Here is a 144,179-nt window from a genome sequence, read left to right on the forward strand (position 1 = left end):
TGCCACTGGAAGAAAAAAAAGAAAAAAAGAAAAAAAAAAAAGAAAGAAAAAAAAAGATGCTGTCAGTTTGTTTTCAGGACCAAAGAGAATTAATTGCGTGAGCTTTGGAAAACTTCAGAAAATGCTGAGGTCTGTCTATGGTGCTGTAGCTTGGTGTTCAACAGGACAGCAGTTCTCTTGGCCATCTTGGTAGCCTGCAGCCCCATGCCTGATGACTGATTCCCCTCCTAACATACCCTTTAAGTGTTATGCTTCTTTTTGTCAGATCAGGTTCAAATGAAGGAGTATTCAGAAAAATAAGGGGATCATCTACTAAGCTTCATTAGTTTTCTTCCTGATCTTTTATATTGAGGCAATCATTTAAGTCCTGATTTATGAGTTTCAATATCCCTTCCTGTATCAGCGGAAAACAAGCCAGGAGAGCTCTGAATGTAGTTGCCCAACATTCGTCTGAAAACTGCTGCCTTCTTGGCCTCAGCAGTTTCCTCCAGAAAAGAGCTCTGGTTTATATGTCAAATGAGAAATATTCATTTTGTTGGTGTTGGATTCCCTGCATTGTCATTTCCCTGAGAAAGTTTTCCTGGCTGGAGTAACGGCAATCCTGTTTGCTAGGGAATAATCGTTATAGCTCTTACAGATGAGTATCACCTTCTCAGTCCTTCAGGTCCTTGAAAATGTCAACAGCAATCAAATAAGATAAAAATCCTGTGCCGCCTACTCAAATTTCCAGAAGGCTTTCAACAAGGTCCTTCACCAAAGCTTTTAAGGAAGCAAAGTGGCCATGTGGCAAGAGGGAAGGTTCTTGCAAGGATAATAATTTATGAAAAGAAAGGAATGAGAGGGCGTGAGCAAATGGTCATTCTTCATGGTGAAGAGAGATTGTAAGAGGAGTTCTGCAAGAAAATCTGTCCTGGGATTCGTGCTATTCAACACAGTCGTATATGATGATAAAGAGGGATGAGGAGTGAGGTTTGCTTACGATATGAAGTTAGTCATAGATAATGGTGCAAAGCTGCAGAACAAGCTTGAGTGGGCAATAAAATGACAGATGAAATTTGATGCAGACAAATATGAAGGTTGGAGAAAAACAATTCTAATTTCATATATAAAAAAATGGGCTGCAGAAAGGCTGAAAAAGCATCAGAAAAGGGCAACAAGGATGATCAAAGGTATGAAACTGCTTCTGCATGAGGAACAAGAGAGGGAATTAAACAGTCTGCAAAAGAAACAGCTGAGCCGAGGAGCTTCATAGAAGTTTATGAAATCATGAGAGGCATATTGAAAAAGTGCAACACTGCACTCCTTTCACCACTTGACTGTAGTACAATGCAATGTTACTAACAGCATTGGGTTCTTTAATAAACATGGGACTCCTTTGGCCAAAAAGCCCACATTAAACATGAGACCGGATAGAGTTAGGGGCTATGAAAATATCCCAAGGGACTGTCAAAATGTCGCCATCATTTTTATCACTCCTACCCAGCTCACCTTATGGCATTATCTATCCTTTAAAAATGGCCAAGTAGAACACAATTATTCATTAAACAAACAAACAAACAACAACAAAAAAAACAACACCATTTCAAACTGCATGGGAAAATAGATAACACTACGATTTGGAGTAAAGCCATGCTTTCACTTAGTACTAAAAGCAACCTAAGGCTAACCAGAGTTGGTTACACTAAGTGCTAAGCTGTGCTTACCACTGTGTTTTAGCTGACGTGTGTTGGCCCAGTACCCTTCCTTTGTGAAGATCGGCTCCGGTCTGATCAATCCATGGCTGTTAACGATGGGTGAGGGATTTTAGAAAGCATCCCCAGGGTACAGACAGCGTTGCTGATCTGTTTTCCTTCCCCCCTGGGTTTTCTTGTGGAAGAGTACAATAGAATTCTTTGTCTTCAGCAGTTAATTTGCATCTGTTGCCATTTCTCATCAGTTGTTCTTATCCCACATTCCTGAGAATATCATACGCTGTCCTTGGCATAATGGCTTTCAGTGAGTGTGTCTGATGTCACGAGGAGGATTATTAGCTTCTAAGTTATGACAAGCAAGAGCAGATGAAGTCTTCAAGCGAAAGATCTTATTTCCTTGAACCACAGTAAAATGAAATTAAATCAGAGAAGGAATTAAAAAATACGGAATATGAGGTACAGACAGAATTGTTTATGATTAGCTTGTTGTTGGGTAGTTTTTTGTCAGTATAGACCAGATGCTCTTTACACTATTTGTTAAATAGACCCACCATTCCTCTGTGAAATAATCTTTTAGAGAACAGACAAAAAGCCTTCTTTTAGGTCACTATTATATGGAGCAGCACCAGAATAACCATATAGGGCAGCAACCTCAAATAGCAAACCGATGACACCTGTGACTTTTCAGCACCTTCTCAGGCTGGGGTCAATCCTGTGGGTTCACAGAAACACAGAATGGTTTGGGTTGGAAGGAGCCTTAAAGCCCACCCAGTTCCACCCCCCTGCCATGGGCAGGGACACCTCCCACCAGACCAGGTTGCCCAAAGCCCCATCCAGCCTGGCCTTGAACACCTCCAGGGATGGGGCATCCACAACTTCTCTGGGCAACCTGTGCCAGGGCCTCGTCACTCCCACAGTAAAGAATTTCTTCCAAATATCTAATCTAAATCTCCCATCTTTTAGCTTACAACCATTCCCCCTTGTCCTATCCCTACACTCCCTGACAAAAAGTCCCTCCACAGGTTTCCTGTAGGCTCCCTTTAGGTACTGGAAGGCCGCTGTAAGGTGTCCCTAGAGCCGTCTCTTCTCCAGGCTGAACAACCCAAATTTGGGTTCTTCACACTCTGCCCAGGCACCAAAGCTGTCCAGACACCCACAGATGGGCAACCCCCTGCTCCCTGCTGACACATCAGCAGCCACCCATGGGCTTGCTGACACAGGGCAGTGTGGGAGAGAGCAGGTTACTTTCCTAAAGGTCTTCTAAAAATGTGCCTTTATTTTTTTCTGCGTGACATAGAGCTATAAAATGCACACATTTCCTTGCTGAATTACATCTGAACAGGGCTCCCTGGTAGAGTTCAGGTAGCCTTCATTCTCTGGTTTGTTTATCCGTAACTCTATGTTGTTTTTTGTTTTGTTTTTTTTTTTCTTCTCCATACAATTTATGAAATAAATTGCACTTAAAACACTCTGGAGAAGTGTAAATCATTGTAGCTTGCTTGAATTTCATGAAGTTAGTAGAATTTATATCAGGGCAGGATTTTATCTTTTCATCTTCAGCTGTCAGGGATTCATCCAGCTCTCTTTGCTGCAATGCCCCAGGGGTACAAAACTACGTGCTGAAGCAGTGCCATGTAGTTTATTAGACAGCTAAGAATTATCTGTTTATTATAACCCACAAAATTCAGTTCAGAATTTATTAGGTTTAAAGATTTTGAGAAAAAATATGTATTTTCTTATATTGTGGTATTTTGATTGATTCTGATGTGATAGGAAAGTCATTGTGTGTCTTCCAGAGAACACACTCCTGTATGATGTGAATGAAAAACTCGGAGGGAGGTAATGTAAATTTTGTCTGAGAGTAACTTCACTGGTGTGGAAAAAATATTCTTCACGTAACCGGCATTGCAGCCTTTAAGGCATCATTTTTGGGGGATGCAAAATACAAGATCACTCTTCCCTTTCAATATAATGGATTCCTGTCAGGAGTTATGAAGGACGATTTTTCTTTTTCTATTTTAGGTTTTAGCACACTTCTAAAGAAATGGAATTTTGTGCTTTTGACGGGATGCAATAGCTAATACTTTACTATTCATGAAAATAACACTAACTAAGTTTGGACAAATCTGCAAAAGACATTATCAACAGAGCTGTTAATGTTAGCATTTTTTCTGCTGCTGGCAATCTACAAGACATTTTCCATTTCCCTCCGTGGATGTGTCCATGAGATTCATTGTAACACCATGGTAAGCGAGCAAGAATGTACTAAAAATGGGATGGTGGAGCCTGCCTTGGCCAAAAGGCTTCAAGCAATCCCCCAGTTTCTCACCATTCCTTAAAGACTCTTCCTTGAAGATCAGAGCTTTACCTGCTGCGTGTCTGTGACCACGGGGGAAAGGGAAATCAAAACATGCAGAAGGGAGAGAGGAACAAAGCGGGTTGCTCTTGTGATAGAGACCCATTGCACAAAATAGCTGGAGAGGGGTCAAAGCCAGTTTTCATCCACTGGGTAGAAGCATTTGAAGAGGAGAGTCACAATGGGGCAGAAACTTGCAGACAAATATGAATTTAGGAAGACTGAAATTAAACTGCTGGAAATTCAGCAGAGGACACATGGGTAAGTCTCTTGATCCAGCAAAACTGTCACTGCAGCAAAAATAATAAGCAAGAGGTCACTGGTTATGAATGGAGGCTAAGAAATATTCCCCCAAGTGCTACTCTGAGCTACTGGTAGGAATTTTGTGTGTGACACTGATAAATGATATTGTGCTCTCGCTCCTGTTGAAGGGTTGTGTTTTTTTTTTAGCAGCGGTGTTATAGGAAAAATCAGAGAAACAGAAGCAGACCTGCTCTTTGAGGAAGTTTTATAAAAGTGAAGGTGGAAACGTACCTCTCACACTCTCACACATGCTTTAGAAAAAGCTTGGAAGTGTTCTGGTAATGTAGGATTGTTCAGTGCATGAAGGACTGTGGAGGGCAACAATAGGAGCAAATAGGACCACACAGTGATGTGTTCATGACAAATTCAGCGAATTGTTGGAAAAGAACCTCACAAAATGTTGGCAAAGACAAATCATTTCATTTTTCAAATTGCTTCTCTTTTGGGATAGAAATGATTTTATTTATTTATTTATTTATTTTTTTCCATTATGAATGAGGCATTTTCTTCAACTCAAAATGAATTTTAGGGCATGTATTTCAGTGAGAGAAAAAAAAAAAAGACACTGAACTCATTACTTCTGATTTTTTCCAGAAAAGTTAAAAACACATTTTGCACAAGTCTAGCAGGGATGGAAAATGGAAGTTAAACGGCACAGACCAATACTGCACTGGCATCAGTGCTTGTATATGCAGTGCAGCCAGTTAAGTTAGAAGAGAGAAGAAAAGTAAAGGGATGAAATCACATTAGTTAGACGTCAACTGTCAAATGAGCTTACAATTAAGTGCAAGTAGAGCACAAGATGTGTAGGTGTTTAAAGGTATTTCTAGTAACAAGAGCTGGCATCAGAAGCTTAGCTTTGTGTTGTTCAGAAAACAAAGAGCTCAGGAAACTTCTTGACAGACCCTGCATGAATGCAGGTGGTAAGATAAGAGTAATGTACAGGGATTTACATAGCCCTGTGCATGAAAACATCTCTGAGCATTTCACCTGTTCCTGCCTTTCACAACACTGATTTTCTTAATCTTTCCAAGTGCCTGCAAAGCTTCTCAGGTCACCGCAGGTGATGAAGAAACACAAGGACTGAGCACAGAAGTGCAGGTCCTTTGGCTGAAAAGTCTGATGGGTGAAGGGACATAACATTTCATGCAAAAGTGAGGCTTGCTCTTTATAATCTTAAATGTTAAGTGGCTTCAGTTGTGTTCTGCTATGGCCCTTTTATCCAGGATAGATTACAACGGTAAAAAAGGGCTTTCAAAATCAAGCAAAACATTTCCCTCCTTTTTATAATCGCCTCACTTTTCTCACACCATCTCTCCATCCTCACAATGCCTCGTGGAGACTTGAGAAAGCTCCTGCATTTTTCTTTTTCAACACTAAATCGAAATAATCGAACTGCTCAGGGAATTCCCTTTGGTACGTGTTACTTCCATGGATCCATGCACTGTGCCTTGCCTCCTGGGCTTTTCCTACAAAATCTGCAGATTTTTCCTTAAGTTTCATCTGTCACAAATTATTGTATATTTTTATTAGCATGTAATATGTCTATTTTTTTTTTAATCCTGCACTCAACCCCAATAACATCTCTGTGGCAGGGAGGGCTGCAGATTACGCATACGCTGCATACTGTTTATAACATTTCTGCCTCTTTAGCTTCTTTTAATGTCTTTTTGTTTCTAGAGAAAGCCCAGTGAGGACGAGCAGCAGGGAGCCAGCTGCCAGGCTTCCAACTCTGGGCCCTCCCTGTGCAGGGCTGGGGGAGCCGCTTTTTCGGGAAAGCCCTCAGGACAAGTCACCGTCCCCCTGGCCTCCTTCCCAGGGCTCAGACCCTGCTCTGTCATCCCTAGTAGTATTTGTATGAATTTTCCCTGCTTTTTTGGGGTCTGATCTGGACATTCATTGCCTGAAAGGGAAGACTGGTGCTGATTGTTGTGTTTTGGGTGAGGACTCTGGATAGTTTTTGGTTTCCAGTACTGAAAACCTGTGGTGGAGGGATAGCGGCGTGCTCTTGTTCTGCTGGGTTTTATTTCATTTAGACCTGTGTGGATTTGATTACTTGAAATGAGAACAGGGAAACATAAAACCAGACAAACATATTCTCTATGACAACACAAAGGATGGAATAATGAAGACTGCGTGGCGTTCATAGCAGAAGACCAAACTGTCTCCAGGGCCTGCGCATCCAAAACAATTACAGTGACAAGGATCTGCTGTGGAGGTGAAACCACTGCTGGAGCTGAAGCCCAGCGAGCTGCACGCCTGCCAGCCGGAGAAGCGAGTCATGCAAAGTGCTTTTGTTGGCAGCTCCAAGGAGTGAGAGGAAGGAGGCGATGCACAAGAGGAGGCTGCAGTCTGTAGGGGCAGCTTGCCCTGGTGAAATGAGGGAGGAGGGCGCAGCACACCCCAGTGAGAGGAGCTGGTGAGAAAGGGCACAGCTCAGAGCAGCGCTGCCAAGTGTTTGCTAACCAGGGACAGGCAGCGCTCACAGAAACACCTGGGGAGAAGGTCTGCCAGAGCCAGGGCAGCTCAGAAAGTGTTTCTGCAAAAGACGACTGCTGGAATTAGCAGCAGATGGTGACGGTGAGGTGAAAGCAGGGATGAAAACCGGAGGGCTGAAGGGGGACTGTAAGGCTGGTACCAAATGTTCCCGATGGGCGAGAGCCAGTCATTCATGGAAAACGAGCGCGCTGCCTGAAGTCCTTGTTGCGTCCCAGAAATGAGATTTAAGTGAAGCACAGCTCTTTGGAGGACCACGTATGTGGGAGCCATATGTTACCCAATGGGAACAGCCAGTCTTTGGAAACTGACTCGAGGGATCTCTGAATTTCTAATGAGTGATCAGGAACAAAGCAGAGAGAAAATTAAGCAAAACCCCAAGGAAAGGTCTGTAACGTGAGAGAGAGAGATCCTACAGCATGTTTGGTTTTGCCATAAGCTTTATAGTAACTCCTGCATGCTGAAGCTCTATATAATTCAAGGAGTAGACAAGGTAAGACAGGAGGGTGGAGAATGAAAAATGAGCATGCATAGTGTAATTAGGAATGATGAGAGCACCTTGTGGAGTTCAGAGGAGGTAAGGAAAACAAGGTATTCCTGCAATGTATAATACAGTGCAGAGAGAAGGGGATGGGAGAATGAGGAGGAGGATGAGGCTGCTGTCAGATACCGGCTCAGAGTCAACATGAGGATTTATGAAACTGAAGCTGTGAGGCAGGCACTAGGTATTTAAGCCTGAACCTGTGATTCAGAAAGCCCTGTCTCGCCTTGTCTCCTGCTAGCCTTACTGTGCAGTGACGGAGCACAGCCACAGGTTGCCCAGAGACACTGTGAGGTCTACCCCCTTGGAGATCCTCAAAAGCCACCACATGGTCCTGGGCAGGCAGCTCTGGGTGTCCCTGCTTGAGCAGGGGTTGGACCAGATGGCCTCCAGAGGTCCTTGCCCACCTCAGCCATGTTGTGATGCTGTCTCTCTGTGGCCTCACACCATACAGCACAGCAGGACCACTCAGGCAGAGGAGCTGACAGCAACCCTTCCTGCCCTCAGGAGGTGCTTGCAAGGCGCAGGGAGGTCGGGGCTCCCCACCAGGGAGGCAGGACCTTTTCCTGAAGACCTGTTCTCAAAATGGCCTGTTTGCTCACCTCCCTGCTGCACCACCAGCCTCCCGGGAAGCTGGCTTCTAGGCTGAAGTGGCATTTCCAACAGAATTCATGCTAGAGAGAAGGATGACATGAGCTCCCAAAAGGCTTGCACAGCCTTCTAGGGCTTGAACATGTGAGCGATTAGCTTCTCTAGACATCTGTTACCATTCTGAATAGTGGAGAAAACCCACAAATGAGATGAGTACACTTGGAAAAAAAATAGCTTTGAGTGCAGGAGATGTTTATATTTACAGGAAGAAAAAGGTTGCCCCTGCAATTTGGCAGCACTCAGGCCTTCTGCTGAGGATGGGCAGGTGGTCCAAGAGACCCCATGCACCAAACACATTTCCCGAGTTTCCGATGAAGCTGAGACCACCGTCAAGCATTGGCATTGCTCTGGCACAGGCACAGAGCATGAAACACGCTGCCGGCAGCAGCAGCTCTCCTGCCAGCCCTAGCAGAGGAGGCCATGGTGCTGGCAGCCTTCCTCCCAGGAGTCCTCCTCCCAGCGTGGTGTGTTTGGGGGCCAGCATGAGCCTCACACTTTTTTTTGCCCACCCAGGGCTTTGCCCACACGGTGCCACCACACTCCTGTGTATCTGGGTGCCGCTGGCCCTGCGAGACCCCCTGAATTTTACAGCAGCAGCCATGCAAAAATGATTACCACCCGACTTCTGCCTCGGGGCTGGCAGCAGCTGCAAGAACATCACATTTGGGGACACATGAGAGGAAGATTTTTTTATTTTTCCAGCAAGATGATTTATCACCAGCTGTTTGAATCTGACCAGATGTCTGCAGTGCTGAAAGCTGTCTTGAGGAAGTGGGATTTATTTATTTAAAGGGGTACAGAACGTTTCATGACAGGCCACATCAGGTAAAGATGGGCTCAAGGCAGGAGCTACAAAACACAACCTTCGTCTGCCCGGCTGGATGAGCAGAGCTACGTGTGTAGCAGATCGCCCTCCTTCCCTGTCCTCAAAGAAGCAGTTGCCTCTGGCCTGAGTGACCCCAACTCTGCATTGATTATTCACCTGGAAATGAGAGATCCCTGGAGTTTGCCTTAGCCCATATTGGTATTTAGTATTTACATCATGGGATAAAACAGAGACACAGTTTCGGGTGCTGGTGCTGGACATGGCTGTCGTCCCTGCCACCAGGGAGGGGGCTCCAGCACCACTCAGCCCCCTCCTCATCTCCGGCTGGGGACAGCCCTCACCAGGGGCCACTGCTGTGCTTGCGAAGGAAGGGAGGGGAAAGCCGTGTTTTGCAGGGGCTCCGCCCTGCTGGATCGTTTGGTAAATGTGCTCTGAAAATGTCTACTGAATCACATCACCCAACCACTAAGGCAGAGCAAATACCTCACACCTCACCACATGAGGTACAGAGTTGTCTCAGCTGGGTCAGCTGAGCCCGGGCAGAGGCTTCACTAAAAGCTTCCAAAGGATTTGAAAGTCAAGTGGAGATGCCTTGGGCTAACCAGCCCTTGGGTGCCAACTCCATGTTGAATGTGAGCCTGTGTTCTCCACTGCCTTTCTGCACCCATGCTGGGCACGAACTGTGGAAGATGGCAGCACGCAGGACAGCAGGGGCTCCAGTGGCGACGTGCCTCCTTTCGGACAGCTAGGCCTCTGCTCGCTGCCATGAAGGGAAGCCAGGCTGCCCTGAGGGAGTCATGGTCACTGAGGGGTGTCCACACACCGCCTGGCACAGTTGAGCAGCTGCCAGGTAGGGCAAGCGCAGAGCTGAGCTGCTTGTGTCTAGCCATTTGCAGCACTTATAGCTGTAAGGTTTTTGAGATGCGGGAAAAATGGCTTCTCTGGAGCCAGTGAGCTCTTCTGGGGCCTCCCTCCCACAGGAAGGGTGAGGTGTGTCCTGACCAAAACCTGCCCTCAGTGCTAGTGCAGGCCGCCCCATGACAACCCAGCCTCTGCATCCAGGCCGCAGAGCAGGCTTAAGAGGCTGAGCAGTGAAATGACTCACTCTAGCGCATCTCCCCCTCAAGTCACTTGTACTCAGCTCCCAAAATAACAGCCCAATAGAGAACGTTCACGGTTCAGCAACTGCAGCTAAGCACCAGCACGATGGCTGGTGTGGGAGCTTGGGATGAGCTACAGCCAACATGTCCCAAGGCCAGCCTCTGACTGCCGGGGGAACAGCTTTTCCTTCAGCTCCAAAAGTATGAGCTCCATAGGTCTGAAAACAAAGATATGCAGTTCTCATCCCAGTCCCCACTGAGACGTGGCACTTTTAGATTTGGCTGGTGATTGTTCCCCATGTTTCTGACAGGTCTTGCTGCAGTAACTCTTGCCCCGTGCTAGGGGTACAGCCACTCTGAGGGACTGAACAGGCTACAACACCCCTCTGCAGTTAATGTTAAGGCTATTCCCTTGAAAAGAACGTGATTAGACAAGTACAGCAGAAATCAGTACACTTTGTTGTTAAACCCTAGTGCACAGAAAGCATCTTTTCCAGAGTGCCTCTCCAGGTGATGTGTACCATTACAGTCATTCTTCCTCTGACCCAACATTGCTGGCCCCACTTGGCAGGACTGGCTGCCTGATTCTCACCAAAAGGAACCAGTGTCAAAAACAACAAATGCTGTTCAAAACCTCCAATGAAATGGTCTCAACAGGTTTTCCAATTCATTAGCTGGAAGCAGTTTTGCAGCTCTGATACCCCTCCCCCTCAATCTACTTCCTCTGGCAAGTGCGAAGGCTTTGGATGGCTCTACCAGGCAGGAAGAATGGGCAGCTGGCCCACGGCAGCAAACTGTTTAATGACTGGGTTGTTGTTGCGAGTGACTGTCATCTGTGAGAGGAGGATGTTTTCCAGTTTGTCCTTGGCAGCCAACGCTCTGCAAGCTAGTGCTGGAGGGTAACGACATTGCAAATACAGGGAATTTCAAGAACGCTTATTTTGCTTTTAAGCGTTTTGAGCGATGGATGGTATTGCGAAGATCAGATGTGGATCGTCACTTACTGGAAGTTCAAGAAGGTCTGAGCATCTCTGATTAGGAAAAGTCATCCCTTTAATTTCAAAATATAGCTGGAGGTTTGTTTACAATCAACAATAGAAGTTTCCCAAGTGCTGCAATTTGCAGGCAGTGATCATAAAGGTTTATTCCACTTTTTTGCAGTAATGTGAAGTTTTCCTAATACCCATGCCTATGTAGTGAAATGCAAGATGAAAGGTAAACAATACATGAGGTGAAGCTTGGGTCCCTACGAGTGATTTTAGGTCTCCAGTCTTATGTCAGTTGTAAAGAATTGCATTAACTGGAGTGTAACTAATGAATAAATTCCTCTGTTATTTAGTATGCTCACGGTTGTTCAATGACTGCTAGACAGAAAAGCAAACATCATTTTTTTAGCTATTGCTCTTGTCTTCTGCTTTTAAAGTCCCACAGAAGTAGAGAATATATTTGATAGCATCACTGAAATGCAATATATCTTAATGTTCATCTGTTCTTCTACCGAGGAAATGTTAGAGGTTAAGTACACCTCTTCATAGGGAAAGAAAAGCAGTGTGAAAATGACGGTGTTAAGAACTAAATAGAATTACCACCCACGAGTCCAGGTGCCCCTGATGAATTAAGGTATTTTGTACAGCTCAACCTATTGCTGCTCTGTAGCTTCGTGGTATGTGATCTTACATTTCTACTACAGCCCTGTTTCCTAAAATCAGGAAATTCCCCTCCCCTCCCTTTCTGGGGGAACACTGCAAACCAGGATGTTTATTTTAGAACCCATAAAGTTGATGTCTATCTAATCTCCTGAAGCACCGAAAGGGTCAAAACAATATGGATATTAAAAGATTACGACCTTTCTATTGCTTTTCATCAGATTATTTCCGCTATATTTTGACAGCGATGCTAGAATGAGAATTATAGATAATATTTTGGGCCTAATAGTGTACTGCTTAGCTTATAGACAAATGTCTACTTTAATGTTCCAGTTAGCACTACCAGATGCCTACCTAATATGCATGCTATTTAAAATAGCTTGCAACACCATCCCACACGCGTTTGAAGCAGTTCAAGAAGAATGTCTTCTTCCTTCTTGTAAATAGGTGGCCTGATACACATTGAAAGTAGTAATGCACAAATGGTTATCTTCTGAACAGCATGCACCAGGCTAGAAACGTCACATTTGCAGACATTGATCCACTGACTCCAGCACTCATGTTGCATTTGCTGTGGAAGCTCAAAATTTTTAGTGGAAATCACCATGAAATGATTGACTCTTGCTATTCAGACCGTCAGCACTAAACTTACCTTGCTATGGGTAAGGATGCGGGCACCATGTTTGTTCCTCATCTCTGTTACTCCTGCTGTCAATGTAGAGGGCTGTCTACAGAGCAGAGATTCTTACTGACACGTTACCACTTAGCTTTGGTTTTAAATGTTAAATTTTCAGTTAGTCTTTCTATGAGAAACAAGGAGAAATGGCCAAATCACAGTTCGTCTCCTAGTCCAGAATTTCGGTTTATTTCTACACATGCCAGTAGCTAGTCTAGCTTCCACTCAGGGACTCCATCACTGAGATCTCTCTGCCATGGATAAACTGAAGACATGAGATTATTCAGAAATGGAGTGGAATTATTCAGGAATAACGTTATCTGAGAACACACCTTGGTTATCTTCACAGACACAAGTACTGGAAGGCTATCCCACCTCCTCTTCCTTCAGGATTAAAAAAAAAAAAATCAGAGGAATGCTTTTTCTTTTCCTGGCAAGCAATAATAGTAAGGCAGAAATAATTAAAAGAACACATGGAGAAATGAAAAAAAGTTGCCAAACCTGGTTGTTCAAACAGCATGGACTATCCAAACCCTGAGAGGTCTGCACAAAGAGGCAATTGCACAAAAGCTGTCTACTAAAGACTTTCAAAGTAGGAGAGCTTGGCAGAAAATTGGGTGGTTGTTAATTAGCCAGGCTTCCAAGTGCCTCCCTTGGCCCTCCCCCCTAAATCCTACTCAGCTTGGAAAACCCCTTTCACAGGAGAGGCTGTCAGGAAGTCTGTAAGCAGATCTTTAGGCAACCCTGAGGGGCTACCTCAGGCTAAAATAAATAAATGACCTGACATAACCTTTCAAACATAGATGTTTAAAAGCTGTTGCTTGCCCTATGAAATCCAAAGTACTGCTGCTCATATTTCTGCCTTCCCACAGACAGACAGCAAAGTAGAGCCAAGTCAAGAAAATCCTGGTGAAACAGGAGAAGTTCTGGGTGCCAGGAACAGCTGTCTCCAAATTCTATCTTGAGCGTCCCTTATTCTTATACGTCCACGGGCCAGTTGCCCTTCTTCTGCCCTTAACCATTGGTGGTTATATGGCTGTGGAGGGTTAGCACCTATCTAAATTCAGGATTTTTTTTTAAATTTTTTTTCCAGATACCAAAACTTAAATCAACTCAAATATGAAGGAAATCAATTTTCTTTTCCTGTGAAGAATATGAAGACTTTAAACTTTTAAAAAACTTCCAACCCTTTTCACATATATTAACACTGATGCAAATGTATTCTCGTGGGGGCAAAGATGACTACAGTATCTTTACATTAGCTGTGAAGAATATCAGAAGGGAATGGCATATAAAAAGTTCATTTATTTCCACTTAAAATCAGATTTTGGTTAATGTAATATAAGCCTCTTATAGGACTTTAAAGATTTTTCTAGTTTTGATCTTGGAACAAAATGTTGGTATCTGTTTTTCTAAGAAATGAGATTTTGAAAATGTCCTTAGTTATGATGAGGTTACCATGCACTGCACCCATCCAATGAATTTTGCTTCATGCACTGGAAATAAAAGAGACAGAATACAGAACCCCTCCATGAAATAGCATTTCCACTGTATAGAGAAGAAGATACCCTTGAAAGCGGATTAACTGAGATTTCATTATCGTTTTATGCCCCAGAAGTGGTTTGGTTCCAGGTCTATTTAATCCAGATCTTAAAGGCTTAAATCCTGCTGTATTACAAGCGTATTACTTGCTCAGAGTTAATTATGGATTCCATTTGGGGCCATAATCCTTTGAAAGAAGGCAACGCAGCCAATAGGACACCTCTGCAACATCCCTTTTTGGCACCTGAATCCTGTACTTGGCATACCTGATTAAGATCAGTTAAAATATTGAAATTAAGACCTTATTATTGAAACAAAGTGCCTTGCTAATAGAGATACCAGCATTCTACAGGGGGTACTCTTGAACATTTATTTTTTGAGTGGTGTCTCGAGCAAGCTAAATCCACTTTCAATACTATTGATTGCCACTCAAAGAGAAACGATTTTTCCACCGTCCCCATTACTGGTCATCTGTCCTAATACTGAGCCATTCAGGGAACTAAGCTTCAGCAGAAAGCTTCGGGAGGAAAAGGAACGATTTTTATCCTGTGCCAGAAGTTTTGTGTTTGAGCAGCTGGAGTAAAACAAAGACCTGAGGAGATGATTGACGTAGCTGTGCCCAAGGCATTGCAATTCAAGGCACCACCACAATTCAGCTCAGTTTCAATGTTCAAGGAATGTGCTTTTCTACACACCCTGTCCTGCAAAGCTCGTCTTGGAGAGAAAGTTCTGTCCTCTTAATGATACTGTAACATTCAATAAGAGGCCAGATGCTGCAACCCTTAGGTGTTACCATCAGAGATGGCACTGCTCATGTCCTTTGTTCCTGCCATTACAGTGCAGCTGTTAAAAATTCCATAATGATCTTAGAAGATAGTTCCCATGCCTATGGGAAAAGGGTGGGGAAGAGGGGCTGAGCTGAACTTGAAGCCTGTTTTCACAACCTGGAGGGAAAAAAAATCCTTGACCCCTGTTTGTCTGATTGTTTAATACAGTGCTGTGATCAGAATACATCAGTCCATAATGTATCTGGCAAAAGTGTAATACCCACAAACAAGCCCCAGATGACATACAGGGTTTTGCAGTATGGTATTTCATAGCAAAGCAGACTTTATTTTTCCCCCTCAATAAAATCAAATTATGTATTATAAAGGCCTTGGAGGCATGATCCTTCCTGGGCTGCAGAGGGAATCAGGAGAATCCTGACAGCGTGAGAGAAACAGCGTGAATCTGGTGCGAATAAATGGCAGCCTACTCCACTTTTAAACACCACTCCCTCTTCTTCCTGGGCTGAGTCATTATTTGTTTAGAGATAAAACTCTTAAGCCCACAGTTAAAATACCTGCCTTAGGGTCCAAGCACGAATATGACAACAAGCATGATTCTGGAAGAGTATATTAGTTCATCCAAAACTGGAAAGCGGCAGTATTTTCTGGAGGGACAAGACGACTAATAATTGGTAGAATACCTTTTTGCTCCCCCAGATCAAAACCTAATTTGCTGCAGCGCATCAGAATTTAGACAGCTAGCAGGGAACATCTACTCACATCTGCTTAATCGCTCTACAGCCTAAATCAAAGTCAGGAAATGGCAGCTCAAATACTATGTGTGTCAAACCATTAAGGAGTCTGCCTACGTGCTTTTGTTGTTCTGCAGCCAGGACTAGATTATATATGTATCTTCAGATTTTGGCTCCTTAGAGAATATTCTGTCAGATGCATCTGGAAAACTTAAATTTGAACAATCTGAACAAATGAGTGTCTGGTCTACTGTTAAGAAATAGTTAAAGAGCTAACAGCAGACAGGGAACACTGTGAAGTGTATATGCGTACCTGGACTGAGCTTAGAATGAGAATCTAAGAATTCTTCAAGTTTTTCTCTTCTATGTGGAAATAAATGACGGAAGAGAAAATCAGTGATAGTTTGAAGTCTTTTTAGAAAGAAAAAAAAATTAGCAACACTGATATCATAGACTGTAACACAGTTACAAACAGCATGAAATATAAGGTTTTTAATAATATTTCGGTAATTAATTACCCAGATTACCATCTCTTCAGTATTTCATGATTATTAAAGAACACTTTCAATTTCCATTCTTAAATAAGTTACTGTGTAAATAAAGTATGCTCAGAGTTCTTGTATGTGGACAGTACTTACATTTAATTACAGTTGACCTGGATATGCTTATTGGTGCAAAATACATTAAAATTGTTTACATGAAATCAGCTCAACTAGCACTAACTCTGGAATCTAAATGCTCACGATAGCACTGACAGTAGCTCAGCTATTTATCTGAACATGCTACTTAAAACGTACTCTGAAACGCAGTAGAAAAGAAATTCAAAGAAACACTAAAAAAAGGGAAGCACAGAAGATCAAAATTCCATAGCAGGTTGGATCAATAAAATATTAAACTGCAGTTCTTAAATGTAAGTACTACACCAAGTAGTAGTCTGGTTGGTCTTAAATGGTGTTAAAGCCCTTTTTTCTAAAGGAGACAGTAATAAACATTTTGCCTATTCAATCCAATCAAGACTTAGGCATCGTGCTATAAAAGCAAACATATCTGACACTTCTTCTATAACTTTAGCAGTTGGCTTTCCTGCTCCATGCCCAGCTTTGGTGTCAACATGGATGAGAAGTGGATTGGTTTGTTTACGGCTTCGGCCCACAATGTACTGCAGAGTAGCAATGAACTTCAGCGAATGTAAAGGGACCACACGATCATCGTGGTCTGCTGTGAGGAGCAGCGTAGAGGGATACTGGATGCCATCATCTTCTGGTAGTCTGACATTGTGAAGCGGAGAGTACCTGAGGAAAGCACACAAATGTTTACATATTTTTTCCTCAAGACCCAACAAGACAGTCTTCTCCTGTTGAAATAGTCACAGCGGCATTTGATAGCACTCATAATGCTACAATTCCCAGTTGTAAAGGTCAGAATTATACCACTGGCAAACGATACGTCATAGATCTCTGGCTCTCAAATGTGAAGTACATTGTTTAATTTCAGAGAGGCATATGCATACATCTTATAGAAATATAAAAAAAAAAATCAGGAATGGGTAACAGGGAAACTTCAGCAAAAGCTGTAAAGTTCATTGCAGGATCCATCCTGCAGGGAAAATCAAGACTTTTCCCCAGCACATATGTAGTCCAGGTCTGCATGTGAATAGCTTTTTTCCATGCAAATTTGGAAACAGATTCTGATAATAAGCCACAAGTGCTGTAGGCTTACGAAATTTGCTTCCTCTAATATTTACACCACTTTTGAACATGCATAAGGGAATACCATGCAGGAAACTGAAAGGAAACTGTAGGTTTTCCTGATTTCAAAGGAAGACTGATTCCTATTTTTTGACCAAGGAATAATCTGACTTACAAAAACTTGTTTTCATTGCAGGAGAATTTACTTTTTTTTTTTTTTTTTTTTAAACTACTGCAGCATAACATTAAAAATATATTTGCATATCTCAACACAAGATACTCAAGATACTCTCAGATTTTAGAAATTAAATGTAATAGTAAGTCACACAGTATTCCACCTAACCATTTCACACTTCATTTAGACAAAGCTACAGCTAGAAAGAACGTTACATTTCTTAAATCAAGAGTCGGGTCGTAGTTTTCTTTTTTTTCCTATTTCATCACAGGAAATACAAAGAGAATTTTGCTTTACTTTTTAATCAATTTCACATGTGGATGAGTATTTGTACAGTAAACCCGAATTATTTTTAAGAACACATGACAACACTTGAATGTCTAACCCAACAGTTTCCTAGCGTTATTTTTTAGGTGGAAATGAAGAAATCAGTGAATTTGTAGATGATTTGTTTTGAAAAAAAGCTAAATAATGGCCAGCACATAGCAAACTATTTGCCTTAAGTATTTTTTCAGTATCTGTAAGGACGACATCTATGCAACACTACTTATCTTGATACTTTGATACTTTGACAGTTGAACACGAAACAAAGCAGCTGAACTTTTCCCATCAAGAATTAAGTATTTAATGTATTGTCATGGAAGATGTTTTTAAAATTATACATTTAAATTTTGTGAGTTAAGTATAATGAATATAAGTAGGTACAGAATGACCGCTTTCTACATATGCATTTCTCCTAATCACAGGCTGAATTTTAAAACTTTGCTTCCACTTTACCTTTTCAGAGTATCTGAATTCACACATGTTCTGGCAAATTTTATTGTTCAAAATCATCAAGATTATCTGGATCATTTTAAATAATCTTGTTTTGAAAGCTACTAATAAGATGAATTATGAGATTTGTTAATTGTTTTGTGCACTATATTTACAAAAATGTGTTTGCCACTGAAACCTTAAATTGAACAGCAGGAGGCCTTGAAACAAACTAATTACAGTGGGCCCAACTGACTCTAGCATTTGGATATGACTTTTTTTTCTAAACTAAAAAATGTATCTAAACACTATTACATTTCAGACTAGCCAAATTGTTTAGTATGTCTGAGGCATTTTCCTGTAATGTCAATCTTCATTACTAAAGGTATAATAAATACAATAACAGGAGATGAGATGCCAGAAAAATATTTTAAAATGATGGCACTCTCGGTCAGTATTTACCATACAAATACTTAGACCATTTCTGTTCGCACACACTGTTTCTTTGATTTTTTTTCTTCTAAATAATCTTTCCAGACCTTCTCAGCAAGAGGCTGAGAACTGAATTAATATTCTGTGTTGTGGTCTACTGCCATTCAATTCCTATAAATAAACCCTATCCACCTTGTATAATATAATTCATAATGGTGATGATCTATCCCCCATCATAAAAAGTACAATTTATGTAGTGGCTCACTTGAGTAAATTCTGTTGTTACAGCCTAAAGTAGTCATTATTCAGAAAGAGTATCTTATAAATCATTAAAGCTGATAGTAGAATATGGTCTTTGAAACTATGACCAGTTGAATCAACAGGGTTTCGAAGACAGTTGTTCAAGCAAAGCTGACTTCTAAGGCAATTCTAAACTCCCTAAATCCAGTGTGGGAAAGGAGGAAATAATTCTTTGCAAGGATGAAATAATTCTTCGAATAGCTATTGATCATGACAACCTGAAACTGTTGAGCAAGTTTGCATTTTAACAACCACAGAAATATTTAAAAGACACTTACCTGCACAGCCATTCAAACTGCTCTTTACAGTCAGAGCAACCATAGTCAGTAGTCCAGGCGTGGCCAATGGTATACTTGTGGAACTTGAGCATATCCATCACTCCCACTTGGGCAATAACACAACCAAAGAGGTCGGGGCGCTGATTAGCACAGGCAGCTTTGACAGGAAAACAACTCTGTTAGTATTCTTATCTTAAAGAATTAGGCTCAGCAGTGAAAGGTCCACTGCCAACAAGTTCATGTCAGACCAACTTCTGCATAGCTGTCTTTTATAAATGTGGAGTTTCTTTTCAAAAGAAAAAAAAACATCATAGAACTGTTAAGTCAAAACAACAAGAGAAGAAATATAGGTTCCCATACAGTATCTGAAGCCGAAGAACTTGAATACAATATAAAACCAATTACACAGAGAAGCCTGCCGGCGTCTAAGAAATCAAATAGTCTTTTAAGCAAAACAGAAAGCAAATATACAAATGGATAAATACCTCCCAAAGATGGCATTTTCAAAAAAGCTTAAGCGCTACTTCCCTCCTCCAAACATACTGTTCTTAAAAAACTGCCTTCCAAAGACAACACGTACTTTTTAAATATGTGAGCTTTCAGATTACTGAAATTGAAGTTTAGTAAACCATTCACTTTCTGAACTTCTAACAACACTGTCAATAAAGAAAAGACATTAAGGAGAAAAAAAACTCCATTTACTGATGAAAGTTTTCCTCTATAATTACTATGTAAATCCATATGAAAAGAGTTCTAATAAAAGCAAATTATTAAAAATCAGAGGAACAACCTCATTTTAATAAAGCAAATTAGTTTTTTTTAATGATTTTCATCTTCCTGCTACTGGAATAGGTAATTTCTTTAAGAATAATGCTTGCCTCATATTATAAAAATAAGCAGAGTATTTCTCCATCTAGCTCAGCGTTCAATTTACAAGAGTGGCAACTGGCAGATGCTGTGGGAAAAGCTGTAAGAAATAAAGCAAATACTGAGAGATTTCCTGTACATTACCAGTTTTTGCAACTAGTTGGTTAGGTTTACCCTCAGTTAGAGATTATCTGCAGGCATCAAAACAAATATCCTCCATAAATACAATTTTTTCCTTTCTGAATGTTTATGTATCTAGTGTTGTGATAACCTGTAGCAATGAGTTCTTCAATCCAACTTCTGTTGCCTGATTTAAATCTATCGCCTGAGGTTTTTACATATTCCCCTACTTATTTGTAGCATAAGAAATAATATCACTGAGATTTTCACCAAACTACAATGGATCTCAAAATTCCTTCCTTAATTCAGAGCTAATCACCGTGCATCCACATCTAGGCACAGTTGTTCCCAAATTCTTTATCTTCTCATTTTTGTCCATTGTGAAAATGGATTGACTCCCATTTCTTTGCTTTCTGCTAAGCAGGCTATTGCTGTAACATGACCTTCCTTCCAGCTCAGCAAGAACTTTCTTGCATAGCCTTGCGCAAGGGATTTTGTCAAAAGCCTCTGAAAAATCCAAGAATAACTAGACCACTGTTACAAGCACCACATGCTCCCTGACTCCTTCAAGTAGCTTTAAGATTTGCAAGCTGCAACTTCAGCCTGAAAAATTCTTCCCTAGGCGTGTCAACTATTACTTATTGGTTTCAATTAGCTTGCCTGTTACAGAAGTCAGATTTACTGATCTGCTGTTTGTGGACTGCCACTTTAAAAATTGGCATTACACTCATCCCCTTCTGTTCCTCAGATATTCAGACTTAGTAGTCTGCAATTTCACACTGGAGTTCACTTCAGATCTTGTGTGTGCACCATCTGGTCCTGGCAAGACGCTGCTTTTCAGTTGATTGATTTATTCCAAAACCTCTTCTGCTGATGCTTCAGCTTGAGTCAGCTCCTCAGAGTATTCCCCACAAAGACAGACTCCGGTGCAGGGAACTCCCCGTGCTCCCCAGGAGGGAACATCAACATAAATGGAGCATTTAGTTGTTCTGCTCTGCCATTATCTTTCTTTAGTGCTCCTTTTATACCTCATGACCCCACAGATTCTCTGGCCAGCCTCTTGCTTTGATGTGCACAGAAAGTTTTTATTGCCAATCTTTTTGATGAGCAAATTGCTAACAAAAATCTCCTGTGCTCCATCAGTCCCTGTCAGTTTACCTCTATCCTATTTTCTTCGTTTCCATGTGATTTCTGCTTTCTGGAAGACGTTATTTTACTTCTGGTCATCTCTGACGTATAACCACATGACTCTTCCTGGGTCCTTTCTGTGCCGTCTCCATAAGGTATGTATGGTGTCTTAAATAGCTGCTGCCTAAAAGGTCGTCATCCTTTTATCTGTATCTTTTGATCAAACCCCTCCTTTTAATGTTATTTCCTTTTTTGAACAGAAATGCTGTTCTGGTAGGAAAAAAAAAAAGCCTCAATACCTATTGTAAGATTGAATTTTAGTACCCTTCATTTCAGAATCTCTTGAAGCACCATGTATTGCTTGGGACTGTATCAAAACTGCTGCTCTTAGCTCTCTGAATTGTTACTTCAGTAAGAAAACACTTATGGAGACTCATCAGTTCCCACTGCACCCCTTTAATTAGCCATAATTACATGCATTGATGAACTGTTACCTCGGACAAGAATTTACTCATGAGTTTTACCCCTCTACACATTGAGCTTTAAAATTTGGTACTAAAATAAGATTTCAGAACCTCGGAACTGTTTGTCCAAGCAAACACGAGAGGTCGAACACTGCATTTGCATGAAGGAGGTTTTCAGCTCACAGCTGTGCTACTCTGCTAAGCTTTGGGATGACACTCTGCAGGACAAGGAAGTCTTGTTTTGCAGCTGAATGAGGCAAGAGCTCAGAGCCCTGCACTCCTCAGAGGCACCTGCTGTTAGTTAAGCCTAAAAAGGAAACAGTATTTTGGAAGAATAACAGTACTCTTCCTTGTCAGTTTTTTCCTCAATAAATGAAAACTAAGAAAATCTAGCACTGTGTCCTTGCACCTAAAATATCTGTTATGTTCTCTAGTGTTGCAGGAACAGCTATTGCAAAATTTAGGTTTTCTTTGATGAAAAAACTCTTACGAGTATTTCCTAAATTCACCTAATTTTACCCAGTCAAGAAAAATCCCTATCTGGCTCAGTAAGAGCAAGAAAACCCAGCTGGATTGTAATCAGCCTGCAATCGCAACTGAACGTTTCTAACACTAGGCTTTTCACAGCAGAGAGGTTTAGACTCACAGCACCTGTCTCACACTGGCATGCTGTGCACTCTGCAGATGTCACTTGCTTCCCCTAACCAAAACAAGGAGCCCAGCTGACTTTTTCAGGCAGAAACACAGATTTTTTGATGGCTAAAGCTGGGTAGGATGAATCCCATCCTGAGTGAAACTGAAGTCCAAGCAAGCTTCTGAAAATACTATTTTAAACTTCCAACATGTTACACGGCATAACTGAATGTTCAGATAAATATTTGTGCTCACATAAAATGGACTGTGCAGTGCTTGCACTCCCAATGGTGTGCAAACCATTTTTCCTTTTCTATTTTCATCCATTTCTACTAATGTTCTTTCTTACAATGCACAAACACCTCTTGCCATCTGTAACTTAGAAGGATATATGCAGAAAGCAAAAATATAACTTTACATGTATACTTAAGATGTTATTTAAAGAATTGACTTTTTTTTTTTTTAATAAGAAAGCAGGAATGGCCAACATGGCTTGGACCAAAGACTTGTGTAACTCCAAATCTTGTTTCTTAGAGAGGATACTAGCTTACTCAAAAACAAACAAAAATCAATAGAGCCAGTATTCAGCAGCAGATAAATAGGGAGGAGTATAAAAAACAGAGCATGCAAAGGGTGGTCCTACTAAATCTGCTCTTTTTCTATAAACCAGATGTTTATGAACTTGAAATATGCTTTTTTTCCTTCTCATGAGTAGCTCATCTCTGTCATACTGTCATATGTATTTCATGTTGTTTAAAGAAATCCAAACAAACCTCAACATTATTCCTTTGCACTTCCTTCTCCTTTCAAGACTGAATAAAATCATTTCTTTTTCTTCTACCACTTTTAGACACTGGGATATAACCAGAAATAAATTCTGTAGCTCTTTAAATACTACTTAGACTATGGGATTTTTGTGAAAGCTTTTCTGAGAAGGCTATTAATTTCCTTGAATTTAAGAACACAGTAGTATATTATGTGTGAACAAGATGCCTTTGTAACAATGGTACTACGTTTACATAGGCTGTCAAAAGACCATGACTTTTTCACGTAACTGTACTTGCATTTTGCATTTCATTTTGCATGGTTTTATTTGTGGTCCTGTTTTAACTCTACACAATTAGAGTACAGTCAAGCAGTCAATGTGTTTCTGTACAGAGACCTTAAATGCAGAACTGTCATGTTTTCATTTTCCCTCTAAGAATTGGAATGCACGACTACTGAGAAACTGATGAAGGACTGCAGAACATGGGATTCTGGTTTATGCAACAAAGTTTCCTGATGCTATATAACAGATTTTCTGTTTGTTCTGTTATTGATTCATACTAATTAGCCTTAAGAAATAAATTAAAATAACTAACCTTTTTTTAAAGCATTCTTACTCTCTGATTTTACCATAGGGTTTGCTCTAGCACATAAAGTAATCGTAAGCATGGCTTTTAACAGTCAGCATTTGTTAGACTGCAGAGTTCCAATGTTCTTTGGGAACGTCAAATGAAGCGGAACTGAAGTGGAATTTAATGCTTGGTATATATTATTGCGCTGACATTCTGGCAATCCTTGAAGAAGATGATCTGATATATTTTAGTCTGGTTACTTTGATAAACCCCAGGAAAGCACCAAACCCAGGAAATATACAAGCCGTTCTTACCAACTAATAGGCCCCCATTTGAGCCTCCATTAATAGTCAACTTCTTTGGAGATGTGTAGCCTTCTTTGATGAGGTATTTGGCAGCACACTGAAAGTCATCAAAGCAATTTTGTTTGTTGGCCAAGATACCACCTAGCACACAAATAAAACAAATCAGTTGATTCCAATTCCATAAAATCCATTTAATACCATCTATTCAGAAAAACATGTGCGCAAAAATACCCGGGAACAGTTCCAGTTTCATGAACATTTTAATAATTGATACAGGTCAGAAAGACAGCAAAAATGAAAGATTCTTTCAACACAGAGAGTATAAAATGGTTCTGTCGATAACTCTAATGCTTTCAGAAATTCTGAATAATACATACCTATACCGTGGAGTGAGTGCCAGGTAACATTCCAAACCAGAAAAATTAAAGCTAAAAGCTTTGTGTTGCAAAATATAAACAAAATGACCACATACAATCCACTTGAGGTTTGATTTAATGGGACTTTAACAGCATTAAACACAGTGGCACTTTCTTAAGGGAATAAAACTTCAAATTTGCTCCTATATAAAATAAGGACTTCTAATTTCCTGGGCATAGAATATGTGGCTGGCAATTTACCTTTTTTTTCTATTATGCTTTCAAATCAGGTGATATATGCCTGTGGTCAAATAAGGACTTCACTCTAAAATAAGTGGAATGAGCTATCATCTGGAGGTGTCACTATCTCCACTGTCTATCCAATGATCCCACACACTCAGCTTACCCTGGATGCTTCATTTCTCTGTTGCAAAAAGTCAGGTAAGAAAACTCTAGCTTTTAGTCATATAGATCTCCCTGTAGGATTGGAGTCAGTAATTTATTTTTTTAAAACAAACATCATTCTCACATTAACAAGACTGTAGAAGAGAGAGACGTTGGGACAATGAAAACATTCTTCAAAAGTGTGGCAACAAAGGAGAAATAAATCTTACTACTCTGCTTAAAGTTCTGGTGTAAGGTCAGAATCCTGTCTATACAGTTAAACAGTCTTCTGTAATTGCTTTTAGAGTTAACAAAGAACAGATGCATATCTAATTTCGCAACTGCAATAAAAGACTTGGGTCAAAACTAAGCAGGAAATAGGTGGACTAAAAAAAGCATTATCATATTAAGATAAATTTTATTAAAACCTATTACAAATCAATTGGCAAATTAAAATTAATGAAGGATACTTCACCTTTAGCAACAATATCCTGCATCTGCAAGCTTATATAGCTTCTATTTATAAAACCATTACATCTTTAACTCAATTGTGAGGAAATGACCCAGACAAAAAGTTACCACAGATGAAATGAAAATAGACAGATGTAATGATCTGGGAATACCATTTTGTTTGATGCAAAGTTATTATGGATTACTCCCAATGCAAACTGTTGCATCATAAATATCACTGTTCTGGTCCATTTGCCTAACTGACATCATCTCCAGCAACTTATCCATCATATTCTTGGGATATTAATAAGGCATCATCACTGAATAATGACTGTGTATGTTATGCAGCTGAGTGTGACTTTCTTCAGCTTTTTCCTCTAGTGAAGGGATGCAGAAAATTGTCAACAATCAGACAAGCTGACAAAGGCAATCAAAGGATTTAAACAAGGACCGTACTGCAAAAATATGGAGTAATACATCAAAGGTACTAAGAAAAAGGGAAAGAGATGACGTAGTTCTGTAGTGAGTGACCTGGCTTCCCTGAAGCATTGAAGGCAGCTTAAAGAATGCCTGTCTACAAGAAGCTGGACCTCCTAAGAGTACAGAGTGTGTGATATGCCACTGCATTTGTGGAGCTGACTGAAGTTTGTATGAAAATCTCATTCTCTAAATAAAAAACGAAACCTGGCCTATTCATAAATTGTGCAAAACCAATCTGTTGACGTCTGTTTTCTAACATGCAAAGCTGGAATAGATGCATTTTGAACTCCACAGTTCACACCTTCTGTAAGGTTCTGCAAATGGCTAACTTCTTTCTGTGATACCAAGAAAGACTAAGCAGTCAGTTGGTGTTGCCTTGGGGATCTAGAACTGTGGGGTCACGTGCAACTACACATAACATAAAAGGTATGTGAAAGTGAGGCGGATCTCTTGCAACACAGACATTTTTGGAAGATAGTTCAGATAAATAGCTAGATTTCCAGATGCTGTGAGTCTAGGAAGGTCATCTTATTTAAAAAAAAAAAAAATGTAAGAATTTTCTTGGAATATATTGTTTTTCTACAAAAATATTTTAAGGTAGGTTGCAAAAATTCACTGGAAATATCAGATAACACTGGACAAGCTACATGTCATATGAATAAGAAAAAAAATGTACATATATTTGAATAAGAAAAAAAAGACTTTCTATGGAATAATTACAAGCCAGAAGGTGATATGAGTATGGAAGAGGGAAAGAAAGAATGTTGTCATCTTCACGGCTAAGCCTGCAGTTTTGTTCCTCTGCTTGGACTGATTTACCTTTGTGCCAGGTCTCTCCATATTCACCACCGCCCCTGATGTTTGCCACTGCTAGAACACCTCCTAGGTGTCGCACAAAAATAAGTCTGGACACACTGAAAAAGCAAACAAAGGATTATTTTCAGATTTCCAACCGCTTACATTCCTAACACTTTTATAAAAATACTTTTAGGAAAAGATCTCTCCCAAGATCAATGATGAAATCATGAGCAAAGTCCTGCCCTGACAGCAAACCTGAGTAGCCAGGCTTTCTTCAATGGTTTTCTGTGGAAATGAAACACTCTGCAGCCTCTCAAAAGGAACCTGCACTGCTACTTTAGTTCTGCACTTTGGAGGAGAGCAGCCAGTGATTCTGCCTAGAAGACAACCCTCCAAGACATGTCGCCATTTTTTGATCATCTCTGAAGCCTTCAGTGTGGAGACAAAAGCTGTACAGTACCACTGGATCCCCATGGCTTTCTAACTGCTCCTCTGTGGAGGGCCCTTTGCTTTTTCAGGGTTTAGCCCAATGAAGAAAGCAAAGAATTAAGACTTATGATCAGCACATGACCTTTGCTTATGGGCTGGTATTTTCAGCTTCTGCTTAACACTTTTTCTTTGACCTTTATAAAATTGCATTTGCAAAGAAAAGTTCTGCAGGGTCTGCAGTCAAGTTCTGGTCAATCCCCTTCCCTCATTATTTTCTACTTGCATTGTTAAATGCATAACAAATAGTAAAAACTGAAATTACAAGTTCTGCCTTCCCTGATATCTTTCAAACCTGTCTGAAAGCTAACCTAACATGAATTTTTAGAAAAATGTTAAATTGCAAAAGTACCAAAGTTATTACTATATTTTTAAAAGGGATTGAAGTAACTCAGATTATATTTAACAATTAAGAAGAAAAATAGATCTCTGATCTGTTGAGGTAGTAGCTTAACATAGCAAAAGCTGCAGATGGCAAACCATGCATACGCCAAAGGGAACACTAATATATTCAAACTTAATCCCAACAATTTTTTTTTTCCTAGTAGGTTAAAATTTCTTATCTTCTTGAAATCTTTGCTCTTACAAGAAACCATTGCCTGCAAAAATTAATCCTACTCAACGACAAGAGCAAGGGTTGGGCCTTCTTATTTTTAAGTCCCCCTACTGCTTATCAGAAATGTCCTGAAAGACAGTAGTCTTACAGTGTCTCACACGTGGATGTAGTATCAAAATAAGTATGTTTCATACCTCCCAAAGCAATTATCTATGTACTGGCATTGGTCTTGACAGTATATACCAAGGATTAAGAAAACAAGAGAAAAGCAAAAGGATGACTGGTAAGAGATTTTTGTACTCCCGTAACCCAAAGGAAAAATTTTCAGCCTGGGCTGGTTATCTGTGGCCATCAGATGGCTCAGGAGGCATGAATTCTCTCTGCTTCTGTGAAGATCAATTCTTAACTCCATCACTGTGAATCATATTTTTCCTTAGATCACTAGGACATGCTGATCGGATTTAAGATTTATATTCTTTAAGCATATTGTGCACAGGTCAGAGAGCATTATTCTGTCAAACTCCAGGATGCCTGATTTCTACAAGTTGATACATTGCTAATGTGGACACAGAGTAACCTGATAGTGGCCTAACCCATTAGATGATGGCTTCTTAGTTTTTGGTATGGTAAAGTCACAAAACCTCCCAAAATATTCTGCACTACTTTTCCTTGTCTCTGTCCCAAACAAAATCAATAGAAATTTTGGTCCAACTTACTTGATCTTCTAATAATCAAAGGTAAAAGAACAGGAATTGAAGGTAAGGTATGAATTTGTTACGCAAATATATTGCCTGAGAATATTTAAGAAACAAAACATGCCAGAACAGAGTCCATCTTTCCCATTTGCTGAAAGAAACCGTGCCTATCTGAGGAATCAGCATATTTAACCAACAAAGAATCTGAGCAATGCAAAACCAAATTCTTGAGTGCATCCTGTCCACAGAGACTCCTCTAGCAGAGATGCTAACTTGAAGGTAATTTGCAGAGGGGCCTCAGTGACTTGTGATCTCATAAGATACTTAATTTCAGAAGAGTTCCTAATGCAGTCAGTCACTGTTATTATAGGAAGGTAGTCCCCATTTCCCTGAGCAAATGCTCTTTCTACCACACAGATCCTCAGTGGGATGAATTCCAGGGTTTGGGAACAACCATTATATTGCCAAAGTAAGGCTTAGTACATCTGTGTTCAATCTCAGCAATACTACTGTGATTTAGGCACTTCTGATAATATTACTGCCATACCCCACAACTTACATATCTACTAACGTCATTGCAAAAACCAATTAATACCCACTTGGGTATAGTTAGTGGTAAAGTGAGTCGGGAGTCTTAACTTGACCAACACTTTGAGGTAGATGTGCCTAAAGCTTATAACAAGCTTTCTCAAAGCAGCTTTTAAATTCAAGGAATCAGGTTTTATTAGTATATAATCAGGACTCACTAACTTTTAAGTGAAAATCCGAAGCAATCAGCACAAAAATAAATTTTCAACCAAACCCTGCTATTGCCTCCTGCGTTATTCCAGGTAGGTTTTTGCTTCCAGATTCAATTTCAAGTCAACTTGCTACTTGAGTCATAGCTAACTGCCCAGTAGCCCTGGATGTCCAGAAAATGCCTCGTTACATGGCTCCCTGACCTTCTTAACAGTCTCTGTAGCCTTTTTCTCATCAGCCCTCTTTGTCTTCTCCTGGAAGCAGGGTAAAGAAAAAATAAAGGAAAGATTGACAAGGTCAGCAGAGGGAGGAGAGGGTAGTTCTTTCCCTGGAGAGCTCCCTCCTATCCTTGTTATCTTTTTTAAGAAGTATAACAAAAAAAAAAAAAAGAAAAAGAACTTTTTGCAGTATAGAACAACATGAGGAGCCGTGCTTCAAGGAACAAGAATGCTTTCCCAGAACTAATGGTGTACTGTTGGGTATTACAGCTGATTGCTGCAGCTTTCTTTGGAGGAATGCAGGTTGATGGTGGTAGGGAAAAATATCCTGTGTCACTTAACTTTGTTGCTTTCTTGGCTTTTGTGAAGCTGAAGGGAGTGGTAACAGAGGAGTAATCTTGCACTCTGCACTGGTCTATGCTGTGTTGCTTGACCTTTTTGCGGGCTTACGGACTTCCCCTGCACTCTTTCCTTAAAGGCTTGCTCAAATCTGGCCCTGTAGCAGTGAAATAGAATTTCAGTCTGCTTCACAATCAGATGTATTTCTGGATACATTAGAAATTGCTTCTACTGTACCTACAGAGGTACATACAGAACAACACAGCGAAACACGTTGATTCCTGCGGTGTAATTAGCAGAACCTGTGGCATTATTGGTGGGTTTGCAACACCATTTCCACAGCTGCTCTGTGAACCCACAGGTGCTGATTCCATCAATTTTAACTTTCACTTGCCACGCAAGCTGTATAATTAATGACAGTGCTCTAGTGTGCACCATATTAGAAATGCTACCAAATACAGCTCTTCAGTCCAAAGGAACATAAAAGATGCATGCTTGTATTCAAAAATAAAACGCTGCTGTAACTGACTTAATGACTTCAGCCTCGTAGTTATTTTTGGATCCTCTAACTTGTTGATTTGTTTCTCTTACTTTCAGGGGAAAAAAAAAAGAAGTGTGTGTGTTAAAGAATAAGTGAAAAGCTGTACCTGCTTTTGAATAGAGCAAAAATTAGTTTCTCAAGCTCAAGAGCTGGCTCCTGTTAATGGGTACATTTTGTGAAAAGTTACAAGAGCCTTAAGTTCAAATAAAAATCAGGAATATTTACCCAGAAACACAGTGTTTTATTGTTGGTGGTGTCTAACAAGTAGGCTGTTATTCAGTTGCATTTCCATAACTATCTTGGCTCAGCATCAGATGAACTCTGTGGCAGGCCTCAGCCTTGACCATACTGTGGCTCTTTTCTAGCACTTGTGCCTGAGTTCATCTACAAAAAAAGACTGGTGTAGGGCTGTGTTGGGAACAGCACTTCAAGCTGGGAACTACTCCTGAATACTGCAGTATATAGTAACATGGACATAGTCACATGTTACTTGAATCCCCCAAGTAAATGGGGAGCTAGAAAGAAGTCTCACCTTTCTGGCATAGGTTCTCTATTACAATTTCTTTCCCTGATCTTGTCTGCTTACTTTTGGAACATGCTTCCTCATCAAGTATGCAATTCTGAGTTTACTAAAGATAAAGACGCATTCCAAGGCTTTGGCTTTTCTTATTTTTCTTTTAGAAAGAGAAAGGTTGAGAAGGGATGTGTTGCTGTTATGGGGAGAGAATGAGGAGGGAGGTGCAGCACATCTGTGTTTTCTTTACACTGTTAGTGGAATAATGGATGTTGATCTGGAGGTGACTGATAGTTCACTGTGTGTTTACTTTTAAGGGACTGTTGCAGGTTCATATTGTTATACAGTTGATTTAAATAAGAAGAGTACAGTTTCATGGGGCTCAGGAAGATCTGGGTCACTGCTCCCTTCTGTCAGCTACACCTTCCTGCTGCCTGCTCATGTTTGCTGGACTCCTGTGAGTCAATTCTTAACTTGCCAAAATGGCAGAAAACCACCCATTCTTTTTGTTAGCAGAGTTTTCTGCCTTCCTTGTGAGGGAAACGAGCAAAGGTTCCAGCAAGCATCAGGGCTAATGGAAGGGAGACAGAACAACACACTGTGAGATACTTATTTCTGCTTTTGCCAGCAACCAACTCATGTCTGCTCTGCAGTATGTGAAATTTTAATCCAAATCAATAAATACATTATATTTACTTTAGAAAAGAAAACATGGTAGGTTTTATCACAGTTTTCAGCATCTACAATAAACTGTAATAAACCAATGCTCGAGTCTAATCTAAAAAGGAATGTAAAACCTATTCTGGTTATATAATTGTGTCTCACAAGAACTACAGGAAATTAAAAATGTAGTTTTACAAGGCATATAAAAAACTTTCAAACAATCACACACTGCAAGATGTGAGGTCCATTCTTAGACAAGGTATTTGCTATAGAGGACCAGAATTTGTAAATGCTATTTAGAAATACAGTCACAGTGACCTGGAAGAACAAGCAGTACAAAGGATTTATTGAAATGTGCTGACTCTAAAGCAAGACTGGTAGCACACAAATTTAATAGGACAGTTTAATAATACATTACTTTTGTGTTAGTGAGCTGCTCTTCTACTGTCTGAAAAACTGCTCTCCATTCAGTCCTTTGCATTTCTTTTTGCCTCTTACCTAGGAGCACTTGTTATGTATTAAAAGCTCTAAGACAATCAGTGCCACTTTTGCTAAGTCTATTCAAATTCCCTGGGTGAGGAAATAAGCGTTTTCTTTAAAGAGATGATCTATTCAATAAAGTTTATGGCTTTTGAGGGCTACAAATCCTGTTTTGCAAACAGCATTTTTGGTTTACAATGCATTGCTTTGCATATGCAGAGCCTGCATCATACAAACCTCGAGACAGAATCATCTTTTCTCTTTCCTGATTATAAAGGAACACCATATGATTTTGCTTCTGACAATTTCATCAGAAGTATAGCGTGAAAACACAACTATTTTCATAATTTACATTAAACACATATTTTCTTTAATATTTAGTCATAAGTAATTGTATAAATTGATAAAAGGGTAAAAAGGAAAATTCCTACGTTATTAGTTCAGCAGAAGGCTCAAAAACTTGTTTAATTCATTATGTCCATATGCTTTTCTGTTAGTGACAAAGGAGGAAGAGGCTAAGCTATAACCAAAAGAGTAGGGTGCTTGCTGTAAACCTCTGAAAAGCACGTCACTTCTCTAGTCTGACACAAATTTCTTCTGTGACCCTTGAATTCAGAACTAGCAAAGCAGATAAACGCTGCCTGAACACTGATGTACAGTCCTTGTGGCCCCATCTTACTTTTCAAGGACCTGAAATCTTTAACTCTATCAGATCCACAATCCATCCAGCTCTCAGTCCTGTCTGACTGTTGTTAACATCAGATACTTTGGAAGAAGGCATAAATTATCCCGCTTACCTGTAGCTTGGTGTAATTGATATGTTGAAGCCTCCGTATCCATACAAGAAGGCAGGATGAGAACCATCCAATTTAATTCCTTTCTTGTGAATAATAAACATTGGGATCTTAGTACCATCTTTACTAGGGTAGAAAACCTAAGACAAGACAAGAAGAAATGTGAAATGCTGTTATTGTTGTAACTCTACGTAACTGCTGTAAATGAGAAGTAGAGGTTATCCCTTCCTTGCTGTACAGTGGGTAAAACTTCCTCAGCAATCTGCACCAATTGCTACAGCCTTTTCCCTCGCGTTTTATACTCAACCTGGTCATGTTAAGTAATGGCCATCACCAGCTTGGTTGTTTAACAGCTCTGGAAAACATCAAAATGAGACAGTACAAAGGGTATGGCTGTATCATTTTTACACATCCTATACCCTGACTGAGCTGACAAGGAGAATGAACAGAATTAAAGCCAGATTTTTAATCTAAAATTTTAATTTCTAAATTTATTTCATTTTAAAAAATTCTAAATTTCTGACACTAGAGAATAGTGTATAGAGAAAAAACAACTCACGGTAGGGTAGTGACTTAGTGACACCCAACTAAACTTTACACTGCTTTGGATAACAAAGAGCTATGTGACTCCCAGACAAATATGTAAAAACTCCCTGAAGACTTGTTCTTGTACTGCTAAAATCACAGAGAATTATTTTATTGCAGTTGATGCAGTGGTCTTTGCTTGTAAAAATACAAATTTAATCACAAGCTGAAGGCGATCCAGCAAACATGGATCAAGCACCAGCCAGTCTTTCCAAGCTGTCTCAACAACCACTTCACCTCATCACGGTGGTAACAACCAATGACAGATACTTTTGTAGTATTTGGTGTATTTTCAGGCATTTCCCAGCAGTTAGAACCAGGACTGCTAGCACTGCAGAACCCCCAAAACCATACAGTGAGACAACACAGCTATCTGCTGGTTTTCAGGAAACCAACTCCCCAAATACCAAGCATCCACACACAGCATATGCTTTCACATATGCCTTTCTACTACTGTCACAGCACTGTAGTAAGATAGAAGCTCAATTCCATGTACAGAAATATCCACTGCAATTGCTTAGCATAATTCCCATGTCTTCTTGTTTTGATGCATGTATCTGCATGCATGTTCTAATTTAGGATCCAGCACATCTCATTTTGACAGTCAACAAAACGTGGGTGTGAATGGAGCTTACTGCTCATCCTCAAGTTCTGGTTGACTACTTCTCATTGCTTTCATTTTGGTATCAGTATTTGCAGCTTCTAGTCTAACTAGAACATAGAAGAAGTAACAGAGGATTACATTCATACTTCATTGCATATTTACAACCTCTGTGCTTTTAAAGGAAACAGACCTATCATATTTTATAAAGCATACATGATCAACAGGATCTATTTTTATAGCTAATGAAACCCAGCAGTAATATGATCCTGTGCAACACGTTTATTCTGAGCGCTGCCTGTAATGTGAAACATGGAAATCCACATAGCATGGCCAAAAAAAAGCCCATTTGATTTTAATTTGATCATGGCTAAGGAAACATGAGAAATTTCATACGAAACTATTTCTATGTCTGAAGGCTTCACCAAATCATGTACGATTATTCCAGGTAAAATTCAGTATTTTAGTTCTCATTAGATGGAAACATTCAGAACAAAACACTGAAGGCATTTTCACATAGATTTCCACCTACTGCCACAAACATATCTTACCTAAAGTGGTTATCAGAACTCACTACAAGAGAACATATTTTAAGTATTTAGCTAGACGCCACAAACAAAGTGAACACTATAACCAAATAAAACAGCTGATGGACAAGAGAACTGTTGAGGCAGAGATGAGGCATTCCGGAGAGACTCCTCTCTCTGAAATCCTATCCATCAGCTCCAGTTCTTGCTGGCAATTTACACGAAGTGAGCACCTGGCCCTTCTGTGTTTCCAGTAACACTCAATGTTGTTGGCCAGTCATTGCCTGATGATTAAAGGACACCACTAATTTTCTTGTTTCTCTCTGACCAAGAGACTTTTTTTTTCCTTTAAACAACTCTGAAAACTGACTTCTGTAGGGCTTTCATCATCATCAGTTAAGGTTAAATAACACACCATTAAATGAAAACTCAACAAAAAAGATGCACGTCAAGGTGACATTTGCAATTTAAGAGTTTTCATTCCTGTCTTTGCTAAAATAATGATTACCTCTCCCGCCAAGATGAACAAATGGGAGGGGGAAAAAATCAATTCAGTGAGACACCGAGATATACGAAGCTATTTAAGCTTCTCCAAATAGACTATTTTCAACAACTGATTCAATCTCACCTTTAAATTAGGTGTTATCTCTGAAGCAAGTCCAATGGTTTATTCATGTAGCCAATAAAGGAACGTGCTTCTATCTCAAAGATTAAGGTAAACTGGAAAGGGCAAGCCCTAAAGAATTTCCCATGATGACATTTCATGTCTAATTTTAGAAGATGACAGCTTTTACAAGAGTAAATGCTCATAAAAGGGTACTAGTGTTTTCTGCTTTATCACAGTTAGGAGTGATCCACTTATGCTAGCCACATTATATTACTCATTGCTCACATATTTTCAAATAAAGACTCTCATTTCACTACAGCTATTAGCACATATAGAAAGCAAAGCAATGTCCCTATCTGTCACATGGCAGAGGAGTCTCAGTGCTAGAAAGAATCACTCTCAATTCAGCCACTGGAACCAGAAGCATTAATTTAGAGCCCTTATTCTTATTAGCACGATCCAGAGAGAAAGCAACACTGCTTGCACAGCTACATTACTACAGAGTAGTTGAGGATTAAACTACAAACAAAAATCCTTGTCATTCTTCTTTCGTACATACATACATACATATATATATATATATATTTAAACAAACAAGCTTTAGCATTTGAAAACAACGTATGCGCAATTTCCATCTAACAAAGACACTGGAAGTTTAACTCTGCAGAGTAAGGTCTACAAGTAAATGCAGTTAACAGCTGTGTGATATGATTTGTAACTTTACTTACTGGTTAAGTAGGATAAAAAATGTTCTGTACCTTTACTCCTATGAAGGTCTTTGCCCTCCTAACTATTGCTTGTTTTAAAAATTCAGAATTTGTTATGTGATCTTTACTTAGGAAACAGGAAAACCACCACCTAGCATCATAGTCACAGACCTAAATTCAGAAAGATGCTAAGTTTGTCCATTTCTGCCTCTGCACTGACAAGCGTCCTCTCCTTCACATAGTAGTTTAGCTTTTGAAAAGTTAACAGGGTTTGAACGAGAGAGGTTGAAAACAAAGTTTTTCCTTTTATTTTTATTAAGATAATATAGCTAGACATCGAGACTTACACACTGAATTAAAAATAATTTTGGCAGCCATCCACTATGTGCTTCTCCTGTGAGTAAATATGAAATCAATATCTTTTTATACAAAAGGAAGTGATATGATCATCACAACAAACAAAATGAAACTGCCCAAATACTCACACTGCATCACACGGCTAAAAGTACTTTAAGCTGCTGAAATTAAATACAAACATCCACTTTTAAAAATAGTCAGCAATTTGCAAATATTTGGTTTCACTTTTTCTCACTTTTAAAAATCTTTTGTCCATTTACAGAATAGAGAGATGGAAGGATGAATGTAATCACAGTTGTTCAAGGAAAAAAGGACACGTACATCTGAAACCCCTTTACTTTTATAAAACTGAAAATCATCCTAAGCAAAAAACTTGCCCCCTACAGTTGTACAGATTTTAAATTAACCTTAGAAAGGTAAGATTCAACACAGGTTTTGAAATATTGCTGTGAAACGCAAAATAATTAAAAAAATCTTATCCAAATAGGTTCAATGTGTATATTTTTAAGCTGCAAACAATATCTGAATGTCTAGAAACATTTTAATTTTTCTGGCTCATTAATAGTGACAAGAATTAAAATCCAATTAAGAAGTGATTAGTTCGGCTTTTCAGAAAGAATTATTCCTTGCATATACATGAATTTTACATATGAAAAGAAACTTTGACTTCTGGGATTTGCAAACACCCTTTAAATCACAGTAGGCTAATCATTCTTAGAAAGACACTAGTGATTCTAAAAATGCCTCTCTCAATCTCTCTTTCAAGATTAGTTGCCACATACCACAGATATCAAGTCTTTCCATGTCTGCGTGTGCTTGATCCAAACCAGGTAAGATTTGTCACTGCACTGACATTCATTGTGCTAAAATGCCAAAGAATTTTACAAAAACTAAGGCGGCATACAAATCACGAGTGAACAGTCCTCATTAAAATCGTGTGTTCAGTAACTTAAATATGGGAATAACAAGACAATGCCTTCAAAACGACTTTTGTTCCCATGTCTTCTACTACAGTTCTACTGAGATAATTTCTTTTCTTTTGAAACAAATACAGCACATAGCAGTCTTGTGAAATTTAGCTGTTTTGTGCTGCTAGATAGGAATGTCTGCCCTTTCAGAAGGCTGCTGTGACTCCACTTGTGGCCACCACGAAGATGCACGCAGTGCTAGGGAAGCACAGGACTACACAGATGGCGGCATTCGGGTGTTTGAACCTGTATTTAGGTACACAGCACCCAAGGCTGAACGATGCTATGTAGCAACACCTCCCACTGACAAACCCTAGCAGCTGCTACTCAGCACTTCATGGAGGTAAGTCACAAAGACTCTGCCTTCACATCAGCAAGTCTGAAAACATCAGCACCAGCAGGCAGGGGGGAAATCCTCTCCTCGCTTGAGATGTCGGGGCAGAAATCTCAGATTCACACAGAACCAGTCTGCACCCCAGTCTGGACCCACGCTTGAAGTCCAGTGGCCCAATGGGCAGTTCTGGCAGCCAGCCAGCGGCAATCTGTACGAGAAGCTATTGCTAGCCACCATTTTGTGTTCTCACATACACAGGATGAGCTAGAAGTCAGGAGAATTAACAGGGAGCTATTACCACTACACAGCAAATCCACAGCATCTGAGGCTTCCCTTCTTCAGAGGGGAATCCTCATCAACCTTCTTTAAGTCCCTTAAATTAGCTTTGAAGCAATTCTGTGCTGGTTGCAAAACTTGCTTAATACAGAACTGGACAAAGGCCAAAGTAACTCAGTACAGCCAGAATTAATGCAGGTACAACCCAGGAAGAAGAGCACTCGCTAAAGACATTTGCAAAAGCACTATGAAAATAATCAAGAAACCTTTTAGGAGAAATTGTTTCGCTACCCACCTGCTGGGACAAAAAGCAGCCTCATGCTGACAGAGGCGAAGTGCCAGGAGATGGTCTTTTAGAAGAAATGCCTTCTTGCTAAGTTCAGCTGCCTAGCTGCAAATGACTGCAGGGAGGTAGCTCACAGGGTGGCGGTGGGGAAAGGCAAGAGAAAAATGCAGTCAAAAGTTCAGAAATCCTGCAGGGCAGGCATGGCAGAAAATGTTTTTAAATCACATTTTTCTTGATTAGTTAAGAGGCAGCATTCCTATTACATAAACCCTTAGTGGTGAATTGGATCCAAGGAATCCCCTCTACTCCACTTCTGCAACCTGACCAACTTGTTGGCTTCTCTTTCAATGTTAATCTTTGCTCCTTTCAAAGTGATCGCAGAGCTCCCTACAACAGAATAATTAGCATCTGCCACTGGAATATAGCTATTTCTTTTCTTTCTCAATTTGCTGGAAAGAAAACTGAGTGTACAGTGGAGAGACATATCAGGTCGATATACTTTACCTTCTGAGTTAAATATATACTGCAGTCACGTTAAACAGAAAAACATCTCACAGGCCTACAAAAGTTACGGTTTCTTTCCTGCATTACCTCTGTACTTAGGCATTCAAGAAATGTATTACTGTGTGAAGTAGTACAGCATGAAGTAAGTTAAAGGATGTCTCAGTGGAAGTAACACTAAAATGTGTAAGTAACAAGCTGCTGGCTAGTGCAATTTCTTTCATTAAATCAAGATTTACTTCACTGAGAAATCTGCTCTGACAGGAGACAATTCACTGTAACACCGTGTAGGCATTTGAAAGCAAACATCTTTTGTCGGTACCATGCTGGAAATTCAGGTTGTAATGATAAATACTTTTATTCTTCAAGTGTAGAGGCAACTTACCCTGGGGTAAGCAAGGTAGAGAACTTACGTTACGTAGGCTATTCCACAATAACTATTCTGATTTATGCTTTTATACCGTGATAGAAACACACATCTAATTGGATGTGCTGAGAAAGAGGTACATTCACTCAAACAGTAACCAGCTAATTCAGCTTTTCCTGATTCTATTTTGTTCAGAACTTGCTTGGTTCTCTCAACACAGCTCTGCTGTTGATCTCTTGCAGGCTTCAAAAAGATAACCTTGTTGTTTCTTCTTCCTAATGCAAGGGCATCTAGAGTATTCAAAGTATTCAAATTTTGCCCATAAACTTGTTTCCAGAAGTTCTCACACAGAACAAATTCAGTCTTGACACTGGTGATGTAAAGTACCCAGCTTGTGTCAAAGCCCGCCAGAGGACCCTCACTTAAACTGCCAAGAAGCTTGATTTATCACTTCCAATAGCTGGACAGTTTCAGTGATCTGCTCTTTCTTCCTTAGAAAATAATATCCTGTTTAGAGATGTCACTGGCTACCCAAAAACAGAGGCACTCTAAATCACTACACACCTACAGAAGCTCTGCATGTGGCTAGTGCAGTATTGAAAAAATAGGTCATACTCTTCATTTCTACTCTTTGGTTCGAAAACAAACAGGGATTACCTACACTGGACAATGCATGTTACAGAATCCTCAAGAACTTACAGAAAAACAGGTCACTTAAAAGTACAGTGAAACGTTTCTACATGACGTTTCTCAAAGTATAGCTAAAAATTTAGTATCTGAGATTTAAGCTTGAATTTAAAGTTCCCCATTTGCATGCCTACATGCTTAAATCAAACAAAGGGGCAGCAGAATGAAAAAACACCAACACTCGAAAATAGTCAAGGATAAATTAAAGTCCTAGAAAATACCTAGGGAGCCTGTTTAGAAGAAGAAAATTCTAAGGATCAGATCCTGTTGATTTTAACAGTTGTGTCTTGGTGCCTGCCTCTTCACTTGTGGAGATGGGACACTTCAGGCTCATCTATTGTTTTCAGATTTACAATACTCGCTCTATGATGAAGAAAAAAATCACCCAGTGAGTAGCAGGAAGCAGAAAAGAATGATGGGAATGAGTTTGTGATATTGCTGTAACAACGGGGGAAAGAATACACTAAATGAGTATAACACAACCCTGCAAAAATTTCACTTTATGATGCAACTTCCAGACACCAACAAATGGAAGGAAAGTGTTAGGGATATTCCTATTGGTAAAAGATTCTCTGATTTCAGGTATTGTACCATTATATATTTTGAATCTTTTCTGTACGTTATCTATTTTCAGGCATTACCAGTGATCACTGTGCATTAGTACTTTCAAAAGTAATTGTTAAACTGTCTGAAAAGCAAGCAGATATCATTCATCTGCACAGTTTGAAAACTAGTTGTTATGAAAAACGATGATGCTTCTAGGAGGCTTCCCTTATCCCATAAGTTCTGGAACATGTCTCAAGGACAGAGCAGAAATAATTAATCTACGGAAAGATGATACTCTATTGGTACCTCTGGGCGGTGTTGATAAAATCAAATCAACTGCTAAATGAAGATGCAAACTAGATTACCCTTAATAAAATCGTGCACTGATGAATTTGCACCAGATCATATTCAGACAAATACCCAAAGAAAAAAAACTCTTAAAACTAGTTACTGAACTGTTTCTGAGTGGAAAGCAAAGTGCTAGCTTCCTTCCTTTTCTTTGGGAAAAACATTCTTTCAGAATATGCCAAGATATTGTCATCTAAAGATTTTTAATATTTCTGATCTTACACTGAGGACGGGTAAGAGAGAAGTCTCCTGAACAATCCCACACAATAAGAGTGCTCCACATACAGAAGCTGACAACTGCCTCAGATACTTATCAAAGCACTTTAATTTTGTCCCATCTTTTCACTAGCAAATGACAATTTAAAGAAAAAGAAAACCAACCACCAGACCTCTCCAGATTGAAGAAACAAACACAGAGTATTGATGAAGAAGCTTTTTTAGCTCTGCCTTACCTACAAGCACAAATTTCTGTGCTTAGTAAAAAAATGAAGATTATATTGTTGAGAGTCTAGCAACACCAACATAATATTAAGAGGCTTGATTGTGCCATTTTGATCTCTGCCAAAAAAAAACACTGACAGAAGATAAACCCTGAAGAGGTCCTCCAAATACCTCTCACTTCTATTTAGTAAGAATTGTTTTTTCAGCACAAACTGAACTACTCATAACTATTGTATGGCCATCTTACTTAAATTGCATCCTTTACTAAGGTAATCACATTCACAGTGGAAGCAAGAGTCATCACTTCAGTTTAAAAATACGCTAGTATTTGCTTCCCTTCTTCCTTTCAATTGCCAAGTCTGCTTTAAGCAGTAGTCACAAAGCTTCATTTACTTTCCAGAGGACTCCCAGGTTATGAACAACTTAGTTACACTATTTGAAGCACGTCTATTTAAGATCTCTCCACCATTTGAAATTGTTATTTACTGTTAATATTCACCACTCAACTCTATCCATCCATCTTCTACCATGGTGATGAATGTTAATTAACAACAACAATCACCTTAATCCACCACGCAGCTTCGGGCCTAGGTGAAAAGCACAAGTAGAACTCTATCAGGCTGCTCTAATATATATATATATATATATATAAAGTTTATGGGCACTTTTCATTACTTTTAGATATCGCTAATTATAATTTTTGACACCTCAATGTAGTTAACACATAGTTAGCATATTAATCTTCCAGACACAATTTATTGCTCTGCCTTGCTTTCAAGCTGTGGTTGGTAAGGGCCCTGCTATGGCCTACGTTTGTATAGCTCTTCAGGATGCTGCTAAACATGGTCCATGACTAAACCTCCAAAGTGCTACAATAAAACAAGTTGATAAAGAAGCAATAACATCCTGGTTTGTTCTCTGTAGGCTGCTGTACTATGTTAAATGTCTTTTCATCAGTTGTATCATGTCAAGCTTAATATATGATTGCATAAACTAGCTACTAACTTGTGTGTACTTAGAGGCCTGCAGCCCTGAAAAACAAACCTCCTAGCTCTGCCAGAGCCATTTCTGTTCTGAAAACACCCCAGTTCCTCGGTAGCCTGCAGGGACATCATGCAGAAAGAGATTCATTCACTGTGAGGTATCTAAACGGAATACGGAACTGCAGGGAAGCTTCACTGCTAACACAAAGCACCAAGACTGCACCAAAGAGGGGACAAGGGAGTGCTTTTTGGATAGAGAAATAAACGTAAGACAAAACTACATGAAAAAGTAAAATACAATCCAATGAGGCCAGAAATTCAACACATTATACTCAGACAGGTGCAATCACCTATAGGGTGGGGAACAACTGACTGAAAAAGTAATTCAGAGAAGCGTCTTGGAAATATTCAAACATGCCAAATTGAACCTGAGCAAACAATGATTTTTGAGACGAGAGAAAACCCTCTACTGGCACAAATAGGCAGAAGTCTCACATGCAATATGAGTATGACATATGAAGCAATCCTTTCTGCTGTATTTAACATTTACAAAGCCTCAGCTACAGTATGGTGGTTCTATTTAAAACATGGCACATCATGTGCTGGCCATTTAAAGAGATTCTAGGGAAAAGGAAGAAGAGCGTTAAGAGTGATAGGAGGCGCAGAGGACAATCCACGAGAAAAACTGAACAGACTACAGTTTTCTCCAGTTTAAAGAAAAAAACAACAAGGGACACATGGTAATGGTCTCTAAATATACAGAAGTTTGCTGTAACTAGGAAGAAAATTGCCTGTCTTCCCTGTCTGAGAGGGATGCACAGCAATTCATTGCAAGTGTAGTAAGGGAATTTAGGTGAGACCTACTGGTGGACACCTCACCCCCCTGTAACAGAAGTTTTTGTTTTTTTTTTTTTTTTTTTTTTTTTTTACAATAAATACAGTGAGACGCTGGGACAGATTGTCTAGGGAAGCAGAAGGTTTTTATCCGCAAAGTAGATAAAAGCCAGTCAGTCTGTAATGGTGCAGGCAGAAATGACCTGCAACAGATCCCAGCACACTAGCCTTGGAAGCCACAATGGCTAGCTCCAGTACATGGGTATATGACTATGTTGCTACCACATGCCACGACACATTCAGGCACTGCAGTTTCTTCTCTTTCCCGGTTTTAATGTCCTTCAGTTATTACAGCAGCTCTGCCACAGGTTTTTCTCTTCACAGCTGCAATATCACCTGCCAGGCAGTAACAGCTGGCTCTTGCAAGAAAAGCCAGTATCTTAACTCTTGGACCTCGATGGATGCAATGATTTTTTGAGGTAATTTTTACTAACATTTTATATGATTTCAAGAAGCGAGCCTTCAGAACTAGAACAGAAGTGGAGAAAACAAGGGGATTGAAAGAGAATAAGTGTCTACCTTCTGCCTTTCACAAAGCCATAATATAATAATATGTTCAGGAAGAGCTGGTGAGAATAGAAGTTCAAAAATCCACCAACAGCATTGAAAATTTGTATTAGTTACATTCCAGAGAGTCTTTTAAATAATTAAATGAAAATTGTAATGTTATAAAACATCCCTATACTTATTTTGCAGTTGCATAGACACCTATAAAAATGGAGTGCTCAATATTTTATTCACAAGTATCAGGGGCTTCCCCAACAAGTAAACAACTACAATTACTATTGTTCAGCAAATCTGCTCCAATTTCAAAATCATCCTGTGGCAGAAACAGAGAAATACCTGTCCATACAACTTATTTAATATGAGTCCTCTACTTTGGAAACCCAATGACTATTCAACAGACCTACATGACACTACTAGCACAAGACTTAAAAAAAAAAAAAAAAAAAAAAAGTATTTAACTTGCCAGCAGCCCTCTAAAGAGTCTGGCTGTCTCAGTGGCCTAGTAATGGAACTCAGTGTATTTCCCTGCTAGATCAATGGCTTGAATGCTTGCCCACATTAGTGAGGACCGACAACTGCAATCATTTAATGACCTTCTGCCAGCTAAGTGAATAAAACCAGTAATTGTAGTCCCAGAGAGATCCGTCTTCAACATAGCACTATCATCACCATTTAACACCCTACTGGGTAGGTGCAGTAAGGCAAAGTACTGGGTGGGCAGGATGGATAAAAAAAAAAAAAAAGATCCCATACTTGCAGAGGAACACTCTTGTTATGAACAATGCTGGCATGTCAGCAATGTCCAACATTTAGCCCCAAGAAAGGGATAGAGAAAGAAAACTGGCAGTTACCACTACTTTCTTTCAGAGGAGAACTATACATGCAATCCCTAGTGTGGTAAAATTTTCCATTTTTATGACTACTTGCATCCAAACAAGAACTGAAGAACAACAAACAAGGTTTGGGTGCAGGTTTTTTGTGGAAGTATCTCATGTGTTTGACCCTCCACCACGTATGGAACATGACTCTTCAATCTGTACTATATACAACACACAAATACTATAGTGATCAAAAGACTGTTTTTTGTCATGATATAATACGGTTGGAGATATTGGGAGTTGTTTTTTGTTGTTGTTTTTAATTGGTGTTAAAGTTCTCTGAACTGTTGTTTAAGACTAAAAACTTAAGTTTTCTAACCAGATCTGAAAGGCCAGCTCAGGATCAGCAAAAAGAGTAGCAGTGAACCACTGGCATTAGAATAGCACACTGTACCCAAACATATCCCTAGTGCAACACCTCATCAGTATGTAACCATGGACAAGTCTCATTCTGAACGCTTCTGCTCCTGTAAAATGAAGTTAATAATACTCACTACCTTTGAGAAATAACACTGATAGGCTTATACAAAGGGGAGAATAAAAGCTGAGAGAATATACCCACTGAGAATCATTAAAGGGAATTCTTTCTTATCTTGTAAGGAAGTTAATTAAAATAGTAATGTGTTCATGGTTAATTACTGGAGGTGAGATCAATCACAGCAGTGAATATGAAAGCTGGAAAAAAAGCGAAGGGAAAAATCTTCAGTGATTTGTTTACAAAGATGACAAGAAATAAGCATTTTCCCTGCGACAGCATTCTCATTTTAATTTCCCTATATTGGCAAAGAATCTACCTACCTGAGGGCTTAAACAGACATGTTCTTTTAAGGTGCTCAAGTAAACAATGTTTTCAATCTTTTTTTTCTTGATGGCGAAATGCATTTAGCCATTTACTGGAGAAATCTAAACTGTTTTTATTCACCAGTAATGATGCAGTAATTTAAGACACGGGAGGCTGTAAAACAATCCTTTAAGTTCCCTTATATTTGTTTAAAGCTCCTGTATTTAAAAATGGATTATGTACACTAGATTCAATGATTATAGCTCTGTTTTAATCCATGTTATTCCACCTTGTGTTTTAAGAAATTCTGAGAAAGAAATGGAGCACAGCAATGCAGCTCAGGATCAAGCAAGCCAGCTAACATCTCTACTCATTAGAGAAGATGAAAACAAACCACTGCAAGTTCAATCAAAAGTTCTACTGAATAAAGCATAAGAAGAATGTTTTGAAACGAATTTTAGTTAAGCTACTGAGTAATCACTTCTCTTGTATATTTAAAACAAATTAACACTTTTATAATGCTTTGAATATGAAGGTTCTACAGACTAACATTTTAAAGAAGTTCTTCAATTCCCTGCACATTTAGCAGAAAAAGAAACCATCTCATATTAAAAAGTTTGGAAATAGTGAATCACAATGCCTACAAGCTGATCCAAATGAAGGAGAGTGGTATTTTAGTATTATTCCCCCCCCTCCATGGTCTGGTATAGTGCTAATTCTTCCTAAGAACAGTTCTGTACTCCTCCATCCCAAACCACATTTCTATTGTTCTGCATTCTGCTGAACAAAAGCTCCCAACACCCTAAACTGTGCAGCAACCCTCTGTGGTATGTAAGAAGGGGATAGAGCGATCTTGGACATTTAGACTTTAAACCGGGATTTGAACTGGATTTACAAAGAAAGCAATGCAGTCTCCTATCACTTCATCCTCTTACTTGGAATAGGGATCCCTGGTTCCTGCTCCTCCACCTCCAGACACTTAGGGAATATCATGCTTCACCAGAATTACTGGTGTGAATTATCTGAAGTGCATTGGATGGGGCTGCTTAAATATACTGGGTGTAGAGTGAACTGCTACTCCTCTACTCAGGCAGAAGGACTTCAAAGTTCAAGAGCACGCAAGGTCATTATGGGAAATCCTTCACTTGATGCTCTTCTAGACAAAATATCCTTCATACTGATAATTTTCACCTTAAATGGAGTGCACTACAGCTGCAACTATGAATCATTTTTAATATACAATCTCTTGGCTGTAAAGAAATACAGAGCCTAAAAGCTAGAAGACTGTTCTCAGGTAGTGTTTCTTCACTGACCTGGAATTAGAAAAGGTAATGGCAGATTAAAGTGTTGTTTGTAACAATCACATGCCAAGGGTGTAAGAAGCTAAATTCACACAGGCATACTGCCAATATTGCCACAGTTGTCACTGTGATTTTGTTGATGCCCTCCAGAGTAAGGCTGTTGCCTTGGTGCCAAAACCACAGCTATTACCAAAACACTGGCAGAGCTCAGAACTGAAGACTTCAGCCTTCTTCCTGGGAATCCTGATAGAAAGTGGAGCTTCTAAAAGCTCCTTTTCTCCCAGGAAGATGGCAGGTGTCTGCTACTCTGTGGCAATGATTAAAACCGATATGCTTCTTCACATTCTGTCCTCCACCACAGTATTACTTCATTTTCTTCCCCACTGCAACATGAAACCACAAGGAAATAAAATCCAAACGAGCAACAATAAGCAACTTGTTTCCCCCAAGTATTAACTCTATTCCCCCACCCCATCCCATGAGATCAGAGCAGGAGGCAAATTCCAAATATTGTTAAAAACAAGAACGTCCAGCTCCTCAAAAATCAATCAGTTCTCGGGAGGGGATGGAAAAGGATGCCTAAACAAGTTTTTTTCCCTAAAGCAAAGGGAAGAATTGTCTCTGCATTAGATTCAGTGTAAAAAGTACATGCCCTTCTCTGCTAGGGGAATGTTTTTTTCTTAACACAGGTGACAGAGCTACCGAATTTCTTTCCAGACTCCAGTGATCTCTTCATACCTATTAGACAAGAGACAGAAACAATATTAAAATAATCTCTTTATAAACACTGAAAAAGCAGTAATAATGTCAGCTCTTGTATCGCTAAGCAGGTTGAGCTTACTACAGCTTTCATAGGACACCGCTTTCTTCTGCTGCCATCTCTTCTCTTACTCTTTATTTCAATGAGCGCATTTAATGCTCGTGGAATGACACTAACAGCAAGGGCAAGATCCAGGAATAGCGTGGGCAGGTGCCGTGCACAAGTTTCTCCCACAGCTCTGCCAATCAACCTCAAGCCTGACTCATCTTCCTGGTGTTTTATTTTCCTGAAACAGAGACTAACAACTGTGCCAAACTGTACGGTGTCAAGTTCCACCAGGAATTAGAATGACTGGAGGTTAATTTTCCCTACCAGTGACTCAAAGAACGAGATCAGCGCTTCAAGGGGTTGAAGATGGGGGTGAAAGGAGGAGCAACAGAACAAACTTTTTATGACAATCACTTCACCTATAGAAATAATTTTTGCAAAAGAGGAAATGATTCATCCCAGCTACAAGAAAACAAATATCCTTTTTAAGACTTGTCCCAACCACCAACTGCTTTCAAACCAAACTAAGTAGTACTACAAATTTCACAGTTCTTCTACAAGACCTAATTCGAAGTGCATCTGTCAATAGCATCAACTATTTTTGGTTCATCTCAAACTATTTTAAGTATAGCACTGGAAGGTATTCAAAGAATGGCAAAAGGAGCCAAACAACATTTCAATTGTTGCAGTTTCAACACTGACAATCACACGTATCAGCCTAAAAGTAGGTGAGTTCTGAGCCAGGACAGAGCGCTGCTTATCCATGCCTAGGTGTCACAGTGAGGTGTTAATGCGGAGAGGCACATAAGTGCTTTGTTTGTAAAACTAAAATAAAGGCCTTTATTTAAAGCAGCAGTTATTTATGCAGTGAACAGCTAATGCCAACTGCCATTTGTAAGTTCCTGCAGAAGTGTTTCTCCTCTCCCGTAAAACCCACCCATGGATTTCAGCTACTTCCTGAAAAAGTCTGTCATGGTGACGGATGAAAGCATTCAGGGATGCAAAGACAAATTTTGCGAAGCATCTGGTAGAAAAAAGTTATTAACGCTACTTAATGTGTCATTTAACAAACACAGTCAGGATACAATTTTGATGTGTGATAAGCATTTCACACAGCCTGATCCTTAACGAAGGTCACACACGAGTCTTTCAAGGTAAGTTACACGAGGTGCTTGCAGTGTGTCCCACAGAGCCAACAACCTGTGGGCACGTTCATACCCTGGTGTAAATGTCAGGTACGGTGAAACAGCTCTCCCTTCGGTGCAAGATGAGTTGGCTAATTTGTTCTTACTTTGGGCTGCCAAAGAGTAATAACATAACCTCAGGTACTACAAAGCAGCTGCTCTGCCATAAATTTACATACTGTAGTAAACTTTACTGCTGGTTCATACTTTCAAAGACTGCAAGGAGTCCATGAAATGCTTTAAAATGGATCCAAAAGAGCAAAAAAAAAAAAAAAAAAGGCACAGTGGCATTTTCCAACTACCATAATTCAGATTTCATACACACAGAATCACAGAATGGTTTGGGTTGGAAGGGACCTTAAAGCCCATCCAGCTCCAACCCCCTGCCATGGGCAGGGACACCTCCCACCAGAGTAGGCTGCCCAAAGCCCCATCCAGCCTGGCCTTGAACACCTCCAGGGATGGGGCATCCACAGCTTCTCTGGGCAGCCTGTGCCAGTGCCACGCCACCCTCTGAGAAAGGTCTAATTTATCTATTAGATTAAATTAGATATCTAAAATATCTAATTTAAATCTCTCCTTTTTTAGTTTAAAGCCATTCCGCCTTGTCCTGTCTCCATTTGCCTGTGTAAAAAGTCACTCTCCGCTTTACGACACCTCCACCACTATGACACCGACACCTTACAACTTCAGTACAAGTCTTCTTAACTCAGTTATGTTCAAAGACTGCTAAAGAACAACAACTCATTAAAATTTCATATATGCTACACAAACGAAACTAGGGAGATTGCTAAGCTTAATGGATATTTCTTCAGGTATATGAGAATAAAGGAAGAACCTTTGCAGGGGACCTGCCTTTCATTAAGGGCATAGATCTGAGTAGAGCCAACATTTTCCTTTACTACTTCAATAATTCAGATGGAAATTAATATTCTGAAATACATACCACCGTGTTGTTTATTCTTCTGTAATTAACAATCTTTGTCTATCCTCATAATTTTTCTTTTATTCTTAATTTTGAATGTCTTTCACAATTCCCTGAACTGTTGCCTGAGTTTTGAAATGGCTATGCAAGGCTGAGTGTTATTTATAAATTGCTTTGATGAGCTACCACCTCTCTTTCCCTCCTCCAACACCAATTTAGCAGAAAGACCACCAAGCCACCTAGGACCCCACAAATGGGATGAGGACTGAGGCCTGGCTGAAGCATGCAAAACTATCAGGCTGGGTTACTATGATGTAGTACCAGGTAGTTCTAGGCTTGGCCTTGACAAACAGCCTCCTCCATGGCTCATCTGAAAGTTCCCCATGGATCCAAACGATATGGGAAACTAATTTCTAAGACGTTGCCACCTTGAAATCATTTGTTGATAAAAGGCAAAACAGAAAAGGTGGTGATCCAAGAGTGCTCTTTATGAACACAGATCTCAGTGTAACTGCACAGCTCACATTTACCTAGAGGTGGCACTGAGGAGGAATAAGGAGAAAACCAGAAACAGTAATATTGACTTTACCTCGTCACAACTTAGCAGTGAACCTCTGCCAGTGATTCCCAGAGTAAAAGTTTCCAAGGGCATAGCACAGAATGCTTCCCCCTTGAAATAAGGTGTATTACTACTTCGCTTTACCCTAATTTAGCATGTAATTGATTTAAATGTAAAATGAGATTTTATTTTTCCATTTATTACATTAAATGCTAGAAAAAATGCATTATTTCTAGTTTATTGCAACCCCTTCTAAATCCTTTTTTTAATTATAAGGGTATTTGTGTTCCATTATTATCCTTGAGTTTGACGGCAGTATTATAACTGTACCAAATTCTTCCCTAAAGAGAATGCTCTTTTCTTTCTCTTTTTCAGCTCACTATGCCCTCAAGTTATTCTGTGGAAGTCTCTGTCATGAATTTGAGTGAAACACTCTGTGAGTACATTTTCAGCAAACTGTCATCTGCAAAACTCTTATTTCTGTCTGCAGATGCACGGACAAACAGATGGGGTTGTTTACAACAGCCTTAGGCACACACACTACTGTCATTCTGCTTTTATAGAATCTGTCCTGTATATGTATCAGGGGCAAAATTAGAAATAAGAAATTAAGAAAAATACCAAATCTCCTTTCAAAGATTTCAAGCCATGGTGTCACACTGTTGCTTAACTGTACTATCTCTACACATCTGTAAGATACATACTCTGTAAGATATATAGATGTATTGAGTATAAGATATATTCTCTATCTATAAGATATATATATATATATATATCTTAACTATACTATCTATACTAGGTAATTTCACCTTTTTCCACACTAGGTATATTTAAATTCCGCTCTCAGGCATTGGTTCTTATACCTTTGTCCATAGAAACAAAAATCCTCTATTCCATTCTGACTCTGTTGCAAAATCTTACATATAAAGAAACTAAACCACCCTCCAAATGTTCTTCTATAAGTTGCAGGAATTAAATATGCTACACCTCATAATGTAATGACTATATTCTAATTCTTTAACAAATTTATATGAGCGCTCTCTAGAAGCTCCATATCTTTCTTAAGGTCTAGGGTAGAGTATCTTACTGGGGGCTTACCAAAGCTGTGCTTAGTGGCAAGATCACTTTCTAATTAAAATGTACATTTTACATAATCTTTTTAGCCACAATATTTGTTATGAGCTCAAAGCACGTGTCTACAAAGAGCTCTGCATTTTCCTTGGCCTCTCATCCATAGCTTGATGTTTTCATAGGAGTAATTTCACTTAACTTTATAAGCCTTAAACTTAGCTAAGTCTTATACGTGAGAAACAGGCGCCTCCAACGAAGTCTCTATGTTACTCAACTGAGATACCACTCTGAGCCTTTAGAGACTATTTTGTGAACCTACCATAACATTTCAGTTCAACACAAGTGTGGTTTTAAGTAAGTCTCCCCACCACTCTTCTCGTGTTTTGGTTCACACAGTAGAGAGGTTTCAGTGCATGCAGACTGGATTCCTTCTGGATGAAGCTCAAATAGCAGATACACTGCATGAGTACACCAGAAGCGTTTCAATCAGTTCACAACACAGGTCTACAGCTAGTTCTAAGTAAAACTCACAAAAATGTGTACTGGATCATCAGCACAAGCTGTTTTACTCTACAGATCTGCTCCTGTTATGCCATGCTGCTTATTATTATAGATGTAGCTGATGGCCTTCCAGGGATTGTAAAGAGACCTCTGGGTAACCAACTGATACAACGCACATGATTTCAGATTGTGAAGTGCAATAAATCTCTCTCTGGTGTCCAGATATCTTACCTTCACTTGGCTATATACACTGAGTGACAGATTGTCATAATGGGATCATTTAGTAAAAGTTTACATCATTAAAAATCAGTAACCTGTTGTCCTTGTCATTGCTATCTGACAATCTTTGTTGACGCCAAATACTTCATTAGCAAAGATTTTATTCTCTAGATTGCTGTGAAATTTACTGAATGGCATTAGACCTTGCTAGGAAAGATATTACTCATCTCTCCCCATGGAGAAATGGTTTGTAGACTATCCACATACATCTTTTTGACACTACTCTGCAAACTTTTAAATCCAGAGGCCTTTGTTTTATCAAGGCAGAAAGTCTTTTAAGAAATTTGATCCTTTGATAGTTTTATAAAGCACCCATGCAACCTTCCGCTTCCAAAAGGCAGCAGGCATGTTTGCCATGAAACAATTCCACAGAGGACAACTACGTTTCCTTTTTAACTCTTTATTCCTGGAGTCCCAATGAATCATTACAATGGTAGGGAACAAGTAAAACAGAATTATGCAGTTCTAACCTACTACTTACTAAGTACTGCAGCAACATCCCATGGTCCCAGTCCCCTATGGTAGCAGGCAGCGTACAGATAGAATGAAAAGATCTCTGTCCAAAATAATTTAAACTTCTAATATCAAAAGATGTTAGACCTGTACAGTAATTGCTTCATGGTGTTTTACATTGGGAATGTTACTTACATATACGTATGCATGTATTTTAAGTTACTCTTATCTTTTGCTCCTTGTTCTAGTTGCGCCAGCACTTCAGGCAAAGGGTCTAATCCTGTTTTTATGGAAATCAAAGTGAAATGTTTCAAGTGTAACTGCACTGATACATTAACAAACATAATATACTACATCACTTCTTGGAAAGGTGGACAGAGTAGGGAATTCTTATATAACGTGAATGAAAGTGATTTTTCTGTTCACATCACTAGATATTTTCCTGCTTTTGTCCCAAATCATCACGGTTAAGACATTTCATACTTCTCTGGCAGACTTCACATATTTGATGCTAGCTCTGAATGAACAAATGCATTTCCTTCTTTCTTCCCACTGTTTTCTTGAGGTCTTAGAGGTCCACAATAGAACTCTGTGGCAAAAAACATCACTATTTTCATATAAGAATGGTGGGAGGAGAGAGAGTTTTATCTATTATTGCTACTTCCCACTGTGGGCCCTGGCATACTGTGGAAGTGCTGGAAAGAAGACTGGTTATTCCATCTTTCCTCTATTTCTTCACTGCGTCTTAAATCTTGCCCTATTACACCCTTATTAGAGCCATGGCAAGTTGCCCTGCTGAAAGAAATAAACAAACATATGGAAAAGAAGCAGCTTGATGTTAAAACAAATATCAAAGAATAACATAACGCACACCAAAAAAGAAAATTATAGAACACAGTGCCTTTTATCAGTAGACGCCTGCTTGGTTACTTGTAGGATCATCTTCCAATCTCTAACAAAACGTAATGCAATGCCTTCAGAGCACTATGCTTCCCACACAGACCTGCAACCCAGCAGGTAATGAAAGCACTCTCACCCTCAGCCAAGCAAAATTTTGTTAAACTCTCATGTAAGTGATTAAAAGAAGACAGAAGGTTTCACATTTATTACCTGAATTGTCTGGTAAACCGAAGGATCAAATCCTTTCACAGTCACCTCCCGGAAAACTCTTGGCTCCAGTTCCTCTTTGGTCAGATCACAGTGATAAATAATACCTATAACAGAGTGCAGCTTTGTCAGCTTAGTGTACGGGCATCATTAAAAGGATGCTGGCTGAGGCACTGTGATGGAGTAATGAAAGCAAAGGTAACTCAGCAGGGTGAAAAACAGTAGCTCCCGATACGTTCTTTCAGTTGATATACGTTAACATATACATATATGCACTTCATCTAAAAGGGCTGCAGAGGCTTTCCATAAAGACAGAATAATTCTGGCTGCCCAAAGTCAGTATTCAAAGTGGGTTAAACTGAAAAAAAAATGTTTTAATGAAGTTACATAACCTTTCTTGAAAATGATAACATTAGAAGAAAGAATTACAAAGTCCACTTTAAAACATCTACTCCATAGCCAACAGCCTGAGAATAAATACACCAAGACTTTTATTCAAATCAACATTTTTCTCTCTATAATACGGTGTTTTTAAATTACAATTCAAACAGAACCCTAGATAATGGAAAGAGCTGGGCATCTCCTTGAAATTGTGGCAGAGTAGCAGAGGTTACCTATGAGACTGAACAGAATTTGGGTCTACAACAATTTATTTTACATCCTGATCCTGAAGGCTTGAAGGCAATTTGGCTTGCTTGAGCTGCACCTATGATTTCCAAATGACTGTGCACATGAGAAAATTTCTCTCTATGAGCAGTATAAAACTTCTACGCTTTAAGGTACTTTTTCAGATTGCAACAGAGGCAGAATCACAGAGACAGTAGCAGTCTAGACACTACACAGATGTGTAATTGGCCAAGAATAATTTTGTATTTAGACCAAGTCACCTATTCTGTCAATCAATCCTGGTAACACTTGAACACGTGCCATACAGGGTAAGACCTTTAGGAAAGGGGCTCAGGCTAACGTGTTTGCAAACTAGTTAACATACTACAAAATCCTACGATTCATGCATACAGTGCAGATACATATGATATATAAAACTACCCGCAATGTTAATTATTCTGGTTTTCTGCTTTAAAACCAGATGGTCTCTGCAGAATTTTAAATGTGTATTAAGGAAAAGAACACTAAAAGTTGAAGGCAACAAGCCCTCTATAGAAATTCTCACTGTAATAAAATTAACCAAGGTGGACAAGACTTGATTGAAATAATGCTGTATTGTGTATCTTTTAGATAATTACTTCTGTTTTCCTGAAAGTATTACAGAGGTTATGGCTATAAAAATTATATTGAAAAATGAAATAGTGAGGACACATCTGATACAAGTTAATTGCCTCATTAAATCATTTTTATGGACTGTGGAAAATCAAAGATACAGATTGGCAAAGAAACACAGACAAAAAGCATTACTTCTAATAACTGATAAAGCCTTTTTCCATAATGGTCAATTAATAGGGGAATAAAAGGAGGACCACTCTAATCTGCCAGGAATACTTTTCCTTCATCGCGTGTGTTACAAAGTGCCTAGCAAACTTAACTAATGCAGGGTGACAGATACAAATAGGCATTAAAGAAGCATTGCCCTTATGCAAAAGGATCCAGAAAGTGATGTGAAAACGGAAAACACACCAGCTGGTCACAGGCAGGGCAGTTGTTTTATTGCTGCCCAGAGGAGGCAGAATAGCTAACAATGGTTTTCAGGGAGTGGCAAAGATGATTTTTATGGTGTCAAAATCTAAAGTTTTAGAAGTCCTTTATTCATTATTTCAAATATTTCACTATAAGTATTAAGCATCAGTATGTCAGATTTATTTGTTTCTCATTAGAAAAAACGTTAACTTTATGCAAGTGCAAATAATACCGCATTCTAGCAGAAATGTAGGAAGATTTAGGTTAACCAAGGACCAGTCCTATAACTTTCATCTGATTATTCTACTGATAAAGGTTTTAGGCAATTAAAAAAAATTATATCTATCTATCCGTATCTCCACACATTTACCTAAAAATTACCTCCCTGGTCTGCTTTCCTCACCCCTTCCTTATTGCCATACATTTTACCTCCATTTGTTCCCTTCCTCTTCAAGATTCCAGGTCCCTCTGCCACACAACGCAAAGCTACTTCATGGTGAATTTTCTGTACATGCTAAGCACTTGGGGAAAAGGAGAAAAAAATCTGCCTAACTGATCAGTCAGAGCAGCCATTGCTGGCTGGCTGGCAAGCCAGGAGCTAAAACAGATCTTGGGGCTCTTCCCCTCCACATGTTTAGCAGCTGCAGAGACTGCTAAGAGGAATGGCACAGGCTTGTAAGACCAGCGACTTCTGGCCCACAGAGTGGGATGTGAGTAAGTGAACTATCTAAACCATCAAGTTGGGATGAAGTTAGGTGTAAAAGCAAGAGTAAGAGTGTCCTCAAGCTCCTCTCCAACTGATTGCAATGATCTGAGTGCTGTTCAAAAGGTATTTTTTTTTTTAAGGAACTGGAAACATCTTCTTTCTGGTTGTACAAACAATGAGATAATAGGAAAATCACCACGCTTCTTTTCTGCTATGCTTGATACATAATTTTGATAATTTGACACAATCCTTTCTAGAAAAACCACCAAATCTATCAAAACTAGCGTACAGCCATTTTGTACTGCGGCTGTGCTCTAACGACTGAGACAGAGCAAAACTATACAACAGATGCTCTAAGAACATTTTTGATCATCTTATCACTCATGATTACTGATAACTCTGGAAGAGGCTAGAGATTCTGGCTAAAGATTCTCCTCTCCCCATGTGAATCCTGTCCTTTATTAACTATTGAATGTTTGGGAGACAGAGCAAAAAAGAAAAAAAAAAATCAAAACCCACCAAACAAAACAAAACCCAGAAGTAAATACATTTTTCTTATCATATACTGACTTCAACTTGACAACTGTGTAGGAAGTCCTTTCATTTTTCATAATCCAGCAATATTTATTAAGTGTGCTACACACATACTATGAAATGCTTTGGGCAGCTCTTGCCTCATAGGATTGTACAAAGGGGATTCTTACAGCACCCAAAAACTAAGGTGTTGTAAGGACAGCTAGTAAGGATGCTCTAATAATGTTATGCATAAATGGCATCACAAAGCTATCAGAGGAAGAATTTTTGTGATTTTTACTAATGTTCTTCAAAATTGTGATGAAGATCACATTAAATCCCAATTCAAGCAATAATTAAGCAATACTTCACAAGCCTTTCCAGGCTAAAGCTTTTGTGAGTATCATCCCCTTAATTACAGTTTTATACTACCATCTATGCCATTTTTATGCAATATTCTTCATGACACAGCAGTGTTGCAGTGTCTTTCAATGCACAATGTACTTTCTTCATGGTTTTGGTCCTTCTGAAAATGAAGTGACAAATACGACTGTCATTCAGCACATCCTAACACACATCTATTAAGCAGTCCTAAGATGCGGTAGATGTGACCTGTTTCTTCTCCACCTGTAGGAAACAATCAGTTTTAGCTGGAAAAATTAGACTTGAAAACTTTCCAAGTGTTAACAGACTTTGGCTTTGCCTCTACTCCAGAGAAATGCCTTTTCATAGCTTATAGCTCTGATGTGTACCCATTCCAATGGGTGGGCACCCAGGTACTTTGGCAAAAACCAGATATTAACTCAATGCTTTGTCAGTAATACTGACATTAATTTATGAAAACTAGAAAAGTTTCCCAGTTCTTTCTCCACATCAAGTTGAAGAGAAAAAGGAAAAAAATAAAGCTGTTTTTCTCTTGAAATCTTTTACAAAACAGATTCCATAAAAGATCAAGGCATCTTCTTTTCTTTAGAAAACACACTTCTGAGACAACAATCATAACTGTCCCGGTGTCTTAATTAAAAGTGACATGATATATGCTCTCTGATCTTATGTGAAGTATTCCCTATGTCAAATGAATCATCTGATGCATTACCTTCAAACCTGAAAACTGAAATTAATACTCAAAAGTCATTATGAGACACTCACCTTAGTCTTTTATCAAACCATAGAATTTGTACAACAACTTTTAGGTTCTTTTAAAAACTACAAAGGATGGATTTCAAAATAACTTATCAGTATGGAATTATAAAAGCAGCAGCAAGTGAGCATTGCTATGAAGCTTTACCATCTAGTTTACCCGACTGTTACTGTTAAGAATGCATGTCAGGTTCAAAGAGATCGTTCAAAAAGTCCAAGCAGATTCCAAAATAACCTAGCACACAGGGGGTTTAGCTTTGTATCTCTTGTTAATGCAGTGACATCATTACATGACTGGGAATCCCAGCATTAAATCCCCGTGTTTGCTCTGAAGATGACCCTTTTAAAGTTCAAAGTAGTACACCAGCGATAGTGGCCTTTTTTCCTTCAAGTCATTTGTATCTGACTGCAGCAATAGAAGGACTTCTCTGTTGGGAATAAACACCACTCAGTAACATGGCTTTCCTGAACAGTACACAATCAATACTGCTCTTGGAAGATAAAGTGTTTCTTTACTGTTATTGTTAAACACAATACAAGGAACATTGCAAGAAAACTTTATTTTAGTTTTCACTATTGTAAGTTAATTCTAATTCCTGCATTACATATTATCTCCTGATTTATTTCAAGTTCATAATGAAAGTATGAGTTAAAATTCAAAATTTTTATTTGAATTCCCCGTAGCTAATATTAGTTCTCATTCTACCTTCCAAGAAAGTTCTTGATTTGTTTGCATTTCTTCATAATGTCAAGCAATCAAAGGCTTGGTTATATATAAGTTTTGCACATCTGTAAACATGCCAGAGTCACAAACGTAACTACTGGATTCTAAATATGGATGGTGCAAGAGATCTAAAGTTGATTCCATCTTGCAACTAACACTACCACATTTTGTGCTTTGCTCTGTACTGAGGTCAAACCTCTCATTACAGTCATGCCAAACCTACCTATTTCTATACTCAGTGAGCGGAATGATACCGCTTTGGAAAAACGGAATGTAACAGTAGGGGAACGAATACCACTTTGATGAGGGAAACTCTCAATACAGGCCTATGCTATCTTAATTAAGATGGCCTTCAGGATATATTCCTATTTGCAATGGACTTTAGTTCTCCTCCTTCCCTCTCTGTAATTAGAATCCATGTATTAACCTCAACAAAACAATACCTATCTAGCTATATTATATTATGCTATTTTGAAGACTCTAAGCTTTTAATTAGTTTTGCTTTGACCTCTTTACACCCTCATTTTTCTCTCTAAACGATAGTAATCATGTGAGAATCTCTGAAAACATGAACTACGAAATACAGCGAGAAATATGCCTCAAAATTGTTTTTAGAAAAAGTCCTTTCCAGTTGGTTGTTCATTTTTGTAAGTAAGATGCAACCCAAATTGCCATCCTTAAAGCTAGTGGGAGCTTAAACAAGTAGAAGAAGAACAAGCAGTAGAAACAAGGATATAGACAAGACTGGGAAATTTGTAAGTTTCCTTAGATCCAACTAAAGCTGTTGTTCAATTTAACATGTATTTTCTGGAAGAAGAAAGATGAACCTTTGGTTTGGGACATGAAATAGCTTTAAAAAGGATTCACTGTCTGCACAATTAACTTGCTTTTTCAGGTGAGAAGTGCTTCTGTGGCAGCAGTCACACTAAGCATACACTGCAACACCATTTGTAAACTTTTATTTTGCTGTATGAAGCAATGACAATGCTAGAACTTCATCTCTAGCACAAGACAGTCTTTTGTGGTTTCTGAATACAGATCTCAAATGTTAGCTGGCACATTATTTAGGCTTCACAGATCATGCACTTCTCCACTGGTACATGCTGAAGTGCTCAGGTTGCCCATAGGGTGAGGGAAAGCAATTTTATCTGCATCTTAGATGTACCTAATACGTACTAAACAACAGAAAGCAAATCCCCAGGAAAAGGAACAATACATAAGAGGAAAAAAAAATCTTACCTGGAGATAAAAAGGAAGTAAACTGATAGAATATTTCACTATCCTTCTTTTGACCACTATATCCCACAATACTGCCAACCTCTAGTGGGAAAGTCTTGAGATGTGCACCAGTAGCTAGATCATGAAGTTGCAGGACATTCTTCACATCATGCAGATAGCACAAAACCAGGAAGTTGGACCTCACACAGGCAACCCATTCTGCACAGTGTGGAAAAGAAAAACAAAGACGTAATAAATACAGATAAATTGCACAAAAGAAAAACAAATCAGGTAAGAGCTGACTCAAATTGTTTAGCATACCTAAAAAAAAATAAAGCACCAACCCTTCTGACACTGACCAAATTTAACTCTTAAAGCCTCAAATGCCTTCTGAAACCAAAAAAATGAATCCAAACGTAAAAGCTGACATCCTTTGGACATGCACTAACCATGTAGATCTACATTTATGCAGACGCAGATATAAAGAATTATTTAACCCAGAGTTTTCTGCATTTTTAGTTTATGCATCAGTATTGTTCTTAAATATCATATATTTCAATGAAAGAAAGACCAAACAAAATGACCACCAAAAAATTGTTTTAATTTTCATGTATTTCCATAAGTATTGCTGGCAGAATTCAAATCATCATGATGTAGACTTAAGCTAAACTAATAACAAAAGAGAGACATGTTATCCTGTACTTCACAGTAAGTATAGAACCTAGAGGCTACCATTCATCCTCGTTTTACCGTCAGTATTCAGGAGACTATTCTTGTAATCAAGCTTTGCTCAGTATAAGGAAAGGGCTGTTCTGAGCCCTGTGATGTTCTCAAACACGCCATTTTCAAAAACCAAACAAAACAATGACCCTCCCCATCCACCCCCCAGAAAACCGTAACAGAACACCAAACCAACACCTGCTTATTCAAGAAATCCACGTTTTTAAACAGGGTTTTTGAGACTATATAGGAGGGACAGGACGCAGCATAGTGACCTCAGCCTGGCATACAGACCCAGGAACAAATGGCACTGCAGAACTTCCTTTCCTTTATGCCTCTCCTGACAGTCCCGAGCCCCTGCAGAGCTGTGGACCTCAGATGCATAGCTGTGCAGGAACGAGAGCTGCTGCTTCACCAAACTTTCCACGTGCTGATTTTTTCCCCAAAAGAATTACAGAAAAAAAACCCAAACCATAGAAATGGGAACTTTTTCATGGAATGCCAATTTTTTAAATTCTACTTCGGAAAATCCAAGCTAGGGTTAAAAACAAAAGTTTGGCCAGGCAGTTTCTATAAGACTCCCTGCAATTCTCCTGGTCATTTCACTTCAGTCCCCACCTTTCTATCGTGTTAAGTGTATGAATTCTTAAGGGCTTCAGTTCTCCCAGACCATACCTTGCCACATCATCTTTCCTGTCTCCTGAACCACTGGATTTGGATCCTTAATATGGCACGACACTATCTATTTACGCACACACATAGGAGAGAGACTGAAACCTCTTCCTCCCTCCTAGCCTTTCTGTCATTTAAGAAACTAGTTACCCTACTTTGTAATAAAGTATTTCAAATTCTTCTCATTAATTTGCAAATCAAATACAAATAAGGCAAAATACAAATAAGGGTAAAAGTCAAGAACAAAAAAGGATAGAAGGAGGGACTTTTGTTTGTTTGTAGCACAAAGTGAGGCTGTGGTTATTGCCTTCTTCCAACCACATATATGCTACTTTTGCCCTGAAAAGTGCAACCGGAAAACCAAATCATAGACTGGGTACCAGCATTAGACAACATCTTATCTACTGGAATCAAAACCAAAAAAGATGGACTCAAATAAGCAAGAAAAATGAGGCAGGACTGACTGGAGCACACTGCAGTGTCAAAGTAGCACTGCCAGGTGGAGAGTTTAAAGTACCAACACAGGAAGAAAAGACAAAATAAAACAGAAGCAAGAAAAAAATGACTCGTTTTCTGTCTTATACTATTTTATATTATTCACACTTTAACAGTTCTTTCCATTTTTCTCAAAGCCTTGTAAAACCAAGTGGTCTGAGTTCACAGAGTTGTACTGACTATAGCCTTATTAAAAGCATCTTCAAGCATTCAGGCTTCAGAACAAAGTTCAAAGACATATCCTGTGCCCTTTCCTTCAAGGATAACAAGCTCTTTCTGAATTGTAGGTCAAAACTCATTACTCTGCAAAGCACAGCATCTTGAACTGTCTCTGCTTTTATATACAGTTCAGGTCCATCATGATCCCCAAGAGTTCGAAGACCTTCAAATCCTAGTAGGTCCAGGGAGTCTGCTTTCCTCTCAGCTCGTTCCTGAAGAACCAGCAAAATTTAACTATTCTGACTTTCTAGCCATATGAATTTGTGACAAACACTACTCCCCAAAGACCAATCTGTAAATTTTTGAGACAAAGCCCCAGAGTACAACGCTAATTGAAATTTCAGCCATGAAGCCATGACCTGAAATAATAAGATACAGCACAACATAAGACTGTCTATAAATTTTATTGCTGTGTAATTTTTGCTCTGGAGCGACTTAAACCTCTTAAGTGAGACTGGAGAAGAGAATAAACTTCATAACTTTGTTATATCCAATTACAGGTTTTGAAATACAGAACCATTCCTGGCTGTACACACAAGGAGAATGTGCAGTCATTTCAAATATTCATTACGTTGTCGTTGCACAAATCTGCCAACAGTCACATGTATAACTGGTTTATTAATAAAAATCTGAATTAAAAAAATAACAACCCTACAGTAACATCATGCAGTAAGAATCTGATCTTGTGAATTTGTTAGTATTATCAGTAACGTCTGTGACTAAAATGTCCAGTTTTACACTGAAAATTTCCTGATAAAGTTTCACAAAATGGATTGAGATACTGTCAGATCTACCTCAAATATATATAACATGTAGCTCTGATTCAGCAAAAAATACCTTTCAGGCAGTCTTTATTTTAAAATTAAATTGTGATGAACCTTAATTCCTCACTATTTTTTTTTTTTTTTAACAAAGCATTGCAATTTAGTGGATGTTTTCATTAAGCTGAAGTACATGAGATATTACTCTTTTCTTAAAAACGATTCAATTGCTCAGGGGTAAGACTCCTGGCTTACCTGAGGATTTCTGCTATGGAACTTGCCCAGGAAGCAGCAATATTAACTTCATCACCACCCCTTTCATTTACAATTTGAATGCTTTCAGCAAGGTGAAAACAGCAGATGAGAATACAGTGGGAAATGTTTTTTGTCTCTGAGATTTAGGAATACAGCTTCTTTGGCATACCTGTGTTAGGACTGGTTTGGTGCCTTGCTAACTGACTCCAAAACTTCCAGTAAGGGAATCTACATAGAAACGTGTAAATCAAAACATAACAAAACAATCGAAGCAGACAAAAGAGCAGAAGAGAAGACGACACCTTAAGAACCAACATTTATATACATAGCAAGCAAAAACAACGCTAAATTATTAACAAGAGCTATTTCTGACTGCAAGCTGAGTCTGTTACTCCCATGATCAGCACTGAGAACTGCAAATACCCTTGAGTTTGTTTTGCTAGTCAGCCTCTCCGGTTTTGCTCATGCTCTGAGAAAAGCATCCTGCATGCCTCTGCACTTTCTTGAAGCTTTTAAGATTGTGTGCATGCAGCTTCGCATGTCTAGAAGTTAAGGCTGACATCATTGCTGTAGGCTCCCTTTACAGACAACGGGCAGAAATAAGCACCTTTAGGATGCAATTCACCCATATATATTGCCTACCCTGTTCCTGGACGCTGTGAATTGCTTACTGAGCAATTTCTCTACAGACTCACAGGATTTTTTTTTTTTATAGGTTTACCATCTGAAAACTCTCCAACACATAGGGTCAGTTTATTTTCAGTTAATACCAATGGACAGATTGGTTGTTCTCACATTTTTTTTCAAGCTCAGGTACACCTAAATTCGTTAATTGTTCTCCAGCATACCTACAATCCACATCAGGCAAGGGATTTATTTTACTAAATAACAAACATGTGGATGGTTGCCTTTTCCAACCTGACCCTTTTGGCTTCAGCATCAGAGATGGATGGACACATTTGGAAGCACTGGTCAGTGCTAAAAGCAAGTGTAAAGGATTATCATTGGCACTGCCCAGCTCTCTTAGAAGATGACGATGTCCACCTTGATGACTACATTGTTAAACAAAATTCTTCAACTGCTAAATTTGGGCTAGAGAAGCTGTTTGTTAATGCTTTGAGCCCAACCATCTCTCTTTAATAGAAGTGGTCTAGTTCAACCTTTTAGAAATCCATATGCTGATACCTTCCAAAAGCTAGCTTACTTTGGCAGCTTTCACAGCAACACTGCGAGAGCCAAACTAGTGCCATGCATATTAAAAACTTATGAAATAGTTTTAGGAAAAAGACACTGAATCCTCACAGAAATGTTGAGCCCTCTGTGCCACTAACCTTAATTACTTATACCAGTTCTGACCTTTCATTTCTGCAGCAGTAGCTACAGCATGCTAAGTGTCCCAGTGTACAAACATGTTTTGACAGACGCAGGTTGAAATGTTGATGGTGGAGGATATGCCAGGACAGAACTATGTATTCATAAGAAGAAACAGTTGAGTTAGTTTCTGTACAATATGCACCCACTTAATAAATAAGAACACATTTGAATGGACTACCAAAGCTTAGCTGAAAAATAGACCTGCAAGGCCATTTTTGGTTTCTTTCATCATCACAGATGGCAACCATAAGTTTCAGCGCCCTGCACATTAACAGGTATGCATGTTGATCTCAAATAAAGTGACCCATAACCACCACTCAAGGCTATCTACAGGCAGACTTGAAAGTAAAGCATTAGCAATTTACAAAATAAAGCATGAATCATTCTGAAACATGTGAGTAAAAGCTCATGAGCCCTCAGAGCATATGCCTTTTCTCTGAGACACCACCCTCAGCCCACCATGTTTAAGTTAAGGGCAAGGCTCCAACCAACTTCAACACAACAAGGATTTTATACTCCACCTTCTCTTCGTACGAGACATAAACAAGAAAGAGCAGGAAGGCCCAGCTCTTCTGAAGCTACAAGGTCTTCTGAAAGCTTCTTCAAGTAACTGGCAAGCTTTAGTCATCTGTGACTGATGGAGGTTTTTCCATGGTAAACTGAGTTAAATTGAGCCACAAAAGCCCTAGCAGAGGAGCAGAATAAAACTCTCAGTTGGACACACATCTGGACTTCATCCTCTCCCCACGTCCCATAGTGACTGAGGGACTGTATCTAGCTTGGCCAGATCTCAGAGGGTAGTTTTTGTTGCTAGGAAACATGGGAGCTAACCCACATTTTTAAAAAAATTAAAAAACAAAACACACATTTCACAGTAGAAGCTTATCAATCTGGTCCTTTGCACTGCAGCAGATTTCTTCCTCTCTGCCATACCTCTGTGCTAGCGGTCTTCCTCAGTGTACTTCCTCAGGGCCCTAAGACATAAGTTCTCACACCTGTTCCTCAGAACATCCATGCAAGCCTTCATTTGCTTTACTTTGAACACAAAAATCCCCAATGCGGAATACAGGTATCTTAAAAGACTACACGGGGTAATGGAATGCACAAGTCTCCCAACAGAGATAAACACAAGGGATTGCTCACACCTGTACACATCCTTGTCATTCAGGATTAGCGATTTTGTGACAACTCAGTTCAGACTCTCTCTCCTGGTTTTGCTACAGCACCAAAAGATAGTTGTCTCCAAATACGTATGATCATTCTGGGTGTTTGTTCATCATTTCCCAGTACAACCTATATCCAGAAGAATTAAATATAATCTGAAAGATTGCCTGTTGTGCACAATGCCGTACCTCGTATTTGTGATGAAAATAGGGGTGATAACATGGGGATGTTTCAGTTGCTGTAAAGCGGTGCTTGCACAGAGCCAAGGCCTCTCCTGCTCCTGGTGCTGCCCGGCCAGCGAGGAGGCTGGGGGTGCCCCAGGAGCTGGGAGGGGACACGGCCAGGACAGCTGGCCCAGGCTGCCCACAGGGATGTCCCACACCCTGTGGTGCCACGCTCAGCAACAGCAGCTGGGGGAAAGGAGGAGGCAGGGGGGACGTTGGGGTGATGGCGTTTGTCTTCCCAAGGAGCCGTGCCGCGGGGTGAGCCCTGCTCTCCTGGAGGTGGCTGAACCCCTGCCTGCCGACGGGGAGCAGTGAGTGGATTCCTTGTTCTGCTGTGCTCGTGCGTGGCTTTTGCCATGCCTAGCGAGCTGTCTTGGTCTTGATCCATGAGGTCTTGCACTTTCTACCTTTTTGATTCTCTCCCCCATCCCACCCAGGGATAGTGAGTAAGTGGCTGTGTGGGGCCGAGCTGCCTGCTGGGGTTAAACCACAATAGAAGGGAAGCATCTCGCATGCACTGTGTTTTAGGTATGCAGATGTCTGCAAGGTACAGGAACATTGCTAGCTTTACCCATGTTTGTTAAATGGCTGAGATTCAAGGAAGTGGTTGAGGTCACTTACCTGATCTATGACACATTCCAGAACACAGTTTTCTTAGCCCTCCCTACTCAGGAGATCTACTGTATTTTTAACTGTCACAGCTACATACATATCCAGATATAATTGGATAAAGCTGCATGTTACTGCTACTTTCAAGATGCCCTGCTCCACAGGTACTGGGAACTTTTGAGGTGATCATCTCACTCTCAAAAAAAGCTATTAAACTTTCTGAAGACCACAGGTTTGTCCTGTACCTGAGGACCAGGGTCCGAGTGCCCATAATGATCATGATCATGGTGCAGTCACGGCTTGATAGCTGCCTTTTAACTAATTGAGCACACCCAATTGCAGCTCTGTGGTCATTTAAACCACTAGCTCAACATAAGACATGAACCTCACCTACGGTTCAATTTTAGACTCCCTGAAAATTAAAACACTTTATAAACAAACTCCAAAGGTGGGGGGAAAATGAGTCTCACTGTACACCAAGATGTCCTCAGGCTCTTCTTTAAATTTCATTTAAAATAGGTACCATTTATTTCTTCCCCTCAGCTCTCAGAGTAGAGAACTAAATTTACCTCAACTCTGTGTGAAGTCCCTGCTGAGAGTTGTAAAATGAGGTGTACGATCAGCCTCGTTGTAGGAAAGTGTTTCCCCCTCCCTGTATTTCCCAAATTAGCTCATTACTAAACAGTCCTGAAAACAAAACTGTCGAAGTCAATATAAAAAAATATATATATTTAGAAGAATATGTTGATGAAACCAAATGACCTTCACACTGCCTCGTAAGCAAGTATATTTATTTATTGGTTAAATCACATTAGCTATAGCATGTTCCCTAAGAATGCATTTTAACACTTTGTGGAATTTATTTTCACCATTAATGGAAACTATAAGAGTTTTATCACTCATAGTTCCTAATTTATTAATCATAAATAAAATTGATTGCTGTATGTGCATGGTGCAGCTTTTCTGAAACTGAATCCATTAACACATAGAAACGAAGATCATGCTAGAATAGGAGGCTTTGAGCAGAGTAACTATATTTTCCAGTAAAAGTACAAAGATACATTTGTGACCTAGAGGATCACTGACTGTAACATTTAGAATGAAATTCAAACACAGCTAGATATATCTGGGTAAACAATCGTCCCCACATACGGAAAACTGGACAAGCAGCAATACATTTACCCTTTGAATCACTGCTGTCCTAGCTTTTGCAGAAGGATTTTCATTACAGTCATCTCTGGATCACACAAAATCAAATTCCCTTGACTGCAAGGCTTTCAAGACAATGAATTATTAACTGCCTTCTGCTATAATTATGTCTTTCCAAACTAAATCTTAGAAAGATTAAAACAAAATGACAGAGACTGGTTTGCTTGTTGACTTTGAGTGTGAACACACATTATTTTTTGTTGTTGGTTTTTGTGTGTTCTAATTTATTCAGGCGATAACCTCCTGAAAATGATAAAACTCCCTTACCTTGGAGCAGAGAATACAACATTGATTTGCAACTGTGAGCCACAAAAAAGCAAGTAAACAGATCAAGTTTACTGTAGCACTAACTCTGAGATTTACTTATAACTCATCTTCTTATAAAGATGTTTTCATTTGCTCATTTAACACAACTCCTTTATGTGCCACCCCAAAATGCTGAAGAGAAACACATGCATATGATTGCCTACTCTGGCTCCAAATTCAAATACAGGAGAAGCCTGATGATAACATAATAGACTCCTGAAAGTCACTGAGATGTTTTCATGTGACAGATTATGTTTGCCTTCAAGTATGTAAGAGCTGAATGACTGTTGTGTTTATAGTCTGAAGGCCAGTGCCCTCAGTAAATCCATTTATCTGAACTTTTGATTCTCTAACAGCAGCACTTGTTATGTTTATACAGTCAAGACTGCCATGTATAATCCATTAGAGTGTCGCATACATTCTATACACATACATACATACACGTGCACAAATGTGAACTCAATATGACTTGGTCTTTAGAATGAAAACAAAATGGAGTTAAGCTAGATATCACATTGTGGTTAAGAAGAGATATGTTTCTAGGAAGGAACATATAGCTAGTGCCTATATAGCCACTGTTTAATGTTCCTAGGCTGCCTAGACCACATCTCAGTTAAATCCATACCCAGTAAACATTTCATGCCTATCACATTTCCTTCCGATTTTATTTGGAAGTGCCATCCCCAAGCCAATTCTTCAACTTTGTCCCTTTTTATAAATTGCTGTATAAACCTAAAAATGGCTTCATGGACTGTCAGCAAATTTGTATGCAATCAGAAACTAGACTTGGAAGTAATTTTTCGCTTTTACTTATTCTTTATGATCTGCCTACGGCTTCAAAGGTACTTCATTTAAAATCCAGATTGTTCCTGATTCAAAGAGTTCACAATCTTAAGAAGATTTGTTTTCCATTAAGTTCTGCTTGCTACTTTTGTGTTTAGCAAAAATTTGGCTGCACTCAAAACCCCATCTGTTTGCAACATCACTACAGTTCTGGATGTAGAATAGAATCACAGAATATCCAGAGTTGGAAGGGACCCACGAGGATCATTGAGTCCAAACCCCTGGATCCACAAAGGACCACCCAAAAATCAGACCATGTGTCTGAGAGTGTTGTTCAAACACTTCTTGAACTCTGTCAGGCTCAGTGCCGTGACCACTGCCCTGGGGAGCCTGTCCCAGTGCCCGACCACCCTCTGGGTGCAGAATCTTTTTCTAACACCCAGCCTGACCCTCCCCTGTCCCAGCTCCATGCCGTTCCCTCGGGTCCTGTCGCTGTCCCCAGAGAGCAGAGCTCAGTGCCTGCCCCTCCGCTCCCCTCGTGAGGGAGCTGCAGGCCGCCATGAGGCCTCCCCTCAGCCTGCTCTGCTCTGGGCTGAACAAACCCAGGGACCTCGGCCGCTCCCCATACATCTTGCTCTCTAGACCCTTCACCATCTTTGTTACTCTCCTCTGGATGCACTCCAATAGTTTTTATATCCTCTTTATATTGTGGCGCCCCAAAATGCACTCAGTACTTGAGGTGAGGCCGCCCCAGCACAGAGTAGAGTAGGACGTGCTCTACAGGTGCCTAATTTTCCCTCCCAAATCTGTTATATGAGACAGATGGGACAGGGGCTGGCCAGACAGCTTTTGGTCATCTGAAGAACCTACCAAACATTGTGTTATAATAGCTTTAGTCTCCATTTATATCATACTGGAGATGCAGCCTGCCTAGTCTGTGGCAGAAATCAGAGGACACATTGCAGAAAATGAATTATTTTTAGAGGTCCTGGAAAGATCTTCAGAGGAATTTGAAATAGTAGCCAAATAGATTTGTCTTAGTGAGAAAAGACAGAAGTTACTGCATATACACTTATCAATCATATACACAGAGAATTCTGCTCATTCTAAAAAACAGCTCTTCACTGGAGAAGTAACAGACAATGAATGAGTGGAGCTGTATAAAGAAGGATTAATAAAAAATAAACGCTGAGTCTTTCTGCATAGCTGTAATTATGCTACTCAGATAAATCATAGTTATATCTTGCACTGTCTGGAGAATAGACTACATAACTGTACACAAAGCATTTTTTTAAAAAAATGGCTCAAGGGAGGTTTTTCTGTATTATCTGAAACTAATTCAAGTACTAAGTTTTAATATAATTTTCCCCAAAATGAGGAGATTAAGAAACACCCTAATGCTGAAACATATTTCAGAAAATTTATCACAACACATCCTTTATTTTTATCAAAATCTAACTTTTATGTTTTGAATGTTTTCAACTTGCTTTTACACTCAAAAAATTCCATGCACTTTGACTTTCCTAAGGCTTTTTTCAAGTGGTGTCTATTCCTCTTATTTTAGGAACAATAGATAAACCTGCTTCTGACCAGTTCTGTTCAATGTGCTACACTTCTAGGCTTGCTGTTTTCCTTCTTCCTGATTACAAAGCACCCCTTGCTGTAATTCCTGGCTGTCTAGTAAACATTTACTACATTGACACAAAGCAGGAAAATACTTTCCCCTCATTTCCTACAAACACAAGGACAGATGAAGTGACTTCACTATGGCCACACAGGATGTTAAGAGAGTAAGAAACAGAATTTGGATCTCTCATGTCTCGGGCAAGCCTTAACTGCAAGCAAACATATCAAATCCTAAACAAAGTTTAAACACAATAAAAAAAGTAATGAGGTCTGTACAGGATCATTCAAGAGACTAATGACTGAATTAGTTTGAAAAAAACTGAAGAGTCTTACTTGACATAAACTCTTACCTAGAACATCTCTTTCATGTTCAGGGATGAGAACTTTCCATTTGGATTCCTCTGGGTCACTGAAGTCAATGTTGATTAACCGATAATTTGGAGAATGACGATTTGTCTTGAAGGTGAAAACTGTTCCTTCATTGGTGACATACTCATACTCAGCCTCGAAGTTATCTATCAGCTTCACCCAATGAAGAATTCCTGCAAGATCAAACACACACAGCAAATTCTTCACCTCCAGAAACAAAGATTTTTATTTTATTTTTTAACACCTGAGAGCAAAGTCTTCCCAACAATTGCTGTAGGCTCTTTTTCCAGCAAGAGCACTGACCAGAAGGGGTACAGCTATGGGAAGGGCTGAATATATACTAAATATTAGGAGCTTATGAAGAATTGGCCAGTTTAATAGGCTGCAGAGGAAAAATGCCAGATCATGGATGTGTTAACATATTGGTTTTGAGGAATTTCTAGTTAAACTCATGCACAATACTGACAGAACCATGCCCGACTTTTCATCAGCTTTCTTAAGGGGCTGCTGGAAAGCTCAGATATTCACTGTGCAGACACTTCTACCACACTGTCTGCCCTGGAGTCAACAATGTTGAGTGCATGAGGGTCTTGGCAACAGACCTCACCAGCCCCCACTTACATGGATTTCTTGGAATTGAGAGTTACGGCTGAGCCAAAGAACTCTGCAATAAGCTTTCAAGCTTGATTCTACTAAATAGCTTTTTTTTTTTTTTATATAGTACTTAACCATAAAAGAAGTTCTTTGTTTTCTTTCTGAAAAAAAAAAAAGTTATTTTTTCTTGAAGCATAAAGTTTTCCATCTTCCCTGAAAGCACAGAATTTCCCACAGAATAGAAATGATAATTGAATTGAGTATAATAAATTTAAATATAAAGCCTTTCCCTGTCAATTCAGGGATGACATTTCTGGAATGTTATTCTACAGAAGCTTGTCACCACCACCAAGAACGACTACACACAGTTAGCTAAAATGTTAACTTGCAGGTTTGTCAAGAATGATATTGCATTTTTCCCTATCAACCTTCTACAGTATCACACCCATTAATAGACATGCACACCTCTCAAATATGAACTGCTTCAACTTATTTGCTCTCTGTCAGTCTTAGTATTGACTAAACCTAGAGTTAGGAGTGAAAGACTACACTATTTATTCACATTTCACTGTTTTGGAATAGGTTTAGAGGGTAGCAGAAAGAAAAAGAAGCAAGGCTAGATCAGGTATGTAATATGATTGCTACAGCTACAACTCAAGCTATCAGCCAAATGTACTATCATAAAAACTGTGTATTAGCTATGCCAAAAAAAAAATCATCCTTACTGATGAGAGAAACTGAAGCCTTAATATCTGAAAACAGTTGCCCACTCCCTGCCTCATCCCTAAAGCTAAAGGTTGGGTCCTTGCTTTTAAGTCGAAACAAACAAACTGTGCATAAGCCTGCTGTTGAAAGTCCACAATATAATGTTTGCTTCCATAAAACAACATGACTTATTTTATAATATTAAAAGCTGAGCAAAAAAATAGAATTAGATCATAGCTGAGCTATAACTGCTCTAAGGAATAATTGAGGAAGGAGTGAGATGGCATTTTAAACCCATTAAATGCAATAAGGTCTAGTACATTCACAAAGTTCAGGTCTCTTAATTGCTGTTTCAGTTTAAGGAAAATTTCCCTGCCTCTTCATGTAAACTAAGGAATTAGCCAATTAAATTCTACTTTTTAATACTACTGCAATACAAACTTTTCAGATAATCCTGTCAACGTAGCATTCTGTCTGAGTGGACCAATTTCATGTGAAATTTTGATTTTTCACTGAGGTCCAAAGCTTCATTCTTCTCAAGAGATTTCATGCTAAAGAAAAATACTGCTATGTTCCTCAAGTTCCACAGAAAATGTGTGCTTTGATGCCCCTGAAACAGAAAATCCAGACTACATCCAAGTCTGATGTACACCTGCAAAACTGTTCAAAGATCTCAAATCAATGCACAAGTGTTTTGGTAAATAAAAAGTTAATGGCAGAGTAACACTCTTAAAATATTGGTACATTTGTATTTTAGTATCTGACAGAATGGAACCATTCTACTAAGGAAGAACAAAACTTCATAAAAAGGAATCCCAAGACTGTTGAAAAAAATCATTTTTTATGGTAAATACACACAGTAGCTGTAGTCTGCACAGTCACAACAAAAAATATATTCCATAGAGAAAAAGGACAACACTGTTACATTAGCGATTTACATCGCTGCCTTGCAACTCATTCATCCACTCCCAAATGAACAGTCAGCACACAGTGAGAGGGTTGATATTCTACAGGGAGACACTAAAATGTTATTACAAAAATGAAGAGCATTCATCTTGTTAAAGTGGATGTTATATAGTCCTTAGAAGACAAATACTGCAGATGAATTACCTCTAAACCATTGTCTCACTGAAGTGGTTAATTACATCAATATCTGCTCTGAGTTAAGAGCCAGTAACGAGACAACTACAAGAAGCTGAAAGGGAAAGTTACATCCAGTACATTGGCTACTGTACAAATTAGTACTTGTATTTTCTCAGTGAGAGGAAGAAACCCTTTGCACTGAGATACGTCAGCCATGGAAGTGTATCTTCATGGCTGGCTGCAGCTGATCCAGATGTGGCTTACAACTGAAATGCACATCCTAGGATTGCCTTGGATTGCTCTGTCTTGCTCTCCTTTCAGCTAGGAATAACAGCTTTCTGACCGGCATAGGCAGTTTACTGAGCACTAACGTGACTGAAGAATGACTTGGGGTGGGGGAACATTTATAAGGTGGCTGAACTCCTCCTGACTGCTGATCCCCAGATCTCACCAATGCCAGCACAAGGGAGGGGGCAGCTGTAGCCGCATGGTCTGCAGCATGGCACCACACCATGGTGAGCAGCCCGACCACGCAGCTGAGTTTATCTAGCATCTCTTCAGTACCTGAGAGGAGCTGTCCTTCACCCTACTGCTGTTTTTAGCCTACACCTGTTTCACTCATCTGCCCTAGTAGCAAGCTGGCTCAAGTAATTAAATGACCAAAAACACCTGTGCTACAAAATAAAGTTTTTCTCTTTCCTTGCCTGAACCAGCTCACTGTTAGAGCAGAGGAGCACTAGTATTTACAAGGCAGCCAATATGCACAAAGGCAGCAGCAAAGAGGCAGAAGATCACAAACATTTTTCATTACCAATGAGCCATAAGATAAGCTTGACTGCAGAACACTGCTCCTTCCCATCTCGCCCTCCTCCTCCATCAGCATATCTCCACTTTCACACTTGGTTTGGCATTTGCCTGAGTGAATAGTAAAGCTCATTAAATTAGTTACCCTAGAAGAAAATTAATTTTTCTGTTCTACAGGAGACAGTTTTTTCCCCTGACAGATTAGCAAATGCAATCACCTGCTCATAGGGTGAGACAGAAGATGCTGATTGACTTGAATGGAGGGGACAGCGGTAGGTAATGCCCGTGCATGTGGAGATAGATGGGACATCTCTCTTCCAGGGCAGCAACTGCTTAGTCTGGCTCTGTCTCAAACTGCTCTCTCCAGTACCCAAAGCACCCAGGGGAACAGACAAAGTACATTGTTATTGAAGACAGGATGCTACACCAGGAGGCGAGTTTGTTTGAATGAACATAACTTGAAGTGTGAAGCATACCTTGGCAAAGATTTTTTGTTATTGTCAAGAATAAATCTACAGGTCTGCCTAGACAGGGAGACATGCATTTCTGATTTAAACTCAGTGCAAGTAAATTAAGCACAACTCTTCTGTTTTTTTTGTCTTTTGTTTACACGTATGACTGTTTACAGGTGTGACTATGGAAAGCATCTGCATGCAGCTTTTACCTGGCTTGAATTCAGGATGATTCTGCAGTAACTGGTCAAACACTCAAAGGCATGGCCAAATTTGTACTGCAGACCTTAAGCAGCACACACTTCCTTACAGCATATTCACTATCCACAGGTTATAACAGAGCACGCTCCTATAGGAGCTGAACAAGCAGGGCTGACAGCTGTTATCCTAAGCACCATCAGAAGAAGGGGATGTTCCAGTGATCAGAGGTAACCAAAAAGGCAGTTTTGCATGCCGTGCAGATATAGGAAAGCGCGCTTGATCATGGAGGACCCACATTATAACTATTGCTGGAAGAAGAACAAAGATGACTACACCAGAAGAGATGGGAAACAAAAGCCTCCCAAGTCACTTGTTGCAGCACAAAGTCACATGTACCCATTCCTAAGGGACCTGAGAAAGTCAGTGATGATATTGATGAACATGCAACTGCAGCCAAAAAAGCATATGCCTTACTGAAGGGCATAAAGCTAAGGAAACAGGGAGATGAACTACATAGTTTCTCTAAAACAAGGCACCCTGGTCTAGAGGCAGCTGAAAGACCCTTGTTTCAGATTCAAACCCAGAACAAACAGCCTTTAAGCCAGAGAAAGAATAGCACATCTGTAAGTTATGAGTTTAAAAAGCCCTCCAAAAGCAACTTTTATCAAAACCTGTAACTAAAAAACAAGGTTTTGATAAAGATTTGCAGTTTTAATTAGCAACCTTCTGAGAACAAGCCTTTGAGGAGAGCCATTGAGAAGTGGCATTTGTAGTCCAGGCTCCCTTATCCTTAACACCAAAGCCATTGAAGACTCAAGACCTTAATCTACATGAGCATGCAGTGGAGACAGATTTATTATGTATGGAAAAAGCATAAGGCTGAAGCTCTTGATAGTTCTCTGTATACTATTGCTATAACCTAATCCTTTTCTCTGCCAGTCCTTCCAGTAAAACACATTGCTGAAGAGCTATAGATGCTTTTGCATACATACTTTACCAGACTGCTATCCATCATAAGTAACTGCATCACAATAGGAAGTAGGGGGGACACAGGATTTATGATCTTTAGTTGATGGTCAGTAAAAGATGTGCCACATTGCAGAAAGTCATAATCCTACATAGCTGAGCCCTCTTCAGCAATATTTAGAACAATAACCACCTAGAGTGTACAGGCAGGATTTTTAAGCAAAATTTTCAGATCAATGAACACAAAACGGAAATGATATCAGTAAGCAGCACAGATTCAATCCTCAGCAGGCTTCCGAACACAGCAAAATGTTCAGTGGTCTGCTAAGGGCTCTCTGTATGATGAAGCAGTTTTGTGGCTGACTGATGAAAACTACAGTGGAAGGAAAAACTAATTTGAACAAACTGTGATTATAATAGCATGAATGATCACAGAGAGCCTGCTGTCAACCCTCTTTGAGAAAGACAGAGAGCTTGAGAGTCACTGTTCATCAGTTAGCAAATGTTCTCAATAATTCCTTCTGTATTTCCTGGTTCATGGAAAGGCCAAACAATCCATTTGCAGCAAATAACCTCTTGGCTATGCTGGCTGTAGAGACAGGGTTTACTGATCAGCTAATGGTAATTTTTCATCTGCTGTTATAAAAATCCCTCTCATTCAGCTCTTTTTATGTACGCTAGCAGTCAAAGTTATCAGGTAAAGATATAAATGCTAATTTCCATTAAATTATACTCCATCCCACATTATGTCAGTTACATTTTTTGTAAGACAGACAGTTTTTCTGGAAACAGGGGAGTGCTGAGAATGAATGATCAGGGAACCAGGTGAGCCATGAGCTTTGGTTCAGAATGAAGGGATAGGCATTTTATCTGAAAGAGTTATGCCAAATTTCATTATGGCATACGCATTATGTAGGCAAACTTCTACTCAAGGAAAGATCATGATTTTTCAACTCTTATATTTTATTCTTAATTGATTTTTCAGGGAGACACCGGAGGATAAGCATGTAATATGCTCGTCTCTGAACGATAACTGTAAAGTTAAAAAGATCTGAAAACAACAAAAACAACAACAACAACCAAACAAACCCAGACAGTTACCTTCAGCCTTTAAAACAGAGCCTCCAACGTAGCTACAGGTCTGAATTTTTAAACTGAAATAATTTTGATAATATTCACCAGTTGTTTGGAATGCATTTCACTTTTCATCCTAAAGATCAAAATTTGTTTGATCATTTCAATAGGGAGACTTTTAAACAGAAGAAAATTTCAAAACAAAGCAAAAATGCCTCTAAATCTAAACTGTTTACAGAAAAGCCTTAAATACATATATATGTCATTGCCAGACCGAAAGTACACACACATACAGATAGTAAGATCCACCATGAGCATCTACATGCTATACTGTAACTTTAGAGCACGCGGTTTGTAAGTATGCTTTACATAAAAATCATAACACATCTACTTCCTAAACTTGAATGATCAATGTATTCAGTACTACCAGACTTGGAGGCAGAAGAGGGAGAAACACGCTGTTTTAATTCAATACTTTGCTACTGACAGATTAATCAACATACACATCTATATAATACCACATCCTAGTAGGACACAAGAGAACATTAAATTCATGGCCTTAACACATTGAATTTCAAAACCTGGACACTGCAATATGTAATGTTGAGCTACTGCATGTAACATGGCCCTAATTTACCATGAGTACTTATTGAACGTTTTCTTCCTACATTTCTCGTTATATCATAGAGCATACTGTATCACATGCTGATAGCAGCTGGATATTTAGGATGTAACAGCAAATCCATTGCGAGGTTGCTGTAATCTTTTAGACCAAGTTAAAACAATCTGGTTTTGCTTTTGGATAGCTACTGTACACAGCTTTCAAATACAGACAACAGCACCTTCCTACGTGAAACAAGAGCAGAGCAGCTCAGATCACGGCTATACACGGATGTATTTTGTGCCTATCCCTCTGGCCTGTCTCAGAGGCTCTATTCCAAATGGGCAAACATACCCAAGAAGCTTACTGCATAGCGTATTTCTATCAGCTAGAGTACCTCAACTGAAATGGTTTTACTTCATCTGCAAAACCCAAGCCATCACACTGATGTTAATCTCTTGCTTCCTACTTCTTATGTCAGTAGCTGGGATCAGCTGTGCATCTTCACTTGATTTGTACTTTCCATCTGCTGGAGACTTCTTCAGAAACACTGAAATGATAAGCCAGCTCCCTAGCTCTACACTGTGGTTCTGAGACCTTAGGCTTTGCTCTACCAGTAGCTTTCTTACAAAAAGCAAACAGAATAATTAAACAAACACAACCAATCAAGTATAAGACATAAGAGGATGGCAGATCATGCTTGTGTGTAGCTAGCTATTCCTATTTACCAAGTACAGAGAAAAAAATGCATCTAGTGGAGAACATCTAATGATTAACTAATTCAGTAAAGTACCACACAAGCTTTTAAGAAGAACACCATATTGTTTCTGATGTTTTCAATGTAAAAAATGTCCTTGTTACCTCCATTTCTGAGCTTGTTACTGTGGGTGCCAAAGAAAGCTGAATTTATTAAAAATAATATGAAAAGATTTATCCCTACTATAAAATTTCAAGCCATTTGTTACCAGAGAAGGTATCTGTGAAGACAAAAAAACGCATGATGTTTAGGATGATAGTTTATATAGCCATCATCTTTTTCTGGTGTCTAACATAGGAACAAAAACCAAAACAAAACAAAAAAAAATGGTGCTAGTGAATACGTTGCTTGGAAAAGTAATCATGTTGACTAGCAGATGAAGTTTATCTTTTAATTTTCACCATAGCCACTTATACCAGCCAACAGCTTAACTGCACAAAGCCAGCATGGTTTAGGATGCAGTCACTATATAAGAAGTATCTGAGTTTTCATGCAGAAGCACGTTTTCATTGCAGAATACCAGCAAATCAGATCCATCAGGCTTTTAAGACACTTTTCAGACCCTGAAAATACATATATTCAGAGGCATCTAAATTTCAAGTACCCTCTAGGAGAAGAGGTTTTGAAAACCAGTCATTTACTCCAGCATTTGTCACAGTATTAATAAGTTTTGTTCAACCCATGATAGATAATCTCATGGTACATACTGTGATTCAAACTGGAAATGACTGCTTCATGGTGGTATGACCACAACATATCCTGGAAAATGAATGACAGCATGCAGCCCTTCACTTGGGCATCAAAATGTAATTGCATTTTGAATCATGCAATACCTGGCTTGCTTTTAAGCTCTCACTCAGAGCTAGGCAGCTACAGAAAAGAACTCAGGGTTGGTGGGTTTTTTTTTCCTCTTTCTTCTTCACTGCCACAAGCCTTTAATTGTGTCATTCCGGTCTCCATAGGTAAGAGAGCATCCAAGAAACTTGGACTCTTAGACTATTTTTGAAGTTAACATCTCAATCTCTTGGGACCAGACTTCACTTAGGAACATCTGAGGGAGAGGAGGTATTAAGGGTTCCTGAAAGCAATGCAACTTTGTGTTTGTACTGAGAGGGCTCTCAGTATCACTCATGCGGTGGATGATGGCTACTCACTCATCATCAAAATACAATGCATTATTCCTCTGAGTTAAAAAGTTCAGACGTGTCAAGATATATCAAATACTAGCCCAGAAGAAAGAAAACTTTTATGAGCAGAGATTTCTCCATCAGTTTCAAGGCTTCTATTTTACTTCCATTTGGATGATTACTCAAAGGACAGGAGAGAATATATATATGCTTTGTTTTGAGAGTTATAGCTTATGTCTTCATGCAGCAGAACAGAACAGAAAAACAGGAACCAAATGTGACCTCTCTCACACCTCGCCTTCTCTAATGCACAAATACATAGTCTAAAAAATAACCTCACTGTGAGTACTACTTATAAATGTTATGCCCAGTCAGGCTGAAGCCTCACAACCTGATGTTGTTTGAGTAAAGCTGAGAAAGCAACCTGTCTCTGGACCAAATGTTGCCCTCACCCCTTCCTCCCTTTTTCTTCTTGACCAAACCGCACAGCAAGCCTTGCTGAGAGCCAATTGGCACACAATTAGCGTCTCAGCCCCACCTTGCCAAAAGTGTAGATCTGGTATTCAGAAACCTGTTTTGTGGATGAGAACTCCAACTATTGGACAGGTCGATGGGCCTGGACCTCTCTCCTTCCCAAGCAGGACACATCTTTGGTAAGAGGCTTGTCTCCAACTCTGTCTGATGTTACCTGGGAAAATACTGATGACTAAAGCACTGAACTATTAACTCAAGCTCAATCCTTGCAGTAAGAGAATTTATCAACGACAATTCTGAATCTGTTGTATCTGTTGCCTTAATAAGCTACCCATCTTTTCAACTTTGCCAAACTCAGTGAAAGCCCTTGGCAGGGCTCTGAAAAAGGCAGATATTGACTCTAATAAGAGGCTGTATACATAACCCTTTAGACATAAACCATTGAGCAAGTCTGGGACCAGGACTGGATCCAGCCGCACCTAGGCTCCCCTCTGAGAAGGGGTTTGAAAAGCAGGGGGATCCTTTCTGAGCCTTGTGACTCAACAGGAGGGCCTCCCTCAGCCACGTACCCTTAACACGACATGAGGCTTCCACATATTTTCCAAGACTCGATTGTTTCTTTACTCTCTGTTTGCTAGGGAACGAGGATGTAGTGGCCTAGTTTCAATACTGATTTTAGAATATATATTTTTTCTTAAGTTACTTGAATCACAGAAAAGACTTTCAAAAAAGAGTATGCTCCCCACCACCATGCTCAGCTTTCTGGCTGATGACTACTGTCTCCTGTCTTTTCTCTTGCTCATTTTCCTTACAAAGGTTTTGATCCACATTTTCAGGCTACACAGCAATCACATACTGAGTCATCTTTTTGATGTTACTGTATATAGATAGCACTGTTCATTCCTTTTTATTTGTTTATTTTAAAGATGACCTTATAAACTGCAAGGCTGAGCTAAAATACAAAAGGTCAGATAAATGGATTTTCAACAGGAAGTTGAGAAACATCACCTTTGTTTTTCTACCTGCCCTCAAAGCACATGTACACTTTCTTTAGTGTGCCTAGGAAAAACAGAACTTCCTTCCAAACAAAAGAACAAAATAAAAATTCTTATAGCTGATAACCCTGCTCTTAAAATTCCTTCTTGCAACCTGTCCCTACCAGCCTAGTACAAAGCAATTTCATCTGACGACTAAGCAACTAGCAAACTCTGAACTTCAGCTTTTGCTCAATTTTTCTTGCCTCTTCCAAGCCAGTAGTTTTCAAATACTTTAGACTAGCTTCTCTTCCTGTTCCCATGTCCTCCTCCTACCTCTCTCTGTTCCCACCAGCCAAACTACTAGACTCCAAGCAGCCCCAAGTCTCCAGTTCCCATTACCCAAGCATAAGACCTCTCACCATCGTGTCCTTCCTTTCTCACTCTGTTCTCATGCTTTAGCTCCCCCCAGGAAAAGGAAAGATCCATCCAGAGCTCTGAGGCAGTGACTCGTAAATCAGCTCTATGGTGCTATAACCAGAGGATCCCGTTTCTTTATTAGGCTTCCTAACTGCCACAATACAAAATAAAGAAAAAGGTCAGTATTAAGAACTTTGAAAAGACCAATTGGCCATGTCACCTTGGTTTAAGTTTTTAGCCAAGGATGATTAAAGAGCTTTCATTTGCTTCTCTTTGCACACCTACAGATTTGTGCTAAATCCCCTTCTACCTTCACCAAGCCACACATTCAAAAGAATAAGTAATCAAGGCTGACAACTTAATCAAAAAACATTTTCTAGAAGGGAAAAAAATTATTACCAGACACAGAAACAATAAGAGACATGTCAGGAGAAAAAAAAAAGTTACTTTTTTGTAAGGTGTACAACAGGGTTTGCTAATATCTACGTGCTTGATTGCTATGTATTCAGCTGTTTGGCTAATATGATGTAGGCATACTGAGAACACCAGTTAAGCAAGGTGACGAATGAGAAAAGTTCTTTTGTTTGACTGGTTCAATATGCAAACTCCAGAATATTGCCAGCATTGTGGAAGACAAGTTTGATCAAACAGCTATTAAAAATTGTGCCTTACAGTTCTCAGCTACTGGGCAACTGTGGTTTTTAAAATAAATATTCACCATTAAATCATTTTAAAAAGTGTTATAGAAGTCTGTGCTTGAGAAACCTATGTTCAGTTTGGCAAGACAAGTAAAGAAATGTGGAGTCTTGAATGAGGGATAACCTTTGGGACATGAACCCACAGTGCTAGCCTTCCTGATAAAAGGCGCAGCTGCCGCACCTCTGCTATTAAAATCTCATAAAACAAAATTAAACTTCATTAGTCTGTTCAGTGGCTGACAAACAGTAGTGGAAAACCAGCAAGACTTCTGACACATTGATTTTCCCTGATCTTTCTAAACCCAATCCCATAAGCACCCAAAGAGGCATACCTCCTTCAGGTTGAGTACGGCAAGAAAGTTTTTCCACAAGCTTAAATAATAGCCCAGCTGTCTTCCACTGGTGTCTGACTTCTCATAGTATTGTGAATTAAGAGCACAAGTATCTAGTCTTGAAGAATGAAGAATTTGCAAAGCACATTAGAATTAAATAATATAAAGCTTTTTTTTTTTTTTAAGGTGCATTTGGTTAAATTGGCTGTAAGCATGAAACTCTGGTTAATAAGCCTGGCCATTCCTAACATTAAGAGTTCTGTGGTAAAAATTAAGCCACGAACAGGGTTAACTTGGTGGGATTTGTGAGGTACACGTGGTAGAAGGGGAGGAGGGAAAACAGTATTCCCCCAAACGTCTATGCAGCCTAAATCAAAACTCTCATTAAAAAGTAGCACTGCATTTGTCAGAAGTTACTTACACAGTGATTTTCTATTCTAAAAAGGAGCGTTCATGGCACAAATAGATCACAATGGCCCAGTTAAAAATCCTAGCAAACTGAATATTTGAAGAGCAAGATGACTCAGCCTGTATATAGTACGAGGGATTGTGAATGAGGGAAAGGAAGTGTGAAGAACATTTTACCTAACCTGAGAAGCAGAAAAGATGCTTTCTTTAATGTTATTAGAAGGAAACAGAAGGACTGTTTTATAGGTTATCTTCTAGGGAAAACACATCAACAAGGATTATTATAGAAGATTGCACTGCAAATTCAATTAACCCATGGCTGTTGACAAAGTATCATGAGTACTCCCATGCAAAAAAGGGGAAAGGGCTAAATGACACTTAAATTTTCAAATGTAAAAATAAGCAAATGAAATCTATTGTGTTTCTTAAACATCTAGAAGTAGCCCTTTCTTGTTTGTTAGATGTGATCTCTACTCAGAGTCAAGATAATTTCCTAACCAACACAGAGCAAGTTGACTTCCACAGGTCCACATCCACTGAAATAAAGAATCAATGGATACACAAGACAACTACCCTCACAGCAGCAAAACTAATACAATGTCATGCTTGCAAAGAGTCTTTAATGATATCATTATCTCCTCACTTGTAAATTAAACAGAGTACCTACAAAGAGAAGCCACAACTCATACTGTGCTGGAAGTTAATGAAATGCATTAACTCAAGATTACTACAGCAATAATGAAGTGGCAAGTATTGGGCAAACCATGTTTCATAAAGAGATGACTTGTGAGACAGTTAAGCCAGAGGTTCCCTCTACATCAACGTGGTTTAGTTGGACTGTCTGACATCTAGAATGCTGTACTGAAACGTACAGCAGATGATTTCCACAAGTAACATTTTCCCCATAGTACTTAAAATAGCAGTTTTCAGATATTGACTTGATTAAAATGCATATAGCATCTAAGTTAAGAGGCTAAGTTGAAGACAAAGTATGGAGTGAATACAGAATCTCTTCTCAAAAAACATCTGCAGTCACAGCAAAGACAACAGTATGTGTTCTCCATACTATGCCCGTCCTGTGAGGAATAAGTTTTTGTTGAGGTACATGATTATAAGCCTTTTGGAAATCCAACATAACTGTACAAATTCACATCACCTACATACAAAAGCCTGCTGTTCCCTTCAAAGAACACCAACTGGTTTATAAGACAAGGTTTTCCTTTACAAAACCCAGGCAGACTCTTACTTATTCAGGTGCCCTACAACTCTATTCCTATACTTTCTACCAGTTTATCTTGTACAGACATCAGACTTCCTAAAGTCTTTTACAGATTTTTGCATCCCTTTCCTACCTTTCATTTGCTACCCTGCACCCTACCTCAATAGTTGGGCTATTTTACCTCGAGTTCTAGAACTCATGGGTGAGTTCCTGTAGCCTTATCTATCTGTTCTGGTAAGTGGATTGCTGTTTTGCCAATTTCTTTTCCAAAACCTCTTCTGTAATCCACCAGCAAACTCAGACCACGCTCACTTCAATTTTAGATAGATCTTCTGATAAGTTCCCTGAAAAAAGTAATTCCAGCATCGTATTAGCCCCATTTCCATCACTAGTCCCCCCACACAGTGATCAAAGAAACACTTAACACGTGTTGTTTAATTCTTATCTACAAGTAATTCACAAACTAGCTTTGATGTTGTACAGACTAGCTTGTATTACCATATGCCAAGTGAATCCCACTTGGTATTCCCAAGAAGGTAGCTATCCTGCTACATAAACATTAGTCCTACCAAGCCATGATGGATAATTTACCTGAGATTAAAAAAAAGACTGTGTTCTACAGAAAAAGCATGATCCAAAAGAATTCATTGCTTAGTAGTTTGAGCAAGATCCCCCTCTCCAGACTTAAAGATATATATATATATATATATATTTATATTTAACAGGAAAGATATAACATGCATCTGTGTTAACGGTATTTGAGAACTATTTAAGACTAGCAAAGAGACAGGACAAAGTTCACAAATCAAAAGTCCTGTTCTTAAATTTGGTAACTCACTGCAAGTATATTTGGTTCTTACATAATATGACTGTTTATCTCCACCATGCTGTATTTTGGAATGCATTTAACAGAGAATTTTTCTAGCCTGAAGAAACAGCACGAATACAAACAATGCCATACCCACTAAAAGAAAAACAGATTGATTCAATTTTACAGGATTATACTGCTAACAAAGTCAGCTCCTTCAAGGTACAAAGGATAGGCAAGATAAATTTAGCTCCTAGCAAAACACTTATCTGGCAAGAGTACCTGTACAGAATTCATTTTTAAAACCAGGACTGCACACTGAGAAGGTATATTCTAACTTCTAAACCAAAACTAACACAGAAGTTAGTGAGATGCTTAAACTACATGGTCACACCAGCCATTTTGAACCTCTATAAACCATTAAAAACTTATTTCATAATAAGGAAGAGGGGTAGTAAAGAACACATCTATTCAAAACAGGACAAAACGTGGAAATGTACTTTATGTTCCGTATTTGTAATTCTTCACTAGCAAGATTACCTAAGATGATGCCCACTCTTGCAAGTGAAAGCATCACATTCCATAGGAAAAAAATGGAAATTATTGTAACTAAAGACAGCTAAAGATATGTGAGCTATGTCAGGCACCTTGAGACGACAAAGCACTAAAATTGTCACTGCCCACTGGATTCCCTTAGGAAAAGAGATGAGTGGAGTAAAGAAAAGCTTAAAGGAGCTGAAAAAGAATAAAGCAAAATCACTGTCAGGAATAAGAGACAAAGGAACAGCTAGAATGCTGTTCTGCTGCTTTGGAAAGTAAGCCATTGTTCCTACTACTAATAGATTGTTAACAAAAAAGGGGTGACCTTTTTATTCAATTGTTCCATTCCTGCTGATTCTCGCGGGATGATCTTGATCTTCCATTTCAGCCTCTCATATGGAAAAGCTGATGATTCACTTATTTGTATTGTCTAGATATCCAATGAAAAACAGAATGAGCATGTAATTAACCATAAACAGGAAAAGAGTTTGTAATTTAAGGAAGCAAAAAAGGTTTTACAGCTTTACTTTTCAATTGGATATTCTTTTCCTGTTGTACTCATCTTTTCAAAACAGCCAGAAACAAATTAATTCAATTTGCAGTTAAAAATGAAATCCTTTTCTTGTTATAAAAACATGCTATATGTAAACAAAGGTAAAAAGGGAATACTACACATTCCTTCCATCTGCTGGGGAAAGAAATATCTGAACTCCTGTAAGCCTGCTATGGGTTATATTGTGTTGCACAGTAATTCCCACAGTAGCTGACTCATCCTTGAATTCACAATCATCTTGAGTTCTCTCAGACAGATTTCTGGAAAGTGTTTTTCACTTCCACATATGAAACAAACTGTTTCATCATTTTGCATTTCTATTTCTTTTTTCTTTTCCCAAGATGTATTTTTTTTACCCACTTCTTCAAACTCTCCTGCAAAGGTAAGCCAAATAATTCAACTGGATACTGTATTGTTCAAAGGACAATGATTTATTATTTTTTCTTTTTGTCTTTCAGACTAAAAATAAAACTTTATTCTGAGCTTTCTAAATAGATAGCTCACGTGTTTTTTTCTTAATCGCACATTTCTAACATATGCTAAGTCAGAAACACAAATACCAAGAATGAAACACCTTAACTACCCAACAGTAATTTTAACATCCCTTCATAATAGTGTATTTACTGCTGCAATGTAGCTTTCTAAACTTTAAAATATAAATTCAGAACTACGTGAAATTAGTTGATATCAGACTTGAAATATTCAAAGAATGTAACTCCTGTATCTGTGCACTGAATTAAGACTAGCACAGCTAAAATCAACAGAAAAAGATTAATAGTGGAAGACACTATCTAAACCTGACAGAGATAACCAAGTTTCATACACGTGTATAAAGTCTGCCACCTACCAACCTCCAAGTAGTACTGTCATACTGCATGACCCCACGCACACACACTTTTTTTGAAGGCCCTTTTAAAATGAGAATAAGAAACAGCAATTGCTTTAAACTTTAAGCTTCACAGCACAATATCACAGGGATCCAAGCTATGCACCACTTCACAGCAACACAAGTGTCTTCCACTAAATAGAAGAACATCATACTAGACATCACAACATTGCTATGCTGTACGAGAAGGGCTATCAACATGTATTATAACTACAAAATACCTGGGACAACAATAAATGGTATTAGTTTATTAACCTGATCCCTCTAGTTAAGGGAAGCCCCACATTTGTTTTGCCCCATCTAGACACAAGTAGTAAGATCTGCCCCCATGTATCTTTCCGCCTTGCTGCCACAGCCATTATGCTGCTGTGGAGAGACATGATCAGTACAATCAGCACGTGAGCTTCTACAATGCAAGGGTAGCTTTAGTCCTTACGTATACTCACATGTACTTATTATTTTGACCTGCTGCTCGAAACAGTATTTAAATTATGATGCGTCTCAAGGAAATTAAACAGGATGAAGGACATTCTTGTAAGTTAAGAGAATTTTGGCCCTGTCAGATCTTAAAGTACATGTCCAAAGACTGTAGGGGACAGGGATGTCAATGGCCTCTAACAGAACAAGGAAGGAGAAGAAAAAAAGATAACCCAAGCATAGAATTCCTATAAAACCATTTATAATACCAGAAACCTAGTCATGACCCTTCAATTTTAAGGTACAATCCGTGTTTTAGATCCTTTCTTTTAAATTATCAGCTGTTCTTTCCTCATTACAAAACCAGAGTACTATCTCTGGCATATGTGACAGAAGCTTTCTTTAGTCAATCACCTTCCACAATCCAATACTTAGTTTAATTGATTTTACCTTAGCATGGTGTTAAAAAAAAAAAAAAGTGTTCATTTTCTCAGCTTCCAGTTGCAAAGTCAGACTACTGGCACATGTCTACAGACAGTAGTCTGTCAGACTACTGGCACATGACACATGTCACAGCAAGCTTCTACAGGATGTAAAGGTATTTTGATTGAAGCAACCAAAGCCCCTCCTATTTCTAATTTGATGCTATTTCATCTCTTCTTTAAGGTCACTAAATTGGAGTTACACTGTCAAAGCACTTTCTCCTTACAACACGTAGGAAGCACCTGTATCAGATGTGTTATCTGGTAGATCTGGGGCTGTCCTGATTTTGGTTGTGATAAGAGTTAATACCTGTAATATCCTGACATTTTCTTTCATTTTTCAATATCCCTCGTTCCCTCTTTGCCTGTCTGTACAATTTCTGAAATAACTAATGCTCATTTAAATAGTCCTGCAACTAGTTCTCTGAGATCTTTGTGAACAGCTGCATCTTAATTGCCTCATTTTCTCCCTCACTTCTGCTGTGTACTTTTTTCAAATACCACAGGAGGAATTTTTGCCTTTTAATTTCTGAGAGTGGTCTTTAGTTTTGTGGTCTCGCCCATTTCTTTCTCTCCCTTTTTATTTAATGAGTATGGGAGATAACAGCCTCACTGCCAGGGGTACCCCTTGCATTCAGCACAGAAGTCTAGGCCCATACAGAGGCCACGCGTAATTATCCTGAGGATTTGGATTTCACGGGGCCTTTTTTTGCCTAATAGCTACAGGGAGAGGGCAGGAATGCAGGAGCCTCAGCAAATGGCTTACACAGGTCAACTTTGTCCATCCCCTCCTCTAAGACATCTAGGTTCTGGAAGTGACTCTCACATTACCTCTTATGCAGAATTCAGCAGTGACTGCATTTTTGCCGTACAGCATAACGTAATGAAGTTCATTACCCATGCTAGCCAAATGGGATCTCACTGCAGTGAATAATGCAACTAGCTGTAGGATTAGCTTAATGAACACATGAAATCAGAAGAGACTTAAAACAACTTAACCCCGTTAGTACATATGCAACCTACATCTCAGTTATTAGCCAGTTCAAGAAAAAGGACATACAAATTTAAAACCAACCACTACCTTATATTTGTTCACCATATATGTCCTTTAAATAATATACCACATTGTCTAATCTTCCTTCACAACAGTATTCTGGTACATTTCTCCAGTTATAACAGTTAAACTGTATTTCGACTCTGAGAATACAGTTGTAAAACACTATGAATTGATTTCTGACTTAGTTGTCATCTCTAGGAACAGTCAGAAAACAACTTAAGGAGCTCCCTAGAAACACAGCTGTTTCTTACTGCTCCTTCCAGTCCATGGATCAGTTCTGGAACTGTACCATCTCAGGTCACAATAAAACCAGCAATGACATAACCCTGATGAAGATGACAATAGTTCAAGTAAACAAATAGACTGGAAGCCTTTCTGTACCTACTTCCTAGCTGAGGACTTATATTAAAATAGCAAGTGGCATCCTCCAGGAAAGTATGCAAGTTCTGTAGAAAACAAATCTATACCAGAAGTCCATCAAGCCCACGCAGTATTTTAGTCATGAGATCAATCATCCCCTCATCAGGGACAGGAGCCACTGCAATTTTCCAACATCTTTTCATTCCTTTCCTCTCATTATTTTGTGGTAGTGAAAGAAATTTTTAATCTAAGTCACATATTCTGAAACTTGGTGTACAGACTTGTAGGAAGTCATTTGTTGACATTTTAACTCAATTTGTATTAAGATTCAGCATAAGCAAGATGCCATCTTACTATTCATTAGAGAATTCACAGAGAAGAGCACTGTTATTAATGTCACAACCGAAGGACAAACTTCATTGATTTTCGTGTCTCAGGTAATCCATAGGGGATAAAACCTGAACTTAAAGTGTCTCAATCTACTAAGGCAAAAACGTCTTCTGAAGCTTTCTCCATACCTCAGGCATCCATAATGTTACTCATCTGAGTGAATCATCAAGGTATAACAAGATCAAGTTTATGTTGCAGTCCCTCAGGCAACAGGTTCTTGCTTCTCCCTGGCTACTTGACCTCCCATGCATTATTGCGAAAGTTGCACCGTTTGGACCTATTCATCACAAGTAGATTGAATGTAGGAGCCAATGGTTCAAAATGCAAAGTGGGATTAAGTACCTCTTATTTCCATAAAAAAATAAGTTAAGGAATAGAAAACATCCATACACAAAGATCCATTACAGAAACTAAGGATATAGCAGCTATAATGTATTATCTCACTCTGTGCTACTATTCTGTTATCCACCTGACTAAGCAGGGCAAAAAGTATCCTTGCAACTGGCTGGCCAACCTAATAAGGAGAGCTTTAAACTAGAAATGACAGGAGAAAGTACAGAAGCTGTGATTGGGTAGGCAAGCCAAAGGCCTGGGTGACAGGAACAGAAGGGATGCAGTAATCAACACAGCAGAACTGAAGTGGAATCACTCCAAGTGTAAGCACATGAAGAAGAAAGTGCCTGCTGAACAGCCTCATTGGGAGGTTCTCAAACCTGCACTGGGGAATCGGCTTGGTCGGGTGCCTCTCTGAAATGCCTTTACATTAATGTACACAACATGACGAACAAACATGAGGAGTTATAAGTCTGTGTGCCATTACAGGGCTATGAAGCTCACTGGGATCATGGAGTCGTGGTGGGCTTGGGATATATCAGGAGCCAGACCAACATGGGGGCTACTGTAGTGGATATCTACTACAGACCTTCCTGATCAGGAAGAATAAGAAGAGGTGGTCTGAAGACAACTGGGATAAGCCTTATCTTTACTTTTTCTTATGGGGAACTTTAACCATTGTGATATCTGCTGGAAGGACAATACAGCAGGGTTCAAGCAATCTAAGAGATTTCTAGAGTGTCTTGATGATCTGAGACAGGTGATGAAGACAAAAAAAGAAAGGTGCTCTGCTTGACCCAATACTTACAAACAAGGAAGAATTAGTTGTGGATGTGAAACTCTGAGGCAGCTTTGGCTGCTGTCTGGTTGAAGACAAGTCACTAACGGTGTTTCCCAGCAGTTAGTACTGGAGCTGATATTCTTTAACACCTTCACTGACGATCTGAATGCTGGGACAGCATGCTCAAGGTTTGCAGAAGATCCAAACCGGAGGGAGTGGCTAATAAACCGGATGGTTATGGCGTCATTCATAGGGACCAGGACGGGTTGGTGAATTGAGCTATAAGGAATCTCCCGTGATTCAACAAGGGAAAGAATAACCCCATGCACCAATACACACCAAGGTCCAGCTGGCTGGAAAGCAGCTCTGCAGAAAAGTACCTTGGAGTCCTGCTGGACAGCAACCTGAGCGTGAGCCACCAGTGTGCCACCCAGCATCAAAGAAGGCCAACAGCATCAAGAAGAACATTGCCAGCAAGTCACAGGAGGTAAAGCCTCCTTTCTACTCAACACTTGTGAGGCCACATCCTGAGTACCTGTCTCCACTTCTGGGCTCCCCAGTAGAAGATGGATATGGACTTATTGGAGGCAGCCCAGCACAGGACAACAAATATGATTACGCATCTCATACATGACAAGAGGCTGAAACAGCTCTGACTTTCCAGTCTGGACAAGAGAAGGCTTGGGGATGGTAGGAAATGTATCTTATCGATGTGTATAAATACCTCATAGGAGAGGCTAAAGAAGAGGGAGACAGACTTCTGAGTAGCACACACTGACAGGACAAGAGGCAATGGGCACAGATTAAATACAGGAAACTAAATCTGAATACAAGAAAACACTTTCTATGGGGTGATCAAACACTGGAACAGGTTGCCCAGAAATGTTGTGGAATCTTCATCTGCTGAGATATTCAAAACTCAGTTGGACACTGTCTTAGAAAACCTGTTCTAGCTGACCCTATTAGAGCAGGCAAAATTGGACAAGTTAATCTCAAGAGGTCCCTTCCAGCCTAAACAATTCTGTACCTGACAAATTAGCGCTTGGACAAATATAACAGACATGCGTATAGAGAAAGAAGAAGATGGAGATCATCTCTTAAGGAAACAGAGAGGTTTCTATGAGTCAGCTTCTTGGTAGAAGTGATATATTACAGTCATTACCATCATTTACCATCCCTGTTTTCTGACAATTGCTCCTTAAAGGCATGTAACTTTCATTCAGGCAGACTGCAACTGTATTGCTTTTTTTCCTCACTTCTATCATCCAATGCTGCCATCTCCTCAGCTCTTGAATTGCTCATCTGGAAACATGCCACCTAGATAAAAGTCTATACTCAATGCCAGGTAATTCACAACCCCAGCTGTAGAAGAAACCAACACAAAACAGGCTGCTGTGTCAAATCAACCAGGTTATATATACACATGAGTATGTGAGAGAGCTGGGACACAGGCTTGAGGCGCTGCTCCATGACTTCTGTGCTGTTTAACTGTTAGTATGACCCCTCGTCACATTTTTGGTCTGTGCCAATTATCAGGCAATATGTGGTCACAGTATGGGGGATGGTGTTTGCCAAAACCATTCCCAGTAGACAACTTGGCCACAGTCACAATGCCTGGGAGTGAAGAGAGCTCTGGCAGGTGGAGGAGAGCTGGCCTGCGCCTCTTGGCTTCAGTGTAACAGCACAAGTTAGTTTTGTGTTAAGAGCATAAACATAGCTCAAGTTACACAGGCAGACTATCCCATCCCTAAGATGGAGCAGTGGGAAGCCTCAACACGAGCTTCAATCAGCCAGAAGATCTGAAGGGCTCAGGACTTCCAACAGGAGGGTAGTACTGAGAAGAACACACAAAACCTATGGACGCATTGCTGCCTCCCCTGTTTTGGTTGCAAATTCTGTGCAAGGTCTCTGTTTCAGCAAGAGGAAAAGGTAGTAGAGGGTATATTGACTGGGACCATCGCTAAGGGGTGCCAAAATACCTCAGACTTGTCTTCTTTTCAGGAAATACAACAAAAAAATGGTACAGATTATACACTGATAGATGGGAACTGCCTTTTAGCTACCTTCAAGTTCATTCTTGAACCTGTGAGGACAGTAATAATTAATTATACTGCTTCATTGTAAAATTTTATCTAGATAATCTGTTAATTGCATTTAGAAGTGTTATTAGGACAATTAGAGCCCAGCTGCCTTGGAAACTGAATTTTTGTCAGTTTTGGAGATTGCTACCGATTAAGAGGTACGCTATGAAAATGCACCATGATTTTTCTGAAGAGGCCAAATATATTTTCTTCTGTTCTCTCACTTCTCCCTAAGGTGAGGTTTTTCAGCCTGTATTTTCATCCCCTATAAAATAAAAATGAAAAGACTTTGTGACTGGACAAGGTTAAATTATAATTACAAGCTTTCAAAACACTGTAGTCTGGAAAAGTAGATCATTTGAGTATACTTTTGGAAGACACTAATTATCGCTTTTTTCACTGTGTTAATGAATGACACTACTGGATAAAGTATGGAATAAAGAATACTAATAAATTCTATCACTATACAAGCTACACAACTAATAACCATCCAGGCTCAAGAGAAGGAAAAAAAAATCTCATTTCATTCAGGGAATGGTGTTATCCAGGGAATGTGATGTGTTATTGCTAAGAGAAATTTCTTCGTGCAGCCTTCACCGAATACAGCAACATGGTTCTTTTTGGGTAAGAACGGATTGTTTTCAAGAAATTATCTTTTTCAATTTATCATACTCCTACTGACTTATTCAAGGCTACAGCAGATCCTGATGTTGTGAAATCTCTGGAGTATTTGTCCAGTACCACTGACGCAAGTTTTAATCTTGATGACTGAGGTGTAAGACAATCCAAGTTAAAAGAACAAAAAAAAAATACTACTCCTGTTACCCTTAGACATTAACTCTGTCTAGAAATCAAGATAGCCACAGGTAGAGTAACAGATGAATGCTGAAATGTGACACTAAATATGACAACTGAAAAGCTGTGAAACATGCCTCACCATATAAACATAAGCAGGCAAGAAGTTAGCCATTTGTGGTTTCAATAACATCAGCAAAAGAGACTAACAGATATTACTACCATCACCACAAAAAGATTCAGTAATTAAAAGATCTGATGCATATTAGATAATAAACTACCAATTTTTCAATAAGAACACACCAAACCTAGGTCTGATGCAACTTTTAGGTTGTATGTTATCTTGCCCTCACATCCTTCCTACTGAAAAAGACATTACACAGAATATTCTAATACAGACTTTGCCACAAGTATAAAAGAAGAGAAGGCTGTTAAGGGAACGTGCATGCTCACATGTATGTACACACTCTTTTAATACACCCTGCCATTTTCAACCCTCTCTCTAAGAATTAACCTCTAACCTACAGATATGGGAGCTTCCTCCTCTCCCTCTAGGTTTTGGCTATTTTAATTCTTAACATGAAAGACACTTTTGCAGCTCCCATCCACCAAGACATTCTTTCTAACTTTCCAGAGGCAGAAACTGTTAATAACAGTATGTATTTTGGGGTTTCAGAATTCATCTTCTTTGCTTTTGAACCATCAAAAATATTCATACAAATAAACAATTGCACTATTTAAAACAAAACAAAACAAACTACCACATTTTTCTTGAATCATGAAATATGGAATTTATCTCCTAGTAAAAAGATAAATTTCCCTGCCTTGGGAATAAACTACGGGTCTTGAACCACAATTAATCTAATTTCACAGACACCCCTGCAATTTTCCAACAGCCAACAACCTGGCATTTTTTAAAATTCAGTACTGAGGTCGCAACACTGAACTTCGTGACTTCGTCACAACTATTTGTGAGCAAGTGGGCCAAACAAGTCGCCTTTTTCATTGCAACCATCGTCTCAAAGAAATAGTAACAGAACTACAATTAACTCCATAAGGCCCTCAGTACATCAAAGGGAAAAGAAATTCAAACTTCAGCGGTCATATTTCTTGACTATGAAAACACCTTTTTAAGAAAACTCTTTAAACAACTAAGAAATTTGATTACCTCCTGTCAAAAGGAAAGACTGCACTGCTAGCAATCAAAAGCAAGAAAGGTGTGCCTAAGTCAGTTAACCTGACATTCGGAAATAGGTTTTTCAGGTAATAAATCACAGATCAGAATCAGCTCTGTGTATTTTTGTGCAATTCTAAGCAATAGAAAATTCTTTAACTCATGACTTTACACAGGGGCATTTCAAATTATGCAGTGGTATGTTGACCTTGAGAAAAAGCATTTTAAAAAGAAATTCATGATAATATAATTGAAATGGTATTTATAACCAATATTTGCTACAGAATAGCTTTAAAAACAATCTGTTAAAATGTGTCATTCTATAACTAGGGTTTTGTTACAGGCTTCATAAGAATTCGAATCTCATCCATTACCTTCTGATTAGCATTTGCTTTTATTTCCTCACCAAAAAAAAAAAAAAAAACTTGGTACCTTCTAAAGACTTCACTGCCTTTTGTGTTCAACACCCTCTGAATAAGTCTAAGGAAGTATAATACTTGAAAAATCTAAAGCATAAGGAAAAAAATAGAAAGAATGACTGCATCCTTGGACAACCTGGATTAAAAGAGCAAGGAAGGAAGAGAAATGTCTGAGAAACTGATTTTTTCTCAATCTCAAGTACCATCATTTAAGAGGAGTTATTCTGAACACTAGAATGCATTTTTGAACAAACAGACCGTCGTAAACAGGACAAGTAAAAAGGCACAGATTAAACTGTCAATAGTTCTGAGAAAGGAAAAACCATAAGAAGTATCTTAGATGTAACCAAAGGTATGAATTCTTCTCATTATAAATAAATTCTATTCTAAAAGATAGAAGGATAATGTAATATTTTTTAAAGTACAGATATTTTTAAAGTAAGACTTGATTCCCCTGGTTTTGTCTTCAAGGTTATCCAGTGTATCTATAAATAAGAGGGTGAATAGAGGAGGAGGGCTACACTTTTTATGCATTCTATCTCTAGCTGGAAGATGTCATCTTGAATGACAATACAATTTATCATTTACAAAACCCCTTCACTATACTAAACGGTTTTACCTCCTCAGTTGTAATAATGTTCCAAGGAAAGCATCTGTGATAATTTACATTAGGTCTGCCATTTTCTACATTCAAGAGGACATTAAACAACTACTTAAATTGCCTAAGACAAATTTAGAAGTAATTAAGAAATATTTTTAAAGGGTAGAGTTACGTGCCTATAAACAAACAAACAAAAGATCAATCTCCCTGGAAAATAATTTAAAAGTATAAATTATCACCACTAACACTTACCTCACCAAAATTCAAACTACTGTACTAAGTCTTGTTGATCAACTAATTGAAAAAAGACCATGCAACCATGTAGTATAATAAAGGCACTGACAGGGAGAAAAAAAATACACCCCCTACTGCAGAGCTGCTATCAGTTCTAATCACTCTCATAAGCCTTGAATATTCTGTTTATGGCCAAGAGAACAAGTTTCTTAAGATCCAATATTAAACAAGGAGTTACTGCATTATTTATTGTCCCTGAAGTTTTTGAAAATAGAAACAGCAAAGAATCAAAAAGAACTAAGTTGTTTCCTTCTGCGTAAGACATAAATTAAGGAAGAGATTTCAACAATGCAATAATTTGAGAGTACAAAAACCACCAATCATTAGAAAAATTAACTATGCCAACCATCAACCATAGCACCTTACTTTCTGCCCACAGTATTGAAGCTAATACAACAAATACACAAATGCCAAAAGGTAGTCAACTATCCAAGCAAGTAAATGACAGTTCATAAATGTGTTTGAATCCTTCGTAGATATTTCTACTGTAAGAATAACAGTACTACAAAGCAAAGTTTTTAGTAATAAAACATTATAGTATTTTGTTCATGTCCTGGTACTATGCAAACAACAAAAAAAAGCATAGAAATTTTTTGGGGGGGGGGTTAGGTTTTGTTTTGTTTTAAAGGGCTGAGCAGTTCTTTAAGAGACATGCATTTTTGAAATGTGAAAAAAATTAAAATACTACTGGTGTAGAAAAACCTAAAAAAAGCCTAAGACTGCCTATATTATTTCAATTTTCCCTTGTGACCTTTTAAACAAACTACAAAACTAAGAATGGATTTTTCCATCTACTGTTATATAACAAAGAAAAGCAAGTTCTAAAACTGCTACCTTCTCATACTCTTAGAAAAAAGACATTAAGCAATACATATTTCAATATATATGTTCAAACAAATATTTAAAACTGTCTTAAAATGAAGAAAAAGCTGCAAAGCAAGAAAACACATACCTGATATACCCTGAGACTCCCTCTGTAGGTCACAGTACCACAGCCTGTTCACTGGATCACACCCTTCTCGAATGGACAGCAGGACATATCGACCATCATCTGATACCTATAAATTATAGAAAATCAAAGCCAATTCATCCTCTGGAAAAAAAAAAAATCTAATTTGAAAAGTTAGTCCCTAAAACCCTTGCAAAAAAAATGAACTGATGCTACATTTAGCTGAATTAACAGATGTATATGGAATATGAGAACTCACCAAGAACCCTCATTCACCATTTATATCAACAAACAACATCAGTATAATCTGCTGACATTTCAGGAGATCAAAATCAAACAGCTTTATCTGTTTATTCCCAGCTTTAATTAAAAAAAAAAGTTTATTATTAAAAGTATTTGAACAAAAGGAGTCTGTGTGAAACAAATATTCTTGCTATATCAATTTATTTTTACTAGAAAAAGCTGTACACTCCCCTAACTTAATACTACTATTCATAGTGCCACACAGAACAGAAGGATTTAACCACGTGGTAGAGGATAGCTTTGGATTTTTGGTTTGCCTCATTACAATGAGCTTCCAAGGTACCTGTTAAAGTCTCTGCCTTCCTTGGAGGTGCAAAGAGGCTAGCAGCTTTGTCTCCCAGTGACTGTCTGAATGACAGTCACTTCATTCACAGCAGAATTTGTCCCCTCAGTTTTTGAGGTGACAATTAGTTAGCTGTGTTTTGCGTCACAAAGCAGTACACAACGTCCTAGAAGTCATCCAAGATCCTAATTTTAAGCATATATGCACTTACTGTGGCAAATTAAACAATGCTTACAAAATTTTAATTTTTGTCCTTTTCATTAAGTTTACATAAAAATCCAATGCTGTTCAAGTAATATCAAACTACAAACACATCATGAATTTTCAGATGAAGCTTCTGGTTTTTGCCTTTGGAGAAACACATACACATGACAAAATTTCCAAAATGGAGTCTGTTGGTACATAAACTCATCAATGAAGCCTTCTTCCTACTCAAGCTTTGCAAACATACCCTGCTTCCTTGCAAATCTTTTGAAAGTGCAAGTTCATGAATGGAAGGCAGGAAGTAACAGGAAGTCATCAATTTAAAGTTTCCCTCTCCTTGCAGGGTTGTTTTGAGTGCGTTCCAAAATTACCAGGTTTAGATGTGTTATTAACAGCTGATGTAGAATGTTGGTTCCTGTCCACATTCTTACATAACAGCGTGTAATGGAAAAAATCAAATCTTTAGTCACAAAGTATGAGTCCAAATTCTGGAAGCTTTCCATTTGGCCCTAAGCATCTTCAAAAATTTTTACTCATAGATTGCAATAACTTAGACTTACTTTGGTTAACATCCCTAACTTTAGTTGTGCATTGTATTTGTAGACTTAGTTATGCAAAATAAATTTCAGAAGAATTAGCCTGTAACTATACTGCTTCTCAAACACATCCATGGTTTTGAAGGACACAAAGGAACTTAAAATACAGCATCAAATCTCAATATAAGGAAGCTGACTTAAAAAAAAAAGACACCAACAAAACAAAAACCAACAAATGAGTGTTTCCAAGTTATCTTTTTGACAAGCATTTTTATCAACAATGTATTATACCACTAAAGATGTCCATACATCTGAAAGTTTACAAGATTAACAGAACTGAACGCCTAAGAATCCTACTGGACCAAGAAAAACAGCTACGACAGGTTCAGCGGGGCAGTCTGCAAAATTTAGACATTTTGCCTCCTCCTTTCCAAGATGGATTATATCCAGAAATGAAAACCAAGATCAGGTGACCTCTTTTGAGAGAAGCATCTTTAGTGTTTTTAGACAAAAATTAAGTTTTAATTAAATTAGTTACTGCAATATGCTGCTTAAACAACTGTTCATACTTGTAAAAGCACCAAGTTTCTTTCTTTTCCTCACTGTCATAAAACGTGCTAAGAAATAGCAAGTGCCATACACAAATATAAATTTCAGTTTAGCTCAACATTATGATGAACAAAAGTTTTCAGTCACAGCCAGAACCCACACAAATCTGTTCTTTGATGCTGTGAGTTAACAGTTAACAGAAGACTGCTCACTTTACCCAAGAAAGAAAACTTATTTGCAAATTTCTGATGTTGTTGTAGCGAGGGCAATTCAGAACCTCTGACGACGGCAAATTTGAGCACATCTAATGAGTTTTTCCTTCCACATTCCCAGCTGGACAAGTGAAGAGTTGATAGCAGTTTATGTTTAATTTGAGGCAGGAATTCCCAAAGCATATTGCTGGTGGGATGCCAATTGGGTCTGTCCCTATCACTGAAGCTGTTCTTACATCAGTGAGTTCTGTAATCCAAAGGAATGTGACAGAAACAGGACGAGACACTGTTGACTGCAGCATGCTCAAGTGTTCAGTATTATAGCACAAATTTAGACACTGGCATTCCAAAATTACAGCTTGATGAGCAAATTTGGGCAGCAGTACCAGCTTATGCAGTCTCCACCTCTAGCTCTTCTTTCCGCTATGGTTGCTTGTATCCATACAAATTCATTTCCCTAGTCACACTAGTGCAGGCATCTACCATTTGGGTAGCAAACTAGACTAGGGAACTGATCCAGCTGTTAAAATACCATGTCCAAAAACAGTCCTCACTGCCCCTTGCAAAGAAAGAAAAACCCAGGGGGAAGGAAAAAAGGAAAAAAAGGAAAATCCAGAAAAAAAGGAAAAAAAAGAATAAAAGGGAAAGCCCCTCTGCCAGAGTAGTATCTCAGTCAGTTCACTGTGCAGCTGCTCAAATGGCTGAGCTAACAGCGCACCGAGCAACCAGAAACATGAGTAATAGGGGCAGAGATTGCTTTGAAGGCAGCTCAGATGGTAGTACTGATGAATGTGTAATCACGGCCTGAATGCCCCTGACTTCTCTATACTGTAAACAGACAAGAGTCTTGCTTTCAAAGTGACAAAGGAAATAGGATTTCCCAACTATCATTTGGTTATCCTTACACAGATACATCATCATGAGGTCAACTGCAATCCTTGCTCTTGGCCCACAAACTTATGAATTGAAATCCCATACCAGCATTTCACTCCAATCTTAGAATACATTCATGGTTCAACAGCTGTAATGTCAGAATTGACAGCCTGAATCAGAAGTAAATTCTTCTGTTTTCCCACATCCAAGCTGAAAGAGAAACATATCTCAAGAATTTCTCTGAGAGACGCACAACACTCAGTTCACATTTCTCTCACTAATATAATTTCTATCATTTCAGACAACACTTGCGGATAAAAGGTAAGGAGGTTATAAATCAAATAAACATCTTAAGGTGACACTTAGGTCTTGGCAAAATAGGCCAGAAGTAGTCCTGTAGCCTTTCAACTGGAGCTGAGCTCCTGAGTCTGCTCAACGCTTTTCAAAGCCTTCAGCTTAACAATGGCTTTATTGGCATAACACAGCAAGAAACCCTAACTCAGCACTGGTAAAGGAAGGATTATTTCAAAGAGCAGCTGTTGGTATATAGCTTGTAGTTTTGCTGTTGCTGTTCAGTCAAACGACAGTTTTGAATGGATTAGATCTGCTACTTCTGGCATATTTTTTCTGTCTTTACTTCTTCGTGTCTACGTAGTGTATCACTACAATAGCGTAGCTCACAAGTAACGCTCTATTTAAACTCTCAGCGATCACACCCTCTAAATCAAACCTCCTCTACATTTTACTTTCTAGGGGCTAATTTTTGGTTTTACTAGCAATGTTGTTTCAGTGTTACCTGTTCTCTCCATTTCCATGGAAAGTAAACATTGCTTAGAAAAATATTGAGAGGAAGCAGTTTACTTGTGGCCTGGATAAGTTAACTGATATACGTTTATTTATTTAAAGCCTAAGCAGTGCATACACGTAAAAAGCTTTCCAACTACTAACATTGTTCCTTCTTTTACAAAATGTAGTTAACTCATAGCACAAGTCATGTAAGGAACCCCAAAGAGTCGCATCTTCTGCATTTAAAATAGCAATAACAGTCTATGAGGATCCACAGCAAAGGCGAAGTTAATTATTCAGGCTGGCAATCAGGAAAAGGTTCTGCACCCAGAGGGTGGTCGGGCACTGGGACAGGCTCCCCAGAGCAGCGGTCAAGGCAAAAAGTTTAAAAAGTGTTTGGACCGTGCTCTCAGACACATGGTCTGATTGTTTTGGGGAAGGGGAGGTGGTCATTTGGGGATCCATGAACTGGGCTCGATGATCTTTGTGGGCCCCTTCCAACTTGGATATTCTGTGATTCTATTTTGTCTAACAGCAACACATTTCAGACCAGAAAGCCATACATAATTAAACAAATAAACAAGAACGAACAGAAGGCTGTAAGGTTTTCAGACTTCCTGGCTTTATGTATTGCTGCTCAACTAAAAAGTCAATAGGAGAGACATTAAAGTGCTTTGCTCCCAAATAAAGTGGCTTGACAGCAACCCCAGTGAATATTAATGCTAGTTTTGAGTACTACCTGGGTAGTCACCACTGCAGGATTTAGGATAGGGAAGAGCCTTCTATTTTCAGTTCACGAATACAATCCCTTCAAATGCATATTATTATATTAAGGCCATTTTAAGCTAATCAATTATAAGTTTTTACCACTTTTGCCCTTTTTATTATCAAGGTGGAAAATTGGGATGGGGAAGAGAATAAAATAAATCAATCACAGGTTGAGATAAAGACAGTTAATCTCAGAAAAGGAAGGGAACTTACTATTAATAATAAAAAAAAAGAATATACAAAACAAGTGATGCATGATGGAATTGCTCACCACCTGCTGACCGATGCCCATCCCATCCCCAATCAGTGGCTGAACCCCAGCTGCTATCGCTGAGCATGGTGCCACAGGGTGTGGGACATCCCTTTGGCTATCCTGGGTCAGCTGTCCTGGCCGTGTCCCCTCCCAGCTCCTGGGGCACCCCCAGCCTCCTCGCTGGCCGGGCAGCACCAGGAGCAGGAGAGGCCTTGGCTCTGTGCAAGCACCGCTCTGCAGCGACTGAAACATCCCTCTGGTATCAGCATTATTCTCATCCTAAATCCAAAACACAGCACCGTAGCAGCTACTAGGAAGAAAATTAACTCTATCCCAACTGAAACCAGGACAGCTCGTTTGTTTTTAATGAAAGGAACATGTAATTTCGGAACAGTTTTCTTTTCAGTGGTTCCAAAACACATAGCTCCTATCATATTTTATGCTGTATCATTTTTTGAGATGAAAACTGGAAGGAGAACTTCCTTTTACCAAGCAGCCTCTTCTGACCGTCTGCACAATCCAAGCCCACTGAGAAGGCTGCAAATGCGTGTTTTGTTTTCTAGTTGTATCACGCTGGTTTAATCAACTACATTTCAGAAGAAATGATAGTGGGTGATCACAGCAATGGTTGATTTCAAGATCAGGTCTAACAGAATCCCACTTTCTAAATCAAGGAACTAGCTGGATATACTCTAGGCAGCACACGGCCTTATTATATGTAAACATGTCAATGTGCTCTCCCCATCCATTGCCCAGCCTAGAAAAATTATTTTGAGCATTAACTCAATTTCCCTATTCCTTCTATTTCCTACACAAGACAGCCTTGTTCCAAAGGGAACACAGCAACAGGCACATGGGTATTTACAGACATTCTCCTTCTTAAGTCTAGTACAGAGTAAGATTAGTAGCCTTCTGAGGTAACAGACTAACATTGAATCTGATTTTTTCTGTGGTCATTAACTTGCTTTTGAGTGCAGTGAAAGCCCCATAGCATCAGGAACTTGGCTCTGTAAGAGATTACCATCCCTGTTTACAGCCAGAAAGTTTGCTTGGCTGTTTCACTTGAGCAAACTCACAATGTTTTGAGCCCTTCCTGTTCATTCTGTTCATTCTTCCCCTGTGGATGCTGCACTTTCACGTTCTTGCAGTGAAAACATGCCCTAGCACACATCTGAATTTCATTTGCAAGTTCACCTCCCTGGCTGGGAACCACTGATGTAAACTGACAGCTCTGAACCTTAAAAAAAAATATATATTTTCATCAGGTTATGGATTGCACACAGTGTGTGTCAGACAACAAACTGTACTTGTTTTACTGCTGGCAGAATTAGGACAGGAGGGTTCCCCAACCCTCTCCTTTCACTCCTGTTTACATTCCTGCCTCTACAGCAGCGACTTTTAACACCACCAACTGTGAAAGGCTCTTATATAATTTACTGTTTAACTTTGAGAATAACAGTCTGGCTGTGAAAGACAGTTATGATATATGAGTCTGGAGAAGAAACAAGAACACGCCACAGAGACAGAAGCCTGAGAAGCTCCTCTACTTTCAGAGTACCGATGACACTGCAAAGGTTTTGAAAATCTTCATACCAGACTGCCATCTACTGGGATGTTACTCGAGCTCCATCCCTGCTTCTTCCCAACTCCTCCACCATCCTAAAATCTGTACCAGAAAAGTTATATGTTTTCTCAACTAATGAAAAGATTTGATAGCATCTTCAAAACTGACATAGATATAAAGTATGACTAGCAATAAACAGATTTTTCTCAAAGGCAATCCATTCAAGTGAGGAGATGGAAATGTATCTGTCTTTCTATCCCAACACCATTTTCAGCACCACAGACTTTGTTTAAAAATCAAGCATACTTTGCGCGGGTTCTGAATGAGTAACAAGTTAAGAAGCTGAAGATATTTTCTTGCATGTTGCCCTGCAAATACGGTAAGCTCACAAAGTTTTACTCGACCCTCTTCTGTCCTAATCAGTCACCTAGCTTCTCTCGATTGAAGCATACGCCACACCAACTCCTTACAGTGCACCCAAGATTACTTATTTTTCCAAGTATGATGGCAACATTAGAACTTTTGCAGTCTCTGAAGGATCTCCTTGCCAGGCACTTTTTGCTGGCAAGTAAGGTATTTTTCTCCTTCTACCTTATGGTTGCAAAACCTGAGTACAAAACTTCAGGTTCTAACCCTGCTATAAAGAAAGGTTGAGTGAGTTCATACTTAAACCACCCACACCATAATCCAACTGTCTTCCCTGGAGCTTATGTAAAACAGAAGAAAATCCAACTGTCTATGCCTATTTGGCCAGCAAGGCCCTGTAATAAACAAATGTTTTTATTTTAATCTGACAGGAATGCAAGTAAGCAGACTTTCATAAAATGCTGAGCTGTGCAAAGCTGCATTCTAAAATCCCTGGCAGCATATTAGTACCAGGTAAGAATATTTATATTTAGGGTAGCACCAATAAGCTGTATCATTTGAGTTTTACTAAAGCTACTTTAATTTTTCCCTATTATTTTGTGGTCTTCCACTTTCTCAAGGACATGCTTTAAAAAAATTGACCAGAAAACTTGTTTGAATGGTCTGAAAAGGAGATTTTTTGACCTATTCCATAAAGATGAAACCACATTTTGCAATCACAGTGGTATACTTTAATTGCAGAATATTTGTTTTCTCCTGACAATTAAAAACCATCTTTCATTAATATCAGGAAGACAGAGCTCACGGCACAACCCTAGAAAATCATTTGTTTTATATAGTACCATCACTTAGATAAGTAAGAAAAGCTCATGGTTATTTACTGAGGCGGATCTCTGCTTTACCACACCTTAAAATAGCATTTCTTCTTAAATATCAGTATCTCCAGAAGATTATGCCTCCTACAGATTAAGAGAAGTTATAAGCAGCCACATTCATTTATTAAACAAGAATGCACAATAGTGATGCGTGTTCTCTATTCACCACCTTCCCCTTTTTCCCAGTATTCAGGGGGATGTTTCAATCCCAGTGATTTCAGAACTAGCACCTGCAATAGGTTCTATTACGCTCATATTCTATAGCGAGAACTACTACTACCAGTACACTCTTCCTATCCCTTATATTAAATGCTCAAAAGTCTGTGGGGTGTATATTCTCATTTATCACAAATATTACCCAAGCATTTGGCATCAGAGAAAAAGAAACTTTTTATGTTTAAGCTTGCCTTAACCTTTTTGCTCACAACAGAAGAGACAGAAGATGCAGGATGGCTACTTCTCCACAGCCTGGCCTGGAAAACCTTTTGCTACCCACTACAAGCACTGTGCTATGAGTTCTCTTCCATGGTCCTCCTAATATTCAGTTCTGTATTTCTGATCTTGAAATGCTCCAGCACTGTTTGTTCAACTCAGGTGAGAAAAGGCTCTGTTACCGCGCTATTATCTCCAAGATGGTTTTGCTAAACAAGACCTCACCTGTAAGAAGAATACCTCTACACCGAATACAGAAGATAGCATTAAATTACATGGAAATTATATCTGAGTCTGCAAACTTTCGCTACCTTAATAAGCAGTATATGCTAATGAATCAAGACTGCAATACCACTCCCCCAAGGAAAAGGAATTTGCATCACAACAACATGTGTAGTTTTGCTCATGACACTGCAAAGCAATAATAATCACTTGATGCATCACTTGTGTGAGTCAGTGGATACATCACTACAAGACATCTGTCGCCAACAGAAAGAAACCCATTTATTTATGGAACTAGGGAAAAATAAGGATAATGATTTCCAAATTCCATCCTATTACTAGTTTAACTCAACAAAACAGCCTAACTTTTGAACTGTAAAAGAGCTTCAAAGCCCCATTTGCACGTTTATACTGATATTCAGGTCAGATGGTAATGAACATGATGACAGACTTCATGAACAAATGACATTATGTAAAAAGGTTCTGTTTATCTGTAGGTTCTGTGAAAAAAATTGATTTGTATAGACAAAGTTCAATGTGGTCACTTGGTGAAGAACCTGTCACATGCACATTCGCCATCTCATTTTGAATCTCAGAGCGCAAATTCTTTGAGAGAAGCTTTGTTTGCTGGCAGCCCACAGAAAAGATCCCCCCAACATTTTCACGTGTTGATATATTGAACGGCAAGGATAAATTGATGATCAAATCTTTAAAAGGAGGTACTCTTAGGGAAAAGTAGATCCTGGAACTGAGTACCCCAGTCAGGGTAAGTGCCTTCCATATTCTGTCAAAAGTGTTAGACCAAACGAGACCTTCCATAGAAGCAAAACCTACAGATTAAGCATGGTAGCCAGAAAAGTACAAAGAATTGCAACAGGATGTTATCCACCGGTAAAAAATGTAAGTTCCCTGATTAACAGAATGATCTCTATGTTCCAACAGCACTTCAACAGTGCTTAAGTGACTGTGTAATTCTAATACAAACAATAAAACACACCAATGACAAAACTTACGGTCTTTTGAAGCATTCAAGTAAGGAAGAAAAGAGCATGGCTACCTACAACTATGGGTAACTGGGACTTTGAACAATGTAGATGTAGCTCAACAAAATAAACTTAAGAAGGCATTTTCAGCAGTCACTCTTTCCATCTCCAGTAACACTGTCCACAGCATATTTGTGTTGATAAAGTTTGTTGAAGGGGAAAATTAAAACTCTCCAACTGTGCACATGGTAATAACATAAAGTTTAATCTATATGTCTCTACTCTTCAAGTAGAAGAGACAGACTTGTTTTCAGGAAAGACACCAAGAAAACAAAAGCAAAACAAGTACGTGGCAGGGAATATCCAGACATGATGCTTATTGGAATAAGCTTTTTGTGCAAGAAATGAAGGCTGGGGCTTGACACTGAGCAAACAGAAAAGTGACAGATTTTCCATCAAATGATCCTTGTGTATCCTGGAATTTACAACAGACTGAATGTCCTCAAAGAATTATTAAAAAAAAAAAAAGTACATGATGGTGTCATTACAGACTTGAGGACTGATTCAAAGCAGACCAGTCCTACTTTCAGCAATTCTTAGTCAATAATTCTCAGCTCTGCAACACTAATAAAAAGCTTTCTTTTAACAAACTGTTTTCCACTCTGCAGCTGCTACCAGCTGTTAGAACCTGAAAAGCCAGACTTGATGATAAGCTTCACAGTGTTTACCATACCTCAGCTCCACCCATCCATTTTGGTTCATCAGGGAATTCAGCACATAGGATATCTTCTGACTGGTTAGTTCCTAATACGTGATAATGCAGCTTTTGGTGCAGATTAGTGGAGGTCTCAGTGCCTAGTGAAATGTAGATATTTAAACCAATTAGTTGTCAAAGAAATCCAACAACACCCAAATAAAACCCTCAGGACCTTCAATAACCCTCTACATTTAAAAAAAAGAGAACCATTCAGGAGAAAGAACTAGGAACAATTCAAGTCTACAAACTACTCCCCTCCAAACAAGCAATGTTATATACAATAAAGACTGAACAGGTCTGCCACAGGGTTTGAAGTTACCCTTTCCTTTTATTGCAGATACTTTCATCAAATGTCAGTTCATCATTTCAAGCTTCACTTTCTAGAAATACTAAACAAGCAAAGAAAAACAACAGTCTCTGCCACTTCATTCAATGATGTGTTTGCTCCCAACTCACCTTGAGCAATTAAGGGGAGATCTACTACTAATCCTAGAAATTTTCTTATTTCCATCTGCTGAAAATAAAAAGCATTCTAAAGAGCTGCAGGAAGTGCTATTTGTCTCTTCCTTTTAATATTGTTCTTGCAGCATTTTCCAATGCAACACTTCAGCTTCTGAACTACAAACATGCTTAAAAGTAAAGAAAACACATGGTGTGTACTTAACTTGCAAGTTTGGCGAAGTTATAGGCTGCAAATATAAATATAGACAAAACTTAGGTGCTCTCTCTAAGGTTTAATAAAGAGCATAGTTCCAGAAGAAACTTTTCAGTAGTACTGCCTTACAGTAACAGCTGCTAAATTCCTTTCTTGTGCTACTCCTCGAGTTTTGCTAGCTTAAACTGGGCAGTGAAATGCAGACGAATTAACCTGATTGAATAACAAAAACCTTATGCCCCAGTTTGTTCTTCACCAAGTCAACTTCCCAAGTCAGTTCACCTATGCCCATAAAAATGCATAAGGGGCAGTAAACTAAGTAAACTAAAACTGTCACGAGACATCATATTCCAGCCAACACCACCCTGTAGGAAAGCAAAGAAAAATCAGTGCAGAGAAAAAGAAAAGGACCAGCAAACTTCCAAAAGAATGACAGGGCCTAGCAGATAAGAGTGTCCTTATGAAAGGAAGGGACACTAATTAAATATAGGTTTTGGTCATACAAGACAATCTGATATCTAATTGTATAAAGTAGTATAGCTAACTATTTGTTGCACCAGTTTACTGAAAAGGTCCTTTTGTTTCCTCATAGCACACAATTAGTGCAGCCATACTTACCATCACTTTTCCCATCTTGTTTTGGATAGCAGTTATAGAACATTCCTTTTCCATCATGGGTCCACGCCATGCAACTGAATTTAACTCTCTCCAGCGTATCTGGAAGTTCCTCAGGACCTTCCACCTTCATAAACTTGATCGTAACCCAGTCAGAACCACTGGAACTCAGGCCGTATGCGAAGTATTCGCCGTCTTCACTGAACGCGTAGCCTAGGAAAGTGGAACCAAACAAGATGCGGTAAGAACCAGTACAACGAATCAGTATTTTCAACAGTGTTTATTTTGCCACACAGCTTTTTACTACTTACTACACGATGGTCAAATCCCAACAAAAGGGAAGTGAAACTGTGAAAGCAGGTAAAAGAACTGTGTTTACTCAACACCAAGAGCAGAGGATTTATTTTCTAAAAGACAGTGGAAGCAGCTACATGTTATTATTTGGGACGTGCAGCACTTTTCCTGTCTCTGTGGACTTCTCATATAATTCATAGATCCATGTTTAGGCATGCATGCTCAAAAAATAGGTTCAGTAACATCACTTATGTCCAACATCTGATAGATAATTTGAGTAATAACTCTTCTGCTTCCCTGAGGTTGGGGTTAGGGGTGAAGACTGAAAATGCACATAGCTAGAATCTCATTTTATGGTCTGTAAAACAGTAACAGCACCAGAGAACTCAACATGAATTGAAATGCAAACAATACAACCTGATATAAAGCAGCTACCACTTCAACACTGGAATAACTGAAAACTAACCCCTGCAAAACTATGAAAACTGAAGTAACTGGAAAAATTCCCCACCAGCAAGCAAATGGGTTCTTTGCTGGTATTCTCAGATAAGATCCGAGATACATGTAGTTCTCTCTGAAGTGTGAAGAAAAATTGATTCTGAAAAAAATTCAGAAAAGTTTCCACTGTTTTTGCCAAGGATCAAATTCACTTCTGCAAATCAACTCAAGTGAAGAGGCTGAATCACTGCAGGCCTATCAACACCTGAAAGTTACAACTGGAAAAAACAAACAAACAAAAAATTGCAGAAATTTTAGGTTTGAGAGACGCCATTGTAGCACCCAAACATGTTCTCCCCTCCAAGAACATATGAATGGCTGTTCTGATTTAGAGCAAGATTCCGTCTAGCTGTCTTTAGAAGTAAGTACAAGGAAGTGCCTGCAAGAGCAAGAAGGCAAGCACGTATAATATTTCCCATAAGCGTTCTTCCAGCCTCTGACTATTTTTAGCTTAAAAGACTTCTTTCCCATGAAGTAGGCGGTTAATTATCATCAATGTTTCCCTCCTCCTTGACCTTCTCCAGCTCCCCTTTAAACTCACAGTAAGCTGTCTGCATCAATGACATTCAACATTGCCGTCTAAATCCGCTACTTCCAGCATGAACAACCACCTTCTTGAGTCAGTCGGTCTTGACTCCCACTGCCTTCATTTCATATCCCCTCATTCTTGTAATAGAAAAAATGATGAATAATGACTTCCTTTTCACCTTCTCCATGCTTCTCCATGTCGTACAGGATTTTGTAGACTGCTACCATACCCTACTAAATTCTCTCTTCCCCAAACTGATGGGTCTGGGCACATTCAGCTGTTCCTGATCATTGCTCCACACCTGTGATTGTTCCTATTGCCCTCCTCTGAACTAGATTTCAGAGCCCCTGTTGAGCTGAGGGGACCAGAACTGTATTTAATATTCAAATACTACTGTATAACCCCTGGGTTACTAATATTATGGCCTTTTCTGTTCTGTTCTCCATTTCCTTCTCAATCACTTCTGACATTTTCTATGGGTTTTTTTGGCCACTACGGAGAACTATGGTGACATTTTCATAGAACTATCTATTGACTACAACATAAGAATTCTTCCGAAATAGTCATGGTCAGCACAGAATCCCATCCATCCTTTCCAAATGAGGTCAGGATTCTTTGTCCCCTGTGCATCACTTAGTTTATCTCCATGGACTTTTAATTGCCAATTTATTGCTCACTTACTATCACTAAGGTCTTCCTGCAGCTCTTCATTCTTCAGTCATTCTTCAGCCTTTACCTGGGCTAATTTTATATTAGCAAACTCTGCCAGCTCTCTGTTCACTCTTTCTTCTATATATATGAACATACCAAACAGTTTAAGTCCTAGCATAGTCCCTGACAGAACTCCACTGGAGATTTCCATTTTGAGAGCTGGTTAGTTATTCCTGTCCTTGCCTTTAAGTCAATTATTTATCCATGCCAGGGCTTTCACCTCTTATTCTGTGGTTATTTCCCTCTAAAAAGCAGTCTCTTTCAAATATACGTCTCTTTCCAAATGCATTTAGAAATACAGCACAATTATACGTACATGACCTGTAATATCCACACTTTAAGGCAGGACTTCTCCTTAAGAAAACCATATTGATTCTCTTCAACTGTATCATTCTTAAAGAAGCATCCCCTAATTCTGTCTCTGCATAGTTTTTATTAATTGATCTTGTACAGACTTCAATGACTTTGTAGAAGCAAGGCTCTTGAACTTAGAAAAGCCAATGGCAAGTGGGAAAATGGACAGATAACATGAGTTAATACCCTAGTGAACACAAGTCATTTCGTGATTCCCACAGAAGTTAATGCTGTGCTCCTTCAAAGCATCTTACATCAACTTGCTGGCTTTAAAATGTTAAGAGAATTAGTTGATACAAATGCATCAACTTTTCTTTCTTAGCTATGGACAGCATCAAGATCAGTTCATACTTCAGTGAAATACATTCCAGAATTGTGAGCAAAAAAAACTTTGTTCATTTTTGCAGTATTTTGTGAAAAAAATGTAGATTTAGAAGTGTTCTTCTGAAAGGCTATACAAATCCACATATGGCTACTGTGACTGCTTTCATGCAAACACACCACTCTAGCCATACTTCTACACATGAAGAGCTGTAAACCATTTCCAACTTCTGCCGGAAAGATAAAATCCGGATTTGTTCAGCAGGAACTGCTGTTTCACCAACCTCGTAAAGCCACAGTGCCATCATCAGAAAGCTTATTTGGATCAAGAAAAACTTTGGCATCAGCATCCAAGGAGTCTTGTACATATAAAACTCGCTGATTCTGTAGTCCAGTATTGTAAAAGTGAAAATACCTAAAAGAACAAAAGAGGGTAAAATCAGTATGAAGAACTCAGATTTTCAATTAGGCTAGCAAGACAAATTTGTGTAAGATTGTCAAGAAATAAAAGGCAGATAAAAATATATAGAAAAACAAGCTTTGCAGTAGAGCAAGAACCATGGCTTCCTTTTGGCAATCAGGGAGTCAATCATCCTCTGTAGGTGCCTTGCTCCACCCTTGGCACAGAGGAGGCCCAGACACTAATTTCTGTGAAGATCAGAGGAATCTCAGCTCAACAAGATATAAAGATTATACAAAGGAGACTGTAGAATGCACATAGAATACCTTTTAGCAATAAAAACTGCATTTACTACAGTGCATTTCAAACAAAGCAAAACATTCTATAAATTCCAAGTAACTGTCTGCTAAAAAGCTCTGGCAGTCTTAGCGTTTCTGTTACAAGTGTTGGCAAAGGTTCCCACCTCCTACGATCTATGCTTTGTCATTCACTTATCTGCTTTCAAGCTGCACTGGGCGGTAGACAAATATTCAAATGAAACAGAACTGAAATTGTTTCATCTGTATTTCCCAAGATCCATAACAGGGTGTGAATTTTGAAACAGCTGTAGGAACAGAGTTACATAATTCTCTTCAGTGAGAGATACTGTTCACATTAGAAGACACTAGAGAAGACAAAAATTAGTAACTGTATTTTATGTAATTCACAGGTACTACAGTTTCCTTCCTTCAAAGAACTTGTCTGAGTTCTACTACAAAACCCTACAACTTAAACCAAATAACAGCTTCACCCAGGGGAGCGGGGAAAGCTATGGGATAATGTTCAAGCCTGAACATAAGTTTACCCATTCCCTAAGAATGTCTAGTACTTGGACACAGGCATGGGAACCTGGTAAACCCAGAATGGGGAACTACACTTGCAAAGGCCTAGCTAACAATCTGCACATTGAACATGTTCAAACACTAAACGTATGTTCAGTGAGCAAGAAAACAGAAATATTCAAAGCAACAAAAGAAAAATATATGTCATCTTCTATTTGACCATGCATTTTCTAGCCAATTGTATCTCTGCAATGCTAAGCAATAAGCTGAGAAGCAAAGGTCAAACAATACGACTGTGACAGCAGAACACTCTTCCTTTTTGCAGATTCTACAGAACATCTCTTCAGACACTGTCCTTTAGCGACTGTTCTTCAGCAGAAAATTGGTATATATTCAATTTAGGATTTTAGGAGCTGTTTTGAAAAAAGGAATTCCTAGTGCTTTTCACTGGCTGTGACTAAATAAAAGTCCGACCAGCTGCTCAAAGTAGGACCAACATGTTTTAGAAAATATTTAGAACAACGTGCACCTGACAGACTTGTGCTTTTTCTAGGATGAAGTGCCTCTACCTGAGGGACCTGGAAAGGAACTCCTCAGAGTTTTACTTTTACTTGTTCTACAATGTAGTTTTGATAAATTCATTATTCCTGTTACAAAAAGATGACAAAAGCACAGGACGATAATATGACTGGGAATTAGAGACAATCAAGCATCTTATGCTCTGCATCATGCAACATATTAATACTGGCTTGAACACATTTTTCCTAGGTCCCAACAATAAAGGAATAAATGCAAACATGATTTCCAATTTATCTTGTAGTTGCTTTTCACTTGCTCCACATTCATCATCATCTACAAAGACATTCCTCACATACCTCTTTCCTTTCTTGAAGTGGCAACTGTACTTAGGATAATCGTAGAGTTCAGTCATTCGTTCTTTGAATAGTCCTCTGACGGGACACTGCTCAAGAAAGGGTACTGTAAGCTTGTTCTGAGCCTCCACAAATGCCTGTAAGAAAAAAATCCCCCCCAGAATACATGAGTTCAAGCAGAAATTTACATTTCCCACAGGAAACACTTTTTTTGATGCAATGCATTGCCAACATCTTTCCCCCATATAGGGTGTGTACAGTCACACCTGAACAGCCTCACATACTTGTCTGCATTATTAAATGCTGCAATGTTCTAACTAGATTGATTCTATATCTTGAATAATCTATTGCACTCATTAGGGTAAGCAGTGGTCAGGACAAAGACAAGCTTGATTCCTGCCACTCCCCTTTAAAAAGAGGGCACCAAAGCCTTTTTTTTAAAAAAAAAAAAAAAACTCTCCCTGTATTTATCTAAATGGTATAGATAAAGCTAAGTTACAGAAAACACCTAGGAAAAGTCACCTCTTACTTCATCACAAATATACAATACTCCAATACTGTAGAGCAGATCAATTAGAAAATTGGTAACGAATCCTTTTGCCCATATCTATGACTATCGTTTCAGGAACTGCGAAGAGCTGGAAAATGATACAAAATGTCATGTGTACCATCTGGTCATCCTATTAACAAAACACTTAGGATTAGTCCCAGCCAGTATTTCTTGGAAGGGCCAAAGTACTGTCCTTCACAAGTACAGATGAGGCATTTTTTTCCCACCCCATCCACAGATCAGTTCTTAGTTACAAAAGACAAGAGTATGTAACGTCCAAGAAGCTAACTTCAAGGGGTCTGTTTTCTTTAAAAACACTGCCTCAAAGATGCAAACATGTAACTACACTGGCCAAAACCATTACCACTCCAGCTGCTTGTTAGAGGCTACCACTCCCATGACAGAGATGGAAAAACTGGTGCTATGTAGGTGTTTCACCATCCCTACTTACAGCACGGTGCATTAACATAAAATTAATACCTAAGCATCTCAAGGTGACAGGGTGTGAACCACAGCTGTTAAGAAGCAGACACACAGGCTTTTCTGTTAAGATGGAGTAGAAAGGACAGGGCACAGCACACGAGCTCTAAGTCACAGCCAGGCTTTGCAATGCCGGCATTTTGCAGCACCACGCAGAAGCCACCCTCTGTCACCGCAATGTAGCGAGGACTCCAGCCTGAAATCCCAGACCCCACCTCTTGCTTACAGGGGTTTCTTCCCTAGTTCCTTTGAATGAGGTTATTGTTTCTACCTGTCCCGATTCTGTCATGCAGCAAGCAGATCAGTGCATGGTAATGCCTGAGCTGCATTTCACAGCAGGGTATGAACCACAGGAGCAGGTGGGCTACAAACCACTTTCTATAACCCGCATTTCACGACTCTTCAGAAATGCCACCTGCTCTACAGAGCACCCGACACACATTTACCAACTGCCGTCAATGTTTACCCATTTATCAGTTCTTCAGGTAAAAAAGCGGAAAGAATAGAACATAAAATTCTTTCAGTGGCATTTTACAGACATTTCACACAGCGAAAAGTGACTCCACGAAGCAAGGAGAATGACAGATTCCCTCTCTCATTCACCTTGCTGCCACAGCAGTACATGGCCAACAGCTGCAATGCATGCCAAGCTTTGTTTTCAGAGACTTGTCAGGCTACAAGGTAAGGAAGAAAGTGCATTAATTACGGTCACTCTCCACTTGAGAGGTATTTGTTCATGTCCAACAAAGCATACAGAAAGCGATAAGCTTTAAATACAAGTACAGAATTAGTAATGCTCTAAGAACACTTGGCAAAGTGCTGAAATACATTAGTTTAAGAACACGTGGGCTGGTTACATGCAAGTCACCGCTCAAGGATGACAAAAAAAATAAAAATGACCAGCACAACACTGAAAAGGGAAAGGTACAGAGGGCTAATGGTTATGACTTCCGGACCTTTACTCGAGTTAGACTCCATGCATTGGTGAGGACAGAGTCAGGAAATTATCTCCTGAGAAAGAAGAAGGAAAGAGGTGAATACATTGCTAAGGAAAAGCTGATTTTTTACGTCTGATTTCCCTTTGAGGATGGTACTGGCATAGGCAGCTTTAGCATCCAGCACGGCAGCACAGCACATCCCAGTGGTACGTCAAAACATTTCTCTGCTCAGAACAGCTGCAGCCTCCACCTTGTACCACTCTAACACTGTTCCCCACCTCCATCAGACGACAAAATAACTTAACCAAATCTACCCAAGAATTACATATATCTGAATCTGTTTTATCTAAATGGAAGCACATGAATTTCAAAGAGCACAGACATGAAAATCCAGACAGCACATACCACACTACCTACTCTAAGTGCCGTGACACCCTCAGAGCAAACCTGTCTTATTACAAAGATGTATAAAACTATCCATTAGACAGGCAAAAGCACTTTACACTTGTATTTAGTGGACAGAAATCGGCACACATCTTTGTTTCCTAGATCAATAACGTGACCAAAATGGCAGCATTGCCACAGGGGTATAATGGGACCGTGGGTTACTCACTTTGAACTATGGCCACCCTTTTACCACATTTGCTTTCATCACTGGTATTCAAGGAGAGAAACTTTTCCTTGCAAGTGTTCATTGCACAAGAACATGCTTGCAAATCAACTGTTGCACTCAACTGAATTACTAGTAACCTTGCTTTTACAGCAGTTTCGCACACTTTTCCCTACTTCCACTTAGATTCATCTTTGCACCAAAGATGACCAGACTATAAACGGGAATATCATTGCTATCTAAAAAATGAGGTAGGAATTACAGGTTTTTGAAAGAGATCCTGTGCAATTTGGGATATGTTCTTCCATATTTGATCACGAGGTTGCACTCATATTCAAAAGTTACTATATATTTTAAGTATCAACTCAGTATCAACCGTGCTGAGTTAAACAGATGCCACCCATGGTATAGGACTAACAACAGCTGTCCATACACCCTCATGAACCTCCAGAGAAAAGATTTTACCTGTTGAAATCCACATCTGATAAACTATCATCAGCCTTGACCCAGCACTGAATTTACTACTAGAAGAACAGAATAAGGGGCAGTGTAAGGCATATGCTTACGCACGCCTCAGAAAATAACGTAACTTTGAAAGGACGATTTCTAAAGCGTGGCAGTAGGAGCAGAGACGTTCTACTTAAGGCTGAAGTGTTTGGCTATCACTTCAGCATGTCAATTGTTATTTTTAAAAACTTTAAATTTTATCTGAACAACAAGTGACAATTTTTTTTAACCATGCTTTGTTACAAAGTATCAGCTTTCCACATACTACCATGCTATTCTCTCAACAAGATAATGGTATCTACCCAAGAAGAAAATTGCCAAAGGCACTCACAGTATACTTTCCAAGGAGAATTCTTAGGATAGAAATTGTATTTAAAACATTACCAGTCTTTGTCATTAATCTGTAAAGAATTTACAGTTTAATAGTTACCTCCGAAGTCTCCATATGTATCTTCTCAGTACACTTCTGAATACAAGAGGGCACGTACGTTGTATCAAACATTACAAAACTAGGACAAGAGGGAATGGCCTCAAGTTGCCCAGGGGAGGTTCATGTTGGAAATTAGGAGACATTTCTTCTTAGAATGAGTGGTTATGCATTGGAACAGGTTGTCCAGGGAGGTGGTGGAGTCACTGTCCCTGGGGGTGTTTAAGGAAAGGCTGGACGTGGTGCTTAGGGACATGGTTTAGTGGGTGACATTGGTGGTAGGGGGATGGTTGGACCAGATGATCTAGAGGTCTTTTCTGACCTTAATGATTCTATGAAAATAAAACTACACAGATTTCTGGTGGCTTGCCCCTTAGCATTTACTTTTAGTATTACCTCAGGATTTACCGAAGCAAAATTCAAAATGCAACTGCAAAACTATCAAAAAAGTAAATAAAAGTCTGTTCTCTTACAATTACAAATCCATTTAGTTTTGAGGGTTTCAATTCTAGTCTCAGCCCACACACCTGTTCATAATACCACAGGTCAACTGTCTGCTACATGATCCCTGCTTTTTCATCCCTTGTCCACACCTCATGTCTGAAACAAGCTACACATTCCTGTCTACACAGCTGTTTCAGGGAGGTACGATGTTGTATATGACTGACTTACAGAAGCAAAAGACTTTCCTAGACTAAAACAGAGCTTATATCCCACAAAGTGTAAAACAAGCCAAGAAGCTGGAAAGTCCAACCAAGCCAAACCCAAGACACTAGCAAAGTGTGGTTTTGCAGTTGTGGCCTATGTCACCACCAGAAGTGTTTTACCAGCGTAGCAGAACACTGCAACTGAGCCAGGGAAGTTTCCTCAGTTTGTCTTAAAGGTCAATGAACAGTAGAGCAGGAACCCACCATCTGCCTTCTTTTCTCCAAAGTAAGATAGGAATTTCCTCCTCGGATTGGTGCTTCCGTTTCTATTTACGTGTCTGCAGAAGGGATTTTTAGTTGCTTATAACTGTGCATAACTACATGCACCATGCACACACAATAAAAATAGTACTACAGTAAGCACACAGATCATGGACATGGAAGTGTGCATTTCTTGAACAACGGCTTCTCAAGAGACTGAGGATGTGACTTGATTATTGGCTTCATCAGCTCTAGAACTGCTCACCTGACAAGAAACAGTCCTGGTTACATACCTGCAGATTTCAAAAATTTCTTGTATAGATGTCTTTTTACAGATTTTCAGTAATTTCTTTTAAGTGATGTTTCACTGACACCTGTCAACACAGAAAAAAAGCGAGCCTACCCTTTTATTTTCTATGACCACACCAATGCCTGACATGACTATTTCTGCAAAGTCTAGAGTTCAAATGTAGAATTCTAAACATATTTGTCCAGCTATTCAACAGCAAACACTAAACACTATTTTTGTGTGAGGAAATATTCCTAACCACATAACTGAAGTTCACCCTTCACTTTTAGCATAAACCAGAATTTTCCCTGTTATACATACACAAATCAAGCGTGTTGTAAACAGGAACTGAATAGGAGCTTTTTCACTGCAGATAAGCATGAATGCCACAGGAATTCTTCTAGTTCTGTCTTTAATATGTAGCAAATTAAAAGGTAGCCTATTGGAGGGGGTGGACACCAGACATTTGACTTTTCGCCAAAACAGATGGAAGTGTGGGACACTAAGGAGCACATAAAGAAAGAGCGGGACTTGGAAGAGGAGTAGGGAAGGACACAGGTCTGAAGATCAGTGACTTGAAGTCTTGAAAAGTCTACAGAGTATGCTCCGAATTCTCTCTGAAGCCTGCTCCTATACCAGCATCTGGTTATTATTTGATCTGGTGGGTACAGAACGGCTACTCTTCATGAGTCCTGTAGAATAATCTCAAGAACATGGAGATAAAACTACTGAGAAGGGCTAGCAAGAAAGAGTGGTTGTCAGCAACCTCTGCTGCAGAGCATGAGAAAGCAAGCGATAAAGCAGATGAAAGGCTTAGCACTTCAAGACTTCTTTCTGACCTCTTCTGTGAAAGAAGTAGGAAAGCAAAATTCCCTGTTGCTTACTAACTCCTGGAACATAGGGAAAAGAGGACCTACCCAAATACAAACAGGAACTCTCTCCACTGTTTGCATCATGCTACTGCAGCACTGCAAAATTCTGCCAAGACGTATGTTTTCTGGAGTACAGGCAAGTAAGATTTAACAGCATTTTCATTCCACCAAAATGACACCTTGTGTCTGGGCAGCTCCATTTTTCACAAAGATGTTGCAATTCCCCATTCCTTATTTTGTCTGCTATAAGCTACAACCTCTGGAGGAGATTCACCCTCCTTTAACTTTTCTTCCCCAATCTGCTCACAATATGTGGGAAAAGCATTGAACATGGGGGCTCAAGAAGTCATGTACTGTCATTTTCTCAATCCTACCTCTCTTCCGCAGGATTCTGAAACCACCTGAATGGGTATTTATATGGTTGCTATAAGAGAAAGACAGAACCGTAACTCCCAACAAATATATCCCCCTGAATTTCACATAAAACTATCCTATATGTACCATTCCTTAAGGATACCAGAATCAAAAGATGAAAATACTCCAAACTTACTACCAATCTAATTTCCCTTGTTAATGTCCCCAGCTGAGTTTTTCACTAAAATCCTAGTTTTTCACTAAAATACGAAACCTTTTTAACGCAGGTGAATATTTATAAATCCTGACAGCCTCCTATTTCTTACTTTTAAATCTGTGTACATTTTATTTTACTCTTAACTGTTGCAGTAAATTATATTCAGCCATCCTCTAGCTCATCAAAATGTTATCATGTAAGCATATATATGAGAAAACCTGGAAGAAATCTCATGAATGGAAAGATACTTTGCAGGATTTTTTTTTTTTTTTAAACAAAGAACCTGCCCTCTGTCTTCTTTCTCACACAGACAAGCACAGCATATAGAACCCAGATCTGCAGCTCTGGAACTACAGCTGTCACAAAGTTATTAGCCATTCTAAGGGGGAATCACACACTTGTCACTGTACCAAGAAGGAAAGGCAAAGGAAAAGTTTTCTTTCTACCCTTTCTTACCTGTTTCAGTCTGGCAATTTTAAATGTACTTACAACGGAGGTATAGTGCTCTAAAATCAGAGCATTTCTCTTCAATATTCCAATATAACCTTGAACATTTGAATTGCCTAAGAAAAATGGGTGCAAGTCAAGTAGGGCCTCTGTTTTCCAAAATGTTTGACCGACCTAGGTTACACCAAGTGTCTCAGTCTTTCCCCCACCATAACATAAAGGTGCAAAATAACAGCACTACTCCGTTAGCCCTTTAAGTATCAGGTGTACTACATTACACCTACATTCACAATGGGAAGTTTTAAAAAATTACGGAATACCCATGTACTTAGCCTGTAAGAAAGATCTAAGTTGAAATGGACATTCCTGAACAAAGAAAGGTTACCTTTGTCTGCTCGCTGTCGGGATCTTCAAGCCAGCAGTATGGGTCGCTGATTTTATGTCCATGGTAATCCAACACCTGAATTTATAAGAGACAATGCTTTATAAAAAGAGATATGCATACAAGCAAACTCCATTAATCAGAGGAACAAGCTGCATCAAAATGAAGTGTATTTGGAAATTCACACAAGTACATAGGACTAAGAAGCAAAAGATGAGAAAAGCAGCACCTTGCTGTCAGGTGAGTTGCTAATTTTATCATTTTTGGTGGAAGAAATGAGGTAGCAGATTTATCCTCAGAAAAAACACAGGGCACCTGAGAAATGTGGAACACAAACATCAATTCCTTCCACAAGCTAGACGAGAAGAATGACTTAAAAAACAAACACAACCCCTCTTCCAAATCCAGATGCTCAAGTGCAATCACAAAACCTGATTATGGGATACACCCAAAATGTAATTTCTGGTTATGTCTCTGGTTTTTAGGTGATTAACTGCCTCCTCCTGCTAATGTTCCTTGCAAATATTCGAGCAAAGTGCGCACAACAATATGGAAGTAAAACCACATGTTTTACCATGCAGGTTAAGTCTTTTATCTGCTTGCTTTCTCCAGTATACAAAAAATAAAACAAAACAAGATACCTGCTGTTAGGAGTTGCACAGTTCTGCCTTTCACTCAACTACTACAGGAAACACTGAAGCTTTTCCACTGCTGGCTCATCTCGGCAAACATTTTGGTTTAAAAGTGAGGTTAGCTGTGTAAATAATTCCTGGACCGGTGCCTGAGGCACGGCACTTTGTGGAAGCAGACGAAAACTGGCACAATTTTGGCCGAGACGACACGGTAACCCCCGTGTGCACCAAGTCATGGCCGCGACACGCGGAGAGAGGTCTATTTCACCTCCGAAAACAGATCCCTGGCTCTGCCGCAGCCCCGCTCCCCCCGGGGGAGGCCTGGCTTTCCCGGGGACACCCAGGCGGTTCGGGAAGCGCTGGGCTCGGCCCTGCCGGCCCGACACGAGCGGCAGGAGGCTGAGCGCCGGCCGGGAGCCCCCCGGCCCTGCCCCTGCCCTCGGCCAAGCGGCCGCCACCCGCGCCCGGGGCGGCTCCCCGCGGCCCAGCGAGGCGCCGGGAGGCCGCGTACTCACGGCGGTCTCGTCGCGGTACACCTCGGGGTACTGGAAGGCCTGCATGGCGACAGGCGGAGGGCAGCGGCGGGGAGAGGAGGAGGACGACGAGGAGGAGGAACCGAGGCGCGGAGGCGGCCGCAGGGCTGAGGCGGAGGCCGGGGCGGCAGCGGCCAGCAGCAGGCGTGCGGCGCGGCCCAGGCGGAGCGCGGCCGCCATAGGACCCGCCCCGCGCCGCCGCCATGGGGCCGGGGCCCGCCCCAGCCGGGGGAGGCCGGCGGCGGGCATGGGAGCTCGGCGCCCCCTACTGGGAGCCGCCGCCCCTGGCGCAGCCTCTGCCCCTCTGAGGGGGCTCTTTCCTCTTCGCCACCCCGCCGATGGCTTTCGGCTTCCTTAGAGTGAACGCTTTGGTTAAAAAATGAAATAAAATTGCGTTTGGATGCTTGGGTTTTGGGTGGTTTTTTCCTCAGCTCGCGCACCTTGATGCTGTCGTTGGGGAGAGGCTCGGGCTCTGCTCTCTCACACTGCCTGGAAGCTGCTGGAGATGAGGTTTCACTCTAAAAGCAAAGTCCTAGCTGGCCACCGATTCCCTGTGAGACCCATGGCTCCAGCACACCAGCCTGGCCAGCTGGTGTTTGTCCCAGTCCCTCTGGTGTCCCAGCTCTGGTCCCACACAGAGGCAGGCTCTGACCTGCATGACTGGCCTGGGTGGAAGTTCATCCAGTGAAGGTGTTTTGGATGGATGACTTTGGGGCTCCTCAGCCAGGTGTTTATTTTACAATAGGGCTTCTCATATTGTACAGCTTATAAACCCTTTTCCTTTGAAGTAAGCAACCCACTGGACTCTCATGTCATAAAAATAGTGGAAACATGCAGCAGACAGTCTCTTGGTTCGTTGTCCAGCAGCATGGCTAAGCTGCTTTCCTTCCAAACTGCTGTTGCTTCGAAGTTTCCTCTCATAGCCCTCACAAAATCATTCTGTTACTGTGGGGAGGGTTTAACTGAACTTCCCCAAGGTAAACTCATGTGTACGTGTGGTACGTGATGTGAAGCTTGAGGCAATTATGTTTACACGTAGTGGTGTCTAAAGGCTAGAGCAGCCCAAGGAGTGTTCACAGTCCCCAGTAAAGACACAGTTTGGAATGACAATGACATAAAATATCCCAGAAATTGAATCAAACATTGATAGTTGCTGGCTCAGAAATGTGTCTTGATTGGTTTCTCTTAATGAAAAGAGTTACCATCTCTAATTGGGCATACTTTGGGGAAGGATTGTGTACATTCGATGAAATAAGGCAACGCAATAATGATCATTGTCACTAATTGACATAACTATGTTCATCAGCTTCATTTACATCCTAAACAACACCCGTATGGCTTCTTGTCTCTCATCCCTTCTCTTTTGGTCATTTTTCCTTCTTACCTTGTTGCTCTATTAATCTTCTTCTTGTGTAAGGCTGTAGCATAGCTGTCAACTACACCTTTTGTTCTACCACTCACAACATGCAGCCAGCAAGGTGGTTAATGGCAATGCCTCGATGATCCCAATGCTGCCAAAAGTTTGCTAGTTTTCTGGGTGACTTGCTCAGATAAATACTGAAAAGGAAAGGCTGAGCTTCCCAGGCAGAATACATATGCACATGAATTGCTATCATATAGAGAATTAGCTCAATACTTCTGTAAAGCTTGCCTGTGTGCTACACAAATATGCTGTATTGTATATCAGAATCACAGGACAGTTTAGGTTGGAAGGGACCTCCAGAGGCCATCTGGCCTCGCTCAAGCAGGGACACCCAGAACTGCTTGACCAGGACCATGTCTAGATATTTTTGAAGATCTCCAAGGAGGGAGACTTCACAACCTCTCTGGGCAACCTGTGCCTGTGCTTGGTCACCCACACAGTAAAGAAGTGCTGGTGTTCACATGGAATCTCTTGTGTTTCAGTTCATTCGCTTTGCCTCTGGTCCTGGCACTGGGCACAATTGAAAGGAGCTTGGTTCTGTCCTCTTTGCACCCTCCCTTCAGGCATTTGTATACATTGATACACATTGATGAGATCTCCCTGAGCTTTCTCTTCTCCAAGCTGGACAGTCCCAGCTCTCTCAGGCTTTCCCCATAGGAAAGGTATTCCAGTCCTTTGGTCATGTTTGTGGCCCTCTTGGACTCTCTCTGGTATGTCCAGGTCTCTCTTGCACTGGGGGCCCAGAACTGGGCACAGTGATCCAGATGCAGCCTCACCAATGCCGAGTAGAGCAGAAGGACCACGTCTATTGACCTGCTGGTGATAATTTGCCTAACGCAGCCAAGGATACCATTAGCTTTCCTAGCAGCAAGGGCACACTGCTGGCTCTTGTTCAGCTTGACGTCTATCAGGAGCTGCAGAGCTGCTTTCCAGCTGGCTGGTCCCCAGCATGTCCTGGTGCCCAGGGTTGTTCCTCTCCACATGCAGCACTTCGTGCTGAACTCCATGAGGTTCCTGTCAGCCCATTTCTCCAGCCTGCCAGGGTCCCTCCAGGTGGTTGCATAGCCCTCTGGTGAGTCAGCCATTCCCCCCAATTTCATGTCACCCACAAATTTACTGAGGGTGCACTCTACCCCATCATCCAGATCATTAATAAAGATGTTAAAGAGGACTTGAACTAGTACTGACCCCTGGTTGTTACTGGCCTCCAGCTAGACTTTGCACCATTGACCACTGCCCTCCAGGCCCAGCTGCGCAGCCAAGAGAGTTTTGAGTAGACTCAAAATTTTTGAGTAGCTGAGAATTTTGAGTTATCTCAACTGCAAATTCACTTTGTATCTAGCAAAGGCCTAGCATCTGATTCATATTTTCTGATTTCAGTTTTCTTTCAGATGTCTTCTTTTTCAGACTTAAAATGTTGTCCAGAATGAATGTATTTCACAGGAAATGTCCAGGATTTCTGGATGTTTAGCAGCTTGGTCAGACTTGCAGGTAGCTCTGACTGAGCAGCCATACATCCAAGCAGCCCAGACATTCCCACAATGTATCTGTAGATCAGCATCCTGCAGTAATAGTATCCCAGCAGACACGTACTGAAGTTTTGGACAAATGTACCTTAGGCACATGAAGAAATCTGACCTGCCAGGAGAGGGCAGGCTGACTGCATGCCACCATACAGCTGACCCAGAGGAGTGCCCATATGTTTCAGACTTGAGCAACCCTTTCAAACCAGTGCACAGTAATTACTGCATGGGCTGGCGAGCATCCAGTAATCACAGTAATTATCCATTATAATACCTTCCAATTCATCCTGGATACAGAGAAGGCGGGAATGTACAAAGAAACCCAAGTACATGGTTGTCCGAGATAAGATCGTTGGGCCTGTATTTTACAAGCAGTAATTTTCTTTCAAAGGTGAGCACCAGGGACAGGCAGAGAGTGAATTTTTTCTTTAATGTAAATTTCTCTTTTGTTTCTTGGGGTGTGGGGGGTGGGGGAAGAGATTGCATGTGAACAATAGCTGAAGGAGAAAATCTACACTGTCTGAACTTTTCTTATCAGAAAAGCAGTTATTACAGGTTACACAGTGTCTAAAACACTGCCCCAGACATGTTTTTCTTACCAGTGAGCTTGTACTCCCTGTACAAATGAAAGGGAGTGCAGTGTGCACTCTGTTAACAGAGGTACTTATTACAGAAGATGTAGCAATCTTCTCCCTTTTTCCGTATGTTTGTTTAACACAAAGTTAAAAGGGATTAATGTTGAGATTGTATCATAACTCTGAAGCCTAGTTTAATTGTTTAGTGTTGCAGCAGCAGGTAAAAATTTTAGTAAAATTTTACCTTTTCTTGGGCCTAAAAAAAACAAGCAGAATTCAGATATGATATTTGCTGAGTTTTGAGGATACGCTGCTGAGTAAGCAATAATTCTCTTCCTGTTCTTTAAAAAAAAAAAAAAGGAAATCTCTCAGTAGTCTTTATCATCTTATCACACTCCCATGTTAGCATGAATTTGATCATTTGAGAAACACATTCTCATCTCTGCTGATATTAATTACACTTCTGCTGATCATCCAGTCATTAGTAAATTTCTTTCACCTTAGTCAGCAGATCCACAATGACTCACTGCAAGTTGTGTATTGACTCAGTAGGAAGTGACCTCATTATCCTTGTCAGGAAAGATCTTTAAAAAAAAAAAAAAAAGCAAATTTTCTTTTCACCTTTCCTTTTCATTCTTTTCCCCAACCTCACTCTACCACTATGACTTGACAATGACTTGAAATTTTTCTGCTATAGCAAAAAGCCAGGCTTGTACCTTTGCTCTCGTTTTCTTAGTTTTTAAGATGTCATTTACTTAATTGTAAGGCACCAGTTCTGCTGTTCAGACATTTATCAACAGGTGTCAGCAGAACCTCAGTCTTTCATTAACGGGAAGGTGCTGAGGTGTACAAATAATTCAAGTTTCAGAGGAATGTGATTCTAAAAGTGTCGGCCCTGCTGGTTTTCTGTTTTGAAAGCACTGATTCAAGGGACTAAATCCTGTTGATTTCCAGTGAATCATAGATTTCTAAATATTGTTCCCCTACTGTACACTTTAAATATGAAAATTCAGTATAATTTACAGTTAATTGAAGGTTTCCTTATTTTTTGAGCTGATTTATAAAGTACCTTACATAACACAGAATATGTTTTTACTATTTAAGTTACAGAAACTACTACATGATGTAGGACTGGTCAACATTTGAAAGTGCAGTCAAGCAAAGCACTATTTCATTGTCGTTTACTGCTCTGCACACTAAGGGACAGGATGGGTGCATTAAAGTCAGTGGCATGCTACAGGATCGTACTCTACCCTGGTGTTCTGGGCTGGTATGCTTACGCTCTGGTGCTATGAAGTCAGTTAAGTAATGTAGGGATATTCACATGGGGAGTTAGCATGGAATAGCAATTACAGAGAAGCTATTTCAAAGTATCTCGGGCAAATCTATCATGATTATAGTGTGATAAACCATATCTAAACTGGCGTATGAGTATCAACATAAATATCATCTTGGAATAACTACTTTCAATTAAAATATATTTTCTTAAACTGCAGGAGTCTTTTCAGACAGGTAAGAGTTAGTGTTTTAGGCTTACCTTTTCCTTCCACAGTGACCTTCCTTGTGAAGTGAAGAATGAACAAAATTCTAGTCATAAAAGAGGTCAATGACCAAATTTTTCTTAATTGGCCCTTTGTTTTTATTCCCCAATTGTTATCTGTTAACAATTGGCCATTAAAAGAAGGATTTACCAAACATCAGAGACAACATAGGAAAATCTACTCTTGTATCCCTGAGTAGGGACTTTTACTGAATTTGGTGTCTCTGGGTCTTTTTATAGTTATCAGGGAGTCCTCCCGAGTTTGTAAGGTTAGGTAACTATCTACTTATCCACCAGATCATGGTGTATTCCTGACACTTAGATTATATATACTTCCTTCAGCATTTCTGGAAGTGCATCCTAATCTTTTACAATTCAGCTGGGACTCCAAGGTTCATGTGTTTTGCTGTTCTTCTGAAGAAGGCTTTTTCAGAAAAGTTAGAAGGGTTTGACCTTTTGTTGCTACACACCATTTAACAGACGAGAAAGACTGTGACATAAAGCTCCACACAGTCAACGGAAGTTTTTCTACCTACTTTTTTCACCCAACAGATTTCACCGCTCAACCTTTCCTCCCTCCCTCCCTCCCTCCCACCAAACACAATTCTGCAAAACGAACTCTACCTTTATAAGTATCATTTTCTGTCTAATGAAATTATATTCATTCTTTTGTGTGGGAAGATAGCAAATCCATATTAATAAAAGATAAAAGGTACTTTTTTTTTTTTTTGTCTTTCTGTCTTTTATTTTTGGTGTTTTATGCTGTAAAAAAAAATATAAGCTAATTCCTGTTTTCAGGTCTTAAAACCAACTCAGATAACTTCCATATTGTTAAGAAAGACAGTATAAATAATTGTTACATGGCAGTATCTGAAAAAAAAATAGAGAGAGAGATATAAATATGAATTGGAAGGAGGCTTTTTATTCCTTCCAGTTCTGAAAATATGAGAAAGTATCATTTTCTTGCTCTGGATGAAACGTTCTCCCCACTGAAGTCAAAGCAAGTTTTGTCATTAATTTGAAGAGGGTAGGAATGTCACCCCTAATCTTGGCAGCAAGCAAAACAGAAGGCAGCTTCCTGTTAACAGCTTATGACTTGTTGACAGAATTTGAAATACACTAAACATAGGAAAACTGATATATTTTTCTTGGAAGAGAAAAGAGTTTTAGCTCCTTCTAAAAGACTCCACATTTAGAAATATCTTCTTCTGAACTCATCATCTATCCATGCTTAATACATTTCGAATACATATGTTCAAATACCTTAGAAAAAGAGCTTTCCGTTGTGCCTCAGAAAACATTTGGTTTGGGTTATAATGCTATAGAAACTATAGGTCCCTGAAGAAAAAATAAAATTTAGAGCACCAGAAATGTGATTCCAAACAAGACTTGAACATACCTTTGAGAAGAACTTCTCAATATGTGGGAAAAAGAAGGAAATAAGACTGTCTGCAATTTAGTGACCACTGAACTGGAAATGCAAACGACATTGGACAACGTACTAGGTTATCACTTACTGTAGTGCTCTGGCCACCCCATATAAAAAATGATTTAAAATACTGTAACTACAACTCAATAATGGAGACAAAAATTAAAAGAAAGATGTAATTTTAGTTCCAGAAGTGCCTTCTAAGAAAGGCACTACATTTTGGTAGACACTAAATACTTATATTTGTTAAGGATCCAATTTTATTTTTATTCTTTTTACATTTAGAGGTGATTTTAGTATCACCTCTTTTAAAAGAGTATGAATTAAACCTAGTTCTGTATCTGAAGAACACATTCCAACATTTGTATAGCTGCATGTGAAATCTCTGTATTTCTAGTATTGCAGTGTCTATGCAATTCAGACACGGACCAGGGCTTCACCGTGCACTGTGTATTATTTTTTTTTTCACAGATTGCTCCTCCCAGACTGGAAGGACAGTGTAGAAAAAGTAATGGTGTAAAAGGTGTGATGACTGCTGGCACATCTCTGGATTATCAGAGATGACAGTAGGGCTGGAATCTGCACGGAGGAAAATTATGTTGTGCTTGGTAATGGGGAAGATGGTATGATGAAGCAAGGAGAGAGGAAATCTGTTTACAATTGTGAGTAAAGAGGAAAGAGTGGGAAAGCACTCTGTCAAAACTGGGGAGGACCGTCTTGTGGGAACAGACAGGCAAAAGGATGAAACATGGACTGATAATTTTAGCTGTGTGGAAGTATGAGGGAGGTCATAGCTTTGAAGTCTTATGTATCAAGATTTACACGGAGCCTTGATATGAGAAGCTGAGGCAGATAAAGATCTAGTCTAAGGGTGCTGACAAATTCAAGGACTAAGCAGCAGACGGGACGGTGATGTTAGCCATAGCGACTGCAAAAAGCAGCAGCAAAGAAAGCTTAGAAGAAAGATTAAGAGCTCTGGTGAGCCGTACTAAGCTTGAGCCGATGGCTAGACATTCAGAGAGAAGCAAGCTGAGATCTGGGCTTGGACAGAAGGGAGCATGAGTGGATTTGAGTCACCAGCATGAGCGGTCGGGCTTGTGTTTACAGACGAGCTTACCCAGAGAGGAGGTGCCCTCAACAGAGGGGGGACACATTATTCACCTATTTTAGTGTGAGATTTATTGATAATAAATGCTTTTAATAACTATGTGATTTTAAATCCTACCACCAAAACTTTTTAATACATAGATTCTAATCTAGTGCAGAGCTGGTACAGAAACCCTTTGTTGTTTACTGAGAAAATAGTCACTTTAGGAGATGAATTTTAAGTTTCTCAGGTTAAAACAACATTATTGAAAACAAATGCCTTGAATATATTTTATTTCCTACTCATGATAAAGTGTGCAGTGATTTCAAAGGAACAGGACTTCCAAAGACTCAGTAGATATTCAAATAAGTATAACTTTTTTTTTCTTTTCACTTGGAAATTTTCATCATTTTTCAAGCTTTCATATCTTTTTAATTTTTTATGTTTATAGGGCTTGGAATTCTGACAGAAAGTGAGAGGAATAAGAAACTAAGACCAAGTTCGTGAAAATAAATTCCTTCTCTGAACATTTTAATTAGATGTTCTTCTTTTGCCTTCACTCTAGACAGAGGAGGCATCCTCTTTACTGACTGGAACAGGTTCCCAAGTACTGCCAGAAAACATAGAGCAAGTCAAGGAAATTGCAGAAATATGTACGACACATTTTGATGGAAGAAAATTGCACACAAAAAATCCTCACAAACATCTAGTTCATATAATTCATCAAATTCTGGCAGGAGTCCTATTCTAAATCCTGCAAATGCCTGAGTCATCTAAAGACAAAGGACAAGGTGAATGTATAACCTTTGGTTATAGGGCAGACCTACTATTCCAAAGCTCTGCTGAAATTACCCAGAAGGACCCTTTATGCATCTTGGGAAAAAAAAAAAAAAACTTATGTGCTAAATAACAGTGACATGTCCTGCTTCCCATTGCACTTTCATAGGTACCCTGTGGTACCCTGAAGTCAATATTCAGCAGTCATTGCAGAACAGTCAACTGCTGCAGGTCATTTGATTCCTTACAAAAATTATTTAATTACCAACGGTTAAGTGTTCTAGATGAAATAAAAGTACTTGGGAAAGTAACTTAAAGGAGAGTAATGCAAGAACTAAGGACTGGGAGACCACATCTTCTATTGCAAGAAGGGTCTTGTTTGCCTAGTAGAATTTCTTTGATCTCTAATTATGTTAGATGTTAGTGTTGTAGTAGGCTTTTTTTGATCCCTAATAATGTTAGATGTAATGTCATTGATGTTAGTGCTGTAAATAGCCTCTCTCTGAATTCGCTAATTAAATCTTTTAATATTATTCATTCCCTCCTACCAAAACGTACTTCAGTAATCAAAAATATGATGGTAATTTATTCTGGCAATGTGACTATTTTGTTTAGATATTTACTTAAATAACTGTATTTTAGTAGAACCTCACAAAAGTTCATCCTCATCATTTAATTAGGTATGTATGTGAAAAGCCAGGAGGTATTTGGAGCTCGGCTGTGTTTGTTAGCTTTATTTATGCCCTTACTCTTGCGGACGTCAGGGTATTTACAAAGGTATAAAGGGTAATAGTGGTTACCACACCAAGTAAAACTTGCAAAATATCTCCATTTGCTTCATGATAAGCATGTTATCTAAATCTTGTAAGCACTAAAGAGATCGGAGAAAGAAATGTACCTTTCTCTTGTGTAATGCTACCTGGATTTTCTTTTTGTCTTGCAGGAGACTGGCACATTGCTGTAAGCTGGCCCTCACTGCCCCAGACTGATACACCACTGTGCCCGGTATCATACAGACCCAGCCACAGGCACGTGGCAATAGGCACATTTCTACACAGCTCATAGGATTTCCTTTTTTACCAGAAATAACTGAAGGTTGCTGCCTTTGTAAGGGCTTTCTCATGCTGGCAGGTCACGATCTGAGGCGGCAGGTTTGGCCAAAGACACGTGGAGGCACCAGGTAATTAGTGGGAATAGCAGAGTTGCTCCAAGGCTCAGCCTTTGGAAAAAGCATAGTAAATTTAGTAACTGTGCCCCTACACCTACTTAAGAAACTGATCTGGCCTTCCAGCTTCAGGATAATAAATATAACAGCCTCATTTCCTGGAGGGTGCTGAAAATAAGCGAAGCCAGCCCCTTCATTCCAAGGAGTGGAAAAGTTGGCAATCCATCTTCTCCATGAGAAAACAAACAGAAGCAGTCCCTCAGTCCCAAACACTGGACAGCCCCCCCAGTTCTCCTTGCAGAAGAGCACAGAGCTGCAACCACACTTGACTGAGTTAAAATAACCTTTTTCTCTACCCTGGGGCTGCCTGATGCGCAAGTGAGACACTGGGCCAGGCACCAGGCTGGAGCAGGCAGTTTCCCTGCTGAGCCATCCACTTCCCTCAGCCCACTGTGGTGGGGGGAGGTTGAGCTCCTTTATTTACTCCTGCTAACTTCTCCTTTTTGGGAGCATTTGCTTGCCAGCTGGGAGAGGCACTCAGTGATCACAGGGAGTGCTACACCTGTGTCTGATGCTTCCTAGGTCATGTGAAAAGGGAATTCTCTATGTCTTCCCCGACGCCATCCAACAGCTCCAGGCCCACTCATAATCCATTCCTGCACAGGCAGGATCAGGTTTGGAAGGCCAGTGTGGAAGTGGTGAGGGGAGCCTTCATCCCCCAGCACCCTGGGGCTCTGTCTTAGCACCCAGGCAGCCAGCTCATGGCTCTCCCAGCTGCGCTGGTCCAATGACTGGGATCATGCCTATGGGCAGCTCTCCTGTGGTGCCTCATGGCTCTGTCACTCCACCAGGCCCTTGCCTTTCCTCATGTACATCTGAAGGACATCCCCACCATAACGTGAACAGAAACAATTGGCTGTGGTTTTCCACACCTGGGTCAAATCTACTTTGGGTGAGAACAGCCATTCTGCAATACCTGCGCCAGTTCCTCAGTCACTGGTTTTTGCAAATTTCATGATCCTTCCCCAGAGAGGAGCCCACCCATTCGAGGGAAACAGGCAATTCTGGAATGGCACTGTGGGAGGACGTTCAGCAGGTCTGTGGTCCAGCCTGCAGCTCCACTACAAAGCAGGTGATGAGCTTCTAGCAGGAGTGAAAGCTGAACCAGGTTTCCAGCCCTAAACCCTTCTGTCAAGATTCAGGTCAACTCTGCATCTTGCAATATTTTGCTGCTAATCTTACAGAATCCCATATTCACACAAGTGCATGCACTGACAGCCCATGTACCAGTACATACCACACCACCCAGTATGGTAAAAAATGCCCACTCCATGGGCTCAGGCTCCCTCCTCCCTTTTCCCTGCCCTTGCATACCTGCACACTCAGCGCTTCCCTCATACACAGCATGAAGATCTTCCTCTGGGTTTGCTTTGCTTGCTTATCATAGTCTCAAGAGTTAGTACTATGCAAAGTTAAAATCTGTTGAGCACAAGGGCATTTGACCCTGACCACAACCTGCTGTTCCTTTAACAAACAATTAAGACATTCCATGTGTGACTGAATTTGAAAGCAAACCCAAGAATTAATCTGCTTGTTTTAAATAGGGATATAAATAAGAACCAGCCCAGCCATTGCCCAAGAGATAAGCCAAAACTTTGAGGTTCAATAAAAGTTCAGTCACTTCCGTAGCTTCTTAGGCAGGTTTTGTTGGGTCTTTATTTAGGGAAAAGGTCTTTATTTAGGGTTTATTAGGGAACACAATGTCCCCCTGAAGCTTGAAGTATGTGCTTCCATTTCTATTTGAGTAACAATTTCCTCTGGGTATGGATCATACTAAAGGAAAATAGTGTAGCCAAATCCATTCCTACCTAGCACAAATGGTATTTCTCTGAGACTTCTACTTTTAGTGTGCAGTAGCAGCAGACAACATAGTTATAAAGGTGTCTGCATAATTCTGCACTACATGTATCTATCCCATGGTTTGTGAGAAGTGAATCCTGTACAAGAATCTCTATTTAAATCATGTTTGGCTAGCAGAGTACAGCATAGCTTTTAAAAAAGATATTAACAAAAACACTATCAAGTTTTAAAACTAGTGGCACCTTGTTTTATCAATTTTTTAAAAAAACATAAGGATTTTATATAAGATGGTATATTAGACTCTTGAATGACCTAAGTAAAATACATCTTCCAGATACTCATAAATTTCTATGTTACATTTTTAGATCATATAATATAAAAAAATTATAATAGTTTCAGTGTTTTATATAAGTAAAAATGCTATAATAAAACTGCATTTAGCAGGAGAACTACTGAAGTAGCTTTTTAGCATGAAAAGTTTCTGTGTGGCAGAAAAATAGATGGAAGTAGAGTTTTTGTTCAGCTTAATACTGTGAAGTTAACAAAATCAGCGATAAAGTTATGAGATCATGGAAAGTGACTATACCCACACATTTTTTGAGGTGATATGGAGTGCGGAGAGTTCATTTTTCAGGGTTTGTAGATTGAAGATTACATATTAACCACTAACCTAACTGATAACTCCATGGACAGAGTCCATTTTTCTGTGTAATATGGCCTCACTTGTCCCGTGCATAATGTTTTATGAGCGCTCTAAAATTTATGCTCACGGTGGTTTCTAGCAAATTATTTTGCGTGTAGGTTATAGTAAGTAAATAGGGCCTTTCCTAGAGGATTCAGCAAAATATCTGTGGATTTTCATGTAGATAAAATGAAACCTTACATGAAAACTGTATTGAATGGGATTTTTACTTTTGAAAACTAAAGTGAGCAAGTATTCCTAATAGTATTGAAAAGGAATTTGGAAGAGCATGGCTTTCTGCCTAAGAATTGCCCACTGCAACCTAACGTTGCAGTGTAAAGCTTAAATATTACAGGGTATTTAAGTGCCTAAGAAGTGTCATGATCTCAGAGGGTCTAGATGCATGAATATCTTTGAAGTCTTACATGCCCTCTACATAAAATCAATAGCAGAAGCAAGGGCACAAGGGGATTTCATGATGCTTTGGGCACTTCTCATTTTTAAGAGGTATTTTTTCAGGGTAGTGGGGAAACTGTTAATTTCTCTGTAGTTGCTAATTTAATACTTTTTTATTTTATTTTTTTATTAGCAGAAGGTATGTATGCTGTTGGAGAAATTCTTATAATAGTAAGATTTTTTTTTTTGAAAAGAAAGAAGTTTTCATACAATGTTTTAAAGAGAAGTTTTATGGCAGTATCAGGTATGTCCGAAGAAAATCAGAAGAACCATTTGTTCTGCAAAACACACAAAAAATATAAGCATATAATGGTATAATTTTCTTTCAAGTTGAAAGCTTCCTGTTTTTAAAGCTTTTTTAAACTTTTTTTTTGAAGTCTTACTCTGCAAGTGAACTAAAGTCATGTAGCCATTAAAATAGGCTATTACTCAAACACAACACTGCAGGATCAATACTGAATTCTATTGCTCTGAAAATTCTTTTGGATAGTTTTTTTGCAACCTTCTGCAAATCAGCTATGCACATGCTATTCATTATCAAGAGCTTAATTTTACTTTTTCAGCTGAAACATTAATGAAACATGTTTCCAACTTCATCATTTTTTATGTCTCTTTGTTATAATACTACAGAAGTGTTCCAGGCACCATGAAGTGGACATTTTTCTATTATTGATGAAAAAGAATATATATACGTATTTTTTAAAGCAAAATGATTCAAAGGTAATTTTCCTTTAGAGCAATCTTAAAATGCATTTCTTCTCTGCAAGATATAAGAGATATGTTACCTTTTCACTCAACAAAGGCAACAGCTGCCTTTTTGAAAGGCTTCAAAAAAGAAACCGTTTTGAATAATTTCAAAGAAATCACGTCTTTTTGTTTTCCTGGGGACTCGCTTGAAAAGGCAGAGTTCTTGTTTGATTTTTGCCTGTTTTGAGGAGGTTCCTAAAGATCAGAAAGTTTAGAGGTCAAAGAGACGATCTGACCCTTAGCAAGTGAACCCCTAATTATTCCAAATGACCTCGGCACCAGGGATCTGGGATCTTCATTCTTCTCTGAAGCACCGTGGTCCCACTGAGCTCTGTTGAGAGATCCCTCCCCTCAATCAGCTCCTTGCCTGCCCAGCAATTCTATACTTTACATTCTTTCTCTACAGATAGCTCAAAATCTGTCAGATGAAATCTAAATTTGATATTTGTTATCATGTTACATGTTATTATGATGCGGCGCACATTATATGATTTTAAAATAGCACCAGAAATTGTTGGATACCATTTCTGAAAGTGGGACTGTTTGAAGCCCTCAGACACTGGGGATGTCTTTTCTAAACCTTCTTGAGCTTGAGCCAAAGCCAGTTAGAACTGACGAGACATTTTCCACTGACTTAAAAGGTGTGATTCCTCAGGGTGCAATAGGTGTTGTATGTTATAATAAATAAATAAATAAATAAATAAATAAATAAATTTTAATGACTAATATTACAATGATGCAAAGGCTCCATCTCTACACCCTCATTTCTTTGGCTCTTGCTTGGACAAAATGATTCTGGTGCAGATTCTGAGAGATACCAATTATGTTAAGGAATTTTATTATGGGTGTACCAAGTCAAAAATGAATCAAACCTGAGGATTTTATTAGTAAAATTAGTGACTGACCATTGAGGGAGCTCTGGCCTGGAGCTCTACCTGAGCTAAATACAATGCTATTCTATTTCTGTATTGCTGCACCCCTCAATGAAATAGCTTAGCCTTTTTGTAACGAAACAGCCAGGTTTCTGTCTTTCACCCATTTTTACTACAGGTTCCTGTCTTCTAAATTCAGTTTGTACGGCTGCACTGTCTGCAGCCCGCTGGTGTCCCCACAGAACCCTTTGTTTCCTACCTTTGAAAACATTCAAAACAAACAAGACCCTTTCTCTTCCCATAGATGGCACACGTAATATTAATGGTTATCTACCTGCGATAAGCAAAGCAGTATCATTTTACATGACTTGAAAGGGCCATCCATATCGTCAGGCACAATTAACTTGTCTTACTCTCACAAAACAGGCTGGGGGAGGTAACTAAGAGGCTGTGCTTCTTCAAATAACTCAGAAAACAGTTCCAGGACAAGGGGATGGCCAAAAGATACAGAAAACTTGCAAACAACAAACACAACATCCTTTTTTTGTTAGGACACAAGAAGTTGTGCTGAACCTTCTTGATGCGGTACCTTCTGCAGTGCGTGTGGGAGTATTCAGTGGAAATGATCAGTTGTGTACAAGTTTGAATGATTCTCCTTGCATGACTTACCTTGCTACTTATCCCACTTTTAAAAGAAGAAAACTCTGTGAAATTTTTCTGGAAAAGAGAATGGATTTCAGTGAAAGTTGCTTTGAGGATCTATCCACATTACAGCAAAGATTGTGCTGAAAGCTTGCAGAACTTGCACTGTTTTTCTATATTCTTTTTGTTTTGCCAGCATACATAGATCAGAATAGCAAACTAAGAGTGAGCAGCATCTCTAATTCCCTAAAGGAAGCTTCCACGCCCTAAATGCTAGCTCTTCTTGAGCCCTCAAAACTACTACTTTTAAGAAGGACCCTGCTTTGAGCAAAAAACATCCAGGAAACATGTTGTGTAGAGAATGGTGTTTGAAACACTTTGGCAGGTTAGCATAGCCCTTCTGAGTCCCAGGTGATGTTTCGAGCAGTACGTGGCTCTTGAGGATGCCGTCATTCAGACAAAATGATGTTGACCACTTGGGTTGCGGAGAATTGCATGGCACTTGTCACAATAACATTGCTATTAAATGTGTGACGTGACCAAATACCAAATCAAAGTATTACTCTAGCCACACATATCATTCCTGCAATTAAGTGAAACATATTTCACTTCCTGTCTTAAATAACCAGGTAGTGTTGCTGCTGACAAGGTGCTGAGTTTCAGCAGACGAACGACTGAATGTCAGTAATATATCATGGAACCCCTTAGAGTATTTATCTAGAATGTTTTAGGATACTTTGGAAGGAAACATCCTGGCTAATGTACATTTTTTTTACTATTAATAACACAAGTCTGAATGTGCCATTTTCTTTCTATGACTAATTTGAAAATTTTTACAGATATATGTAGAGGGAGAGATGGCCAGAAGAAAGTCAATCTTTTTTACTTAGGTAAATTTTTAAACAGAGAAATGACAGAGAAATGTCTACTTTTGCCTATTCTTGCAAAGAGAATAATATTAAGTCTGTAGGATTATTTTCTTCAGTAGAAACAAATGTTTTGAAAAGGAAAAGACAGTCTTCCTACATAACTTCTGTTTCTTTAAAAATTATTTCCTGATGATGGAATCACTCTTATGTGTATTTTCCCCTCAAAAAGAGGAAAGTTGGAAGTGCTTCAGAGTTCCTCTTGGATTTCTTTCACAGGGATTAAAGATAAACCGCGTGTTTTGGTGGAGAAATCAAAATCTCCTTTCCTCCCGAAATCCTGCGATGTCAAACTTTTCCCAGCTGTGTGCCGAATGAAGGCAGCCTGCCTGAGCAGTGGGGAGGTTCACGGGGGTTAAAAATAAGAAATTGTGGAAAGCGAGCACTGCCCGTGGCAGATGGACGAGTGGCTGCAGTGCAGTGTGGGGTGTCTCGGGGTACCGCTGGGGACGGACCAGCTCTGTCGGGGCTGCCGCCGAGGGCTGCTGTAACATGAAGCTCCCCAAAGGTCAGCGGCCATGCTCTGCAGCCTGCTCTCTGCCTATCTGTGCCATCTCTTGAAATAACAGGGGCTTCCAGGGCTCCTTCAGCTTCTTCCCTGCCTGACCCCTGCATCCCCTCCCTCCACTGCTCCCCGGTCCCTCTCTGGCACACGTCCTTCAGCACCACTCTCTTTTCCTTCTTGAGCTTTTCCTGTTGTCATCACAAAGACCTCTATGTCCTTTATTGTGGCGTGTCCTCTCCTTGCCTGGCTCAAAGGCTATCTCTGGCTCCAGAGATAAAACCCTTCTTTAAGAAAAGGATGGAGATTTAATTTAGAAAAACAAAACAAACAAACAAACAAACAAAGGATTAAAAAAAGAGGAACACTGGTGTCCTGTCTGAGGGGCAAGTTACCTAGTCAGATAGCACATTTGAACTTTAATCAACTACTTTCTCATTATCATACCCAAACTTTGTGAATTTCCTGAACAATCTATTTATGACCAGTTCCCTTGAAACTTGGAAGCAGTTCATTTAAGAGAAGCTTCCATATTGCTCTGCCAAGAGCATTACCAAAATAGACCTGCAGCATTGTTATTTTTGAGGATTCGTGACCCTTCATTAGTTTGTTTGTTTGTTTTAGAGGGACTTTTTGTTTGAAGCCATTTTGTCTTGGTGACAATGAAAGTTGAAAGAGGTGTTTTAAGTAATAAAAAGTGACTGTTTATGTTTGCAGTGCACATTATTTCAGAAGGACCTGCACAGCTGATAGAACAGGAGCTCACACATTACTGCTCTAACATACTGCTAAGTGGTGTAGAAGGTACTAGAAAATATGTACCATATGGAGAGTCTTCACTAACCTGGAACTAACTTCTAAGGTAGAAAAGCAATTTGCTCCATGCTTTTAGCACATAAAGCTCAGTTTAAATTCCCTTCCAAAATCAGGGCACTGTCCCCAGTGCAGGAGCTCTGGCCAGGGCTGAGTGTTGGGTTCCTTGTTTTGGCTGTGCACGCAGCAGGGGAAGGTGTTGTGTGCACCCTCACATCTCCATCCAGAACAGTTTGAGGTGTCCTGCTCACCTCTTTCCTCCCATGCTTTGCTAAATCATTTTCCTGCAATGCAGTGCAAACAGAGGGAAAAATCTGCAGCATCCAAAACATATGCCTACCCAAAGAATAGTTCACATGAAAGAAAGCAAGTAAAACAGGTAAAATTATTAATGTAACAGAAATGTGATGAGCGGTGCACATAATTCTGCAGATTTTGTCATTAACTGTTCCTCAGTTCCTGCTGAAAATATTTAATCAGGTTGTCGAGGGAAATTTAGTTACGATTATTTTAAATAAAGAAGACAGTAGAGACTATTCAAAAGGAAAGTATTTGTAGTAGCATAGCTGAAAAATATTTGCAGGACTGACATAGATTGCTTTTAAAAACTGTCATGCACTTTACCACAATGCTGTTTACAGATCCAAAAAGACATGTTGGCTTGTACAGACAGATGAATCACAATAAACTCTCAAAAATCTATGCCGGAGTTATGTTACACTTTAGGAGTATCCTTATATCTACTCTACAGAAGATACCAAATCTTATTCAAATATCTTCTTCAACTCTGAGCATCTGCAGTCTACTTCAGGACAGAGCATTTAGGGAGGAGTCTGAACATATTTTATGCCTTTGTAAAAAATACCATACCTATGCAAGTCGCCTTCAGCGACTTGCATGGTACCTATCTTCAAGCGACAGCATGGTACCTATCAAACAGCAGTTCATTTGCACAGCTTGTTCTTTAATTTACTTTTGAAGCTCCTAGCACCCAAGACAAATCTAGCCCAAGACTTACAGGACTTACAGTCCTTCCTGACTTGTGAAGGAAAGTTCCACTGTGGGACCTCTGAACTGAAATTGCCGATCTCTCTCTCAGAGAATGAGTATCCCTTGCCCTTATTAAATGCATAGTTTGCTTCTTAGCGCTGAAGACATCTGACCATACCATAGATGAATACCATTAGATAAACCCCCCATTTGTAAATATGGAGGAGTTATATGCAATTTACAGGCTCATCTACTTGAAACTAATATTTTAGATCCAGGAAAAAAATATTCTTTAATATTAAGGATTATTTCCTAGTTCCAATGAGTAGGTGTGCTTATAAGGATATGCCTGCATTTCCATACCCCGTGTTTAGTATTTTAAAATGATGACCATGACATTGTTGTCTCCACTGAGAGAACTGGTAGGGTTTCAGATCAATGAATGAAACCACCATCTCCCTGGAGAGAGTCCTAGTCTTTACATCTCTTCTGTCTTTCTTTTACTGCACTATTACTGCCAGAATAACCCTTTTATTGGACAGATCAAATTATGAGCAAAGATTCACAGATCTGAAATAAAGCCATGACAGAAATTGTGTGAGTGGGTGATGGAAAGTAATTTGATGATCCTGTGGCCAAAGTGAACAGTTTTCTTGTCTTTAATTCAACCTGTGATATAGAAATATTGTTGAAGTCCTGTTCATCCTAAATGACAATGCAGCTGCTTTTCTGTCATCTGTAGCTAGTGAAGAATTTCCATCTCATCCTAGTACATGATGATGTGTCTTTGCTTATTTATGTCCTTTAGCTAGGCTACAGCAACATGACGTTCACAGGCTTTTAGCACAGAAGAAACTGCAAAGGGTGCAGGACACTACTGTACATAGATTATCTGAAGGTATTGAAATCTTTTTCTTTTCCAGCTTCTGCAAAGCATTATGTGCATAACCCAAGAGCTCCTCATGCTCCTCAGCAAAAACTTTCTTCTGCTGTAGTAAAGCTGTGTGTAATAAGGATAACAATCTTTGCAGAAGACAAATAGTCAGACTCAAGAATGAACTCCTGGGGAGTTTGAGGGTTACCATAAATTCCATCAACCTCATTTCCAAGGGCCCGGCACATGGGGGCCCATTTCTTGGACCTGGCCTGCCCTACAGTAATCACTTGTGTTTAGAACAGGAATTAGGAAACATTTTCCAACCTTTGAGACAGCGAGTTCTGAAATGGTCTTTCTACTGAATTGTGGGGGAAAGAATCCAAAAGTATTTTAAAGATAACTTTATGGATGGGATTATATGAAAAGATAAAACAAACCCAGAATACAGATTAATGTTTAAGACATCAGTATTTGGCTGCTTCATTTTTGGACCTCTTGATCATTACTGAAAGTAGATGTGATCTCTTTTGTTAATGAGTTATGTCATATTAATGTAAGGTTTCATATTTCTGCTGGCCACCTGCAGAGACCAAAGATTTTTTCTGTCTTCCTTGATTTAAACTTTGCTCCTAGTTCACTTTGTTCTCGAAATCATTTCTTCTTGCTTCCCCCTGCAGCAATAAACACTGACCACAGTAAGACCAAGGATGTCTTGCAGGATGTGCTGGGGCTCCAACTTTAGTACATAAAGCAATCACCAGATTTGAGATCAGGTACACTTTTCCCTCACACCATATTGCCAAGGCCAATGGGTGTTTTGGAGGCAGTGGGGACTTCTTTACAACAGGGAAAATAAATCATTTTCCATGATCATGTGAGCAAGACGAATGGCAAATATACAGAGGACAATGTCATCGATCTTGATTTCACTTGCTCCCTTCTTGTGGCACTACACAGTTCCGCAAAAATCTTCACAAATCTTTTTTCTGTGGCATGCCAGAAATATATGGCTTGTGGTACATGGAGACATGTGGAATACATGTGCTCGGCATCCTTTTAGGCCTGTTCTCAGTATCCCAGTCTGTGGGATAGTCTTAGATTCCTACATAGTAATGTGTATATTGAAAAAACAAATGGAAGGCAAAAAAGAATTTTAGAAAAGGCCAGAACTTTGTACCAAACCCAAAGCGTTTTCACCGCATGCCTCTCCTCTTGGGGAATGGTTGAGAAAACAAACAGCTTATGATAGACACTAACCATGCAGCTTAATACATTCATAGCAATTACTTACCAACTTCTGATGATCAAGCTGTAAGACTGCAAAGCACAGGCTGGAGTTGTGTAAGACAAATTAATAGGGACAAGTAGAGATTTCACTGTGTAACACCATAAATATTTTTAGAATGCTAAACGTAAATTTCCTTTGATTGTATAGATAGGGGAACTCAAAGTTAAATAGAATTGCTACTATTCAGTGTGCATACGTAAGTTTTGTTATTTATTGAACATTTACACTACGAACAAATGTACTTAAAGACACTTGGTGTAAAGTGTTACTGTCTGCTAAAGATCTCTTCACGTAATGTTTGTAGAGTCCTGAGTGGTTTGCAAGGCAATTAAACACTGATGTAACAGAGATAAACACTTCCTACTGAGAAATGTCACATCAGTCTTTCTGCTTCATTTCATTGTGTCATTTAATGCACTGAAGGGCGTTCAAGTGACACGGCACCAGCTTTAATATCATAGACAAGGCCGTGGAACATGCTGAGCCATGTGCAGATGGGTAAACAGTACTGTAATTGCAGAAGCTTGCACAGAGAGCAGGCAGAAGCTGTCATGTATTTACTTTTAGGGCAAACTAACATGCAACCAGAGTCTTGATAAATGGATTTTCTCTCATGCATTACTCTCCAAGCAGCAGCATGCAGGCATGTGCAAGTTAACACCCAGTAGCTCTCCCTTCCTTGAAAATTAAAACGTCTGGCAGCCAGCACTGTCAGGATCCTTTTAGGATTAGGTTTCCTCTTGTTTTCTACAAATGGGAATATTAGCAAACTCTGTCACTCCACTCTACATAGCGCATCACTCACATTACTCAGGGTAATAGACAAAGCACTGGACTTTGAGGAGCGCCTAAAGAACTGCAGTCCAGTTCATGCTTACAGCTTTTCAAATGGCTGAAATTTCCACCTACTATCAGTTCTCTTTCTGAAGAGCTCGAGAGGCCTCTTTTTCTTAAGAGCCGTGCTGTTACAATGAAGGTAAAAGCACGCCTGGTGAGCAAAGAAACCATATGTCCTGATTTTAATATGAGGCCTCACAAACTTGGTTTCAAAATACTTGAAAGCTTCCAGATTTTTATTTCATTGTTTTGATGCTCCGCTATTGTTGCTAGTGCTTTGTTTGACAACAGCAAAATCTATGTTCAGAGTTGACTCACAATTCATTAGTATATTGTGTGCGATGTTTCATTCATGTATAAATACTTGGAAGAAGTTTGCAGTAGTATTAAGAAGTATTTTTGTGAGATAAACACTGAACAAAGACAAGAAGAAAACTGAATGCATTTGGGAACTATTAGACTTAGTCTTGCACTTCAAGTAAATGCTGGTGTCATATGATTCATACTTTACGATAAATTAATGCAGCACCCTGAAATAGAAATAAATAAGTCTCCAGTTCTCAGAAATGTGCATACATTACTGTTGAATCAGAGCTTGGCAATGATACCACTGGCACACACGAAGAAGTGTCCTTTTGTCTTCTAAGGGGATATTTTTGGAACTGTGTTTTGAAAATACTGTAGAGCTTGTAGCTGCAGCAAACCAAGGAGTGCTAGCTAGCATATATAGGCATGAATGAATCTTGCTGCATTTCCTAACTGAAGCTGTGACACAATTTTTTCTCTGTTCCCATTGCCAGCTAGTGCTAGGCATCCTTCCCACTGCCACGGTTCACCGTGCTTCTGGCAAGAGGTGCATTAGGTGGGAGAGACATGGGTCCCTCAACTGCATCCATGCCTTTGCTCACGGAGAACACCTTAAGTTGACCTAGACTCTTTTTATGCATTCATAGCCATTTATCATGTTACTTTTTAAATATAAAAATAGAAATTGTGTCCAGCTCTGGGCTCCCCAGTACAAGAGGGACATGGAGCTACTGGAGTGAGTCCAGAGGAGGGTTACTAAGACGATTAGAGGACTGGAGCACCTGTTGTATGAGGACAGGCTGAGAGAGCTGGGCCTGTTTAGCCTGGAAAAGAGAAGACTGAGGGAAGACATCATCAATGTGTAGAAATATCTGAGGGGAGGGTGTCGAGAGGATGGAGCCAGTTTCTTTTCTGTTGTGCCCAGCGAGACGATGAGAGGCAACGGGCACAAACTGAAGCACAGGGGGTTCCAGCTCAATATGAGGGGACACTTTACTGTGAGGGTGACAGAGCACTGGCACAGGTTGCCCAGAGACGTTGTGAAGTCTCCTTCTCTGGAGATATTCAAAACCTGCCTGGATGCCTTTCTGCGCAATGTGCTCTGAGTGATCCTGCTTGGCAGGGTGGTTGGACTAGGTGATCTTCAGAGGTCCTTTCCAACCTCACCCAGTCTGTGACTCTGTGAAATTAAACTGGAATTAGGAAAACGCTATTGAAAAGAACTGAAGACTTCAGCTTGCTTTCTGGTTTCAGGAAAGAAACAAAACATGAAGAGATAAAAAGAGAAATATGGATAGAAAACCAAAGGCAAGGTTTTGTATGTATTTCTTGTCACTCTACTGTATACAAGGGAAAGTCATTAAGGTTACGAGTCATGACAGTTCTTCTTGATGATAAAATTGCTTTGTCAACAAAAGGGCTGAGTATATAAATATATCATATATCATCTCTTTCTGTCTGTACATTATATGCTTGCTGCTTTAAGTATAATAACCCCCAAAATACACAGCTTATTCCAGGCTTTTTATGTAAAGCTAACTGAAAACAGATTTTACTTGGAAAATGAAAACAAAATCCACTACAGTATTTGCAACCGAAATGCTTCAGCCTTGGAATCAGTTCTGTGAATGCAGAAGGAAGGCTCTCGGTGAGCTGTCACTACCCGAGGCTCCCTGCTGCAGGTCCCTCTGGCAGAGGGGAATTCCCCATCTCCCTTGCTGCATGCCCTCCTCAAGAGAGCACGACATCAGGTGCTTTCTTATTTACTCTCCTTCTGGACCTTTGGCTTGCCCTGTGTGTAACTCACCCTGACTCATCTCCAGCAGGAAGGGTGGAGGTTTATCTCTCCCAGAAGAATCAGTCTCCTTGTAGTTACAGGGCTTTTCTGGCATGTGGGAATTGTGGAGTCAAGCCCTCTGAGGCTGAGGAGACAAGCCAGATTTCCTGCTTCCTGGACGAGGGGGCTACGGCATCATGCCCAGGGTGAGCACAGGTACTTTCTTCTTCATCCAGGTTTAAGGAAACACAGGGCATAATATTGCTAGCCTGAGTACAGAAAAGCATTTAAGGCTCTGAAGCCCACTTTCACAAGGCCACCAAATCCAAGCAAGAGAAAAGTATTCCTGACGCCTCTTTCTTCAGCACTTCCTTAGGCTGATTCAGAAGTCCTGTCATGCTGTGTGCTTGGTGCTGTGAATTCCTTCTTGTGTGCTCACCTCTCTCCATTCAGCCACCTGGGGGTGTAGGTACCTCACCCAGCATCATGAAGTCCCCCTCCACAGCCAGGAGGAGCCCTGTGGTGCAGGTTATCACAAGAGCAAAATTCCTTTGGGTACCTTGGTCACAACGCTGCTCTGCTTAAGCAATAGGTGCTTAGCATTGGTGTGAGCCAGCTGCTTCAGTTCATCCTTGCTCTGTAGTGAACAACACATGCCATCAAGTGCTGAAGGTCACTGGGATGTCACTGGAGGGGAGTCTGGGTATGGAGTAGTCCAGGTATGGATGAGTCCAGGTGTGGACATGTATGGCCACAGCACTTTAGAGAGAGACTATCAGATCTTCAGTAACCAGGACACTGTCCAAAGTCTATAAGAGTCAAAGACAGAAATTGCTGCCAGTTCAAGTGAAGGAAAAGCTCTGTTGTCCTCTTGGAAAAAAATGAGCTTTTCTTCCAGCACAGGCCAGCTATTAGAAAGCAACATTAAGTTAGTACACTGTTAAAACTAACATTAGCTAGTAGACTGTTAAAATAGACTAAGGTGAAGCTTGTTGGGAAATAACATGAAATTCTTTTGAAATGGTTTGGGGTGGAGACGCTACACTCTTCCCAAACAGGCAGATAAGAACACATATTAAGGAAAATTATCGGAGAGCTTAGATTCAAATATTAAGTAATATAACCTCCTAAGAATTTTACCAAAAATCCTAAATTTTACCAAAAGCCTGGAATTTTTGTCTTGGGGAAAACCAGACCTGTGAAATAAAACCAAAGACATCTGTGATAAAATGCTTCAACAATCCGGTTCTTGGGCAGCATCTCACTCTGCGGCTCGTAAGCCCAGACTTGCTGTCCCACAGTGCACGCAATGTGAGTGAGCAATGTACAGGATGAGCTGCCCTTTCATATCTTAAATCCCGGCCAGACTAACCTTCTAAATTGCCGCTTTGGTGGTATCACAGCTTAAAATATATCTTTCACAGTTCCTTATGTGCATTAGCCTGAGAGTTACTCTTGAGGCTACGGAAGGCAGGAAGTTAGGTGCTGTTATTTTTTTCCATGTGTTTGTAAAGCTTTATAGACTAAACTAGCAGGGTCAACAATAGGCAAAATTAAAGCAGTTCTAAAAATGAACTAGACAAGAGGAAACAATTACAGGGCTGCTATTTGGAGGAAACAAGCACTGGGTGGTTCAGTTGCTAACACAATGAAGGAGACAGCCCACGATGGTGCTTCTAAACCCTTC

General features: G+C 39.5%; 1 protein-coding gene across 1 annotated transcript; it reads right to left on the reverse strand.

Moving 5' to 3' along the window:
• Positions 1-15,824: 15,824 nt before the first annotated feature.
• On the reverse strand, positions 15,825-119,614 carry PREP (prolyl endopeptidase). The gene is made up of 15 exons (XM_035564809.2): positions 119,381-119,614; positions 118,237-118,311; positions 111,256-111,389; positions 109,444-109,574; positions 106,456-106,665; positions 105,159-105,280; positions 95,220-95,325; positions 69,389-69,580; positions 58,643-58,840; positions 52,692-52,795; positions 32,323-32,459; positions 26,317-26,411; positions 23,837-23,968; positions 18,974-19,130; positions 15,825-16,639 (listed from the first exon to the last, which is right to left on the reverse strand). The coding sequence occupies exons 1-15, from the start codon at positions 119,576-119,578 to the stop codon at positions 16,345-16,347; spliced, it is 2,286 nt and encodes a 761-aa protein (XP_035420702.1). The 5' UTR covers positions 119,579-119,614; the 3' UTR covers positions 15,825-16,344.
• Positions 119,615-144,179: the final 24,565 nt, after the last annotated feature.

This window comes from Cygnus atratus, chromosome 3, assembly GCF_013377495.2.
Source record: "Cygnus atratus isolate AKBS03 ecotype Queensland, Australia chromosome 3, CAtr_DNAZoo_HiC_assembly, whole genome shotgun sequence".
NCBI classification, from domain to species: domain Eukaryota; kingdom Metazoa; phylum Chordata; class Aves; order Anseriformes; family Anatidae; genus Cygnus; species Cygnus atratus.

Excerpts from the sequence above, each read along its gene's own strand:
- PREP (XM_035564809.2), bottom strand. The coding sequence starts at position 119,578 with ATGGCGGCCGCGCTCCGCCTGGGCCGCGCCGCACGCCTGCTGCTGGCC. Across the intron at positions 52,796-58,642 it reads TACTTCCTTTTTATCTCCAG|GTATTATTTATCACTGTGAT; the intron begins GTAAGATTTTTT and ends ACTCTGTTATAG. Across the intron at positions 16,640-18,973 it reads CAGTTTGAATGGCTGTGCAG|GTACTCTCCGCTTCACAATG; the intron begins GTAAGTGTCTTT and ends TGCTTTCCTCAG.